General features: G+C 44.9%; 3 protein-coding genes across 4 annotated transcripts; 2 read left to right on the top strand and 1 right to left on the bottom strand.

Annotated features, from left to right (window-relative positions):
• The first annotated feature begins 35143 nt into the window (after positions 1–35143).
• On the top strand, positions 35144–35499 carry LOC101011811 (putative 60S ribosomal protein L37a). Its single transcript, XM_003904561.5, has one exon. The coding sequence runs from the start codon at positions 35165–35167 to the stop codon at positions 35441–35443; it is 279 nt and encodes a 92-aa protein (XP_003904610.1). The 5' UTR covers positions 35144–35164; the 3' UTR covers positions 35444–35499.
• Positions 35500–59725: 24226 nt separating this feature from the next.
• Positions 59726–72096, top strand: APCDD1L (APC down-regulated 1 like). Its single transcript, XM_021921751.2, has 3 exons — positions 59726–59922; positions 62910–63462; positions 68992–72096. The coding sequence occupies exons 1-3, from the start codon at positions 59726–59728 to the stop codon at positions 69754–69756; spliced, it is 1515 nt and encodes a 504-aa protein (XP_021777443.1). The 3' UTR covers positions 69757–72096.
• A 14292-nt stretch (positions 72097–86388) lies between these two features.
• VAPB (VAMP associated protein B and C) lies at positions 86389–142695 on the bottom strand. 2 transcript variants are annotated; one of them, XM_009215870.3, is made up of 6 exons: positions 142301–142695; positions 112959–113111; positions 97226–97329; positions 92947–93027; positions 90879–91055; positions 86389–87862 (listed from the first exon to the last, which is right to left on the bottom strand). In XM_009215870.3, exons 1-6 carry the CDS (start codon positions 142356–142358, stop codon positions 87704–87706), a joined length of 732 nt encoding a protein of 243 aa, XP_009214134.1. In that variant the 5' UTR covers positions 142359–142695; the 3' UTR covers positions 86389–87703. The 2 variants fall into 2 exon arrangements, with proteins under 2 accessions (XP_009214134.1, XP_009214135.1); XM_009215871.3 differs by lacking the exons at positions 90879–91055; positions 92947–93027; positions 97226–97329 and having other exon boundaries at positions 142301–142686.
• Positions 142696–144179: the final 1484 nt, after the last annotated feature.

Genomic DNA, 144179 nt, shown 5'->3' with positions numbered 1-144179 from the left:
AGTATTCTAGTTACCAGGGGTTAATGTCTATAGTCAGGGGACTTTAAGTAAAGATTGTCCTGAATAATCTGGGGACCTCATCCAGTCAGTGGAAAGACCTCAATAGCAAAACTGAGGTTCACTGAAGAAAATGAAATTTTGCCCCTGGTCTAGTCCACAGCTTCAGCTCCTGCCTGCAGGCCTCCAGCCTGTCTGCCTGCCCTGCAGATTTCAGACTTACTAAGCCAGAATCCACAGTCCCACAGCCAATTCCTTAAATATATATATATATATATTCCTGGTTCTGTTTATCTGGTATAACCCCTACCAATGCACCATATAAATTTATAAATGGGGACTGTGAGGCAGGGGCAGGTTTCTAGAGCTTGCCCAAGGTCAGTATATGCTGGACCCGGGATTCAAATCCAGGCAGTCAGGCTTCAGAACTGGCCCCCTTAATGACCACAGCACTTGGTCTCCAGCAGTGAGATCTTCCTTCCTTCCCTGCTGCTCTTCTTGATTAAAGAGAGGCGCCAGGGCCAGGGAGGGAGGGTGCAGAGAGGATTGTGGCGGAGGAAGTACAGTTCTACTACAGCAAAAGTTGAGTTAGAAATTCCTGCCACAGTTGGATATGGGTTGATTTGGGTCAAGGGTGGCAATCAACAAGGTTAATAAAGCATAACTTGGGTTTTTATTCTCCCTGTCGTGATGGATGAGGCCTTTGAAGCAACTAGCAGAGGCCTCACCCTGAGCAACCAAGAAAGATTTGTGGACACATTTATATGAAGGATCTCCTTCCAGCTCCCATGAGTGTTTAAGATGACTTGCTTCAAACCAAGATCAAAGAATAGGCTGGAGATATTGTTTCACCAATTTGTATAAATCAGCTAGACAAACTGTGGCCTTGACAACTACTGATGTTTCTTCAGTTGGAGGTAACTTGTTAAGAAACATGTCAGGCAGCTGCAAAACTCTGAGTGCCTCCTTGGGAAAGAAGCATCGAGAAGCATTGATCACTTGCCGCCTGACTTTACCTTAACTATTTCTGAAGCCATAATTGAGAAGGCCCCAAGGTCCACTTTTCACGTATCCTTCAGCCTTTCAGAATGGGTTTGAGTGATCATTTTTAACACTAATGTCTGTTATGTTTGTAGAGTTTCCAAATGGTCACAGACATGGTCTTGTTGCAGCTTCACAACAATCACAGGAGGTGAGGGAGGGCAGCAGAGATTTCTGCCATCTTGCTAATGAGAAATTGAGGCTCAAGGGTATCAAGGGTCCAGCCCAAGGTCACCCAGGCACAGTTACTGGTTCACATGCAGGGACTAAGCTGGGGGGGTCTATTCCCAGCCATACATACTTCTCCCATCTGTACATTCCCTCTTCACTTTGCTAATGTTTCCTGGGGGCTTTCTCCATACCTGGTCTTGGGCTGGATATTTTCACTGTCTCTCACGCTCTTTAAATATTTCCTTCTTTTGCTGTAGAGTATGCTTTGAATGGTGGTAGTAGTGGCAGAAGCTACTTCAGAGAATTCCACCAGTGAACATTCTCATAAACACACACACACACACACACACACACACTTATGCCAGCCAGAGTGCAGGAGACTTGGGAATCACACAGAGAAGAATCACCTCATTTCCCAACTGCATCTAGGACTGTCTTCCACACTGCAGAGAGGGTCTTTAAATCCACATAAAGTAATAACATCTGTTAATTTTATCAATTTAGTGGCGCACTTAACATCAGCCAAGCACTTTTTCTATACTAGCTCTTTTAATTCTTTGGATAACATTCGATCTCCATTGTATAGACAAGAAAACAGAAACTGATGCTCAAGGTCCAGTACCTTCTTCAAAGTCACACAGAAAATATGAGACAGAATGCTGACTCCAAAGCCCTGTTGTATGTGCTTTGTATGATTGACTTTGCTTCCTAGTATTTGCTTTTTTTGCTTCATATCATTAATATATTAAAGGACACATTATTTTTACTGCAGAAAGTTTATTTTTAAAAGAAGTTGAACTGCTTCAGATGTAGAATGCTGGAAAGACCATCACTCCCATTCTTACTACTCCAATAGAAAACCAAGCCAGATAATTCGAAATTTTGCAACTTTTCTTTAATCCAGCAGAGATCTGAGGTTGCAAGGCAACCAGCTAACCTGAAATGTAAGGAAAGATAGGTACCTCTAAGGACAGCCAGGACTGGAAAACTTGCTTACCTGGAGTAGATGCCATCAGACGCTGGTAGGAAAAAAAAATAGCTAGAATATTTAACAAATTGCTAAAGGCTGAGCATGGGCTGCTGAGACTATACGGCACTTCTGAGAGCCACAGACTTAAGAAGAATTCGCTCTATATGCAGGCTTGTTTCCACAGCTGAACTGGGTGCTCACAAAAAAGATAGGAAAGGGCAAGATGAGAATACTGAGAAAGCATCCCTTGCAGCATAGAACTGGGGAAGGGGGACAGAAACCACTGCAGAAAAAGCACAAATCCTCACCTGGATTTCCCTAAAACATCTAGGGGAAGGGCAATGAAACCTGCTGCCATGAGGGCACTAATGAAAATGGGAAATTACAACAACAGCAACCCCCATCCTCACACTATTCCTGGTGTATAGTAGGGTGGGCAGGAATGCATCCTAAGCCCAGACCAATAGCTGGGAGATAGACAGAACCACAAAGTGCCTGGCTAAGACTGAGACACAGTAAGCACAACAGAGGATATTCCCCAACCTCTACTACCAGGCAAACAGATATGGAGTAGCAGGTAACTGTGGTCTGTTCCTGGGAGAGGGACAAGAGACAGGAGAGAGACTCAATCTATGGCAAAGCACAAAGGAAGACTAAAAGCTGAGGGTGGAGCAGATGTTGAAAAAAATCCTCTGGCAAACCAACCCCCAACTTAAACTCAAACTAACACAAAAGGACTTTGAAGCTGGCAGCACACTAGGAGCAACTATAGCCAACAATGAAATCTAACATAGCTGAATTCCTAAATAGACCAACTCAACTGCCTATACTGAAGTCCTAGGAGAAATAAAGACATGCTCCATTCCCAGATGTTAAAACCTCAGTATATATTGTCCTACGTAAGATGTCTGGCTTTCAATTAAAACAATGTGAGGCATTCAAAGAAGTGAGAGAAAAAAACAACACACTGTCAAGAGACAAAAAAATCAACAGAATTAGATACAGCTATGATACAGATGATGGAATTATTAGATAGGAATTTTAAATAACTGATCAAAATGGCATAGACTCTAGCGGAAATGAGAACACCATGAATTATCACATAGGTAAGTTCAGCAGAGGAATGAAACTATAAGAAAAAAAAATCAAATGGAAATTCTTGAAATAAAAATTACACTCATAAAAATAATGATTTTGATAGGCTCATTAGTAAATTTAACACAGGTAAGAAAAGAATCAACTAATTTAAGCATAAGTCAATAGAAATTATTCAAGCTCAAAGAGGAAAAGGAGTTTTAAAAATAAGCAGGGTATCCAAGAATTGTGAGGCAATAACAAATGGTCTAGCAGAATGGTAATTGGAATTCCAGAATGAGAAGACAGAATGAGGCAGAAAAAAATATTTGAAGAAATAGTTATCTAATTGACATTTATAAAACACTCCATCCAAGTACGCAAGAAACATTAACCAAAGCAAACCATTTTATGGGCCATGGAACCAATAGTAATACATTAAAATACAAAAAATATACATTAATACATTAAAATAGTTGAAATTATACAAAAAGCATTTTTCAAAACTAATGACAGACACCAAACCACAGATCCAAAAAGTTCAGAGTACACCAACCAGGATAAATTAAGCAAAAACAAATACTTAGAAATAGCTTATTCAAACTGCTGAACACTAAAGATAAAGAGAAAATCATAAATGTAGGCAGAGAAAAATAGCACATACAGAGGAACAATAATAAGAATTACATCAGACTTCCCCTGAGATGTCAGGCAAGCCACAAGACAATACAAGTGCTAAAACTACAACAACAACAACAAAAACTATTAACCCAAAATGTATCCCAGCCTGTGGGCCAAATCTAGCCCACGGTTTGTTTTTGTAAATAAAGATTTTTCCTGGACCAAAGCCACACAAGTTCATGTATGTATTGTCTATGACTGCTTTTACACTATGACAGAGTCCAGAATTTGTGGACTACAAGACCTAAAATATTTACTATTTGACCCTTTACAGAAAAAATTTGTCAACTCCTAATCTAAAAGATAACTGACTTTCAAAAAAGTAGTAGCAAAAACAAAAGTAGTAACAAGCTGTTGTGTACTCATAGCATACATAAAAATAAAATGTTAATATATGACACTAATGACACAAAAGTGTTGGAGAAAAGAATAATTAATATATTTTGTAAGTTTCTTAGACAAGATATAAAGTAGTATATTATTTGAGGTTAGAATTTTTTATTAAAGATGCATGTTATAAAACTTGGGTCAACAACTAAAAATTTTTAAAGAGACATAAATAATAATAAGCTTTTAGTGAAGATGCAACAATCATAAACAAAGGAAAGGAAATAATGAAGATAAGAGTAGACATTAATGAAATTGAATAGAACTATTCTATTGGTTGAGAATGACCGAGGGTGAAGAGAGATTATCATCCCCAAGGAAGGATTTAGGGGTGAAGGAACCCTTCTATATCTTGATGTGATGGTTGCACACTGGATACATTTATCGAAATTCCACAGAACTGTACACTAAAAAGACTAGACTTTACTGCATGCAAATTATACCTTAATGAAAAATGGGTAAAAAACAGAAATGGGAAGCAGTATCTTTCATGGCAAATGGAAGATGACCATCTTTTGTTTTAAAGACAATGAAAACAAAGCATCGAAATAAAATTTTGGCTAGATACTGCTCCCTGGTCACAAGCTCTGAGCCTGAGGACTGCTTTACCTCAGTAAAGGAGAGCTTGACAAGTGTTAAGTGGTGTTGAAGATACACCATCTCCCAACAGAGACTTTTTCTTTAACAATACAACCAAGAAAAGATTCAATGATAGTTCGTGGCTTATCTACATAGCACCTGAAATCATTTCTGCCATCTCTGGTGGGAAACACCACACCTCAGGCTGGGCCATCAAGGGAGGCAGCCTGGCTGGGTCCCCAACAGCTTTTTGCTGGGCTTCCCTGACCTCTTCCCAGAGGAGGGACACTTTGCAGCCTCCTTCCTGGTTTCCTTCCCTGGAGTCTGTACATTTTACTGCCCCCAAAGTTGAGAAAGCATCACTGCCTGGCAGGGCCCTAAGTTTCACTCCTTCTCAGGAAATCTGCACTTTCACTGGCTTTTGGAGTCAGAAAACTTCAGAAGTTCTGCCTCTCCTGGTACAGTTGCCGATGACTGAGAACAGATTTCTGAATTTTGAGGATGCTCAAAGCCCTCTGTCAACCCTCATCACACCCAGAGAAAGTCCACGGCTTCACCCCATTTCCACCAGGGGCTCATCCCCCACCCCTCCCAATAGGCATTTGTTGAGTGAATGACTGTGTGATGGGCTTTTCTGGTTTCTAGTTTTCTGTAATAAGACTGTATTTTACCTCATAATAAGTAAAAAAAAAAAAAAAAAAAAAAAAAAGAGGAAAGAAACCTGCACCCCAGGCGACAGAACATTGTAGGGTTGAAAAGGAGAGTGTATGGCTTCTCAGCTGAGAACCATGCTGGACACTGTTCATCTCCCTTCAATGTGCCTGGAGTGTTTAATGGGTGAACCATCTAGGTACAGATGGAGAGAGGCTTGCTGAGATCACACTGGTGGACGGTGATTTAGCTGCACTGGAGCCTGGACTCCTCACCCATTGGATCCTGCCTCCTCCTTCCCCTCATCACCACGAGTCAGCATTATCCAGCATGGCCCTGTGCCAAGCTCTGGTCTTGGGGGCTTTACCCACATCATCCCATTTACTCAGAACAGCCATCCAAGACTGGTTCGTGTGGTACAACAAACATACAAACATCAAAATCACATACACAATGGTGAGCTGGCCCCTGTCCCATGTCCACACTAGCGCAGACCTTACTGTGGGGACAGGATCACCAGCACTGGTTTCTTTGTTCCCGTCCCCTGCCCCTTTTACATTTTTTGTAGAATATGGATATTGAAATCCACCATACACTCTCTTTTTCAATAAGCCACGCAGCCCTGGAGACACAGCTGGACCCTGTGGATTTGGCGAGATGCAGGAGTGAGCCATCCAGAGCCATCTTGGAGACCAGCTTCCAAGGAGAAGCCCACTGGTCTTCACCAACGCATGTAGACACCCACCGGCTTCCCACAACGTTCAGGCTAAGGTCTGGGCCATGGCGCCCCAAAAACCCTTTCTGTTCACCTTTCTTTGGCGCCACCAGGCCACAAACATCTAAGCTACAATAAATATGGTAGCAAAGAAGACACGGGGGGACTGTCACGCACACCATCCTGTATCACCCACAGCTCTCTTCCCATTTCGTGGCTCCTCCACGACCCGCAGAGTCCACAAACAGCGCCAGGGGCACTCAGACCCCTCGTGGTCCTTGGACGTTGGTGGGAGATCTGGTTTTACTTTGTTCAAATTGTTTGCTAAAACTAATGGCGTGTTTCTTAATTTCCTGGAGCTTGGGGAAAACAGCCCAGGAAAAAAAAAAAAATCAGCCTCTGATTCATTTTCTCCCTTCCTTCCCCAAATGAAAGAGAAAACTCACTGAATGCCCGTGGTTGATAGCTGTGAGTACCTTGAATCAAAGCCCTGCTTCCCCGTATGGTATAGAGTCTTGGAGGAGCCTTCGAAGCTAGCTCCTTTCAACAAGTTTCAATAAAAGTGCCCTGCCATCAACAAAGGCACAAGCGAATCTCAGCCCCATCAAATCCAAGCGTTTGTCACCCTGAAGCCTGGTGGGAAGGCTTTTGGGGTCAGGGAACCAAGGGGAGGCCAGGGGTGGAAGGAACAATATCTTGTTAACTTTTTTTCTTGAGGGCAGTTTGCAACTTCACTACCACCCCAACTTGCATTTACCTTGGCCTGAAGAATTGGGACGTTCTGCAGTAAGGTCCATAAATTCCTTTTTTAAGCTAGCATGAGCCAAATATAACAAGTAGCTGTCCAGACCTGTTTAAAAAGAATAAACCCCAGCTAAGCACATAAATAACAGCCCACTGCCTTTTATCATATAAACATTGCTGGAAAGCCAAATGCGCTACAGAGCCTAAACACAGATTCTCATTGTTATCTCATTAAGTCCATTAAATATGCAGGAAGGAAAATGCTTTCATATCTTGGGCCTGCTTTAAACTATCAGGGAACAGATTAGAGTCAATGAATGCTGTGAACTCTGAAACTGCCAGCCCTGGATGGGGAGTGTGGGGGGTGCTCCCAGTGGAATCCGGGTCCGCACCTGTCACAGACAAGAGTTCACAAAATCTAAGTGGACTCAGATGTGCACCTCCCTCCCTCCCCCGGCCCCACGCCCCCATTGCTGGAAACTTCAGTGCCTCTCATCTGTAACTCACGAATCAGGATCAAGAGATAAACCCCCACCTCTGAGACAGAGAGTCGGTAGACTCCAAGCAGAGACTGTGCAAAAGTCTCTTGCCGGTGCTCCGGAAATTGCCAGGGGTTCCAGGCCGCAAGGCGAGACGGCTAAGTTGCTTCTGGCAAGTTGGAAAGAGCTTATCAATTATTCATGCAACTGGATAAACAGGGATTTTATCTTGTAGCATGAATCAAGAGATAAAAATTCCATTTCAAGAGAGAGGGGTGGAGACTAAACCCTGAGTGTTAATTGTAAACTGAAAAAAAAGAAGAGGGAAGGAAGGGAAAAAAGGTCTTAGGCTTGGGTTGTGCTGTGAGCACTTGTAAGATCCCCCACCCCCAAATATTGCTTCTCCAATTCCCCAAGACCCCCCAAACTAGGCAGATGGCCAGAAGAGAAACAGAGAGTGCCGTCTGTTCACCTTGAATTTAGCTAACCTGCTCCCTGGGTGACATACCAGCCCTCTTATTGGCATAACGTGCCAGCCAGAACAGAACCAACCACTTGCAAGCTGATGGTGGGGGCATTGTAAACCCCCAAACACCATCCTTTTAAGGTATTTCTGTTTAAAATCAATGTGCTGCTTCCAGACTGAAATCCAAAGCAGAGGAAAGTGTACAAACAGCTGTCTAACAAGGCGGAAGGCTCAAAGCAAAACAAAACAAAGGCAAATCCAACATGCAGGATATTTTGGCCAAAAAATAAGATTTCTTTTTTCATGTCCCTTGCCCACCCACTACCCATAGCCTTGCGTCTAACAGTTCCTTAAAGACTAGGAAATTAACCCAAAAGATGAAATTAAGGAATTAGTGGTTTATCAAGGCATTCACATTATTAAATTTGACCATAGATGAGAATATTTATATGTATATATAAAATTCATCCATCCCAGCGTTAGCCTGGGTTGTCCCTGGGCTGAAGGACTATACGTAACTTTCATTTTTCTTCTTTCCACTTTGTATTTTCCAAGTAGCATATTAGGAACACTGTTAATTTTACAATGAGAGAGAAATAATAAACTCAGTGCTTTTAAAATCCTATATGAGGGGCATATATTGATTTTTATAATGCGGGCTAACAATAAACTTTATAACTGACATAATTTGAAGCCACACATGTTCCCTAACTTTTCTTTTTTCCCCCCTTCGACAAAAGCCTCTCAAAACAAGGAATCTGTCACAATAGCTTTTGCCTTTTCTTGCGACCCAGCTGGTGGATGGGAGTGGGGGGCCAATGGGTACAGAAAGGTGAGACCCTGCTCCAAGCAGCTCTTCTGCACACACGAGCAGACATCAGAGGATGGGGACCGAACCATGCTCTTCGGCAAGCCCTGGTGGATCTACATCACTCCAGACTGTCAGTGTCATGGCCAGAGGGACCTGAGTGTCTGGGTGACACCCGACCACCATTCTGGCCATCCCTCTGCCCCTTGCTGTGCCTCAGTCTCTCCATAGTCTCTTTTGCTTACCATACTTTTTGGATCGCAGACACAGGAAGTTGCATTTAACATTACTGAATTCATGGCTTGCTAACAACCTTGGTCCATGTTGGGCCCCTCATCTGTCTTATTTTCTTATTGTATACATTTTTCCCTTTGCCCCCACTCCCATCTCCACACCCGTTTCCTTCCTTCCTCCTCCTGAAAGACATCCCCTGGAGTGTGTCTAATGGATTGCCTTAGATACACACACGTGAAATGCAAGCAACACTTGCGTGCAGGTTTGTGTTCTGGGTTTATATGAATGTGCTCTTCTGCTCAAGAGATGATGTGCTTTCCGGATCTCTCTGTGCCATCGCGTATCTCCTTGCTCCGACAGCCATGGATCCCTCTTTGCAGTCTTCACATTTGATAGCCACTTAGAGGCCACCACTTCCCACCCCATGAAGAGCACTATGGTGACCCTGAGATGACACTGGGGAGGAGGAGGCTCAGAGACCAGCCTCTCTGCCTCCCTTCCCTGTCCTCTCCTCTCTAGGTGGCTCCCAAGAGGTCATTTGAAAATGAGTGAACCTGGTCTGCAGAGGCCTCCCAGCTCCAACATCCTGCAGTGCTGAGCCCAACATGGGGTCTTGGGTGATGTGAGCCACTCATCCGTAAACCCACCCAGTCCCCTCTGAAATAATGGTGACATCTGCCCTCTTACCAAAGACCTGCAGCCCACCAGGCCCCACACTGAGGGCTTTACTTGTGTCATCTCATTACATTTTCCCCAAACCTGAGGATTCTCCCTTTGCAGTTGAGCAACACAAGGCTCAGAAGGCTGTGCCCAAAGGCCCAAAGTCATGTACCTCATGAAGGGCAGCACCAAGACATGAGCCCCATTAGACGCCCAAAGCCTTCCTTCCACCATGAGCGGGCAACCTCTCCTCCATCCTGCATCAACAGAAGCCCTCGCTCAGGCTGAATTTTGTTGCCTCCCAAGTAGAATGAACCAAGCCAACCCATTCTTTCTATAGACCGCCTGCAACCCCTGGTGGGTCTACATAGCATCAAACGGTCAGCTCCACGACCAGAGGGACCTGACTGTCTGGGTGTCATATTGATGAAGCTATTGGTGCCAGACCCAGCTGCTCAGCCGCCATTCCACAGCCTGCCATGAGTGACCCCGGCATCAGTGAACCGTTTGAGCTGGGCTGGGGACCCAGAAATTTAACAAAAACAAATCCCCAAACCTCCCAGGCAAACAAGGCTGGCCACATAAGAGCAGGCATTTGCTCTTCGCTCAACAGCACCCGCCTGTCACGCTGGTGCTGTGGCTGTTCACAGGAAGAACACAAGGCCCCGCCTTTGTGAGAAAGCACCCCTTAAGTGCAGGGATTAAGATGTGTCTCCACAGCTTGAGTTAACACATTAATGAATTGTTACTAAAAAATTAACAAACCATTCGGTGTGAGCACCACTCAGAGCAACAATTACGGCAAATGGAGTGTTAGTCATCCACCCACCCACCCATCCGCCCACCCACCCATCCAGCCACCCACCCATCCACTCACCCTTTCACACACCCATCCACCCACTAGCCCACCCACCTACCCATCCATCACCTATCCATCCACTCACCCATTCACCTATCCATCTACCCACCCACCTGCCTATTCACCACCCACCTATCAACCCTCCCACCTATTCACCCACCAACCTATCCACCCTCCCATCTATCCACACACCCACCTATCCACCCACCCATACACTCATCCACTCACACACCCACCCATTAGCCCACCCACCTACCCATCCATCATCTATCCATCCACTCACCCATTCACCTATCCAACTACCTACCCAACCATCCACCTAACTACCTATTCACTCACTCCTCATCCACCTATCCATTCACTCACCCATTAACCCACCCACCTATCCACCCACCTACCCACCCACTCACATCCACCCATCTCCCCACCCATCCACCCACCCAACGATGCATTTCCACCTACCTGCACCGCATCCACGACATTAACTCACCCACCTACCCACACATTCATCCATCTATCCAATTACCCACCCACTTTCATCCACCCATTAATCCACTAAAACTATCCAATTCCACTGGACTTATCCACCCATTCCATCCACTCGATCCACCTACTCTGTCCCACTATCCATCCATCCATCCATCACCTATCTCTACCTCATCCACTCTACTTCCATCTCTTTCCTTCCATTCACCCACTCACTCCCATATCCATCCATCTATCCATCCACCAACCCAGTCACCCATACATCCATCTATCCATCCACCCCACTCATCCACCCATTAATCCATTCACCCACTTACTTCACCCATCCACTCATCCACCCACCCATCCATGCATCCATCCACCCAGTCATCTATTCATCCATCCATCCATCCATCTCACCCTCCATCCATCTATCCATCTATTCACTGATTCATCCATCCATTCTACCCACCTTACACCTATATCCACCTATTAAATCCCATCCACCCATCCACTCACCCACATACACATCTATCCACCTAGCCAATCACCCATCCATTCATCTACTGAATTCACATTCATTCAAAACATATTCACTAAACATTTATGTGCCAGGTGTTAGGTTAAGCCCTCCAACGCCATCCTCCCCCAGCCCCACAGGACGGACACCTGCCCAGGACTTGCCTGCCTCGAGGGCTGAGCCCACCATTTAATGAACTGCGCCCATTGCGTACCAGCTGTGTGACCTTCAACTTCTCACCATGGGGTTTCAGGGCCTGAGAAGACTGGACCCTACACCCAATGCTCAATTCCTGGACATGGTCTTCTAATTCCTACAGGTGGGGCACAGCTTCATTCTATTTTACAGAGGAAGAAACAGATGCAGAGGGAATTGCAGGGCCAGGACTGCGGTGAGGCACCCAGGGCTCAAACTATGAGAAGGCATTCACCTGGAGGGGCTATCTGCACCTGTGCCCACCCGAGAGTGACTGCCTGTTACATGGTGAGCCCTGGGAACCAGTTTGCCTCCTCCTAGCACTGGGCCGTGGTGAGTGGCTAAGTGGTAGCATTAAGATTTGAATTCAGGTCTTCTGATAAACCCAGTGCTCATTCTGTGACAGTTCATTTGTTCTCTCATTCATTCACTCAGCAAACATGTAGTGAGCCCCTACTATGCACAAGGCATGTGCTAGGCTCAGGGGCACACCAGGCACTTCTGAAGGACAGGGACTTGGTTTTCCTGCCTCAGTTTCTTCGTCTGTAATATGCAGGTTGTTGTAAGGATCTGGTCGACTCGGGCCAAGCCAGCATGCTCACTCTGGAGGCAGAAATGGTCACCAAGAGGGGCCCAGCCCACCCCGGCCTGTCCCCTGCTTCATCCAGAGCTGCCCCAACCTACCTTTCTTGGCCCAGGAGGCTGCCTGGATGCTTATTTGGTTATTAGATAACCAGGCCTGGGCACCATTTCTTTGATCAGATACCCCTGATAACAAGCAGAGGAACCAGACCATTTTATCGCATGATTTTGTGGGGTGATCTTATCATCCCACAGTGTTTTAACAGGGACAAGGATGAAGAGGTAGGCATGTGGAGGGGAGGGGGAAGGAATAGAGGCCCTGCTCTGCAATACTTTCCTCCTGATTCGTTCTGGACTTTGGTTCTGGGGGAAGAGGTGGTGTGGGAGATAAACATGGAGCAAGAAGGCTGGCTCTCACTCACGGACATCTGACTCAAGGACGCTTCCCTCACACCCAGCAAGATCCCCTGAATCCTCCCAAAACCTCAGCCCCAGCAGCTCTGACCTCCCAGGGAGGGCCCCTGCAGTTAACAGCCCAGAAAAGCCCAGCTACAGAGGCCAAGATGCAGTAATGCCCACAGATGTGACTCACGGCCAACACAGAGCTGGGGCTTCTCCCCAAAACAGCTTTATGATTGCTACCATTTCAAAAGTTCTCAAGCGATTATTTGTTAAGAAAGAGGTCAGGAACCAAGCGTATATCACCCTTCCTTGAGCAAAATGCAAGATCTGGACAACATAACTTTTTCCTTTTTTTGATTAAAAGTAAATTTATGTTTGAAGACAATAAATGAGTTTTAGCTTCGGTTCCTTCTTTTGCTCTTGTTTGATCTCCTTGTGAGTTGAGGAGAGCCTTGTTCAAACACTATTTGTCCATTTTCTTTGCTTTTTTCTATTTGTGGGGTAAAATCTGTGTTACCTCGTTGTGGTAACCTGCATTGTGCTTCTGTTTCCTCACCTGGAAAGTGAGGAGCGCTGGACCCGTCAGCCTCCAGTGCCCTTTACAGCTGCCCACATCCTCCCAAGTGTTGCCCCATCGCAAGGGTGAGAACGCAGCAGGCACAGGGCCCACCTGTAACTCTCAGCCTCAACAGTTGGGGTTTAGCTAGGATCTAGAAAAAGCACTTTTTGTGTGTGTGTGCGACAAGGTCTTGCTCTGTCGCCCAGGCTGGAGTGCAGTGGCACAATCATAGGTCACTGCAGCCTCGACCACCCAGGCTCAAGAGATCCTCCCACCTCAGCCTCCCTAGTAGCTGAGACTACAGGCCTGTGCCACTACACCTGGAGAATTTTTGTATTTTTTTGTAGAGATGGTGTTCTGCCGTGTTGCCCAGGCTGGATACAAAAAGTACTTTGGAGTTATGTTTCCGCCATTATTCACACACCTCTTTGAAGAGAAGCTGTTATTTTAAAACAGGCCTTTTCTTTTGGGATCCTCAGATTCAGAAAGGAGTAGACAACCCAGTGAGACAGGACGTGTTCTGGAGACACAGCACGGTGGTCGGAAGCAGGGACCTGGGGGTTCTGCCACCTTCCAGCTGCCTGGCCTCAGGACAGTGGCCCAAATTCTCTGAACTCAGTTGCCCCAGTTTGTAAAATGGCCTGACCATAATTCCTACTTCTTGTCCATTTGCTCAGATATAAAGTACATGCATACAAAGTACTCAACCCAGCTAGCGCCCGGCCCATGCCACAGTCTCAATAATTATCAGCAAATCCTCTCATTTATAAATAAGCCAATACAACTATTAATGCACAAGCACCATACTTTGTGGGAAAGTTCGTACCTCTAATAGCAGTACAATAAGTTCTGAAAATACTGAATTATGACCCTTCGTAGGACATCAGTGTAACACCCATCCTCCCCGCGAAAAGCCGCTAATGCTTGAACCCCCATCAGCCATCTGGGACTTTGAAACACCCACATCCAGAAAGCCCAGAGACTGAAGTCTCAAATGATTATGGCCAGAATAGCATGTAGTTTTAATTTATTATTATTATTTTTTTGATATGGAGTTTCACTCTTGTCATCCAGGCTGGAGTACAATGGCACAATCTTGGCTCACTGCAACCTCCACCTCCCAGATTCAAGTGATTCTCCTGCCTCAGCCTCTGGAGTAGCTAGGATTACAGACGCCTGCCACCACGCCCAGCTAATTTTTGTATTTTTAGTAGAGGCGGGGTTTCACCATGTTGGCCAGGCTGGTCTTGAACTGCTGACCTCACGTGATGCACCCGCCTGGCTCTCCCAAAGTGCTGGGATTACAGGTGTGTGCCACGGCACCCGGCCTTAGCATGCAGTTTTTAAACTACCCATAATTGTAAATTTTGTACATTGAAAGACAGATAATTGAACAAATAATCACAATTATGCAATTATAAATAATCACCCTGCACAATTCTCCTCTTGCCCACAAAGTTATCCCTTTCATAAGAATTTAACATGTGGCCTGTAGCCATTGTCTGCCAGGGAAAGCTCATACCAATTTCGGTTTCAGAAAGGCCACCTCGCGTCTCATAGAAACCAGAAAAAAAAATGTCATTTTCAGGAAGCAAATTGATCGTTTTCCTCACATTTCCATTTGCATAAGGTTGTGCTGTGGCCTTGCTCTGGACTTTTTCCTATTCCCTGTTGCCTCTGGAGAGGAGGAAAGCTAAGGAAGCTCGTGGGCCCGCGGTCCCTGGGTGGACTGAAGGGCTCTTGTAGCTCCTGGAAGCCTCACCCAAGTTTCTGGTAAGAAATCAAAAGGTGAGGTGGTGTCCCCTGGTCCTCTGTGGGATGATCAGCTCACAAAAGTGGGACATATGAGTCTATCAAATGCTTCAGAGGGGCAGGTGGACTGCTCACTGGTGAGCCCCGGGAAACGGGCCTGACCCAGTTCTCCAAACCTTTCCCCAAGGAGGCCACATCTCTGTCTTCTCTCTTCTCTCTTGTCTATTCTCTCTTCTCTTCCCTCTCTTTCTCTCTCTCAATCTCTCTCTCTCCCCCCACCCCCTTCCTGGTTCTCTTTTTACTTCTCTTGATTTCACTCCCTCCTTCCTTTTCCCTCTCTCTTCCCTCCCCTTACTCTCTCTGCCTGTTTCCCCTTTCCCCACTTCCATTTCTCTTTCTGTCTCTTTCTTTCTCTCCCTCTCTCAGGTCTCTCTTCTCTGTCTCTCTTCATCCTCTCTTTTCCCCTCTCTCTCCTCTTACTTTCTTTCCCTTTTTCCTTTTCTTTCCATCTCTTCCTCTCCGTCTCTGGGTTTATGGCAACACAAGGAAACCCACACATCCCCAGCCCGCAGCCTCGCCCCCCCGGTCCCACTTCTGTTACCCGGTGATCCATGCAGGTGGGAACAATCCGGTTAACTTTTCCCATCCGAGTGATTCTCTTTCTCTTCTTCATTCATAAATCCCATAACTCTCCCTGTCCTCCTTTCCAAGGCGCGTGCACTTGACTTCAAGGCTTGCCTGCCATCCAGGGTGCCACCAGAGTCCCAGTGCCTGGGGTGGGGGCCGGAGTGGACCCATTGGGGTCCCCCAGCCTGTCCTCCGCCTCATGGCTGCCTTGCCTCTGAGCTGCCACCCTCAGCTGACTCACTCAGATGAGATTTGGGGAGTGGGGGGGGGAGCAGGAGGAGGAGTTGGGAGGAGGAGGAAAACCAGCCTGGTCGGCTCCACACTTCGCCTGGATGCGTTTGGGTGTGGTGGGGAGGGGTTGAGGGCCTCATTTACAGACAGAGGCCGTGGCTGGCTTCTAAGCGACCGGGTTGGCCACTTTCACTGAGCTTCTGGGTTTGCTGGGATCCAAGTTGACGCGACTTTTCCAGGAGTATCTGGAAGACGTGAATAGAAACTTCAGGGGTCCCAGGGCTTGAGGGGCTAAGGGGAACCCCCCCGCCCCGCTTGACCTTCCAGGGAACGGCCTGGCTAGGGGTGCGCTTTGACGCAAGGAGCGCATCGCTCTGGCTTGGCCGGGACCAGAGTTTGGGGAAGGCCTCCTTGCCCACTGCGAAGACTTTGGGGAAGGCGACTGCCAGGGGACAGACATCTAGGGGAGTGCTGGGGGTCTGAATGGTGGAAAGAGCTGCACCAGGGGCTGTGCGCCCTGCGCGGGTGTGCGAGCCTCGCCGGGGGCTGTCTCCACCTCTTCTGGAGAGTTGGACCTATGAGTGAGCAGCTCTGCTTACAACTATCAACAGCCGGGGAGGCTGAGCGCGTGTGAGCGCCGAGGGGGGCGCAGGACCCTTGCAACTTCTTCTCAGGACCCCAGCCTGGACGCCGGCGCCCGCTGCCGTTGGAGAGCCCAGCGCCCACGCCTCCCCTTGCGCACCTTGGGGGGTGCCCAGCGGGCTGTCCTGCTAACCCCGCCGGGATGCTCGCAGCCATGCTCCCCTACGTTTGCGTCCTGGTGCTTTTCGGAGGTAGGTGCCACCCTCCCCCATCCGGCAAACTGGCTGAGGTCGGAAGGGAGGGAGCTCGCCGTCTGATGTCCCCTAAGGGCCCTTGGGGACTACGGCCCTGGACAGGCGCACGCGGCCGCTGTGCTGCGCCCTGCGCGCCCTTCTCCAGTCTCACCTGGCCGGCACCTGCGCGCCTCCAGGAGCTTCCTGGGCCCTGCGGAAGGGAGTCGCGTCACCACACCATGTGAGCGCCCCTGTACGGTCTGCGCCAGTCGGAGCCTGGCCTGTAGGTACCCAGAGCTGCCCTTTGTGCTGGGCCCAGTGGGACCGGGGCCTCCAAGAAGATACAGGAGGATCCCAGACCCACTGAGCCCCCCGTGGTACGGGACAGGCCCGGTCACTCAGACCAAGGATGCTGGGGTTCTTCGTGCTCACGGAATCCTGACCTGTGCAGGGTCGGGGCTTCGTCCTGCAGCAGGACTTGGGGAGAAGCTAGGGAGTGCTCAGTGGCCCCAGGCTCGAGTTGTGCCCAGCGGGCCTGACAAAGGGGACCAAGGGGCTTCAGGAACCCCTGGTAGAGGAGGCAGTGCCTTCTCCAGGACTAATGGGTTCCTGGTGGCTCTTCGTAGGGGTGGGGAGTAGGGTAGACAAAACTGTACAAAGGCCAGCTGACTGGAGTGTGCCATCACAGGGGCCAGTCACCACTGACAAAAATGACAGTAACCACAGTTGAAGTGTGCCCAGCTGGGGGCTCATCCCCAAGCACCCTTACATTATGAAAGGCTAAGAATTCTGGCCCTGGGCTTAGACCACCTAGTTGGGAAGCCCAGATCAACATGGTATCAACCCGTCTGGCCTTGGGTAAGCATAGCCATCTGCTCTCTCAGTCTTGACTTTCTCTACTGTCAAATGGGCTCACAAAATCCCCTCCTCCGTCTGGGATGGTTGTGAAGATTACGAGAGCACGTGCAGGAAGAGCACTCCCCTTGCGGCCTGGCCCTGAGCTCGCGTTCAGGGAATGGCAGCCGAGAACCCCGGGGTAATGAGGGGCTGCGCGGTCCCACGGAGCACAGGCAAGGAGCAAAGTCTAAGTCACCTCGAGGAGCTCTTCAATCACAGTCTTTTCTTCCCAGCCCCCATATTTCTAGGCAAGCTGTTTTGGGAAGAGCTGGCAAGGGTGTGAATGAAGGTCGAGGGAGGGTCGAGGGAGGGTCGAGGGAGGGCGCCTCCGCAGTTTGAAGAGTTGCAGATGCACATGTGGAAAGGGACATTCATCCAGGGGCCGCTTCCCCTGGCAGCCTGGGAGCGAGAGGTCACACAGCTGCCCTTGGCCACAGAGTTGATCACGAGCATGAAAAGAGACCACCTCAGCCCTGCTGCTTCTTTAGAAAGGGCAGGAAAATGTGAACTGGAAACGGTGAAAGGGGGCCAGGCGTGGAAGCGCGCCTCTGCTGGGTGCTGAGATAGGGAGGACAGGATGGGGAAACCGGGTGTCCATCTGCCGTCATCCACCTCTTCCAGGCCGTTGCACCCAGTGGGAAGGGGACAGTCTAGAGTGGTAGGACACATGCCCCAGGAGCCTGCAGTCTCAGTCACAGCACAGGACTGTTGTCTTTGGCAGGCCCGAGCTTCCCGTCATGCCAATAAAATCACTGTGAGTGTAGAACCGTGGCTGGCGCCTGGGGAGTCCTGCTGCCCAGCTCGTTGGTGACCTTTCACCACAGCAAGTGAGACAGATTCAACAGCAGAGAAGCCAAGAGTGTCCCGGGGGGCTGACGAGAGAGGGGGGGCATCCTGCTCCAGGGTCCACCTGCCCTCAATTCCGACACAGCCGCCAGAAAGGGGGAGGATGCCGTTCAGCCTGCCGCTGCAGCTCCCAGCTCTACCCCAGGCACTCTTTTCCACTGAACGCTTCTTTCAAAAGCTCTTTTCACCGCTGGCTGCATCACCAGGTGATGAGATCCTTTTGCTTTAGTAAAAGGAAACGGGACCCAGTTGATCCTTCAGCTACTTACATAATTTAGGTGCCTGAGCTGGGCAGGCCTGAACTTCATGTCTCCAGGTTCCAGAAACTATATATATAATGGCACACCAGCCACCCCACCAAAGGAATTCAGATTGAGTACACACATGTTAGGGGTTCCTAACCTTACCGCTATTGACATTTGGCACTAGATGATTCTTTGTTGGGGGTGAGGGGCCCGTCCTGTGCATTTTGGGGAGCTTAGCAGCAACCCTGCCCTCTTCCTACAGATGCCAGTAGCACCTCCTCCTAGTTATAACTGAAAAAGTCTCCAGATATGGCCACATGTCTCCAGGGGATAAATTGGCTCCCCAGTTGAGAATCACTGGTATGAACAGATCAAACCCAACGGGTAGCTTTTCAGATGAATCTGTCCAAATCACTGGGTTAGACGGATTTTGTTATTCTTGCTCTGAACGATCAGGAAATCAAAGGCACAGTGGGGCCCCAAGAAAAACAGCATGGCTTAGGTAGTTTCTAATTTGGACGTTGATTTTTCCCATTTGCTCTCCCTCCCTCTTGTATCTGAACATGGCGGCTGCAGGAGCCCGGCTGCAGTACGGGTAGTCACCCACTGCAGCGAGCCTTCCTTCAAACCCTGTCAGGCCAGATGTGTCTGGTGCCAGTTCTCCAGCTGCCAGCACTGGTTCACGCCACAGCAATTTCTGGCTTTTAAAAATCTCATTACTCAACAATTTGTGCTGGAGGGGGAAAATGAGAAACCATAGCTTCTCCTTTTTTTCTCGCACTTGTATTTTTTTTTTTTCTAATTTCAGCTCTGCTTTTATCTCTTGCCATATACTTTGCGATGGCAAGTTATCATTTAGAGTCAGATTAACTAGGTCAAAATCACAGGCTATTCCATAATAAATTAGTTGTTGACGTGGAGCTCTGTTTTGAAACCCAGAATAAAAGCTAAAGAAAATTACTTAAATACACTCTTCCAAAAATCTAATGTGAATAGAAACGCGTAATCGTATTAGTTATTTAAAACAAACAAAAAAATTATCAGTGGAGACTTCCTCTTCCTGCTTTGCGATGTGCTCCTCAAAGACGAATCACTGTGGCCAGCTGTGTCACTCATCTTCTGACCAAGGCTGTGATCGCAAAATTCAAAACAACCAGCTCCAGGCAAATATAGCAGCTTCCTTGATTTCAAAACCATCTGGATGGCAAAGCAGTTAGAAGCTACATGTGAAGAAATATTTTTGCAGCGTATTGGAAGTTAACTGTGCTAATGAAAGCTTAAAGCCAGAATGAGCCCCTGATAAAACTTCCAAGATACAGTGGTTCATGCCAAAACCAGCCTGGAAAATGAAGATCAATAGCTCAACGTGGAGGGAAGGAGAAGCCGTTAAAATTGGTTTGAGTTTGAGGGCAGCTAGGCTGAGTTGAGGGACTCTTGAGAAGGAAGTGAATTCTGAAGTTGGCACGGAGGGTGGTTTTGGAATTAGACAGACCTGGGTCCTACCTTGGCTTTGTTACCTTCCTGTTCTGTCACCTGGATCCACGCAGCCTCCCTGAGCATGTGACCCAATCAGTGTGTTGGGAATGGTGATAACTGTGACCTCAGGGAGCGCTGGAAGTGTTCAATGAGATGGTATATGGCCAGGACTTAGCACTGAGAACCTGGTGAACCCTCTGTGCTGTCCCTGCAGGGAGTCAGATACTGCCCTAAAGTCCCCAGACATGGGGAAGAAAGAGCCAGAGCCCCTGCTCTCAGGAAGTTGCCATTTCAGCTTGAGCTTGTACGCATCACTTAGCATCTGTCTCCTTTTGGCAGGTGCTGTATTTTCTTCCCCATGAGAACACCTTGACTATCATAATGATATCAACAGCAATAAAATTAATAATTGTTTGGGTTTAACCCCGACACCATGCAGGGCCAGGCTCCATCCTTCTTGCTGCTGTCTCCTGTCATTCTGCCCCAGCCCTGTAGCCAGTGCTGCCATCATCAATTTCCTTATCTGCAGAGTGGGGGTGTTGACAGCGCTCACTGCTAGAGTAAGGTGAGCTTGCTAAGAGGAAGAATTGGGCTGGGCATGGTGGCTCATGCCTTTAATCCCAGCACTTTGGGAGGCCGAGGTGGGCAGATCACCTGAGATCAGGAGTTCAAGACTAGCCTGACCAACATGGTGAAACCCTGTGTCTACTAAAAATAAAAAATTAGGTGGGTGTGGTGGCAGGCACCTGTAATCCTAGCTACTTGGGAGGCTGAGGCAGGATAATTGCTTGAACCCGGGAGGAGGAGGTTGCAGTGAGCCAAGATTGCACCACTGCACTTTAGCCTGGGCAACAGAGCCAGACCAAAAAAAAAAAAAGAATTGTCTAGCAGAGAGGCACTGACAGAGTCTCAATTCAGTGGACATGTATTGTGTGCCTTCCTGTGTACATGCCACTCACTGGTGTGAGATGCAGAAGACAGAAGGACAAATCAGACAGCTCCCCACCTTCATGGAAAATGGGCAACTCAATCTTAAATAAGCAACTAATTACAAGACTGATGAGCACGTTCCCAAGCAGTTTTAGGGGTGTCGAGCCCAGGCTGGGAGGTTCAAGAAGGCCTCCCTAGAAAGGTGATATGTAACTTAGAACTTGAAAAAAGGGGAGGGGCTAAGTGAATGAGGAGGGGGCAGAACAGACAGAATTCCCAGCAGAAGGACTAGTATGTGCAAAGCTTAGATGCAAAAGAAAAGAGAGTGAGGGACCAAGTGGTGGACAGTGGACAAGGTCAGGGGTTGGCAGGGGGTGGTTCCTGGAGGGTTGTGGGGCCTCAGAAAATAGTTGGACTTCATATCAAGAGCAATGGAGTGTTCACTGAAGGATTTAAAGCAGGGTAAGAATGAGATGCCTCTAGAAGTGAATTCCCCATCACTAGAGGCATCCAAGAACTAGCTGGATGATGTGAGTAGCACTGGCTAGGAGTTGACCTGGATTTGCTTCCAGCCCTGAAAATGTCTAACTGTAAGCCAGCACATATGCTATCAACAGCTGTTTCGGTCCCTCCCTTCTCCCTGCCCCCATTCAGAGCCTGGTAATAATGACAGTGACAGTGATGGGCTGTACTTACTGAGCCTTCTCTGTGTCCACCAGGGCCCAGGCTCAGCTCCTGACTTACAGCAGCGTTTGAGGTGGGTTGTTAGTCCCATCTTACAACACTCCTGGAAGGTGAAGCTTTTCACTCCCATTTGACAGATGAAGAAACTGAGGCCCAGAGAAGTAGGTGACTTGCCCAAGAAGAGCTAGGCAGGGGTATAGCTAAGACTCATTTGCAAACTGGAAACCTTGACAGGCAAAACTAGAGGTAACGTCTGTGCCCATTGATACCATAGTGTTGTCTTCAGTTTCATCATCAGGGAAATGAGAAGAATGTTAGTACCCCTGAGTGAAATCCAATCCAAAGGCCGTGACGTGGCCCACAGCACCCTGCCTGCCCTGGTCCTGCCTGCTTCCTCACTCAACGCCAACTACCTGGGCAGCTCCTGGCTTGGCCTCCACATAGGCAGCATCACTCCCTGCGGGCCTTCACGCTCTCTTCCCTCTGCCTGGAACGCTCTTCTGGCTCCTTCTTCCACTCAGGTATCTACTCCGATGTTACCTCCTCTGAGAGGCCTTCCCAGAAGGCTAAAATGGACTCATTGACTCCCCTCGCACACACACACACAAACACACACACACGCATGCATGCACATGCACACACATGCACACACAGACACACACGCACACTCACTCACACTCACACATACTCATGTGCATGCACACAGTCCTTCCCAGTACCCTGCTCTGCCTTTCTGCACGACACTCCTCACTGTCCTTACACCGTGGCCTATCATTACCTGTTTCCCTGTTTAACGTCTGTTCCTCACTACGAAGTAGGCTGCACAAGAAGAAGGCCTGGCCTGTTTTATTGACAGTTCTTTCCCCAGTCCCTAGAATAGTGCCTGGCACATAGTAGGTACTCAGTAATCACTCATATATCCAACATAGTGTAAGCAGCAGCAGACGGGAACCCCAGTCACAGCTGCACTGAAGGGCCCTGCCACCGAGGCCCTCCTCAGCTCCTCTGGGGCCTCCCTAGCCACCTCCCCTCTGCCAGTCCTCTGCTCTGTTGTCTTCATCTCTTCACCTCACCACCAATGCCAACATCTAATTGAGGATGTTAACCACTTCAGGGGGCATTTTGAGATTTAAAATGTTTGCATGCTGTCAAGATGTAAAGTCCATCAGCTGGAGTCTCTCTTGATTTATGGACACTGTCTCAGCCATGTTCACTCTCTCTGCGCTCTCCCCTCCACGTGCTCCTTGATCCCCATGTAACAGTTGTCTCCACACACTTCACAGATAACCTCTATTTCTTCTTAGAGAGGATAGTGGCTGCTGGGCTGGAAGCACCACTGTGAGGCAGTCACTCAGAGCCCACCAGCCTGTCCATCAGCCGCATTCCTTCTCACCACAACCTCCATATGCACGCATATGCTGTTTCTTCTGCCTAGAACTCTGTTCCCTGCTGCCAGCCTCCCCTTCGCCTGCAGATTTTAGTGGAAATGCTTAGCAGTGGAATTGCCATGGCAAAGTGTGTTTGCTAAATTCTCCCTCCAGCCTTTTTTCCAAATGAGTTGTAGCAGCACCACCCACATGGTGACCTAGGAGACCACTCATTTCTTACATCTTCACTAACCCTTGCTATTATTACTTCTTAAAAATCATGCCAGTGGCAATGCTTGGTGGTTTTTATTTGGATTCCTATAATATTATGAGCAAGGAGAAGCATGTATTTGTGTTTTATAGTCCTCTTGTATTGCTTTTCCAATGAACTGCCTGGTCACATCTTTCTCCCGTCATTATATTAGATGTTCAAACCATTTTTCTTATTGATTTGTAAGTGCTCTTTATATACAGAAAAGTAGCTGTCTCTTGTATATGTTGCAATTTTTTTTCAGCTTGCTGTTTGTTCACCCAAGCTTCCTGAAACAGAAGTTGCTGTTTCTCTTCTCTTTCATGTTGACTCCATTGAAACCTGTTTAGGGGTGCATGGGCTACTAGCAAGTGTATATATTCCCCAGAGGGGAGAACAGATGATCAGATATTCCTACCATAAATTACCACTTTGTGTGTGTGTGTGGGGGGGGGGGTGTGTGTGGGGGGGGGTGTGTATGTGGCAGAGGGAGAGGGAAAGAGAGAAGGAGAGGAAAGGAAAGAGTCAGGGAGAGGGAGAAAGACCAACTTACCTCAGAGAAAAAACAGCTAGAGCACTGTGCTAGCACATTACTTCATTTTATCCTCACAACCTCTCTATGCCATGAACACTATTACCCCATTTTCACCCTACTGATAAAGACATACCCGAGACTGGGCAATTTACAAAAGAAAGAGGTTTAATGGGCTTACAGTTCCACATGGCTGGGGAGGCCTCATAATCATGGTGGAAAGCAAGGAGGAGCAAGTCACGTCTTACATGGATGGCAGCAGGCAAAGAGAGAGAACTTGTGCAGGGAAACTCCTGTTTTTAAAACTATCAGATCTTGTGAGACTTACTCACTATCACAGGAACAGCACAGGAAAGACCCGCCCCTGTGATTCAATTACCTCCCACCAGGCTCTTCCCATGACACCTGGGAACTGTGGGAGTTACAAATTCAAGATGAGATTTGAGTGGGGACACAGCCAAACCATATCAGATACCAAGCACTCAAGTCATCCAGCCAGCAAGCCCAGCAACCCAGATTTGTGGGCCACCAAGTTTCATGCCTCAACTGCCAACCTCCAGTGAAAGTTCAGCTCCAATTTCATGCAAATACCTCCCTGCCCTGATGCCTTTGAAAGTACCAGGAATTAAAGCAAAATCTGGACACCAGGAGACACACACAGTCGGAGGCATCTGAGCTGACTGTTTATATAACATGGCTTAATGGGGAAGATTGCAGTAGGAGACCACAGACATGCTAACAAGAACAGTTTTTTAAAACCCCAATTAAATGTTAATCTGAGAGTTGCTGAAGACAGAAGGATCCTAATTGTTCATCTGCAAAGACTGCAGAATGGGCTGGGCTCCAGAATTCAATTGCCCAGGTTCACATTCCAGCTGTTCCATTGACTGACTAACCACTTGATCCCTCCAAGCCTCAGTTTCCTCCTTTGCAAAATGATGTTTAACCCATGGGACTGCTTGAGTAGATAAGACTGTCCGTGTGGGAGGCTCACTGCAGACCAGACACAGAGCAAGTCCTCAGTAGATGTCACTCATACCATTTATGAAGGTGACAGGACACTGCCCTACAGATTCCAACCTTTGAACCTGCTACATTGCTTCTTCTGGGTGGCTACAAAGCTAACTTCTCCTTCTGGGATATCAGGAGCTTGGCTGGGGAGAAAGAGACAGAAATGGTGTCTGGATGGGTCAGAGGAAGATGGGGATGTAGAGAAGGGTAAAGAGGTGAGAAGCCCAAATTCCTGCTTCCAGAGGTGCAAGGGGACTCAGGTTGCTTTTGCCTGGGGATGTATCCAAATGGCCCACTCTGGTGGCTAGGATGGTACTAGGTGTTTCTGGGAAGTGGGGATTTGGGGAGTTTGTATTTGTTTCCTGGGGCTGTCATAACAAAGTACTATAAACTGGGGGACTTGGAACAACAGACATCCAAAATCAAGGTATCAATGGGGGCATGCTCCCTCTGAGGCCCGTAGGAGGGAATCTTCTTTGCCTCTTCCAGCTTCTGGTGTTTGCCAGCAGTCCTTGGCATTCCCTGGCTTTAAACTCATCACTTCAGTTCCTACCTCCATTGCCAAGTGGACTTCTTCTCCCTGTGTGTCTCTGTCACTGTGTGTCATCTCCTTTTCTAATAAGTACACCAGTCATATTGGATTTAGGGCTCACTCTGCTCCAGTTTGACCTCATTTTAATTAGTTACACCTGCAATGACCTTATTTCCAAATAAGATCACAATCTGAGGTACTAGAGTTAGGACTTCAGCATATATTCTGCAGGGTTGCAATTCTGCCCAAAATGCCTAGTGTTGTATCCAAAGGGCCCACTCTGGTGGGTGGGATGGCACCAGGTGTTTCTACGAAATGGGAAATTGAGAAGTAATGTGATCATCCAACAGTTGAAAGGTGAGTGGCAGAGGGCCAAACCATATCCAGGGATCCAGAGAGGGAAAGGAGGCCAAGAGGCCAGAATTTAAATACCCAACAATAAGCAATGACTTAAATACATCTTGAGGGAATTATGCATATAAAAAATTATATATCCAAAAAAATTGACTAACATGGGAGGATATTTATGACATAATGTTAGAACACGAAACACAATGAACCAGGCACAGTGGCCCATGCCTGTAATCCCAGCACTTTGGGAGGCCAAAGTGGGAGAATCACTTGAATTCAGAAGTTCAAGATGAGCCTGGGCAACACAGGGAAATCCCGTCTCTGTAAAAAATAATAATAATAATTTTTTAAAATTTGAAAAGAAACACAATATAGTATATTTGATTCTAATTATGTTTTCATGGAGGAGGCATCCTTTTTTTAAATAAAAAAAGAAAACATATTAAATGAGCAGTTATCTCTGGGAGGTGGAATTATGAGAAAATTCTTTCCTTGTCTTTATGTTTTTCTCTGTATATTCTACAGGATCAGTTCCATCTGAGGCTGGGGGTTCAAGGAAAGGGGCTGGGTTTGCAGTTTCACAGTTTTGTAGCCTCCTGAATTTGCTAGGACTTCAGCAAGAGAGGCTGGTTAGAAATGTAACAGAGGCTGAGGTTGGAGAAGTGAAATCTGACCTGGCTTCAGGGCTTGGTCCTGGTGTCAGAAGTGGGATCACCTACAGAACTGGGGGTCCTGGGTAGTCCAGATGCTCTTAGGCAGACTGATGTTCCTGGGAATGGATTTGGGGAACATCGGGGCCCCAAACATCCAGATGTTTAGATAAGGCCCTGTGCCCTCCCTGCTGTGAGGAGAGGTGCTTGCCAAAGGTGCCCTCAGTCTTGTGGATGGGGCTTCAGAACAGGGAACTGGAACCCCACTAGGGTGACTGAGGCTACACTGTAGCTGTGAGTGGATCAATGTCAGCAATACCTAACATCCATTGGGTACTGCCCTTATGAAACACTGTAGGAGCATTATATTATTTCTTCACAACTGTCTTGTGGTTTAGGTACTGCTATTTATCACCACTTGATACCTGAAGAAATGGACGCCATGGGGCTAGGGTGCTTCTGAAGAAGCAGAAGCCTAGGAAGACTACCGCCTGGTGGGCTCGTGGCTGCTCAGGAACCATCCAGAATGTGTGAAAGTCCAGACCCAATAAGCCCAGAACTCACAGCTCCCCGGGGGCCCTGAGGTTCTAACAGTCTGTTCACATGGTTGTCTCAGAGGCAACAAGACCTCTTGCTCATCACAGAAAAGAGCCAGGGAAGGTTGGATCCTTTACCAAAGCCAGGGATATGCATTGAGCTACGTGTTGGTACCATTAACCATGGAGCCGTTGCCCTGAGCAATCTGCTCTCTCCTCTCCCTCATCTCAAGTCCTTCTCTGCTAGAAACAAAACTGCAGTGGACAGGTACCAGTTTTGCCTGCCTGGGCTCCATTCCTCCTTCTTTTGCTACAGCAGAATTTCACTGACTCCAGTCCTAGAGGACTTGTCAGTCAAGGTGCTTCATCAATGTGCATTAAAAACAAAATATGAGCTGCCTTTCCCAAGCCTCAATGTTAAATCATATAGAAAGAGGGAGGAAAAGCAATAGCTCATACCCAACCCTACTCTTCTCCAAAAGTATGTGTAGATACAGGAGAGCACGACATGGCTGTATTTAGCCTGGAATTACCAATGACCACAGTAAAACAAAATTACTTGTTCTTTGAAATGTACAATTAGAGTTGCTTTAACATATGTTTTTGGTGGTTGGATGTGTTTTCTAGATAGTTTGAAACTGAAGTCTACTGCTTGGCCCATCAGCTTTAACCAAATTCTGATGGGCTCCAGTTTCCTTAACAGCAACCCACAGACTGAAATTAAGACCAACTTGCCCGTGAGTGAAAGTGCCTGGACTTTTATGATGATCAGCATTTGGATTTGTTGTTTCTCGCACAGTCTTGCAATACTTTTGCATTTCCGTCTGCCTCTCACAGGAAATCACTTCAAGGTAACCATGAAAATCTCCGAGAAGATCATAACCTACATGACTGAGTGGCTAGCTGCATTTTGCTAGAAACCCCACCCCCAACCTTTCAGGGACTGTAAATGTTGCCTTAGGAAAATTCAGAGACATGTGTTTCTGCCTCTGATGGTGGTTAGGGGCAGCCTGACTTCTGGAAAAGTCGGAATTCCAGTCCCATATAAAGAGTCATGTCCACTGCCACCCAGGACATTCATTATTGTTGCTGACGGGGACCTAGGGAAGAGAGGTTGGGCCCCTGAGTCTCTAGAGCCCTGTAAGAGCTTCAACAAGAACATGGAATAATTTGTAATTTGCATATTTATTGCTAAAGAGCTTCTAAGAGTGTTTGAGTTGAGACCAGAGCTGCTGGACTTCATTATTAAGTGGGTGAAACATATTCCCTGTTTACATAGATAATTTGCTTAGAAAGTTCTTTTCTCTTTTTTTAATTCTGCTTAAATACAAAGACAAACTTCTTTCTCTCTCTACTTCAAATTGTAATTTAGGAGAGCTTAAATGAGTGAGCATGTCTTTACTGTTTCTAGATAACATCCTATAACTTCAGTGGTGAGAATGTCTCTTCATTCAAGTATTCAGTTCTTCAACAAGCATTCAGTGGGTGCCGACTATGTGCCTTGCACTGTTCTACACCCCAGGGATGTAACAGGGAACAAAATGAGCCTGGTGTAGACCTCATGGGACTTGCAATCTAGTTGGTGGGATGGGGCAGAGGTAGGACATACAGATTAGAAAACAAACACACGAAAGGCTGGGCACAGTGGCTCATGCCTGTAATCCCAGCACTTTGGGAGGCCAAGATGGGTGGATCACTTGAGGTCAGGAGTTTAAGACCAGCCTGGCCAACATGGTGAAACCCCATCTCTACAAAAAATACAAAAATTAGCCTGGCATGGCGGTGGGTGCCTGTAATCCTAGCTACTTGGGAGGCTGAGGCAGGGTAACCACTTGAACCCTGGAGGCAGAGGTTCCAGTGAGCCAAGATCGCACCACTGCACTCCAGCCTGGGTGACAGAGTGAGACTCTGACTCAAAACAAAACAAAACAAAAAACACAAGACAATGGCAGATGGTGATAAGCACTGTGAGAGGAGAGGAGAAAGGGAGTGGGGAGAGTGACCAGGGAGGTGGGCTATTAGATGAGGCATATCTGGAAGGCTTCTCCAAGTAGACTGCATTGCAGCCCAGTCCTAAGAGATGAAAAGGAGCCAGCGCTAGAAGATCCAGGATGAGAAGAACCTACTGAAGGAAAGTTAGGATGGCTGCTAGACAGTAATGGGACAAGAGGACGGGATAAGCAGGCCACGAAGAGGGTCACAGCCAAGCTTAAGGGCTTTGGAAAGCCAGAGGCAGGTTTTGGGGTTCAAAAAGCCTTTCTGGTTGCTGAGTGGAAATGCATCTGTGGGAGGTGGTGACAGTGGCTTGGTTATATCTATAGGGTTAGAGAGAGGTGGGACCCTTCCCCTGTGTGTGTGGAGGTGGAACTGTCAGGACTTGGAGATGAACTGGATAGGGGGCCTGTATTTGCTTTCTGTGGCTGCCATAACAAAGAACACAGACTGTCTACCATCACACAAATCAGAAATTCTTTCTTGCCCAGCTCTGGAGGCTGGAAGTCAGAGATCAAGGTGTCTGCAGGGTTGGTTTCTGCAGAGCCCACCCTCCCTGGCTTGTAGGTGGCCGTCTTCGAGCTGTGCCCTCTACAGCCATTCTTCTGTGGGTACATATCAATGGTATCTCTCTGTGTGTCCAAATTTCCTCTTCTTAGAGCGACACCAGTCAGACTGGATTAGAGCCCACTCTAATGGCCTCATTTTGACTTAATCACCTCCTTAAAAGCCCTGTCTCCAAATACAGTCATGCCCTGAGGTACAGGGGGTTACGGCTTTAACATATGAATTTGGGGAGAATACAGTTCAGCCACTAACAGAGGCTCTAACAAACAAGAAGAGAAATATATTTAAAGGTAGACACTGTAGACTATCTAGTCCATCATAATCACTCAAGGGAATGACTTGTCCAAACTTCAGGACTGAAGTTACCCCTGGGGATGGGACAGGAGGTTTCAATAAGACCGGGAGTATTCCAGATCTTAGCCTCAAGGGGGGATTCCCAGGGGTTCATCTTTAAAGTGAGTATGTCCATATCACACTGTGGGGTACCTGGCAGAGTGCTAACCCTCAGGGAGGCCGAGCAGTGGTGGCCAGGAATGATGGCTTCACCCAAAGCTGCGGTGTAGCTGGAGGAGTGGGAGGGTTGGGGGAAGCGGACAGCTTGGAGAGCCCACAAAAGGCAAAACTCCCTGGACTGGGCAACTGGCTAGTGGGGAGTGCAGCGAAGGGTTTGCCTGGTGGACAGTGGCTTTCTTAGACAGGATGAAGGTCCAGGGGCAGTCAAAGGTGTGGCCTGGAGGAAGGATGGGATGTCCTCAGGGCGTGGGTGGCTGTGGCGGGGTGTGAGCCAAAAAGAAAGCCATTGGGTGGACAGGGAGAGACAAGGGGACTTGGTTTCCCCTCCTGTAAAGCAGGGGCATGACACTTCCCTATCTCAAAACACTAAAACACTGCCAAAAGGATTAAATGAAAGAATATAGCAAGTAGCTCGTGAAGCTTCATTCTCAAGCATTTCCAAGGACCTGCTATGGGTCAGGTGCAGGACTGGGGCTGGGGATGGAGAGGTGAACACAAACAGAGCCATCAGGGTGCCCTTGGCTCAGAGCGGGCTGGATGTGACCCCCGGGATCCCACTGGTAAGGTTCCTGCTTGGGGTGGGAGGGTAGCAAATGCCAGGAGCCCCAGCATGCCCCTCATTAGATGCTGGCTGAATCCATTGTAACGTGTCCACAGATGGGAACACCTTACAGCCAGAAATAGAACATAGCAGAAAGATGACTTTGTGTCAATGGGAAACTGTCTTTACAAATTAAGTGAAAAAATCAAAACAGAGTGCTTTAAATTCACATACACATTTTCCCCCAGAAAAAATGCTGAAAAATCTGATAATAATTTTTGATTTGGGAGGGAGGGACTAGGATAGAAGGAGAGAGAAGCTTCACCTTATGCTGTTCACTGTAGAGCACTTTGGAATTTGTTTTTGTTTTTCTAGGCTCCAGCTCTATTTAAAAACTAAAATATTTGTGTGTGTGTTTTTAAAAAAAGCCAATCTTGGTGTGAGATGGAAGTGCCTGGTCTGTAGTAGGCACACATACAAAATATCTGTTGAAAGAGTAAATGAATAAAGGGAGGCCAGGGAGGGTGAGAGACAGTGGAGCAGGTTTGCATACTTACGAGAGAAAAAAAGAGGTTGAAGACTCAAGAGAGACAGAGAGGGAGATGGGGCTAGGGAGGGAAGCTGGAGAGAGGAGAGACAGGGATGAGTGGGGTGTTTGGCACAGGGGTGCCCTCCTGCTGAGGATGCAGTTCCATTGTCCTAGGGGCAGAAGTAGGGTGTGAGGGGGCATCACCCACAGAGCAGAAGCAGGTAGGGGCCAGGAGCCCCTTCTTATGAGCATGCTTGGGAAGGGCACTGAGGTGGAAGGAGGGAGGAAGGAGCCACAGCTTGTCCAAGGGCAGTTCTGGTGCCCAATCCAACAGCTCTTGAGGGCAAGGAAGTGGGATGAGGTGATTAATATTTTCGAGACCAAATTGCAGCAGTAAGGCTGGAATGAGAAGAGAGTGAGAAACTGGAGGCTGAGGGTTATTGCAGGAGAAAATTCCTCCTAGACAGGTATCACCATAGGTGTGGTCAACTGAGGGGAGGTATGGGGATGCTGCAGGCTGTCCCCGGGTTCCATTCTCCTCCTCTCTCACTGTGGTAGGAGCCCTGCCTTAGCTGGGCATGTGGCCGTGGAGAGGTGGTAGAAGGTTTCCCCGCCTCCCTTGCAGCTAGGTGTGGCCAGCAATGTGGCCACCGGAAGGACACAGCCCCTGCTTTCCTTCCCCTGGTAGAAATATAGACCTGCTGTGAGCTCAGTTGGACCATGCTGATGAAGGTCACACCTAAGGATGGGGCAGAGCCACACACCAGAAGGAGCCTGGGCAGAGCCATCACACTGGCCCCAACTCTCCCTCCCACAGATGAAAAGTCAACTTCCACCTCATTGCAGTGGCTGTTACTGTGGGTCTGCATCAGAGCAGCCAAAATTGTGTCCTCATTATTGGAATGAAATGAGAAATTAAAGGGTTCTGCACTAAAGGTGGGGACCAGCCACCCACAGACACATGATGGAGATGAGACTCTAAGAAGGGAGGAAGAGATGTGAGGCATGTACCCAAGGCCTCAGGGGGCCAAAAGCAGTGCCAGGGGCTGCAGATGATGCCTGCCCGGAGGGCAAGCATGGGGGTATGTCTCCAATGACAGAGGAGCTTTTGGACAGAGGAGGAGGAGGCATGTTCTAGACACAGCTCTAGCTCAGCACTTGCAACCAGGGAGGCTGACTGCAGGTGAAGACCAAGGTTATCAAGCTGGGAGCTGTGGCTTCAGCTGGTCTCAAGGTCCAAACAGAACTCAGGTGGCCAGGCCAGACAGACTCTCCTGGACCTCCTCCTTCTGCCCTGCTGGGCCCTCAACACCCTCTTCCCGCCCAAGTGTGTCCCTATCAGCTTCCCCCCAGGCCAGCAGCCCCTGGCCTTTCTTCCTGTACAAGGGCCAATTCAGGAAAACCAACGATATTAACAGAATCCTTTTTCTTCTTTCTTTCTTCAAGAAATTATATCCTTGTTAATCAGGAAATGCAATATCTGAAACTGCATTTAAGCTCCTTTAATAGGTTCTCAATTACCGAAGGGGTTCATTTTGGAGGCTAAAATTTCAGCAACGCCACAACCAGCCTACCCCACGGCTCAGATTAGAATGTTGCCCTTCCGAACAAATTTCACTCTTGAGCAAGATGCTTTTGAAGCTAGCTTACATTGTCTTTGCTTGGCTGACTTTGTACGCTATTGAATTGGAAAATGTGGTTTGTATTATAAGGCCTCTTAATAATGTATTTTTTTGAAACAAGGGACTTTTCCATTGCAAATGAGACAGAGAACGCCACAGTTAGTACAAAAACGCCTCAGTCTGTTTTGAAACATAATTTTCATTAGCCAGGTTTTTCACCATAACAGGGATTTAAATTTTATTTTAAAAACAGCCTGCCACTGCCCCCCTCCTCAGGACATATATTTATGCATATGCCTCCACAGGAAAAGATCTAGAGAGCTGCACAAACCGGTAATATCGTTGCTGCCGAGAAGGGAGAGAAATGATTGAGGTGTGTGTACAGGGAATTCTGCTTCTCTGCATGAGACTTCTCTTTTAATATGAGAATCTATTAATAGAGGCTGCACAAGGTCCCTTCTCTCACCAGCTGTGTAATCTTCAGTAAGTGCTGCTGGTTGAATTGTGTCCCCCACCCAAATCCATATGTTGAAGTCCTGACCCCCAGGGCCTCAACATGTGTGACCTCATTTGGAGATAGGGTCTTTGCAGAGGTCATCAAGTTAAAATGAGGTCATTCAGGTGGGCCCTCATCCAGCATGACCTCACAGAAAGGGGACATTTGGACATTTTGACCTGTGTCAAAGGAAGACGATGTGAAGAGATGCAGGGAGAAGGTGGCCATCTACAAGCCACAAGAAAGACCTGGAATAATCCCGGCCCAGCCTCAGAAGAAACCAACCCAGCCTGCACCTTGAGCCCAGACTCATGGCCTCCAGCAGGATGAGAACATAAATTCCTCTTGTTTTAGCACCCCATCTGTGGACATGGTGCAAGCTTGTAGCACCCCAAGGGTTTCTGGTGTCTCAGGATAAAGACCAAACGGCCCCACTCACCTGAGCCTCAGGGCCAGCTCTGGCCCCTGCACCCTCCTGGCCTGTCTGCCCCATGCTGATCCCCGACATTAGCTCTGTGTCTTCCTCGGCCATGTGGAGCCCACTCACACTGCCGTGTGGGGTTCAGCCTGGGCTTCAACCTCTGGAGGATGTAGCTGAGATCCCTGCCCCGGGGCATGGTGGGGGTTGAAGAGCAAGTGTGTGCTGGGGCTCAGGGAGGCATCTCGGCCTAGAAGGTCAGGCCCGTTCAGACTCAGGCCATGCCACTGTGGCCCCCAGCCCTGCAGCATTTGATAAGGCTTCTATCTGGCCCCAAGGGCGGGCTTCCTGGGCACACCCCCCATGCAGTCAGGCACACGCTCCCACACTCAGAAGGGCCCCACACTGGCCTTAACGCTCTGTCGTCATCGTCTTGAAATTCTTAATACTTTTTGAACAAGGGGCCATGCATTTTCAATTTGCACTGGCCGTCAAACTAGGCCACTGGTCCCGGTGCTCCATATTTGTTGTGTGACTCTGGCAGGTACGGCACTAGGGTTGGCAGATGACAAGTCGAGGGAGACAGAGGCGTCCTCAGTCCTCCCAAGCTCCCAGTCGGCTGAAGGAGGCATGTGAGCACGAAGCATCCCGATCTGCACCAGTTGGAGCCAGTGTCCAGCAGGCCATGGCCAGAAAGGACCCCACTATTGTTTCTGGAGGAGCACAGGGGGCAGCAGGCTCCAGGGGACACCAGAGGGCCCACCTTGAGACAAGGTCATGGGGGTGTTCTCCCCGAAGAGCAGACGCTTGAGCTGAAGGAGGAGAATGAGCCAGAAGGCCCAAAAAGAGCATTCCTGGCAGACAGACTGGCTAGTGCACAGGCCCCAGGGTGGGTACAAGTGGGGCATGGCCAAGGGACTGCCAAGTGCTTAGTGGGTGCAGAATGCCAGGAGATCATGAGACAGGAATCACAGGCAAAGTACAGGGCTCATAGAACTTCGGAATGGAAGGGGCTTTCAACAGGACTCACTTGATCAAATGTGCATTTTTATTCAATATTTGAGGACTACAAATATATGTATATTTTGAAACACAGTTGACAGCCGGGCACAGTGGCTCACACCTATAATCCCAACACTTTGGGAGGCCGAGGCAGGAGGATCACTGAGCCCAGGAGTTTGAGACCAGATTGGGCAACATAGCCAGACCCCATCTCTACCAAAAAAAAATTTTTTTAATTAGCTGAGTGGTGCACACCTGTAGTCCCAGGTACTCAGGAGGCTGAGGCCAGAGGATCGCTTGAGCCCAGGAGTTTGAGGCTGCAGTGAGCCAATCCCACTACACTCCAGCTTATGTGACAGAATGAAACCCTGACTCAAAAAAAAAAAAAAAAAAAGGAAAGAAAAGAAAAGAAAGAAGAGAAGAGAAAAGAGAAAAGAAAGAAAAGAAAAGAAACAAAAAGAAAAGAAAAGAAAAGAATAGCTCTCTCTGGGCTTGGACCTAGTTCGCGGCCACATGGCCAAACTTACCAAGAAAGTCAGGATCGTCGGTAAATACGGGACCCACTGTGGGGCCTCCCTCTGGAAAATGGTGAAGAAAATTGAAATCAGCCAGCACGCCAAGTACACTTGCTCTTTCTGTGGCAAAACCAAGAAGAAGAGACGAGCTGTGGGGATCTGGCACTGTGGTTCCTGCATGAAGACAGTGGCCGGCGGTGCCTGGACATACAATACCACTTCCGCTGTCACGGTAAAGTCCGCCATCAGAAGACTGAAGGAGTTGAAAGACCAGTAGACGCTCCTCTACTCTTTGAGACATCACTGGCCTATAATAAATGGGTTAATTTATGTGAAAAAAAAGAAAAAAGAAAGAAAGAGAAAAAAGAACAAAGAAACACAGCTGACCCTTAAATCACGTGAGTTTCACCTGCCCGGGTCACTTATCCCCAGATTTTCTTCTACCTCTGCTGCCCCTGAGACAGCAAGACTAGCCCCTCCTCTTCCTCCTCCTCAGCCTACTCAACATGAAGATGATGAGGATGAAGACCTTTATGAGGAGCCACTTCCACCTAATGAATACTAAATATGTTTTCCTTATGATTTTGTCAATAACATTTTCTTTTCTCTAGTTCACTTTATTGTAAGAATACAGTATATAATACATATTATATATGAAATATGTGTGAATTGACTATATTATCAGTAAGGCTTCCAGTTAACTGTAGACTATTAATAGTTAGGTTTTGGGGGAGTTGAAAGTTACTGGTGGATTTTCAGCTGTGTGGGGCATTGGTGCCCCTAACTCTGGTGTTGTGTTGTTAAAGGTCAACTGTGAACATACTGTGGATACCCGTGAGCCCAGCCCTCATCCCAGAAACCACAATGTTGCCCATGTCTTTGTCCACTCACCTGTTCTCCATTTCTGAATTTTGTGTTTATCCTTTCCTTATTTTTTTTCAGGGTACAGGTGCCCCCGAACAGGGTATTTTTTTAGCTGTGCTTGTTCCTGAGGTTGATGAAAGTCATAGCTCACTGTACGTATTCTTTTGCGTTTGCTTCTGGCACTCGATATTATGTTTCTAAGGTGTGAGCACACTATTAGGTGTGGCTGTAGCTCCTCCATTTTCACTTCTGGATAATATTCCAACGTGTGAGGAAGCTGCAAGTTATTTTTCTCTTCTATCTACGATCATCTTGTTTGTCTCTAGCTTTTGGCTTTTACAAATAAGGCTCTTAGGAACCTTCTTGGACTTGTTGCTGGGTGTACATATGACAAAATCATAGTCATGATCTCTTAATGCCTCATGACTCACATTAGTGGGGCCCAACCAGTGTGCTTTCTTAATGAAAGAAAAGAGAATACTTGGGAGTGGATGTCTCATAGTAAGAGCCAATATTGTTTCCTGAAACTTCTGTTTCCATTATGTGCATGTTTATGTGCCTGTGTGCACGCACTGTGAGTGCATATATATGTGTGTGCATGCTTGCATTGTGTGTGAGTGCATGTGTGTGTGCATGCTTGTATTGTGTGTGAATGCATGTGTGTGTGCGTGCTTGCATTGTGTGTGAGTGCATGTGTGTGTGCATGCTTGCATTGTGTGTGAGTCCATGTGTACGTGTGTGTGCATGCTTGCATTGTGTGTGTGCACTGTGCATGTGTGCATGCTTGCATTGTGTGTATGCACTGTGCATGTGTGCATGCTTGCATTGTGTGTGTGTGCACTGCATGTATGCATGCTTGCATTGTGTGTGAGGCATGTGTATGTGTGCATGCTTGCATTGTGTGTGAGTTCATGTGTGTGCATGTGTGCATGTTTGCATTATGTGTGAGTGCATGTCTCACACATTGTGCATGTTTGCATTGTGTATGTATGTGTCAGTGCATGTGTGTGCAGAGGAGTATATATCAGATGGTGATGTAAGATGTATTTCTGATTGTGATTCACAGAAAATGTTTGTAAACCACTGATCTCATGCTGTAAATGCCTATAAAGTTAACTTAGAAAAGTTATTTTACAGCCGGGCCCGGTGGTTCAAGCCTGTAATCCCAGCACTTTGGGAGGCTGAGACGGGTAGATCATGAGGTCAGGAGATCCAGACCATTCTGGCTAACACAGTGAAAGCCCGTCTCTACTAAAAAATACAAAAAACTAGCTGGGCGAGGTGGTGGGCGCCTGTAGTCCCAGCTACTTGAGAGGCTGAGGCAGAAGAATGGCGTAAACCCAGGAGGCGGAGCTTGCAGTGAGCTGAGATCGGGCCACGGCACTCCAGACTGGGCAACAGAGCAAGACTCTGTCTCAAAAAAAAAAAGTGTTATTTTACTAAGTACTCATCCCAATTTATGCTCCCATGGGCAGGGTTCCCATTGGTCCTCACCTACACTTGCTATTTTTGGAATTCATAAATTTTGATAATCCAATGTGTGCAGAATATAACCTTATTGGGTCTTAATTTGCACAGCCCTGATTATTAATGCGTTTGACAGTCTCTATGTATCTTTTTTTTTTTTGAGATGGAGTCTCGCGCTGTGTCACCCAGGCTGGAGTGCAGTGGCGCGATCTCGGCTCACTGCAAGCTCCGCCTCCCGGGTTCACGCCATTCTCCTGCCTCAGCCTCCGAGTAGCTGGGACTACAGGCGCCCGCCACCACGCCCGGCTAGTTTTTTGTATTTTTAGTAGAGACGGGGTTTCACCATGTTAGCCAGGATGGTCTCGATCTCCTGACCTCGTGATCCACCCGCCTCGGCCTCCCAAAGTGCTGGGATTACAGGCTTGAGCCACCGCGCCCGGCCTCTATGTATCTTTATTTACCATTCTCGTTTCCTCTTCTGTGAAATACCAGCTTATGTCTTAACGTCTATTTTTCTCTGGTATGATTTATCTTCTCCTTTAGATTTGGAGGACTTCTTTACACATCCTATATCTTAATCCTCTGCTGGTCATGTGTGTTGCAGATGTCTTTTCATTCTCTTTATGGTATCTTTTGAATAACAGAAGTTCCTCATTTTAATAGGATCGTATTTACCAGGTTGTCTTTCTGTGCTTTTTGCACTTGCACATTTTAAGAAATCCTTTGCTAGCTCAAGATCATAAGATATTCTTCTACATTTTCTTCTAAAAGCTTTAGCATTTTACCTTTTTGTACATTTAAGTTTTTTCCCCCCATTGGAAGTTGATTTGGGGATATGAACTGACTTCTTTTTCCTTTCCATGGGGATAACCAATTGTCCTGGCTCTATTTCTTGACCAGCCCTCTCTTCTCCACTTATCAGTAACCCTGTCCTGTTATCTAGCAAGCCTCTGTAAATTTCAGGAGTCACCATCTGAGCTCTCTGTTCTATTGTTTTGGTCAATTTGTTTATCTTTTCACAGAATATACAATGCTACAGTTACTCGAGTTTTCAATAAATCTTGTAAGAGCTCTGATGCCCCTATATCTTACTGTTTTTCAATTCCTGACACCTTTGCTCTTTCATATACATTTTATAACCACCTTCTCAAGATCCTAAAAAAATAAGATAACCTGTTGGGATTTTGACTGGAATCTATTATACCTATGAACCAGTTTGTAGAAGGTAGACATCTCTTAATATTGTCTATCCTTGAATGTATCTCACTTCATTTATTTATATCTTTAATGTCTTTCATGAAATGTTAAGAATTTTCTCCAAACACATCTTGCATATTTTTATAAAATTTATTCCTAGGTATCTTATATTTTTTAACTACTGTTGTAAATGATATATTCCCTCCCCACAACTATGTGCTGTTATAAAATATAATTGATTCTTATATATTGATTTCTTTTATCCAGACATCTTTCTAAACACTTATTATTTCTAATAATTTATCTGTAGATTTTGAGTTTTTACATAGACAATCATATCATCTACAAATAGTGATCATTTTATTTCTTTTAAAATACGTATACCTTTTATTTCTTTTTCTTGTTTTGCTATAAGGACTGTCAGTAAAACATTGAAAGTCATTGTCATTCATTGTGATGGAGGCATCCTTGTCTTATTTATTCCCGATCTCAGAAGTTCAGTATTTCATCACTAAGAAATATCATTTAGAATAGGCTTTTTTGGTACATAATGCCCTTAATCAGCATAGATACATATCAAACTATTTCTCATTTTTAAATTATGAATGGGTTTGGAATTTTATCAAATGCATTTTCTGCATCTTTGAAAAGATCTTTTAATCTGTAAATGTGGCAAGGATATTTACACATTTTTCTAATGTTAATGAGTTGCATTATTAGGATAGACCGAACATGGACATAATGTGTTATCTTTACATTCCATTTACTCATATTTTATTTACGACTTTTGCAACCATGTCCATAAATGCGATTGGCCTATACCTTTCCTCTCTCATACTGTCCTTAATTTTTCCTTTTCACACTGCCCTCAAAAGGATTCAGGGTCTCTGTCTTGCAAGAGTACTTTCCAAAACCCGGAAGGGTATCGAGTGTGAGAACCCTAGCAATGTGTTCACATGGACTTAAGTTTTTGAAAACATAGCAGATTTCAATATTAATCAGTGAAGAGACAGTTTCTTCCCACTCTGTCTTTTGCTGGTTCTTTCACTGGTTCTTCACACTCTGCCTTTTGCTGTGAATGTTGAAGTGACCGCGGGCACTTGGGGGATCAGCTTACGGAGAGGTTGTGTTGAGAATTATTTTAGTTAGTGCCGTTAAGTTTGTGTGTATGCAGCCACTTCCATATGTCATTAAGTTCTCGCTAGCAAGGTCAGGGTAGGACTGGCTTCCCCAAATACCCCTGCTTCTCACTGTCCTACCTGCCCACTGTCATGGTGTGAAGATGCACCATGAATGTGTCCTCAGCACCAATCACTAGAACTATGGGGCAGTGGAGAGACAGGTGTGAAATGTGCAGAACCAGAAGCTAGTCTAGGGAAAGTTGTTGCAAATCTCATAGCTTATACATGAAAGAAAATTCACAGAAGTTTTCCAAATTTGATAATCTAAAAACTTATGACATTATAATAATGAGTTGTTAAGCTGAAAAAGAAATCTCCTGAATGATCGGTAACAAAAAATATTTTTACAACAAAGGAAGAAGAAAGAATAAGCGGCCTTTCTACTCTTGCCATAGAAAATGAAAATATGAAATCTTTGTCATGTGGAGAGGTAAAGCCAACCCAATCTAAAAAGTGTAGGAAAACACTATTGTAGAAGACTCAATTGAATAATAAAAATAATATACGAGTTCTCTAAATTTTGTGTTTGTGGTACGTGTCAGCTTTATAAAATTTGTAATTTATTGTTATTTTCCAATTCTAAATATTTACTTTTATGCCAATTTTGAATTTTTGTATGAATTTCCATTCTTTTTCTTAAGAGGGCCCCCGAAATTGAATAAACTTCAGGCTCTACAAGACGTAAATCTGCCATTCATACTAAGAGCTCACAGAGTGAGTTGGAGATTGCACCCTTTCTCTACTTTCTGGACGAGTTTATGTAAAATTGGAGTGATATTGTTCTTTTCTTCTCTTTTTTCATCCAGACAAAGTTTCACTCTTGTTGCCCAGGCTGGAGTGCAGTGGCGTAATCTCGGCTCACTGCAACCTCTGCCTCCCAGGTTCAAGCGATTCTTTTGCCTCAGCCTCCAAAGTAGCTGGGATTACAGGTGCCCGCCACCACACCCAGCTAATTTTTTTGTATTTTTAGTAGAGACAGGGTTTCACCATGCTGGCCAGGCTGATCTCGAAACTCCTGACCTCGTGATTCGCCCGCCTCGGCTTCCCAAAGTGCTGGGATTACAGGTGTGAGCCACCGTGCCCGATCCTAATTTTTTTTTTTTTTTTTTCTTTGTAGAGATGGGTTTTCTCCATGTTGCCCAGGCTAGAGTCTCAAACTCCTGGACTCAAGCAATCCACCTGCCTCAGCCTACCAGAGTGCTGGGATTTCAGGTGTGAGCCACTGCACCTGGCCTGCCTGGTTTTGTTTGTTTGTTTGGTTTTGTTTGTTTGTTTGATTAGTGTTTGATGTTGGTTTGGGTTACATTTGGGGCGGGGAGCAGATTTTTAAATTATTCCTCAATTTCTTCAACACTTACAGAACTATTCAGGTTATAAACACACACGTTGGATCATAAACTACTTTTTTTATAAAAACGTGCTGGATCTGTAGTTTTGTCTCTTTTTCATTCTCAGTATTATTAATCTCTCCTCTCCTCTTTTCCCCCTACTCACTCACTCTCCTTTCCTTTCTTTCCTTTATTTGATCAATCTTAGCAGAGGTTGATCTAATCTCTCAGGGGTTTCACAGAAGCAACTTAGACCTCGTTCATTCTCTCTTCTAGTTTTGTTTTCTATTTTATTAGCGTCTGCTTTTTTCTTCTCCTTTATTTCGGCTTATTCAATTTTTCTATTTCTAACTTCTTAAATTGGATGGTTATCTTTAATTCTTAGGCTTTCTTCTTTTAACAATATGCTCATAAGCCTATAGGTTTACCTCAAAGTATTGATTTTTATCTGAATTCCATGAGTTTTGATGTGTACTATTTTTACTTTTTGCTTAGTTCTAAGATCTGTGTTCTTTTGATTTTGATTTTGATTTCTCCATTGATGCCTGAGTGTTTGGGAAGTGTTTTTAATTTCCAAACACATAGAAATGTTTTAAATATCTTTATTACTAGCTTTTAATTTATTTGCATTGCAATCAGAACTGTAGCCTGTATAATACCAATTCTTTGAATTCTTTGAGACATTGTATGGCCTAGTATGGGGTCAGTTTTTGTAAATGTTGCATATGTGTTTGAAAAGAATGTTCACACTCTAATTGTTGGACACAGTAATATATATGTGTGTGTGTGTGTGTGTGTGTACATTAGTCCCTCCCTTAACCTCAGAGGAGGCATTCCAAGACCTCCAGTGGGTGCCCCAGACTGTGGATAATACCAAATCCTATGTATACTATGTTTTTTCCTCTTATCGCATTGTATAGGGCAGGCAGTGTATATGTGGATACACTAGACAAAAGGGGGGTTCACATCCTGGGTGGGATGGAGCAGGATGGTGCAAGATTTCATCATGCTACTCAGAACAGCACTCAATTTAAAATGTATGAGTTGTTTATTTCTGGAATTTTCCATTTAATATTTCCAGATCATGGTTGACTGCAGGTAACTGAAACCACGGAAAGCAAAACCGCACATGAGGGGACCACTGTGTACACTATGCTTACATAACACACATGCATACACACACATACACACACAGATGCACACACAGGCACACACATATATATGAAAGGAATTAAACTTGTTCATTGTGTTTTTTAAGCTTTTGTGTCATTACTGATCTTTTGTCTACTTGGTCTATAAATAATCAGAAGAGTTGTGCAAAACTATGCCATTATAATGATGGATTTGTCAATATTTCGCTCTAGCTCTAGCAATGTTTGCTTTGTATGTTCTGATATGGCCGTCTTTTCTTGGCAGGTTGGACCTTTTGTGGAGTGACCACCTTTATCCCTAATAGCGCTTTTTATTGCATATCGTACTCTACCTGATTTTGATGTAGCCACCCATTTTCCTTTTACTTAGTATTTGGCAAGTTTTGTGAATTATTTCACTTTCATACTTTCTGTGTCCCTATAATTCAAGTATGTCTGTTGTAAATAACACATAGCTAGCGGTTTCAAAATCCAATTAGATAATCTCTGTTAATTGGTAATTAAACCATTTACATTTTTTCATATTTGTTTTTAACCATCTTTTATTTCCCACAAACTACACTTTTTATGCTCCTTTTCTCCTTTCTTGCTTTTTTTTAATATTTAAGGAATTAGTTTATTTATACTTACTCTTATCACTTTATCTTTCTTCTGGTTTAGAAGTTACACAATGCTTCTATTATTTTAGCAGCTAACTCTTGAAATTATAATATCTTAACTCTTTTCCTGATTAATGCAAGAAATTTAGAACACTAACCTAATCATTTATCTTCCAAATTACATACTTCTGTTTTCCAGGATTTTTGTTCTGTCCTTTTCCTCTTTTCTTAACCCCACAAAATTAGAGGGTATTATTTTATTTCTTTATTTAAAGAATTACATTTTCCAATTCTTTGCTTGTTATTTCTTCTTAAAACTAAGACCTTCCCAGCCTGGCCAACATGGTGAAACCTCATCTCTACTGAAAATACAAAAATTAGCCAGCCATGGTGGTGTGTGCCTGTAATCCCAGCTACTCGGAGGCTGAGGCAGAAGAATTGCTTGAACCTGGGAGGCAGAGGTTGCAGTGAGCCAAGATCGTGCCACTGCACTCCAGCCTGGTGACAGAGCAAGACTTCATCTAAAAAGAAAAACAAAAAACAAAAAACAAAATAAAACAAAAAAAAAAAACCTTCCCTCCTGTAAATTTTCCTTCCTAATAAATTTCTTTGTTTAGAAGTTCATTTAATAGAGTGTAGGATGATGAACACTTTCAGTATTGTTTATTTGAAAATGTCTTTGTTTTGCCCTTGTTGTTGAAAGAGTATTTTGATGGGTACACAAATCTAGGTTGGTGACTACTTTCTGTTTGGTGCTTTGCAGGGTCAAGTGTTTATTTCTTTGGATTTTTCTTAATCCCACTTGGTACTCACTGTGCTTCCAGTAGTTTAGTGTCTTTTATCACTTCTGGAAAATTGTTAGACATTCTTCTTCACTGATTGCATCTCCTCTACCCTTTCTTTTTTTTTTTTTTTTTTTTTTTTGTCTTTATGGAAGACATTAGTTAGACTGTCTCATGATAGCTCCTATGTCTCTTAACCTCTTCGTCTTAGTTTGCATTCCCTCTCTTTTTTTCCTAAATTTTGGGTAATTTCTTTACATCTATTTTCCAATTCACTAATCTCCTTTTCAACAGTGTCTAATCTGTTCCCTGAACCAGCCACTAAGTTCTTATTTCAAAAATGTTATTTTTGTTTCTCAAAGTTGTATTTGTTCATTTTCCAGATCTGCTTGGTCATTTTTACGGCTCATGCTGTTCGCTCATTTTTTAACTTACATGTTTTATTTTATTAAACATTTCATGTATATTATTCTATATTCTGTGATAGAGAATTCCAATATCTGATATTCATTTTTTGCTTCTGCCAGCTGTTACTCCATAGTGGATTGTTTACTTGTGTATTGGGGGATCTTTGAGAATTCAGATTTATTTGATCTTAATCTGTGAAAAATATTATAATTGAAAATAATAATGCTTTCTTCTAGAGATTATTTATATTTGCTTCTCCCAGGAGCCAGGGGCATCAGTAGCTTGGGAGCACTCTAGCCCCTGGTCTGCCCAACCTCATGCCACAGGCAAAGAAGACAATGACATCTGTCCTCTGGAGGGGCTCTCCAGGCCCCCCTTAAGCTCACTTTGGGAGCCAGAGAACTCAGAAGCTTCCCTACTTTATGAAAAAGCATAATTTATACCAAATCTAGTTAGGCACAGTGGGGAAGGCCCTCAGAATATTCAGATAAGCTGTACTGCAGAAGCAGAATGCTGATTTGCATTTTTTAAAGATCATGCTTGCTGCTCCGTGGAGAATGAATTACAGGGGACAGAGTGAGTGCCAGGGAAACAGCGAGAGGCCCCTGTCAGCCTTTCATCTGAAAAATGATGGTGACTTGAGCCAGAGTGATGGCAGTGAAAATAAACAGAAGGGTATGAATCCAAGTTAATGGAGTATATGCTGATTAACTTGCGCCCCTTGTTTATTTGTAGGCACGGAAATGTGTGATTAACCACAAAGCTTCATTAACTTGTCATTTCCCTTCCAATATTCATATGTTAGACTTGTAAAAATGAAAACTTTGCTTTCTATATTTGCTAATATCCAGTGTGGCCCAAGATCTAAGGACACAGGCACTCTTGTACATCACTGAGGGAAGATCAATTGAAACAGTATTTTTGGAGGACAATTTGGCCAAATCTATTGACATGTTAATGCACATTCAATTTTTCTGTTAAGAATTTCTCCAATGGAGACCCAGAATATTTATACCAAGACATATTTAAAAGGGTGTCCAATGTATTGTTGTTTTGATAATTGCATATGTGTGTGTGTCTGGGTACCACGACCTAAATGACCATTAACAGAGGATTGCTTAGCTACATCAAGATTCATCTAAATAATGGAATACTATTTTGTCTTTTCCATAAGAGATAAGTCTGCAACAGAAAACTATCTCTGATAATTTAAGTGTAAAAAGCAAAATGCAAAACGATGTGTGTAGAAAGATTGCATTCATAAAAAAAAAAAAAAAAAACTTTAATAGCAGAGATCGGCATGAAACCATTTTTCTGGGAGGATACACAAGGAACTGTTAAAGTGATTCTGTTTGAAGGAAGCAACCAAGGCTTCAGGGTAGGAAGAGACTTGCAGTTTTCATTTTACACCTTTTTTTATACATTTTGAAAATTCCACTGCAAGCCACATATTGCTTTTGTTTGAAGAGTTTAGCCTGTTTTTATTGGACTCTTCTTGATTAGGGCACCGGCCTCCCTGAGTTATTACATATCCTGCTTCTGCCCCTGCATCATCTCTGATTTCTCCGCTGCAGACTGTGAATGTGTGAATGTGTGTTAGTCTCCACAGTCTTAAAAAAAAAAAATCAACTGTCCACAAAGATCGCTAAACCTATTGTTCAGTTAAAACAATAGATTTCAAATAATAGGTATAGGGTGACCCCATTTTTATAAAAATGATAATTGGATAAATACAGGTATGTATGTATAAGGAAAAAAAAGCCTAGAAAGATTTATTATTCATTCAACAAAAATGTATTGCCCGCCTACCATGGGCCAGGCATTGTTGTAGAGATGGAAGTTCAGAGGGGACCAAAGTCCCTGTGCTGTGCCTTTTGGCACCCCCAGACTCTAGAAGCTGGAAGGTAATGTATACCAGCAGGTTAATGGCAGTTCACTCTGGGTTAGGTGACTGTGGACGTGCTTTTAAATCATCTTTGTGCTTTCCTGCATTTTCTGATTTATTTTTTATTTTTTTGCCCTGTGTATGGCATAAAAGAACTTACATAAAAATAATAATTAAACCATTAAGCACAATCTATCTCACACATCTCCCTGGTTTCGACTTTCTTCTCTGTCCATAGCCAAGTTGCTACACTCATCCATGCAATATTTGGGACACACAGATGCTAACATTTTTTTTGTTGTGTGTATGGAAATTAGATTTAACTGGGCATCCTGCATTTTATCTGCAACCCTATTTATCAAACAACTTGCTCCCCACTCTGACTGTGCCCCCTTGCCTGGCCTCTGCCTGAGCCTTCTCCCTCAAGCCACTTCCCTGGGGACTCTGCCTCTCCAGAGGCTGGCTTCTCCAGCCCATTATCGTCCCCAGGTGCTGTGTGGAGAGGTGACTGGGCCCAGCTGGGTGCCCTCTCTATATGCTCAAAATGTACCCCCTAAATGTGGTACTCCTCCCCAGTTCTCTATCTCAGACACCTGCACCCCATCCTTCCCATGTCCCAGGCTGAGAAGCTGCACCCCACTTCACCTTACAAGGTAGCTTCCCCATCTTTGGCCCCAGCCTCAGAGCCTCCTTGCTCAGGAATTGACTTGGTACCCACAGGCCCTCTCAAGTCCCTCCTTCCCCAGCCCTCAGATGTGCACAACATCATCTTTAATGCAAGTCAGCAGGGGCCTTAGAGCCTGGGCCTCCCACCACCTGTCACCAGGTGCCATTCCGGCCATTTGGCCACATCTGATTGTTACTGTTCTGTAATTGAGTCAACATTTCTCTCCACATCAACTAGCTCACTCTCACTTAACTTATTTTTAAAAATAATCTATCCCTCTGTGCCTTAGCCTCATCCTAACAGCAACCCAGGATTGACGTGTCAGTTATTGAATTGAGTCAAAATAGACATGAAATTAATCCAATGCAAAATGTCCACCATGGACCCCTGGAACGGTGGGCAGTGCCACCCAGGAGGCACAGCCAGTGTGGAAAACACTGCTTTTCAAAGCACACACCTGATCTCACCCCCTGCAAGCCCCCTGCCCACCTCCTGGAGAACATTCCAGCCCCGAGAAGCAGCGGGTAAGGCCTCCCTCCGCACCTGCCGCTCTGTGCTTCTCTAGCTCTCCCCATGACAACCCTCTGTACGGTGCCACCATCACGCATGGACTAATTACATCCTCCTCCATCTCTCTCTGCTGGTTCACACCTCCCTGCTACCTTTGCAGCTCCTGCCTGGAGTGCCCATTATAGCTCTCTCCATCTGTCAAGCAGTTTCCTGTCTTGCAAGACCTCAAAGCACACATAGGCAGTGGGGCCCCTCTGGAGGCCCCTCTTCTCTTTGAGCTCCTTTTGGTAAACTGGACCAGTATTAGGCAGAATAATTGGCTTGGAATGTCAGACCCTGAGCCCTTGTAGATGCCTCTGCGCTCTGCAACCCCATGGCCAAGCACATAGTACGTGCCCAATAAATGCTGAGCCAAGACCAGGTCTGTAAGTGCAGGTGGAAAGAGGCTAGGGGTTTACAGTTACTGGACCCAGTTTTGAATTTAGGCCTCTCCACCTGAGGGTTATGTGACAGAGGCGAGATACTGTCAGGCTTTCCCTTCTGAGCCTCCGTTTTGGGGTCTGTAAGATGGGGGCAGTCATCACCCCACTGGAATGTTTGTGATAAGGGTCGAGCAGATCCATGAATGTGGGCTTCGAAGACTCCAGAGCTTTACCAAAAACGTGCATCTTGTTATTGTGGTGGTAACCATGATACTCTGATGACTCACCCGCTGTGGTCATCCAGTTAGCACTGCTTTGTCCCCTTCCTGAGCTATATGTGCTCTTCCCAGGGTAAGAGCACAGCTGGGCCGGGGTCATGAGGGAAGGTGAGCATTACAAGCCTGTTTATTTAACATTTAGGAAGCCAACACATTTTCCTGTACCTTCTCTGCAACACTTAAGCCAATATTTGCGTCTTTGGGATTTTATTTGTATGGTAATTTAAAAATAGGGTGCGGACTTACAGCGGGTCTTTCTCCTGAAACTCTAAAAGCACATTAATTTTCTAGATGGTAAAATAATGCAATAATTAAATATTACCATTTATCTTAAAATCTGGTAACTCCTAGCAAAATGGGTTTTTCGAAACATGATGTAGGTTTTCCCACAAAATTGCACTCTAGGGAAATTTCTTAGTTTGAATGTATGAAAGAGACCACGAACTTAATCTCAACACAATGTAAGAAAGATTGATTTGTTAAATTACAATAATTTTCTTGCATTTAAAATCTCAGTGCTTCCTGTTGCAGCTGACCCAAAGGCCCCCGTATATGTGTCTTTGGGGAGAGGCCCAAGGAGCCGAGATGTCTTGTTTCATTGTTTATGAAGCTTCCCACATGCACTTTTATGTGGTTCCAACTGGAGCTTTTGTTCTGTTGTTGCAAACTTCTCTGAAAGAGGCAACGCTAGGTGACCCTTCGCCCTTGGCTTCAGTCTCTAAATACGTTCTCTGCGCGAGTGGAAAGGAAGATCTCCTATGTGGAAGAAAGTTTGGGCACCAGAGCTGGCCTTGGTGGGCTCCTTCTTCCCCAAGGACTGGGTGGAACGAGGGAGGTTGGGTGACCCTGGGCTGGAGGCCGAAGCTGGAGCCGGCGGTGTGAGGGTTCGCCACAGTATCCCAATCGCCCCTACCAAAGCTCAAGAGGGCCCCCTTGTGGAAGCTCCCAAGAACAGCTCGGTGAGTGGTGTGTTTCCCCCCACGCTGGGGTTCCTCCCAGTCACCCCCGACATCTTGGGGCAGGTCTCAGATCCAAGGATACTCAATGGAAACCACCATCCTCCATCCCTATCTCCTCAAAACCTAAATATTTGTGCGACACGACAAGATTCTTGGCCCCTCTGGGGAAGAGCTGGTGGAGAACCAGTTGCCAAGGCTCCATGAAGAGTTCAGTCCCTCAAACTGGAATCCCAAGAGTCTTTCTCAGGCACCCTTTCTGGGTTCTGAGGGGCCTTCACCGTGATGTATACGAATATCTTCTTTCTTGTTGAATGTGTCAAAACCTTGTGATTATCTTGCCAAAGTCCTGTTCTACAGAACAATGAAAGCTTCAGCCTTCTGCCAAGAGAGCTAATAAGAGTTCAGTCCAACGGGAGACTCCCAGATACACATTCTGTTTGGCAAACACTGACTCCTAACTACACCCCTTAGGGCAGTCCCAGAAAATTCAGTGAGATCCAGGCACGTTCAGAACCCCTTTTACACAGTGATGCTACAAGCTATCATCATCCCCTCACCGGCTCCTCCAAGCACCAGGTGGGATGTTGGCATCAGTGGACAGCATTGGCCAAGTTTGGTATAAATAATGTCTACAGACCAACGTGCAAGCTGGGAACACAGCAGCTAAAGTTGGGCTAACGAGGCCTTGTCTCCAAGATACCGGAACATCTGGGTGAAAAAGGAAACGCTCCCATCCATCACCCTGCTGCCTTGGCTCTTTAGAAACAGCTGGCCTGTGGCTGGGATGTTCCAGTTTCCAACTGGGTGGGAACCTCAGCCAGAGCTAGAGTAATTAGTGTTATCATGGGGCCGAGGGAGAGTTTTCATGTGCACAGTTTTCATTCTGGAACATTCCTAAACAAACAAACAGAAAAACCTAGCTTATGAGCCAGGCTTGGTGGGCCAGAACTCATCTCCCCAGGCCCCCATTCCTTTCCCATTCTGTGGACTGTGCACTTCCCTTCTCTCAGCAGGAGAGGCTAAGCAGAGGCCTCAGGGATGTATCCTCAGTGACCAGCCGCTTCCTCATACACAGCATTTTCCATTGTGATTTAAGCACATGTCACACAAACATGAAGCAGTCACCTTCTCCAGGTGGAACCAGGCAAGGCCCATCTTTGTCCTCCATCCCGTGCTCCAGCCTGACCTGAGACTTTTCATGGAGAACTGGGGGACCAGTAGTGAACCAAACCCTGTCCCTTTGATTGCCTTTCAACCCGCAGCTTCTTAATCCAAAGGACCTTCTGCTCCTCACATCCTCAGACCTGCTCTCCCAGGTACCCAGTTCCTCTTGACTTTCTCAGGGCAGCCTTCAACTCTCTGAGCGCACTGAGCAGAGGAGGACACATTCCAAAGGCTGGGATGCTGAAGGTTGCAGGGAATGGAGGGTACTTTTTTTTTAGAGCATATCATTTCTGTGTTTCCCAAGATAGCAAAGTCCAACCCACTTCCCAACCTGCCTCCCAGCCCTGAACACAAAGATTCTCAGATTAGGTGGATGAGGAGATTCAATTATAGCCAAATGAGAGACATGTGAGGTATCTGAGGACCAGCCATTCACACCAGAGGTTGGGGGCGGGCTCCTTAGAATGCAAAGGGTGTCTCCATATTTCTGTTTGCTGATGCAGCATCCAATAGTAGCGTCCAATCTGCAGCCTTCTCGGGGGAGTTCTGGTGGAAATCCCGCATGCCTTTTGTGCAGTGACTTCATTGGAAAGTACATCTCTGGCTGTAGCAGTGCTGTGATGGCTCTGTTTCCATAGCCAGTCTGAAGCTTACTGGCCACGCATCAGGGGCCACCGTCGCAGCCAGCATATCTCCATTTGTAAAAGGCAGCCTCCTCTAATCAAGAGAGGTTATTTTTTGGGTGGGGAGCCATTGCTGAAATTTTTACTTAAAATATGTGTAAGCTTCCTCCAGGTCCAAACATTCTAGGTGAATTACCTCAAGCTGACAGTTTTGAAATAAACTAAAGGGTTTCAGACATTTTAAGGAAAAAAAAAAATAGCAAATCTTAATCCAAATCTCAGTATATAAAACAGAGCAACAGGTAGGGACCGTTTGGGCTAAAGCTGGGTCAAAGACTACATCTTACCTACTGGGTTGCCCTATCTGTTTCAAAAATAGCCCCAGGAGTCTTCAGAAGCCAACTTGAAAACATCTGATACAGCAAAATGTAACATGCATGCTCCATCCTTGAGCTAGAGCTCTGCTGTCTAATCTGGCAGCTGCCAGCCACATGTAGTCACAGGGCACCAGAAATGTGGCCTGTCTAAATTGAGTTGTGCTATAAGTATAAAATATACACCAAGTTCTGAAGACTTGATATGGGGGGGGGGGGTAAAAAGCACATAAAATATTTCATTAATTGTTGTATTTGTTACATGTTGAAATATAGTACTTGGAGCCAGATAAAATATATCATTAAAATTGATTTTACCTGTCTCTTTTTAGCTTTTTTAACGTGGCTACTAGAAAACATGCACCAATAAAATCACGTGCAGGGCTGACATTTATGGCTTGCATTATGTGCCTATGGAGCTAGTGGAGCCTTCCTGGGGGGTGCAGGACCATGTCAGGATCCTGGTTTCACTAGGGCAGGTTCCAAGGGTGAAAAGAGGCTTTGAAGCAAAGCACCTGGCATTCGCTTCTTAGGCCAGATCCAGCCTATCTAAGCCTGTGACATGATCTGATGCTCACACACTAATCTCCCTTCACCTACTTCTCTTTCCTCTCTACCTGCTTGGATCAGCCTGGGCCCCCAGCCTGCTGGGAACTCCCTGACTGATCACCCTTTCACCCTCAACCAGATTCTTGGCAATCCCAACAACTGTAAACTGTCTCTTTCTCCCCTCCTGCTTCAAGCCTGACTCTAACGGCCACATCCAGAGAGGTGGGAGAAGGGTCATCAAGGAACTCACACACATGCTGCTATGGACCACAAGCCATTCATTCATTCAATGAAAAGTAGTCATTGTAAATAGCATGTATTGAACACTTAGTATATGAAGGCATTGTCCCAAGCACTTTCCATGACTTAACACAACAAATATGTATTGGGCATCCATCAGGCACTGTGCCAGGTGCTGGAGAATTAGCAGTGAGCAAGATAGATGAGGACTCAGCCCTCAGGAGGCTGGCAGAGTAGTGGAGTCACAGTGAGAGGAAGGGAGAAATGAGGGAAGGGAAGGGAAGGGGAAGAGGGAGGGAGGGAGGGAAGGAGGGAAGAAGGAAGGGAGGAAGGAAGGAAGGAAGGAAGGAAGGAAGGAAGGAAGGAAGGAAGGAAGGAAGGAAGGAAGGAAGGAGAAAAGAAAAAGTTAAGAAGCCTAAAGTGACAGCCCACTAGCAGTGAGCACACCTAGCACCCAGATCTTGGTTTCTAAACACCATTTTCCAATAAAAGGAATCAGAGCTCCTTGGAAAAATGGCCAGTTTCAGGGATGGGACTGAAAACAATACAAAATGAGCCTGGAAGATCTTCTGGCACCAGGAAATGAGGAAATACTCCCCCCAAAATGACAAAGACATACAGAAAGGACACAGGAGATTAACTGGAGGAGCTCCCAATGACCAAATCAGGGACAATTTGAGCCACAAAATAAATAATGATAGTAAAGTGTTATAATCAATAAAGTAAAAATAAATATTCAGGAGTTCATAGTAATATAAATAATTGAATAAAAAGATAAATGGGAGAGAAGGGACAGTACATTTTTACAGCACAATTACAGTTAATAAACTCAGAAAGAACTGGGCATAGTGGCTCATGGCTGAAATCCCAGCACTTTGGGAGGCTGAGACAGGCAGATCTCTTGAGCTCAGGAGTTCAAGACCAGTCTGGGCAACATAGTGAGACCCCATCTCTAAAAACAAAAATAAACTCAAAAAGAGTAATGGAACTAGAGAATGACCATTTGAAAAACAATACCAATAATAATTGTAGACAAGAATCATTGACACTTATCAATAGATGCTAAAATTAGTGGGGGAATGTATAATGAAGTACAAGGTATTTCCATTATCTCTGAGTATAGCCCCATAAGGTAATTGTTAATCACAGAGAGAAAAGTAGTAATTTAATAGTAGAGAAACTTGGTAGATGCCTCCTTAAGCCAGTGATCACAGTCAAGATCACCAGGAATGGGATGATTGCCTTGGTGTGCCTCCTGAGATGATGCACTGGGAAGGATACACCATCACTTCCACAACATTCTTACCAGAAACTCATGAGCAGAATTTACTCATGAGGAAACATCAGACCATCCCAAACTAAGGGTACTACAAAATAAGAGCCACTACTCTTCAAAAGTGTCAAAGTCATAGAAGACAAAAAGAAAAGAAATGTCTCAGATTGAAGGAGACATGACAGCTCAATACAATGTGGGATCCTGGATTGGATGCTGGACCAGAAAGGGGACATTAATGGGACAATGGATGAAACTTGAATTAGGTCTGTAGACTCGTTAAGAACACTATATCAATGTTAATGTCCTGGTTCTGATCATTGCACAATGTCTGTGTAAGATGTTAACCTGTAGAGAAACTGGACAAAGCATACACTAGAACTCTTTCTACCATTTTTGCAACATTTTTGTAAGTCTGAAATTATTTCAAAATGAAAAGTCAAAAAAGTAAACCGAAGCAAGAAAGCAGATAATAAATGCCAGATGTGAAGAGTGCTGCACAGGAGAGAAGAGAATGGGGTGAACAGAAGAGGGATGCCTGGAAAGGATGTGCTGCCAGGAAATGCCATTTATGCTGAGACCTCCGTGAAGACGGAGAGCCCAGCACAGAGCAGAGAATGGAACAGCACAGGCAATAGCCTCAAGGCAGCCAAAGGTTTGCCCTTTCAGCACTAGGGACTCACAGTGGAAAAGCACTGTGGGATGGGGTAGATGATCTGGTGGTAAAAAGGCAACCAGTTTCAAATGGCTTCAGAGGCTACACAAGAAAGCTTGAACATTGAACTGAGTGCACTGGGAAATCACTGAAGTTGTTGGCCATTGTTTAAATTTCCATCAAGACATTAGGGATGGTTTGAAGTTATACTTTGATGTGAGCCTATTTGATTAATACCAATCTCTCCAGGAGAACAGGAATTCTGACCATCATGTGCAGCCATATAGAACCAGAGTCCATTTCAGTTCCAGGCATACAACAGGCATTCAATAAGTATTTGGGGCCGGGCGCAGTGGCTCACGCCTGTAATTCCAGAACTTTGGGAGGCCGAGGTGGGCGGATCACGAGGTCAGGAGATCAAGATCATCCTGGCTAACATGGTGAAACCCTGTCTCTACTAAAAATACAAAAATTAGCCAGGCATGGTGGCATGCACCTGTAGTCCCAGCTACTCAGGAGGCTGAGGCAGGAGAATTGCTTGAACCTGGGAGGCGGAGGTTGTAGTGAGCCGATATTGCACCACTGCACTCCAGCCTGGGCGACAGAGCAAGATTCTGTCTCAAAATAAATAAGTAAATAAAAATAAGTGTTTGTGTGGGGGAGAAGAAATGAATGAATGATAGTTGGGTCACCTGGGGGACCTCAATTTTGGATGGTCACTGTTATCTGCTGTGGGTTGAATGTAACCCCCCAAAAAAGATATGTTCGAGTCCTAACCCCCAGTACCTGGGAATAGGACCTTATTTGGATACAGGGTCTTTGCAGATGTCATCAAGTTAGGATGAGGTCATGCTGGTTAGGATTAGGGTGGGCCCTGATCCAGGGATTGGTGCCTTTATAAAAGAAAGGAGAGGGAGATTTGGACACAGGTGCAGACAGAGGAAACACACAAATAGGGAAGAAGGCCATGGGAAGATGGGGGCAGAGAGACTGGCGTGATGCAGCCACAAGCCAAGGGACACCTGGAGTCACCAGGTCCTGGGAGAGGCCCTACCCACACCTTGATTTCAAACTTCAGACTTGCAGACTCCAGACTGGGAAAGGATCGACTCCTGTTGCTTCAGCCACTCAGTATGTGGTCTTTGTCATGGCAGCCCTGAGATGCCCAGATGCTCTCCTTTTGCGTGCCTCAGGTGAGGTGACCAGTTCACCTTGAACTGCTCCTCCCTCCATCTTCCGTGCACCACCCTCAGGCCATTTACCACACCCACGAGTCCCTTGTACATCTACTTATTAAATACGATTTCATTAAAATATAAAAAGAAAATAATTAAAATAAAATACCTAATATTTTAATATCAAGTTCAGATCAATCCCCTTTTAAAACTCAGTCCTCAGCAAAACAGGCCGTGCAAGTACAAGGTTGTTACGGTAACTACCAACACTTTTAACACCTCCTAAAATCGATGCGTGACTGTTGGAATACGAAGTGCTTGCATCGCGCCTAAAATCACCTAGCACCCCACCCTGCATTCATTAGTGCCTTGCTTCGAGAACCTCAGAACAAGCAGATTAAAAGAGAAAAAAGGTACTTTTCTTTTGCTTTTTACCCCCAAAAGAAAGGTACCTGAAAAGCTGATATTTCTCCATCTGCTCTGGCTACAAAGCTCACATCTTTTCTCCACCCTCTTCTCTCTTTGATCCATACCTGCGTTTTTCGTGATCTTTGAAGAAAACATAAATTGTGGCCCCAGGAGTGAAACCTGTCTAAGCCTCGACTGTTCATCTGCAAAATGGAATAACCACACCCACCTAGGAGAATTGCTGGGGAAGGGAATTAAGAGAAGGGCACAGAGTGTAGGATTCCATCTTTATGAAATATCCAGAATAGGCAAATCCACAGAAGCGGAAAACGGAGTCATTGTTGTCTAGATCTAAGAGGAGAGGGGAGCAGGAGTGACTGCTTATGGGCACAGGGTCCCCTTCTGAGGTGATGACAACGTTCTGGAATGAGATCATGGTGGTGGTTGCATGGTATTGTGAATGTACTAATGCTACCAAATGGTTCACTTTAAAATGGTGCCTTTTTTTTTTTTTTTTTTTTTGAGACTGAGTCTCACTCTTGTCACCCAGGCTAGACTGCAATGACATGATCTCGGCCCACTGCAACCTCCGCCTCCTGGGTTCAAGCAATTCTTCTGCCTCAGCCTCCCAAATAGCTGGGATTACAGGCGTGCGCCACCATGCCCAGCTAATTTTTCTACTTTTAGTGGAAACAGGGTTTTACCATGTTGGCCAGGCTGGTCACAAACTCCTGACCTCAGGTGATCCGCCCACCTCGGCCTCCCAAAGTGCTGGGATTACAGGTGTGAGCCACTGTGCCTGGCCGACATGGTACCTTTGATGTTAGGTGTATTTTACTGGGTGTATTGTTGTGTTTTATTTGGTTAAGAAGCATCTGTCTGCAGAGGAGCGACAATGGCCAAGTCCCTCCACTCCTCCGAACTGCAGTTTCCTCATCAGCAAAATGGGTTCATTGACCGAACCCATGTCACAGGTGGTTGTGCCAATAACACCTGTCAATCCTTTGGGCTCTGCCAGGGTACTGACGCGCTGCCGCTGGGAGGACTCAAGGTCATAATGCAGATGAAGCACCTGACCTTGGGCCTCCCACTCAGGAGACGCTGGGCACCACTTGATGATCTCAAGACAACCTTAGCCGAGTGCCCACACTTATGTGTGTACTCAGTGAGTGTCCTCTCCCCGGAAGGCCCCAGGCAGGTCCATACGGTATTTGTTCATGAGGCCTGTTTCTGGTGCTCTGATTCAGGACGACACATCGGCCTCAAGCAGGTCATATTTTAAGCTCCGGTAGCCTGGTCTGAGCAATTGGGAACTCTAGATTTAATTCTTCAGGTAATTTGAACGATGCTATCTAATTTCAAATGTCCTGCTCTTATGAATGCAAAAGCAGCATAATTTTTAATTAGTGGGTAAACAGTAAATAATGAATGACAGTAAGTGGACACCACTGTTAATTAAAAATCCATGGTTGATAAAAATCAATTTGGTCCATGCATTTAACTCCGTCTATCACTTCCCTGCAAAAAGTTGTGTAACTCAACCCACCGCACCATCTACTTTCAGCTGTTATTTCTTTAGTTAAGACTTTTTTGGAGGAAGAGAAAGAGGAAGTGGAGGGAAAGCAAAGAAAATCCAACATTCTACCCCAAGAGCTGTGTTGGAGAAAATGTCATGCAATCATTTATAATTGGTCAATTTTGCTTTTGCAACCTTGAAGTTGAGACTTCATGCATGACCCAGAGGTGACATGATGCTCCTCAAGAGGTGCCCGGCATTGCTTCGCATTTGTGTGTACATGTTCCGAATGCAGCCACATTTCGCTGTATCTCAGAGTCTCCCAACATAATTAAATCCCAATTCCTCACAGAAAAACAAGATAAATAAAATGCACTCGGCAGAAACACAGGATCTGAGGATTCATGACAAAACACCACTTCAAGGGCCATCTAGTCTCAGTGACTTCAGGGAGGGTGCAGGGGGGGGAAAAAAAGTCTTGTTTTCTTTTGAACAGAAAAACACTTCCTCAAGAGCCCAAGTTTTGTGGAAACAATGACAAGATAATTTGCAGGACCCCTTCACTATTTCACTCTGAAACATAAGCTGGATTTTCCTACCAGGCAAATATTGCTGACCCCTTTTGATCCTTTTCCTCGCTCTGTTTTCATCCATTCCCCCAAATCAACACTTTTGGACAGGTTTCATTGACACTGGAGATGTTCAAATTAACCTGCAGAATTGAATCCAGGGAACCCAATGTCTTCTGAAGACGCAGATTGCAGAAGCCCCCAAATGCACGAGGTGTTGACGCTGACGTGCACCCATCAGCTCAGGACTCCTGGCGAGTTGTATAGGGACCTGGCCCAACTTTGGTGCCTACCCACCCACTACAACGTCCTGCAACAAATTTCTGCAAATTAGACATGCTACCTTAAGACAAAACAACCACAGCCTCTCTCTTTCAAGATCCTGCTGGCATTTCATTCACTTGGTAGAGTGGCCCTGAGTGCTGATGAGTCGGTGTGGTGACACCTTGGCCCTGGCTGGGTGGCTATTTGTTTTCATTTCTCCTATTTGGCTAATTAAAGCCAATAATCAGTTGCAGGATGAACCAAGATTACAACAGGGACCTTGGGCTACACCAGCATTTGTACTCATGCCTTCGTTTATTCAGTCGGCCAATGTTTGTTGACTGCCCTGAGTTTTACCCCGCCTCCAAGTCAGCCCCTTCTGTGTTCTCTGGGGATGTAAGACAAGCACCGGTGAGGCCGTCACAACCTGAAGTCCAACAACCTGGGCTCACATCCTGGCTTTGCCACATCCGGGTGGCACGTGTCCCGTGGAAGCTAAGCCCATCTCTGAGCTGAGCCTGTTTCTCTGCCCACGAGAGGAAGATAACACTAACACCGACTCCAGGGTTATTGCAAAAATCAGATGGGAATAATGTATAGAAGTGCAAGGGGTCCGCACCCAGTTAACAGGTGCTGTCATCCCCCTCGTCATCATCAGCGTCACTCCTGCCTTCTCAGCTGATCACTGGGGACCCCAAAAGTCTCCAGGTGCAACCCTCAACCTCAAGGGAACTGAGGAATCCACTCTGCCTCATTTTCCTAAAATACCCCTAGGGCACAGAGAGTTTGGGGTCAAGCAGCTCTGAGGGGACAGTGGGGAGCCCTCAGCTCTTCTGAACCCCTGTTGGGAAGGTCTGCCTGCAAGGCCAGGAAAGGGACAGAACATGCCATCTGCTCACTTCTCAACTCAGCCCCCAACCCCTCCCAAGGCCTCCTGAAGTTCCTGCCAGGCCCCCACATCCCCTGGCCTGGAGCCCTAAGACTCAGCCCCACGCTGGGTGGGAAGAGCCATGCTTGGACGCTTCGCTGCAGGAACTGGGCCTCCAGGGCCAGGCCGGCGCCCCTGAGCACAGCCCGGGGCTGCAGTATTTGGACGCTGCTCACTGCCGAGCTTCCCACAGCATCCCGTCATCTGGGCCATCTCAAGCCCGTCAGCCCCGAGTGGAGATGACAGTTTCTGGGAGAGCTGCTGCTCTTTAGCAGCTGAAGGTCTTGGCACTCTCACCTCTGAGCAGCCCAAGAAGAGATCGTGAACAGCCCCACGCCCGGGCTTGACTTGTCTCCAGACCCAGCCAAGCTCATCCAGGGGTCACTCCAGAGGATCTGGAGCTTGTGCTGCAGTGCCTGCTTCCCGTGTCCATCTTCCAGTCACCTTCTGCCCTGAGCCCAATTCCTCCCCTGGTGTCCAGGCTTAGGGAGCCCTGAAGAAGGGCAGGGCCTGCACTGTTTGTCCTCAGACCTTGGCCCAGGCCTCTGCAGCGGCCATGCATTCTTTCACTTGCCACATGTTCACTGAGCACCAAGTAGACAGCAGGCACCCAGCACCAGGTGAGACCTGAAGCCAGTGGCCTCAAGGGACCTGCTCTGTGCTGGGAGAGGCCAAGAAGCCCCCAGGGCTCCTTGGTGGAGGGGAGTGGTCTGCTCTGGGGATGGGCTAGGGCCCCACTGTCCCCAGCACCTTGGGTCCTGAGTCTCGAGTGCCCTTTGTCCAGGAGTGTGGGTCCTTCCGCCACCTGTGGGCAGCACCTGGTCACAGCTGGCAAGCCCGTGGAAGTTCTGGGCTTCTAGGAGTCTGCTCCACGCAGTAGAATTCTCAGAGGCCTCCCAACCCCAGAATTTGGGACGGTCTCCATCCAGGAGGCTTAGATTCCAGGGTGATCACATCTGGGAACCCAGAAGGAGATGCGTCGGGGAGGCTGATTCTAGGATCCTCAATATGGGGAACGCATCACTCTCTCCAGAACTGAGGCACCCTGGGGACAGGGCTGCGATGGAGGGTGCGGGACAGCCCTGCCTGGCTGTCTGTGGCCACAGTGGGGTTGGGAGGGCAGATGGGGTGGGTGTTCTTGGGGCATGCTGGGGTCTTACCCAGGTCTGTCTGCTTTGCAGCCCACACCGCACTGGCGGCTGGGGAGGCTGGGGGCAGCCGCCTGCGCTGGGAACCCCGCTGCCAGCCGCCCTTGCCAGATAGAGTGCCCAGCACTGCAATCCTGCCCCCACGCCTCAATGGACCTTGGATCTCCACGGGGTAAGACCTCAGGTCATCCTGACCATGGGTCCATGGGCTCGGAGACTTCTCCCTCTCTGAGAGTCGGTGTCCAATCTTTGAAATAGGCATAATTCACATAGTTATCCAAGAGGCCTGCTATCTGCCAAGCTGCTGGTGATGCTTGCCTCCCCTCCCAGACTGCAATGGGAGGCAGGGACTGTGTTGGGCATCACGTCCATGGACAAAATCCATTCAACACCTTGAGCACCTATTATACAAACCTATTACGAACTGAGTGCCCGGGGTCAGCAGTGGGACGTGCCCTTAACATTTGAACACATGAATGAATAGTATAAACTTGAGATTGCACTAAGCTCTTCAATGAAGGAAATAAAACCAAGGATGTGATAGCAAGTGACCTGGAGGGTTCTTTAGAGAGTGATCAGGGGAGGCTTCTTGGAGGTGGTGACATCAGCTGAGAGCTAAAAGGAGAGGAATCAGCCATCTAGAGGGCCAGGGAAGAGCCAGGCAGAGGGGGCAGCTGGTGAAAGGCCCTGGGGTAGGAAGTGGCAGGCCAGGGAGAGCCTGGGTGCACCCATCTAATTCTGTCTAACCTGACAGGCTCACTCGACATTTCAGAGGCTCAGTTGCTGCTTTGCGGCCAATGGACTTTGCATTCTGTCCTCATCTGTGGTGCACAAACCCTACAGCAGCCAGCTGAGTCCCCACTCCTGGGGCAGGGATTGGGGAAAAGCGTGGCCCCCTCCACACCTGGCACATTCCTCCTTCCCCCAACATCCCCTCCAGGCCAGTCCCATTCTGGGGTCAAGGACTGGCCTCTTGGTGTCCTTCCTGTACCTCCTGAGGTCAGGCAGAAACTCCCCACTGCCAAACATCTGCTAGTGCTTTGGGTGGAGGAAGGGATGTGAGTTCTTCAAGCCGCTTCGAACACATTTGCAGGCTCAGCCAGGCTGCAAGCAGTCCCCACGCCCACGGCACAGTCCAGGGGGGATCCAGGCATCCACTCGCCAGGGTCACCCAGACAGAACTGGGGTGCAGGAAGAGGGGACACTGGTTGCAGGCCACTCCTGCCCCAAGACAGTAACATTTTGGAGCAGTTCTTCTAAGAAATTTCTTCTAGAACTTTCTTCCTTGAAAGTTCCCTGCCATGCTCTCCAGACGGACCTTGCTGCTTCCTGGGAGAAGAGTGGGAAAGGGCCCAGAGCCTGGGAACCATCGAGCGGTCCAGTGTGACCTACTGTGTCCTCTCAGGCAAATCTCCCCTCTCCAGGCCTTGTCTGAGACCCTCAGGGGTATGGTCACCCCTCCTATTTTTAAGTACCTATACTAGTATTTACTTATCATTTTCTGTAAACCAACTTGCTTTTATTTACTAAAATATATTCATTTATTTTTACAGCTTTATTGAGGTATAACTGGCATACATTGACAGTGTAATGTGATTATTTTTAAAGAAAATGTAATATTATCCTGGATATGGGGACCAGAGCCACTTGTCATAAATTAAAGGCAACTGTAAAATTAAATTCAACGAAAACAAAACAACATAAATCCTCTCTAGATCCGTTGCCGACCCGAGGCTCTGAGTTGCTCTCTCTGGGAGAACAGGGAGGTTGGCACTAAAGACACATTAGCTCTGAACAGAGAATTTCCCCTCAACATTATCAAAAAGATGGAAGAAAAGAAAAGGGAATTATTTCGTTGCTGGCTGATAACATGTTTCCTCTGCTCCAACAGCCCTGCTACAAAAAATATCAAGAAAATAGGCTAGGATCACGCCTGTAATCCCAGCACTTTGGGAGGCCGAGACGGGCAGATTGATTGAGGTCAGGAGTTCAAAACCAGCCTGGCCAACATGATGAAACCTCGTCTCTACTAAAAATACAAAAATTAGCCAGGCATGGTGGTACACGCCTGTAATTTCAGCTACTCAGGAGACTGAGGCAGGAGAATTGCTTGAACCCAGGAGGCAGAAGTTGCAGTGAGCCAAGATTGCAACCCAGCCAAGTGCCTGGGTGACAAAGTGAGATTCTGTCTCAAAAAAAAAAAAAAAAAGAAAGAAAATAGCAGTACAAGAGGGTACCTGGTTAGAGTAAAATCGTGAGGAGGGTGCCTGCTCTTTTTCCCCACTGACTTCATCCACTGTCCACCCCACCTGCACCCTCAGTGGGAAGTCCCAAAGGCCTCCTCTGCCCCATCCCGGAGCTGACCATGGGTCTAGGAGTCATTCCTCTTTCTTCTCCCTCCAACCCCTTCCCCTGGATCTGTTTGCATCACCAGCAAATGGAGTCTGGGGCCAAGTTCAGCCCACTTTCCAATTTTGTAAATAAAGTTTTATTGGCATACAACCATGCCCATCCATGTACATGTCATCTATAGCTGCATTAGCTCTACAATGGCAACTTTGAGTAGTTGCGGCAGAAGCCACCCAGCCCACAAAAATAAAAATATTTATTACCCAGCCCTTTACAGAAAAAGTTTGCCGACTCCTGGTTTATATCTACAAGCCCTGTCACAGGCAAGGATGAGACCTGGTCAGGGCAGTAAGCCTAGAGAAGGGGGAGACAGGACGGGCCACCGTCATACCTGATCACTACTCTCCCCTCCCTCCATTCACTCAGCAAGGACGGCGGAGGGCGCGGGGCCGGCTCTGGGCCAGGTGCCCAAAGTCCAGTAGGGGAGGAAGCAGGCAGGGCATCCCGGAGCTCCCAGGCCTGTGGGTCCCCAGACGGTTGCAAAAGGGCCTCCAGTAGGGCAATTCGGATTGAAGGAAAGGAGAATGAACTAGAAGGCTTGTGTTGAGGCCATGAGGCATCCAGTGCAAAGCCACAGTCCCAAGGGTGGCTGACTGAGAGCAGTGAGGGGAACTGAAGTTGGAGGGGCCCAGGCCTGAGCTGAGGCCTAAGAGGGGGATTGGGGGGAGAACCGAGCCCAGCCCAGAGGAGAGAGGGGCTCGCGGCGTGGTGTTCCCTCCGTACCCAGCCCATCTCCTTCCACCCCTGCAGCTGCGAGGTGCGCCCAGGACCGGAGTTCCTGACCCGCGCCTACACCTTCTACCCCAGCCGGCTCTTTCGAGCCCACCAGTTCTACTACGAGGACCCCTTCTGCGGAGAGCCTGCCCACTCGCTGCTCGTCAAGGGCAAAGTCCGCCTGCGCCGGGCCTCCTGGGTCACCCGGGGAGCCACCGAGGCCGACTACTACCTGCACAAAGTGGGCATCGTCTTCCACAGCCGCCGGGCCCTGCTCGACGTCTCCGGGCGCCTCAACCAGACCCGCGCCGGCCGGGACTGCGCGCGGTGGCTGCCCCCGGCCCGGGCCTGGATGCCCGGGGCGCTGTACGAGCTGCGGAGCGCCCGGGCCCAGGGGGACTGCCTGGAGGCGCTGGGCCTCAGCATGCACGAGCTCAGCCTGGTCCGCGTGCAGCGCCGACTGCAGCCGCAGCCCCGGGCGGCGCCCCGGTTAGTGGAGGAGCTGTACCTGGGGGACATCCACACCGACCCGGCCGAGAGGCGGCACTACCGGCCCACCGGCTACCAGCGCCCGCTGCAGAGCGCACTGGTGAGTGGGGAGGGGGGGTCTCGGGGGGCGAGCTCGGAGCCCAGCCCCGCAGCTTTGCAAGATCTGGGCCGGCCCAGGGCTCTGGCTGTCCGGCTGTCATCACTGCCCCTCTCCACTCTGGTCCACGTGCCTCAGGACATTTGCGCACCCTGTTCACGCTGCTGGAGACATCTTTTTTCAGCCTTTACAAGGCTGGCGGGCCTCGGGTCGGCCTTCCCACGCTGGTCCTCCCCAGCCCCTGTCCTCGTGGGCACTGCAGGATCTCGTTTCTGCCCCTGCTGGGCACAGAGGCTTGGGCGGGAGTCCCCCTCCCTTGGTTCTCGGCTGAAATATCCGCTCCAGTTCCCATTCTACTGTTCCCCGTTTCCCGCGAGTGACCTTGCCAGCTCTCAGCCCATTCTGAAGCTCCGTTGGTGACTTGTTTATTGCCTCTCCCTCTGGCGCTAGGTCCTTCACAAGGGTGGGGTCACAGCGGGCACCTAGCACGACGGGTCAGGCACACGATCAGGACCAATAAATGTGGATGGATGAATTAGGGAGAGGGCAGCTTTCCTCCAGGGTGCCGCTGGGGCCGCGCACGCCAGCCCAGATGCCGGTCCCTTGAAATCTCAGTGCGAGCCTCACACCGACCTAGCCGCACAGCCACTGGGGCGCCACTCCCACCCACTCCCAAACCAGACGGCGAAGACACGTGGCCTGGGCTTCTTGTGAGAAGGCCGAAAGGGATCCGTCAGGTCTGGGGGGAGCCCGGGGTTCTGCACTTCCAGCAAGCCGTCCGGGGTGTGGGGAGGCTGCAGTCTAAAGGAAACCGCCCTGTCTTTGACATGCTCCCCCTTGACTCCAGCACGAATTTCATTTAAGCTGATTCACCTAGATTTTAGATGAAGCCATGGCCCGCATACCATCCTAATTTGGGGAAGATCTAGTAGCACCCCCCCCACACACTTTTTTTTCTTTTTTTTCTTTTTTTTTTTTTTGCCAGGTGAGCAAACAGGCAGAAAGAAACATAACTTTACAGTATAATGGCTCCTGGCACATAGCTCAGAGCCTGGCTCCTACAAGGGTGTGGACCTAGGACCTTCCCAGTGTCAGAGAACCCTCTGGTGGCTGGTGAGGCCTAAGGACCTCTCTTCAGAAAATCTGTTTTTAAGGGCATAAGAGAAAATACATGGGATTTAAATGAAAACCGGTTCTATTAAAATAGTTACCCAAGTTTTAAAGTATTAATTTGTGATATAGAAAAACGATAAATGTGAAATCTTTATTTGCCCTCATTTGAAAGCAGAGATGACTGCAAACCATGTTTCCAGTACCTGCAACGCTGTTAGCGTCATACAAAGTCAGAGGTTCTGCTGACGCTACTGGGGCGCGTTGCCTCCATTTACAATGAGAAGAAATGTTAACTTGTATTAGTGAAAGGTTAGTGAAAATGAAGTTGAGGTTAGCATTCCAGGTGAAAAACCTCTGTACAAGGCACCCAATGAGTATTTCTTGAGTGCACAGATGAGCAGATGGAGGGAGGATGGATGAATGCGTGTGGATGGATGGATGGGTTCAGCATCCCCATGAAGTCCTCTTGGAGCTCTCAGGCCACCTTCACATCATTCAGCACGTATTTGTTGCCTACTGTGTACTAGACATTCAAGGAACTAAACCAGATGAGGCAACTTCTCACCCCTGGCAGCAGCCACTTGTCACTGCCCCAATGTGGGAGCACTGTGGATGAGACAGACCGGAAGCCTGCCTTCCTCCCCCTCCCCCTCCCCCTCCCCTTCTCCAAACCGAGGATCTCAGTAGCAGAGGAGGAACATGACACGAAGTTCTCATAATCAGAAAATCAGCCTCAGAGTTCTTTTTATGACCTCGAAATTATTCCCTTTTTGGCAACCAATGTTCTAGGCTGGTGTGGCGTTAATCCTACTTAGTTCAGAGAAGGCGCTAGTGGTGAGTTGATTACTGGCCGCCACCACCTCATTAGGAGGGGAAACTGCTCTGAATGCAGAGAGGACAGATCCCCGGGGGCTGCGGAGGCTGACAATTTCATGCGTCCCCAGGCAGGACTCTGGGGCCATGGCTGTCCCTGCCCTCCCTGCTGCCTGGCTAACCCGGGTGGCCAATCCAGCCTGAAATGTGATTGAGAAGCAAAACACATAGAAATGAATGCAGAGATGAACAGTGCCAGATGTACAGACATTAAATTAAAGGTCTGCTCACCAGTGGCTCCTCTCCTTGGGAAAAAAAAAAGAAAAAAGAAAGAGAAAAGACAGATAATTTCAAAGAAGGAACTGCTGCAGAGAAACCCCTAAGAAATGAATCAGTTGTTGCCTTACGCTCTCTGGGGCCCACGCCCTGCCCACGACCCAAACCAGATGGTAAACATGAACATTTTTAGAAGTTCATTTAAAACCAATTGGATCCCCAAATTCATTGCCTGGATATAGAATCCTAATCAATCAGCCAACACCGGACCAAAATTATCTGAGCCTGGTGTCACCTCTGGGGGTTAATTAGAAACTGTTATGTCGTGTTTGAGAAATAACTTTATGTAACAGGCTTAAATGAGTAAGAGTTTGGTTTCTGTACAAGTGTGAATTCTGCCTGCCGGGGGCCTTGTTTACTAACGCAGGAGACTTCAGACCTCTGCAGAAAGATGCCCGGAAGACTTCCCATGGAGCCGGGAACCTTGTCTCACCACCTTCAAAAGCACCAGAGAAGGAAATGCCTTTTCTCACCCCTCTTTCACCTTAAAAGTTTGCTGGTTCTCAATTTGCTTCTGCTCTGCAGAAAACTGCTTGCCCCAAATTACTAACCAGCATCCCCAAACGTCCTATCTGCAGAGAATATCTTTTGTTTGTTTGTCCTTTGTGGTGGGTAAGGAGAGCTCTGGGATTATTTTGCTGTAATGCATTACGTCCTCTCAATATACATTAGTGTGACATAGAGTCAACTCCCATCAGCCGGCATCCCCATCACCAACACTCCAGCTAACTCTCAAGCTTGCTTGCTCCTGTCACAAACATTTTTGCAGCCATTTACTAGCATTTCAGAGAACCATCAAGCTCTCTGGGCCAAAATCCCCATAACCAAAGCCAATATGGTCTCCAATGTTATATAAATCAAGGAAACTTAAGGTTCCTTATAGAAATAAAAAATAACAGCTTATAAAATGACACCCCCCCCCAAAAAAAAAAAACCACTGTTATCAATCATCCAATATTTCCTTTCTAAGCCAGAACTTCTAAATGTTACTTGTCTGGCATGAAACTCACTCAGTGCTGTATGGAACTCAGCAGTGCTATATGGAAATCTTGGGAGTTTTGCAAGAAAAAATATATTGGAGCTAATTTCCCAGCTGGGCCTTCAAAACGCCCCCTTCCTGTGCCTGTCCTGGCTGGACTGCAACTCTAAGTTTCCTTCTGGAATGGCAACAGCAGGAGATGTTTGCTTGTTCCCACATCAGCTTTGACAAGTTCCAAGGCCATTTACCTTCCAGAACGGTGCTCTGGCCTCAAGTCTGGGCAGCAGCTGCTTTTTTAGAAATAAAATAGGAGAAGGGGAAGGAGAGGGAGAAAGAAGGAAGAAGTCTGTATCGCATTCCTTTTTAGTGTCTGCTGAGCCTTTTCACTCCAAAACGCAGACTACTCCCACGCAATTTAGTTTAGCATCTGTTTCCTGTTAACGTGTTTTATGGTAAACACAGCTCACGAGAGTTTGTAAGGCAGGGACAACTGTAAATACAGGCAAAGATGGAGGAAAATCAACTCATAGCCTGGGACAAATGAGGGTGTGGCGGCACCTGAAGACCTAAGTGTGGTCGGTTTTCCCTATAACAAATAACATGAGAGTGAACATCTTTGAGCCACAGCTCTTCACGAGATTTCAATTATCTCCTTCGCACAGACTTAAGCAATGGGCTTCCAAAGACATAATTTTTTATTTTTTATTTTTTTGTGAGATGGAGTCTTGCTCTGTCACTCAGGCTGGAGTGCAGTGGCACAATCTCAGCTCACTACAGCCTCTGCCTCCCAGATTCAAGCAATTCTACATCAGTCTCCCAAGTAGCTGGGATCACAGACGTGCACCACCACACCTGGCTAATTTTTGTATTTTTTGTAGAGACGGCATTTCACCATGTTGGCCAGGATGGTCTTGATCTCCTGATCTCATGATCCATTGATCTATCTGCCTTGGCTTCCCAAAGTGCTGGGATGACAGGCGTGAGCCACTGCACCCGGCCTATCTTTTTTTTTTTTTTAGATGTTGTCTTGCTCTGTCCCCCAGGCTGGAGTACAGTGGTGTGATCTTGGCTCACTGCAACTTCCACCTCCCGGGTTCAAGCTATTCTCCTGCCTCAGCCTCCCAAGTCCCTGGGATTACAGGCATGTGCTGCCACACCTGGCTAATTTTTGTATTTCTGGTAGAGATGGGTTTTCACCGTGTTGGCCAGGCTGGTCTTGAACTCCTGATCTCAAGTGATCTGCCCACCTCAGCCTCCCAAAGTGCTGGGATTATAGGTGTGAGCCACTATGCTCGGCTCAGACATGTTTTGATGGCTTTTGATCCTTGTTGCCATATTCACTTTCCATGGGGTAGGTAGAGCAAATGATGTGCACCTTCCACTGTGAGATTTCTAAAGACAAAAATCCTCTATTCTCTACCTGTGGGGAAGATGTAACCTGCTATGAGCACAGGAGAGTGGGAGCTCGGACAGCCGGGTGCAAGCCAGGCTGCATTTCCGCTGGTCTCTGCCACTTCCAGGCCGGACAACCTGGGCAGTCCAGCCGGTCCTCTGGGTCTCAGCTCCCTCAGCTATAACATGTACCAGTTGCCCGGGAAGTGCTTAGCATAGTTCCTGGCACTTCGGAAACACCTAGAAGAGTGAGCTAGAAAAAAGATCAACTTTCACGGTCAAATTCCAGGACCAAGCACCCTGGGCTTGAGCAAGGACAACTTCTGTCAGGTCCCAAGACGAAGGCCACCTGTGCTTCCATTCATTTCTCATTTATTCATGCAACAAATGTGTGCTTGCTGCGAGCCAAACCCTGTGCTGTGGGGATGGGGTAGCCGCAGAGGCAGTTCCCGCTTTCTAGGGCGTTTTTGGACTGTAAGGCATAATGCGTTCCAGTTTGATGAGGGGCGAGGGATAGAGAGAAGAGAGTCTCAGGGGGTGGAATGAGGAAGATAAAAGAGGGTGGTGTGCCAGCCCTGAGCCCCACCTTACATGGGGCATTCGGGAAAGCTCTCTCTGGTGCCCAGCAGAGACCTAGTAAGAAGGAGCTGGCGGGGAGTTCAGACAGCAGGAGACCCAAGGCCCGAGGATACAGGGGCTGACCTCCATCAAGGAGGCCCTCCTGACTGAAGCAAAAAAGGCCGTCCTGACTGAAGGCAGGGAGTGAGAGAGAGAGGAGGGAGGGACAGGCCGCACCTCACTCTGCCTTTTCACCCCTACAGAGCTGGGGTTCCTTTCCAGGCTGCACCCCAACTTCTCCCTGTGGGACAACCACCGTTTTTCTGTTTGTCTTTCGCCAGCACCACGTGCGGCCGTGCCCAGCCTGTGGCCTCATTGCCCGCTCTGATGTGCACCACCCGCCCGTGCTGCCGCCCCCTCTGGCCCTGCCCTTGCGCCTGGGCGGCTGGTGGGTCAGCTCGGGATGCGAGGTGCGCCCAGCGGTCCTGTTCCTCACCCGGCTCTTCACTTTCCACGGGCACAGCCGCTCCTGGGAAGGGTATTACCATCACTTCTCAGACCCAGCCTGCCAGCAGCCCACCTTCACCGTGTATGCCGCCGGCCGCTACACCAGGGGCACGCCGTCCACCAGGGTCCGCGGCGGCACCGAGCTGGTGTTCGAGGTTACACGGGCCCATGTAACCCCCATGGACCAGGTCACCACGGCCATGCTTAACTTCTCTGAGCCACGCAGCTGTGGGGGTGCGGGGGCCTGGTCCGTGGGCACTGAGCGGGATGTCACAGCCACCAATGGCTGCCTGCCGCTGGGCATCCGGCTCCCACACGTGGAGTACGAGCTTTTCAAGATGGAGCAAGACCCCCTCGGGCAAAGCCTGCTCTTCATCGGACAAAGGCCCACTGATGGGTCAAGTCCCGATACCCCAGAGAAACGCCCCACCTCCTACCAAGCACCCCTGGTGCTCTGTCGGGGAGAAGCCCCCGACTTCTCCAGGCCCCCGCAGCACCGACCATTGCTGCAGAAGCACCCCAGCACAGGGGGTCTTCGCGTAGCCCCCCTCCCACTTCTGCCCCTAGTTCTAGGGCTGGCTTTCCTCTACTGGCTATGACATTGGACTTGACATCAGGATGGTGGCTCTGGACACCCATTCAACTCTTCAGACTCCCTCCTGGAAACTGTAGAGAAGGAACCATTCTCCTCTGCTCTGTCATGGATGGATGCACAGCCCCACTGCTTCCAAACTCTGCCTGCATTCCATGTGGCTCAGGGCATGAGCTTAACACCTGCAAAGCCTATACCACATCCCACAGCCCACGTCCCAGTCACGCACTTGGACGCGGCAGTGATGTTCATTGCTATGTGAGTTTCTAAAGATCACTCCCAATTTTTCTACTTTCCTTATCCTTGGCAGCCCGCCAACAGGTGCAGTCAGGTGGCCACATGGAACCCCCCCATCCCACGCTGCTCCCTGTTCTTCCCATCCTGACCCTTGGGATTCCAAGATGGGAGCAAGAGGAGACCCTGAGGTTCTGCCTAGGGACAAGGCCTACTGCTCTGCCATGTCTGTAGGTTGTTGTTTAAAGATTATTAATTCGAATTTAGCAATATGATCTCTAAGTGGTGCCATGAATTAAAGATGCCACTTCGGGCTTTCAGTGCTTCTCAGCTTTCTGGCGAAGGGCTTGTGTCTTCAGAGGCAGCTCAGCTTTCCTGAATCCTGACTGTTGGCATTCGTCTGCATCTGCCTGTGCTTCTGTGAGTCAGACCTCAAGCTGCCAATACTGCGTGTGGATAAATCCAGTTTTCCCGGGCCAGCATACAAATGAAGAGGACTCCATCTGAGCTGAGAAGTGTGGCCTCCCCAGAGCAGGCTGCAGCCTCCAAGCCTCCCTAGCCCAAGCGAATGCCAGTGTGCACCAGGCTGGCTGCTGGGGGCAGGTCTTTGGAGGGGAGCAGCGTTTCCAGCCTTCTGAAAGTAGTTAATAGTAATGACCGCCATAACACTAACATGCTCTGCAATTCGCCCTGCCCAGCCATGCTCGGTTGCCAAGATTTCCTGTGCTTGCCTGACAAACGAAATCTCCGAATGTGTATCTTTGGGTCCACCCTAGGGAGAAGTCGGGGTCGCCAGGCTACATGGCGACATCTGGACAGCTCCACCTTGCCCAGCCTCCTTGCCATGATCCTAATATATTGGTGTCCTCTGCTCAGAGGGGACTGTCATCATGGTGGGAACAGGCTGAGCCTCTCCAGGGACTCTACCCAAATTCCCAGGGCCTCATCTGTACACTGAAATTAACTGGCCTCCTGGTGGGCCGGAGGGTTTTCAGGACTGGGGGCTGATGACTCACCCCCTCCTTCCTCCTCCTGATCTCTAGCTCTAGCTCTTATCACAGATTTTGAACAATTGTCTGTGAGGTTAATGATGCTTTCAGAGGGAAGCCCTCGTCCTCCTTGAGATTGTGTGGGGTCCAATCAGCCTGCTGAAATTGCTCCCACTTATTACCCATTCTTCTTCTTTAAAAAAAAAAAAAAAAGCCCATCAAGTTAGCATTCTCTGTAGGTCTCAGACAGCTACCAGTGTTCCTGGCATATTTACCAAAGTACAAGAAATAATTACATTATTTACAGTTTCAGACTACATCAGGGTGGGGGGAGCTCCTGTTGGGGACGGCGGTGGGTGTCGATGATGTGTCCACGGCTGAGCAGGTCTTGTATCCGAGACTTGAAGCAATCATGCCACCATTTATCATCAAATTTAAACCTTTTAATAAAATTAAACAGCCTGAAAAATGCTCTTGCTGGTTATTAAAGTCAACCAAGGGAATTATGGTTCTAAAGAAAGGAAGCGGAATGTCCTCCAGAGAATGTGTGAAAGAGAATAAAACCAGTGGAGGTAAACCCCAGCTCTCTCAGTTCTGCTCTCATGTCACTGCCTGCCCTGCTGAAAACCCCCCAGGGGCTTCCACTGCACTCAGAATAAAAGCCTGACTTCTGGCTCACTGTTGCCTGCAAGGCTCAGCCACGCCTCCCCATGCCCTGGCCACACTGGCCTTCTTTCTGTTTCTTGGATCACAGGAGCTGTTGCTGCCTTGGGGCCTTTGCACAAGCCCTGACTTCTGCCTAGCGTCTCTTCCCCAGACCTTCAGAAGCTTAGCACTTTGTTTTCAATCAAGTCTCGGACCAGATGTCACCTCCTGAAGATGTCACCATGCGCATCCCAAAGAGCAGCCCCACTTCTTCCCCGGTCCTTCTGTCAATCCATTGCATCACAGGTGCATGTTCTTTGTCATGAAAACTGATCACTGTCAGAAATGACCTTATTTGCCTAGAATGTAAGCTCCAACGAAAACAACTCGGCTCTGACTCACTGCCTGCAATCTTTCCAGAAGGGTCCAGCGTGCCTGGTGCATGTTAGAAAGACCTTCAATGAATATGGCAGACTCAGCAAATGTTGGTTATTGCTGTGAAGCCTCACACTGAGACCTGTGAATGGGCCACCTCCATCTACCAGATTCAGTGACACTCGGGAGGCCCAGCTGAGTCAGTGAGAGGGCTGTGAGTCTCTGCGTCTTGCACGCGAGGACACTGAGGCACAGAGAGGAGAAGTGGCTGGGCTCCAGAGCCTGAGATCCAGGACTCTGTCTCACAGCCCGCGGGCTTGGGGTGTCCTCCTGACTCTTGGAGGGAATGGGATTCCTTGATTTTATTTGGGGAAGGCAATTTAGTGTTGCTTCGTGGGACATGGCGTGAGCCATCCCTAATGAAAAGGAGTGTGTTGAGCAGGACAGCAGCTTCCTGGATCCCCTCAGTTGGACTTAGTTGCTCTCTGCTCGCTGGGGCTTGTTAGTTTGGGGGCAGGTGATGCTGCTTGGAGCTACGAAGGCTGAAGAAAGGGCAACCATCCCTTTTCTCCCAGGCAGAGGGTCAGAGCTTCCAAGACTCTGGGCTGATAAAGGAAGGGGTCGTTTCAGAGGCTGAGGGGCTGAGACTCCCTGGCGACAGGGCCAGAGGCCCATGGGCACCAAGCCTTCCTTCCAGCCCTTTGCTCCTGCCCCTTAAGTCTCTGCCCTTCACATAAAACGCGAGAGCGCTCTCATCCACAGAGGGGGAGGAAAGCCCAGAGTCCTATTTCCAAATAAAATTAATGTTCTCCATTGCATGTTCAGTCACGCTGAAAGGTGAGGGGTGGGTGGGAAGCCCATGCAGTTGATAATTTCATTGTGCAACTCCCAGGAGAGCAAATGAGCTTTTTTCTCTTAATAAAAAGTTGAAATTGTATACAGCTCTCAGAGGTCCATTAACTAACAGATGCTGGTTATCATAAGAAGCTCTTTGCCTTTCACTAAGCGCATGTTTTTAATCTCCCAGCGGTGCTACCGGGCTGAGCAGCAGCGTGTGGCTTGGTGACGCAGGCCCGCCAGCACGTGGCCCTGGTCTGTGCATCCTCTCCTGGGGCACAGGTGACTCAGGCATGAGGGGCTAGAGCTTTCTGACGCAGAATGGAGCACTGCATCAGGGCCTGGTCGGGGCTGATTCATACCCATTAGCATTGCAGACTGGAGCCAAGCAGGGAAGAGCTGTTCCCACTTCAAGAGGGGACTTGAACAGTAGCGTGCAGCCTCCAGTCTGCTCCTGATGCTTCTGAGAGACTGAAAGGCTGCTCCTTCTCACACACACAACCCCCCTTAAATGGATGTCAGCATGAACACAAATGACCTGTCGACATTCCCCAAAACCACCCTTCCAAGCTTCCAGGCAGACCCTCCTCCTGCCCACTTGGCACCTCCACCTTCCATTTCGGCCACAGTGGCCTCCTTGCTCTCCTGCAGTCCCATGGAACCTGGTGCCTCTCAAGGTCTTGGCTCCAGCTCTCCCTCGCCTAGAAGGCTCTGCCCACCTCACCCCTGACTACCCCAAAGATAGCGTCCACCACAGCACAGTCACCTCATCACAGCATTTGTCAGTAGCCAAAATCTGAAAAGATTCCTGGTTGTTGGTTTTCACCCATTGTTAGCCCCTCTCCTCCAGCATGAGCTCTGTGCCAGCAGGGTCCTTGTCTGTCTCGTTCTCCGTGGATCCCCAGTGGTAGAATGGTGCCGGGCACATAGTAGGAGGTAAATAAATACCAGTTAAAAGAATACATGTTCCAAGACCTGGTTGGAGACTCTGAATTCAAGCAGCAGGATGACACCCACACACTATACTGGCTTGGAATTTTGATGTTGCTGACTTTTTTTCTAATCAGGTGGGCAGAGCAGAACCAAGGCCTGTGAACTTGAGGACATCTGTTTTCTACTAGCCAGGCTATTTCTAGAATAGCATTAAAGACCACTGCTATCCCCGAATAGGAGGCCACAGGGCCTGGTGAGAGGTGCCTTGAGACTCTATCTCAAGCTTCTCATCTCCCAAAGGCCAGGGAGACTGGGAGAGCCTCAGCCTCACACAGGTACCCAAGACTTTCGTTTCTTAGTTTTGGAGCCTCTATCTCCCCCATCCCCCACCCTGCCAGCTTCAGTTTCTTTATCAATAAAATGACGAAACCTGATGGTTCCTGAAGCCAACCAGCCCCAACACCAGTTACAGGAAGACCCAAAATAGTAAGTGATTCAAATGGAATCAATAACGTATTTTGAGAGAAATGGCAAAAAAAAAAAAAAAAAAAGAAAAGAAAAAAAGAAAAAGCTGGGCACGGTGGCTCATGCCTGTAATCTCATAACTTTGGGAGGCTGAGGCGGGCAGATCACGAGGTCAGGAGATTGAGACTATCCTGGCTAACACGGTGAAACCCCGTCTCTACTAAAAATACAAAAAATTAGCCAGGCGTGGTGGCGGGCGCCTGTAGTCCCAGTTATTCGGGAGGCTGAGGCAGGAGAAACACTTGAACCCAGGAGGCGGAGCTTGCAGTGAGCCGAGATCACACCACTGCACTCCGGCCTGGGTGACAGCAAGACTCTGTCTCAAAACAAAACAAAACAAACTCTTAGTGAGGATAGGTCTTTGTCCTGTGATATAGTATGTATTTCCTAGGGGTTATTAATAACCTACTGCTCTCACTCCTGCATTTGACACTGTTTTTAATCCCTCAGGAGAAAAAAAATTACCAAAACTTAGGTAGTCACTACTTCTGGTGAAATCAACTGCCTGTTTAGTAAAAAGACCCACAGACATTTGCTGAGCACCCATCATGTACCAGGTGCTATGCTGGGTGTCTTAGAAGGAAGGCCTTCCAGACTTCCAGCGAAGGTGGGGCAGGCAGACACCTACCTTTAGCTCCACTTCCTTCTGAAGTCCCAACAAATTATGGGAAAGAATTAAAGGGCACAAGATCACATGAATAAATAGAAAAGTAAGTAAGAACATAGCCAACAGGAGATGTCAGCACAATTCTGGAATCTGGAAAGCTGATGGGTAATTTATCACTGGCGGGAGATTACAGAGGTGAAAAGCAGGTTGGTCGAGGGGCGCAGCTCAGAAGCAAGTCCACTTGTGCCATGAATCCCCCCTAAGGCTAAGGAAATGGTGGCCCTAGGCATGGCAGAAACCAACAGAACAGTAGGGCTAAAAACAGGAGGAATCTTTGAAATGTTTTACAAGTCTGTAAAAGGAATTCTACTCCTAGATCCCATCCCTAACCACTGTAAGAAACCAAAAGTTTAACCCGAAAATCTTTGGACTTAGCAACAGCCCAGGGTAGAGTATCATGCTAAAAATTTAGATACAGGTTAAGTATCCCCAGTATGAAAATTCAAGATCCAAAATGCTCCAAAATCCACAACCTTTTATGAGTGGTGACACAATGCTCAAAGGAAATGCTCATTGAAGCATTTTGAATTTTGGGTTTTCAAATTAGGAATGTTTAACTGGAAAGTATAATGTAAATATCTGAAAATCCAAAAAAATCTGAATTACAAAACACTTCTGGTCTCCAGTGGAACAACATGCAAAAAATACAGAACAACAACAAAAAAGAACAAAGCAATAAAGGGCTATAATATCCTCAGTGAAAAAAAACATACATACATCTTGCAGCAGGTTGCTGTAACAAAGAATAACTGGAAAAGAAAGATGTCTTGAAAATTATAAATATGTTAGCAGAAAAAAATAAAAAGGCTGGAAATTAAAGTTGAAGAATGTTCCCAGAAATAAAAGAAGAATCAGGAATTAGAATGGTGCTTAATTTCTTTCATTTTTTTTTTTTTTTTATTATACTTTAAGTTCTAGGGTACATGTGGATAACGTGTAGGTTTGTTATATATGTATACTTGTGCCATGTTGGCGTGCTGCACCCATCAACTCGTCATTTACATCAGGTATAACTCCCAATGCAATCCCTTCCCCCTCCCCCCTCCCCATGATAGGCCCTGGTGTATGATGTTCCCCTTCCCGAGTCCAAGTGGTCTCATTGTTCAGTTCCCACCTATGAGTGACAACATGCGGTGTTTGGTTTTCTGTTCTTGGCGATAGTTTGCTGAGAATGATGGTTTCCAGCTGCATCCATGTCCCTACAAAGAACACAAACTCATCCTTTTTTATGGCTGCATAGTATTCCATGGTGTATATGTGCCACATTTTCTTAATCCAGTCTGTCACTGATGGACATTTGGGTTGATTCCAAGTCTTTGCTATTGTGAATAGTGCCGCAATGAACATACGTGTGCATGTGTCTTTATAGCAGCATGATTTATAATCCTTTGGGTATATACCCAGTAATGGGATGGCTGGGTCATATGGTACTTCTAGTTCTAGATCCTTGAGGAATCGCCATACTGTTTTCCATAATGGTTGAACTAGTTTACAATCCCACCAACAGTGTAAAAGTGTTCCTATTTCTCCACATCCTCCCCAGCACCTGTTGTTTCCTGACTTTTTAATGATTGCCATTCTAACTGGTGTGAGATGGTATCTCATTGTGGTTTTGATTTGCATTTCTCTGATGGCCAGGCGCTTGATTTCTTAAAGGCAACACTAGAGGCTGGAAATCGGTGGAACAATGCTTCCAAAATCCTCAGAATGATTTAAACCTTGTGTTTTATACCCTGTACAACTATCAATCAAGTGGGAGAGCAGAATGGGACATTTTCAGACATGTAAAGTTCTCAACAAAATTATGTCCCACATACTCCTTGCTCAGAGACCTGCTAAAGGATGTGCTCCCCCAAAATGAGGTAGTAAAACAAAAGAGAGGAAGCTAGAAATCCAGAAAAGAAGGGATCCAATCCAGAAGAGTGCAAAAGGAGTTCTGAAGATGAGAGTGAGTGAAGGCCCTGGAATGAGAGCCGTGCAGTAGGCTTAGATAGCAGTCAGTCCAGAGAGGAGCAGGAAAACAGAGAGCTCCAGGAGTGATCTAAGAAAACCAGAAAAATCAGATTGCCTGAGGTGTTGTGATTGTGCTGAGGAGATTTACACTTCTATCAGGGTCTGGGCTAAATAGGTGACAGATACATTGGAAGCTAAGCAAACAAAACACTAAGATTTAGTAACTCCGGCAAAACAAAGGATTACACATAAAAGGGAAATAGAAGCATAGCACATCCAAGGTACAGCTGTAAACAATATCTCAGTAGTCTTAATCATGCAAAAGTATACTGATGTAGCCAAAAATTATAACATGACTGAGAGGGAGAGAGAAGGAAATCTATGCTTGGGATGTGGTTGGGAGAAAGATTATTAGAGCTAAATCCCTCTCTTCCTTAGGAGGAAATCAACAGATAATATATAGAAGTGAAAAATCAAGAAAAAGTAATATAACCACATTATTAGGAAATGTAGATGTTAATATCAGAAGAAACAGTTCAATGTGCTCAACTGGCTACCTATGGGAAGAGGCAGCCCAGGGCGATATGGGCCTGCTGCTTTTCACTATGAGCCTGTTATAGCTGTTTGGCTTTTTATATTATGCACACAAAATACTTTGGTATAAAAAAAAAAAATGAGACCACCACAAAACCAAACCCAACAACAACAAAAACCTTGAACTTCCCCTCAAATTGCTTTCAATCCAGTAAAGGGCAGACTCTGTTAAGAGAGGTTTCGAATGCTCTGGGAGGCCAGAGTGGTGCAGCACAGAGGGCTGAGCGGGGCAGCCAGGCCCACTCATGGGAGAACAGAGCATTCGGGAGTCTGAGCTTCTGGGAAACAGGAGGAAAAGTGGGACCATGACAGGATCCTAGCCGTGGCCCGCCAGCCCTTCCTCACATATCAGCTGGAATATTCTAGGGTGGTTTTCTCATTACTAATGAAGAATATTTTCTTTAGTGTGGAGGCACTTTTAGGGCCAACAATGTGACTGCATGGTGGGGTTAAAATATAACAGCGGGTCTTGGCTTGACTTCAAAAGCTTCCTGTCTTCCCTACACATTTCTTTAACATTTTTTGAAGTGGCATAAAGGTAACATTTTTTCAGAAAGTCCGTAACACTAATTTTGTGTTTCTCCAAATTTGTACTATTTTCTTCTTTGAAGTGATTTTAGCAGTCAAACATTGCTAAGAAAACAGAGGCCAAAGTTCTACCTGGAAAAAAAGAAAACCCTAGACTCTTAAGTGCAATTTCTGAGAGTATTTTCAGTTTCTAACGGGGCATGTCACTCCCATTACTCCTTGGCAAATTATCAGGTAGCAAGTTTTGTCTTCTAATGCACTAACCAGAGATAATGGCAAATCAGTGTGGTCACTTCTTCAAAATAGCTCCTCGTGTTGCTGTTTAGAAAACTCCTTCACAGCTCAGGTTTTAACGCTTCGGTTTTTGGGGTTTTTTTTTTTGTTTTTTTTTGTTTTTTTTTGAGACGGAGTCTCGCTCTGTCGCCCAGGCTGGAGTGCAGTGGTTGGATCTCAGCTCACTGCAAGCTCCACCTCCTGGGTTTATGCCATTCTCCAGCCTCAGCCTCCCAAGTGGCTGGGACTACAGACACCCGCCACCTCGCCCGTGTTAGCCAGGATGGTCTCGACCTCCTGAGCTCCTGAGCGCGTGATCCGCCTGTCTCGGCCTCCCAAAGTGCTGGGATTACAGGCTTGAGCCACCGCGTCCGGCCAACGCTTTGGGTTTTAACTCTTTAACGACCACCACCATTTATCAGTCTCTCTTACAGAAGCTCTCTTTGGTCTGGGATGCTAACATTTGCCTCCCCTACACCCTCTGTGAAGGCCATGGTTAAAAGGACCCCAGGGATGCAAGAATGACATGAATGCAGCCAGATGAGAGCAAGTGAGGTGGCTAGTACAGGTCAAGAATCAGAGCTCTAGCAGTTGCCATGAAGGGTTATTTCCCCCTGCCCAATCCACTTCGATACACTTTGCTGCAAGTTCTTTTTCTGTTAGTAAAACAAGGTAGATTCCAATTTCCACATTCATGACTGTGCCCTTAGCCTCTTCATTTCTGCTGCTCTGCCGTCAGCCCTTTGTGAGATAAGCCTTTATTCCCTTTGACCTTACTTCACTCTGGGTCCTCATGTGTGTTTTCAAATGGCCTTTACGTACATAAACAACTGCTCAACCCAAGAACCACAAACTCAAGGTAAGATACCACGTGCATGTTACAGGTGAGCAAAGATCAAAAAGTTAAGATGGCACAAGGTGCTGGCAGAGTAAAGCAGCAGACCCTGCGAGGACTATGAACTGGTATGTCCTCTTTGGATGCAATGTGGAAGGCATCTAACACGATTTAAAATGCAGGCTTCCTTTGACCCAACCATTGCTCCTCTAGGAATTGATTCTGTGATATTCTTGCTCATTTGTAGGAGTATTTGTTGTAGCGTTGTCTTTAGCACCAAGACTAGAAACTGCTTAAATGCAGCTCAATAGAGGGCTGATTAAGTAAATTAAGGGCACATCCATACAGAGGAAAATTATAGAGCCATAAAGAATGATGTGGGCTAGCATGAAATGATCTCCAAGATAAACTTCAAAGTCAAAAAAGGAACATGCACAACAGAGCAGTTAGTGTGTGCTGTTGCCTGTGTATTAGAAAACACACAGTTGGTCAGGTGCAGTGGCTCACGCCTGTAATCCCAGCACTCTAGGAGGCTGAGACAGGAGGATGGCTTGAGCCCAGGAGTTTGAGACGAGCTTGGGCAACACAGAGAGACCTCGTATCTACAAAAAATAAAAAAGAGAGCCAGGCATGCTTGTGCGTGCCTATGGTCCCAGATACTCAGGAGGCTGGGGTGGGAGGACTGCTTGAGGCTGGGAGGTGGAGGCTACAGTGAGCTGTGGGGGTCACACCACTGCACTCCAGCCTGAGTGACAGAGTGAGACCCTGTCTCAAAACAAAAAGAAAACACAAGGCTGGATATACACAGACATATATGTGCACAGATCTCTGGAAAGAGTCAATACATGGAAAGTTCAGGATATCTCTGGAGAAAGGTTTGGGAATGGAGGAAACCTGACTTTGTATACTGTGTACCCTTTGGTCTGATATGAAGTCTTACCATTTTCCTACCTTACTCTTCCAAAAGAAGTTAAAATGGTTTTCATTAATGTTTTAACAAGGTAACACTGTAAGATGGGAGAACCATCGACACTACTTAAAAGACAGAATCCACCCACCTTTCAAAGCTGGAAGCAATTTACACAGATGGGTACTTTTGTAAATCAATGACGACACACACTTCCCACAACAGGAAAACACTGGCGTGCAAGCTGGTCCCTGCGCTTAAGCTCTCTGGGCAAAAGTTTCCTAATCAGTAAAAAGAGGACGTTGACCTAAGCGATCTCTTAGATCTGTTTTCTGGTGCAAGGTATCTCTGATTTTAATTTAAACCAATTTCATGTTCCTACAAAGCAGTGAGAGTCAAGCAACAGGCTCTAGTCCACACTCCAAAGCCTATCTCAATGGAATGAAGCCATCCATTCAAAATAATTTTACACTGAAGCATCCTTTAAATATATTCAGAGCACAGAATTTATTGAACATAATATGGAGACAGCTAGTACAAAAGTTTATGCCTTGGCAGGGCAGGTTTCATCAGGCTGATATGGAACATGGGAGAACATGCTGTTAATGGCTCTTTCGGTCTGGACCCTGCAGAAATACATCTCCTTCTCTCTGGGAAACATCATGTCAGCTGCCCAGCCATGGGTTTATTACATATCAGATAACCAAAATGTGCAACGGTGAAGAGTCCTTTCCCGCACCAGCTTTTTAAATGACTTCCATGTCAAAACAGCAAATACAGTGAAAACTACAGAAAGGAAAAATTATGAAAACTAAAGCATTCTAAGACATCTCTTAAGATACTCAGTTCCTAAAATGTTAACATACATCGAAGACAATAAACACATTAGAAACTGCAGGAATCTTTTTTCAACATAGGGAGAAAGACGTAGAATAGGGAGAGAACAGCATGGGTTACTGAAACCATTTATTCAAAAAGGAGAGGAAAGGTGAAGGGAACACTGAAATAGATCACTTTTAGTTTCTTATAGGAAGTTCCAAATGGCAGCAGTTTATAAATAGTCTTTAAAAAGGAAACGACAGCAACAGAAATGAGAACCAAATATATTTTGCATTTTTCTCTCAGTGTATAAGCTTGAATCACCTTACTTAGGCTACATACGAATGAAAAATATAAAAAGTCACTCCCACTGACTAATTTCTCAGCACCTCATATAGTAGCAGCCAGACAGACGGTACTTATGAAACGTTTGCTAACGAGTGAATGATGAAAAGCAAAAAGCAGTTCTTGTACACATGGTCTCAGTATCACAGACAATAAATTCTGACCTTTGAATTCACATAAAAGATGCAGTGGAAAAGCACTTTAACATGGATGCTGCACGAGAGGATTAACAGCTGAATTCAGTCTATTTCGTAAAAACAAAAGAAAGATGGGAATGCAGGCAGCCAGTTCGGAGAAACAGCCAGGACTTTTTTGTCTGACATGGAAAAACCAGCAAGTCAACGTGTGAAACGTGCACACTAATTTCTCATCTTCTTAAACCCTAAAAAGCCCCGCAATCTTGTTAGCACTAAGCCTGGATGAAATTGTGTTAAGATATCTGATTAGTCTCCCTTAGTTGGCATTTTCCAAAGGAAAAAAAAAGGGAACCTGTTTTATTTCAGTCAGACATGGCTTTAGGTATCACTGAAACGAAGCTCTGACAGAAGCTCCATCTGCAGAAGCCCAGGCAGGCTCCTGCGGCTCATCAGAATGCCAGCAGGAAAGCAGGCCAGCAAGTGAGCATCCGTCCTGCACCCACATCCATTAGGCAAGTGATTACCTCTCCATCAGCCCTGGGGTGTAATAAAGCAGTTGTAATCGGGCATTGTTACAGGATCAATGTTTCCTGGTTTAAAAATAAACATCAGCATTTATCTAGCAGCAGAAAGAGATTCTCCCATAGTACTGTTTTATTCAACTGACATCTTTTAATCAAAGCAATCCATATCGTGGCAACATTCCAAGGTATCATAATTGCAAATATTTATGGCAAGTTAGATAATAGCTACATTTTTATTGCTATACTTTTCTTCCTTCTTTTTTTTTGAGACGGAGTCTTGCTCTGTCGCCCAGGCTGGAGTGCAGTGGCACGATCTCGGCTCACTGCAAGCTCCACCACCCGGGTTCACGCCGTTCTCCTGCCTCAGCCTCCCGAGTAGCTGGGACTACAGGCACCCGCCACCACGCCCGGCTAATTGTTTTGATTTTTTTTTTTTTTAGTAGAGACGGGGTTTCACCATGTTAGCCAGGATGGTCACGATCTCCTGACCTCATGATCCGCCCACCTCAGCCTCCCAAAGTGCTGGGATTACAGGCGTGAGCCACCGTGCCCGGCCTACACTTTTCTTCTTTTTCTACAGATTTAACGCAGACATTTTCTAACAAATTAATTCCATTAAGAAAAAGAAATCTCAATTATATTCATGAAGACAACCTCTCATCCACCTCCACCGGTTTCCCTTTTAACTATTATCCATAACTGTTTATGTGAGTTCGTGTCTTTTAAATTTTTCAAAATACCTCTCTGTAACTTAAATAAAATGAAGCCCCCTATTGTTAAGTGCCATAGATACAGCTAAAAACATGGCATGGAGGGAGGTCAGGGCCCCTCGGCACAGGAGTGGGCGAGCTCGTGCACCCCAGCTAATGTTCTTGGTGGCTGAGCCTCGTGTGCTAACGCTGTGGCTAATGGGATTCAGAGGCTGGAGGAAGAGGTCTGTGAAGCTGGCGGCAGACCCACTCCCACAGCCTCCCAAGCTTGCCTCTCGGCTGATGCTCCTTATTAGGGGCTTCTATTACTTGCTCCCTTAGCTGATTTCCTGGAGAAACGCAGTGCTAATTCAGGAAGAGGCCTGAGACATCGGCAGCTCAGCTGTTTTCAAACCTCGGCAGGGCACTTCTGTAATACCAATTTTAATGAACTGCCCTCATTCACATTTAATTTACAAGTCATGTAAAGCCTCCATATAAAGCGTTCCCATCATCTCCTTGCCGAGACAGACTGGTAATATTCTTTCTAAAGCCCCCAAAGTCATTCCCCAGGAGCATCGGGCAGAGATCTTCAGGCAATGAGAAAATGGAATATGCACTTTTTTTCACTGTCTGGAGTGTGTTCAGTTTCCAACAGAAAAAGAAAAAGCATGTGAACTACAGTCTTAATTCTACTTACTTTAGTGTGAAAATAACAGGTATGGAGGCAGACACATAAAAGATGTACAGACGGGCAGAGTAGCTGAAGGAGGAAGGCTTCATCCACTCAGTTCCCTGAAGCAGATTTTCAGAGCTGAAATGGTATCTTAGCAATGCAGGCCTTACAGAGACTGATTTAGTTCTAAAAAGTTGCCCAATTTAACCTCCTGAAGCCTTTATTTCTTCATATGCAAACAGAGCCACCTACCCCCCAGTACAGTTGCAAGGATTAAGTTCAATGTGCAAATGTACTGGAAATGTTCTACACAGGTAAGGAATGGCATCGAAACAACAGTAACTTGCTTGAAAAGGTTGCTATCAGAGCAGATCTGTCTGAGGAAAAGGGGGGGCAGGGAAGGCGTTCTCCAAATCCAATTAGGTCACAGAAACTCAATTCGCGTAGGGCATGCGTGATCTCAGAGCTGCTCTTGGTGTTCCAGAAGAGTGGTCGTTGGCCTTATGGGATTTGTGTGTCATGAACTAGCGTCATCCATCTATACTTTGCAGGGACCTTTCTAAATACAATTCCATTCCAGCCTATCTTTGAGAACACTCCTTCTCAACAGCAAACATGGCCCCAAGCTTAATTAAGAGAGGTCTCAGAGTGGTAACTTTTCATAGTTTAGTTTGGTTCTTTTCTCCTTCAGGCCAGACAGCCCGGGGCAGGGGAAGCCACGAGAGGTCCTTCAATGAAATGTCATGTCCAGCAGGGGGAAGCACTGGCCTCTACAGCGAGAAGGTCTCAGGGGTTAAATGTTATTCAGGTGTTCAGAGTGACACTGGGAAGCCCAAGACCCCTCTCTCTTGATATACATATTTCTCAAACTACAATGAGAAATGGGCCATTCCTTTAGAGAAGGAGCTGAAAATGACAAATGACATGGTATTTTGGCATGGGTTCTGAGTTTGCAAATACAAAACTTTGTGTAGGCAAAAAATATAGGCACGATTTGAAAACTGTCAAGCCACTGACACATGGCACATATACCACACATGCACACATGCATGCACACACAGAGCCTGGTTTCAAATTAATCTGAAAGGCTCTTTAGCTCTGAGTTCTCACTACATTCAGTTCTATCTGACTCAACACAGCCTGCAAGCCGAGCACTGATCTCTTTCGATAGCAATTCTGTTCCTAGGATTTGTTTGAAAGCGTTTAGGTTTTCACGGATCATTGGAGGTTCTTCATTTTTCCCCCTTCTGTGTTAAGGAGGTACAAGCCGTCTCTCTAGCCATAAACTGGCCACTGGTAAAAATCAATTTTGATTTTATCAGTATGTATTACTGCTGGTGCCAGCAGTTTAGAAGACTAGAGAGGGAAAACATGCAAACTAGGAGGAGAAAAAAGGTAAAGCCAGTTCCTCACACCTACAAATAAAACAGCCTGCCGTCTTTAAGAGGTCTTTTGTATCATGCCAAGGAAGCTTAAATTATCCATTTAAAACGTCAATCAATAAAAACTTTCAGGAGTCTGTCGCCGCTTCCATCTCTTCTGCATTTGTGAGCACTATGACTGGCATTTCTGAAGCCAAGGCTGCCCTCTCTGAGGTGCCGTGGAGCCAGTAACACAGGAGCAGATTGGAGGGCAGTCTGGCAGCAGCTCCCCCATGCACACTGCCCGGCGGCACCCTCCTCAGCCTCGCTCTTTCCATGCCAGTTTCATCCCGATTATCCGACTCTTAACCTCTTGGGGCAGGGCAGGCCGTTGTGACAGGCCCCATATTCACCTCCTCTTTGCCTTACTCTTGTTTTCATTATGTAATTCTAGGAAAGACACCCTAAATGTGCATGCATCTCCAAGTTCTCCAGGAGCCATGCCTGCTTCACGTTCTTTCTTTTCCTGGCACATTTTTGGCTGCCAGGATGACTGAGAAAATAACCAACCTTCCCATCACTCACCTGCTTCTCTTCCTGAGGATTTTCCTTCTGCCACTCAGCCAAAAACCCCACAAACGTGTTCACCAAGTGCTAACCTCTAGAAGGGAGAGAGACTTCAGAGGCTGATTTTTAGCTGCAACCAAAATGTCCACATCCTCTGAGAAGCTGAACACCTTCTCCTAGATGTACACAAAACTCTAAATCACATTCAAAGGTCTAAAACAGAGTAGTTTCTCAATATTCTTTTTAAGAACTGCCACAGACTCACAGGCCAAATCCCATGACCTGGCTGTTTTTGTGAATAAAGTTTTATCAAAACACACGGCCATATCCTTTAAAAACAAATAGAGCCCTGCTCTAGTGTAATGGGACTGTACTGTACCCCTAGGTATGTTGGGGACCATCTAAGCACTCTCCATGAGGGCAAGGACATGAGGGCCTGGAAGCTACAGAAGGACTTAACTGGCTGCAGCACCTACAATTAGCAAATTTTAGTCTCCTCACGGAAAATCAGGCGGCAGAAGGCATGTGCCTTACAGTTCGGTCTTTTCACTTCCTTTTATAAGTACTGGGGGCCACATGGGAAAAAACCTGGAGACAAATTCATATTGGGGTGACCTCCCTGTCTGCACACTCAACGCAATCCATGGGTGCCTGGGTAACAACTAAGTCTGCTCACCATTTCTGTGAGTACCTGGGATTCAAAGTCAACTTTTTTCATGAAGACAGGAAGTTCCTTACTCAGACCAACCACAAACTTCCACTTCTCCTGTTTCAAGGCACCTGACCCAGCTTAACACAGCCAGGCTTAGGAGCAATGTGGCTTGACATATGTGACTTCTAAGGACTGCCTTCCTTCTGATGAACTTGTCCTCTCAAACCTGTGCACAGTGGGACTGTGCCCAGAACGCCTGTTACTAGTCTCAATGGCATGGTTCCCTGACCTAGAAGCGAGGCTGCTTTTTACTGAAGGACAAAGCAATGGAAGGCCAAGGGTGACCAGGTGCTCAGCTTTTTCAGCAGTTTTATTTTTCATACTGTCAGCTGAAGACAACCAAAAAAAAAATATATATATATACACACACACACACACACACGTACATTTAAGTCATGAAACACATATTTCCCAGTGATAGAGCTCATTTTAAAGTTAACCTTCCAATGGCAAAATAATAAAAATGATAAAATAATTCCCCCCATAAAGCAAATGTGACAAAATGACAAAAGAATTCTTAATTTTGGGGCTTTATTATAATTTTTCTTTTCAAGATGCTACATAGTCAAACAGAACTGCATTGGTCTTTTATGGCATAAAATTAATTCACAGTCAAACTCTCAACTAGTACTAGAAGGATTAGCTGAAGAGTCTCTCTCTCCCACTGCTCCCCACCCCCAACTGCTGGTGCCCTCGATTCTAACCTTCTGCACCCCGATCCATTCGTCCTGACTCCAAGCTAGGTCCCCAAGGAGAGGTTAGGCTCAGACTTGGGCCTGGGTGCTAGAAGTATGAGTAATGGTTGAGAGGTGGTATAAGAACAATCTAGAATACTGACTACTCTTCATTAAAAAAGGTAACCTAGAGTTGACTGTCACTACAGAGAATTTCCCTCCCTATGACAGATGTTATTTACTGACCCAGAAAAACACTTCCTGACAGCTCTTCTCCAACATTCCAATAAACCCCACCTCCACATGACCAGACTCTCCAGAGACAGAGGAGCCCACAGACCTCCAGCAGCAATACCAGTTCACCCACCAGAGTTTGGCAGCACACAGCATTAACTGTACTCTTGTGACAATAAGAAAACATGAGATGAAATACATTAAATAAGTTAAATATGCATTAAACATCTCTGAATAACAGTTCAACTTCACTACATGAACCAATAAAAATTTAGCTTGGTCCCTTTAAGAGAACAAAGCACTGCCATTTATTTCCAAAGCGCTGGGTCAATCAGTCAACACACGCCTCTCACTTACGACGAGTACGTCTGATGCTGCCACAGTGCAATTCCTTTGGGCTTCTGACTCTGTTCATCAGTCCCAAGGAGCTGATGGCTTGGACAGAACTGAAGACATGGAAAGCAGCCTGGGCCGGGAGTGGGCCACGTGGGGACTACTGTGTGGAGATGACCTCACTCCCCACCACGCTGGGCTCCAGCTCCCCACGGGCCAGCACCAACAGGCGAGGAAGAGTGTCATTTTAAGAGAGGTAATCCAGCATCATGTACCAAGGCCTACCAATGTTTAAAATGACATTTACAATATGCCATTGTGGCATTACTCATGGTTTCCCTTGTCATTAATAAAGATCATTCTTCCCCCCACAATCAGTTACTATACATTTTTAACTTTCTAAAAGATTGTTACATTATATTTGTGTGTGTGTATCTGTGTATGTGTGTGCAGGGAGGGGTAATTTAAAGGCAAGACCTGTGAGATGTCATCATACATTAATTTCTTTTTACACATGGTTATGATAAATTTAAATCCCATGATATGGTGGATCCATCAATCCAATTTACCATCCTGTGCATGCTACCTCTACAAGGCAATCTTCCCAATAATTACACCAACAATAAAGAACAAAACCACCAGAGCCAAGAGCCGGGTGCTAAGGCCTTCTTCCTTCCCAGTTGGGGCTAGCGCTGAAATGGGGCTGTTGCTCTGCACTGTCTTCCTCATCCGCAGTCCATCTTCTTCCTATGGGAGCAAATGCACATTTCAAAGACAAGCCAAGGCACCAGAAAGGGGAGTCAACCGTACAGCTTAACAGGATGGGCTGTTCATGCCCAGTGTTGGCCGACATGATATGGTCCAACCTCATTTTGCAAATGGAGAAGCTGCAGGCTACAGAGGGGAAAGGGCTAGCCTGAAGCCACAGAGAAAACAGTCCCCTCTTTTCTTTCATACATTCCACTTGATGCTGCTAGTTATAACAGAAATCTAAACAGGGTGCTCCTTGGTTTCCCATGATTTACAGAAAAAAGTTCTTAAAAGGGTCAACTGGGCCCTTTGCACCCTCAGCTCCATCCACCTTTACGGCCATGTCTTTCAGATGCTTCTCTTCAACCCCAACCTCTCTGTCCTTCCTGCCTCTAATGAATAGCCTTCCTTGATCAAATCATCAATTTTTTAAATGAGAGGCATTTCCCAAGACATAAATAGACAAATCATAAGAAACTACAAAGTCAACTGGACACGGTGGCTCATGCCTGTAATCCCCACACTTTGGGAGGCTGAGGCGGGTGGATCACCTGAGCTCAGGAGTTCGAGACCACCTTCGTCAACATGATGAAACCTCATCTCTACTAAAAATACAAAAGTTAGCCTGAGGTGAGAGTGAGACTCCATACCAAAAAAAAAAAAAAAATCTAAAAGTGGGACATCTGGAAGCTTTCAAATGCAGAGCTCTGTACATAGCTGGTACCTGATGAACTACATCCAGACTGCTGGATCAAATGATATTTGGAATATTAAAATGTGACTGGCCTTGGTACACTCATCTCAAATATTTTCTACCTAATGCATAGATTTCTCATTGAAGAAGCAACATTCTTTTTCACACATATAAAGATGTTTGACCATATCCCCCACCCTCCCCTTGTCCCCAAACTACATGGATATGTAAGAAATGAAAATTTTTTCGTCCTTCACCTCCACTGCCACAACTGCCTTGCACTTTCCTAAGAATCTGCAAGTTACCATGTAGATCTATGATGCCATTTCCATGCTCTCAAAGCCAAGCCCACATCCCTGAAGAGGGACATGCATCAAGACATTCTATTCTGGCCCAGACTCATCTTTGCTGAAAGATCTCTTGATAATTACCTCATCTACTCATCCCCAAACCCCACACACCAGCTGTACGTTCTTTTCTTCGTTTCCTTCCATTCTCTCCCATCCACCCGAGTACCTAGTAGGTCCTGGAGACCACAAGCAGATGAATCCCACGGAGCTGACTCTTCCTGCAATTTGTTGCTATCTCTGTGGGACATTTATCACACTGGCTTATAATAATTTCTGTGTATGTCTCTCCCTGCTATCCCATTAACAGAGAGCTCCTCAAGGGCAGGGACTGTTTGTGTTTGAATCCACAGTGCCAGGCACATATTAGACCCTCATTTGTTGGCCAGATGACAGAATAAACCAACACAAAACAAGAAGGCAGCGTCTGGCAGGATAAAGAATCTTCTAATGTCGAGATTAGTCTGATCATATTTTAAGGATATTCTGCTCATGGGGCATGGCAATATCACTGCACAGTGATAAACAAGGTGGTGTCCAACTGACTTTTAAAAAAAAAGCAAACTACACCATTTATTTTATTGGGTTATATAGAAGCTATTTCTACCTATTTACCACTTTAAACAGCACAGAACTCTGTTTCAGAAGAGAAATACACTCGAGGAGAAGCTTCAGGCATAGCTTAGATTGTTAGCCAAAACGTAGTGTCGGCTTCACAATTTACTTACACGTTAAAGAAGTTACTGACTGAGGCAAATCAAGATCACTACAAAGGAAGAAGATGATGCCATTTCCCAAATGTTGTCAGTTCTCCTATATCTACCTCATTGTCAAGAGTAAAAGAGAAGAAAACTCATACTTTTAAAGCTGGAAGGGGCCTTAGAGGTGTTTAGCAAACAGAGGCCTAAAAGATGCTGTGACCAGCACAGATTCAGAGCTGTTTCATATTGGATGGGAGCAACTTCCACACCACCACAAGCCTCCAAGCCAAAAGAAGCACCCTCTGACTCCCCGCTTCACCACTCAGTACAATACAACCTTCCATTGCCAATGCCAACTGCCTCGTCCACGAGCTAGAGGCTCAGGTTTTCTTTCCATAATCTCCACCTCCTAACCACTGTGAGGCACCCCACCTCCAAGCTCATCACCACATCAACAGTTTGAGGAGCCAAAACTGCCCAGACCTATTTAGAGTCTTCTAAAATCAGAACTATACCTGCATTAAATCAGAGTATTGGTCAGTACTTACCCTCTGAAAAAAAGATTCTCACCCAAGTGAATGGGGATGGCGTGGGGTTTAAAAATGCATATTCAAAATAAAAACTGCTATTTTGGTCTCAACATTTATTTTCAATTTACACTAATGGAAAGTGTGAATTTTGGGGGGTTTTGTTTGTTTGTTTTGTTTTTTTTTTTGAGATGGAGTCTAGATCTGTCACCCAGGCTGGAGCGCAGTGGCGCAATCTCAGCTCACTGTAACTTGCGCCTCCTGGGTTCAAGTGATTCTCCTGCCTCATAGCCTCCTGAGTGGCTGGGATTACAGGCGCCCACCACCACACCCAACTAATTTTTTTTTTTAGTTTTTTATTAGACACGGGGTTTCACTGTGTTGGCCCGGCTGGTCTTCAACGCTTGACCTTGTGATCGGCCCGCCTTGGCCTCCCAAAGTGCTGGGATTACAGGCGTGAGCCACCGTGCCCGGCCGAGGTTTTTCTTTTTTTTCCAAGGGGACAACAGCTTAAACAGTAGAGAAACTTCTGATCAAGGGACAGTGGTTCTTAATTTACACAGATCCAAGGACCCTTTTGAGAATCTGATGAAAGCCATGGAAATTTCTCCCTGGGGAGAAAAAAACAGCCAAATACCAAAAGCAAAAGAAATCTATACATTCACTGGCTTATCAACTTCCCCACCCAAGAAGCTAGTGAAAATGCCCTTGTTCTCTGTAGATTACCAGAAAATAAACTATTACCTTGAACTGCTTGTTCTCCTCCCGTAGCCTCTGAACTTCACCTTGCAGCCTCTTACATTCTTCCATAACCTTCTTAACTTCAGTGTCATCCAAAGAAGAACTCAGAGACTTAGACACTATTGGTGTTTCTGTCTTTGATGCAGTTGTGGATATAATTTTATTTATTTCTACATCATGCTGTTCAAAAACAAATGAAAGCCTAAGTGTCACCAACCATGTAATAAAGGACTTTTTTATGCAAAGTAAAGTAGTTCTCAGCAAACACCAAACATGGTAGCATTTCATCCACACTGTAAAATGTCACATTTATTTTTAAAATGGATCATTTTATTTGGTATCTTAATAATCTAAAGCAACTGGGCCCTAGAAATTATGGATAAGGGTAAATAATGAAGTTTAGCTGAGACTAATACTTCAGAGAAAGAGAAAAAGGGCTGTGTATATTGCACTTTCAAATTCCTGCCATGCAAAAATTAGCATACTGTAATTGTGCAAGCTCAGGAATTATTAGCCACAAATTACTGTCACCACAAAGATGTGAACATCCCTAGGATTGTCTTGGTGGAGTAGGAAGCTTGGGAGAGCAGTAGACAGAGGGGGAATTATTTTACCAACTTAGCATTTGGAAGCTGGGATGAAAGTGAAACAAGCTCAGGGTCTGCAATGTTTCAATCTTCGGAAGTTACATACTCCCCTCATTTCCCCTGCCAAGATTAAGCTATGATCCCCTCTTGAGATTTACTGGGGATGACAGCCAGTCAGTGGAGGGAGGGCATGGAAACACGCAGCTTGTCAGGGAAAAGTAACTGATGATCATTGACCTGGGTAGCAAACTGAAAACCAGGAATCTAGCTCTCCCCATAATTTTCCAGATGAGAAGAGTAGGCCCTGTGAAGCAAGGTCCCAGGCTACCAAGTCAACCTATCACAGAGCTGAGGCCAGAATACAGGTTTCACAACTTGCAAACTGACCTTCCTGTGACAGGACGTACACTGGGAAGAGGGAAAAAAAGACCACTATCCACTTAAAGAAACACGGTAAAAATAGTGGTAAATGATTCAGCAGAAATAAAATATCAGGTAGTTTTGACACAAATCAACAGCATTCCCGCAGACCAGCACAGATACTGTTAACAGAACATTTCAGGGCACTTCTATTTCCCAACTCCAGCTATCAACAGCTAAGATAGTTTCATATGCTGCATGTTTTCACAGTTTTGGTGTTTTTATAACAATTAAAATGTTTTCGACTAGGTTGAAGGGAAGTCCAAATTAGCATTTCAGATACAGTCCCCTTTCTTCAACTGGTCACAAGTGAGGACCATCAAGGGTGAAAGCGGACAGCCTAGAGGATGGGGCTTCTTCCTTCTCCCCGCAGGCAACACCGGAATGAGATCACTCTCAGGGGGGGTTGATACAGCCCTCCAGGACACATGTGGCAATATCTGGAGACATATTTAGTTGTCACAACTGGGGAGTACTACCAGTATCAAGAGGGCAGAAGCCAGGGATGCTGCTATCAATAGAAGACCCTACAGTACACAGGGCAACCTCCACCACCAAGAACTATCCATCCCAAATATCAACAATGCTGAAGTTGAGAAATCCTCATCTAAAAGCAGCCTTTGACTGAGGAGATAAATAGGGTAAAAGGGGTAGGGAGGCTGACAGGGCACTTTGTAAAACAAGAGAACCTGAAAGCTTCCCACCCGTCCATCAAGCACCATGATAAAGGGCAAATTATTCCCTGTTTTACACTCACCCACTGTTTAACAGCAACCTATACCTTCGCCAGGTCATAGAAGCTCTTAGGATTTATGACATCTCAACGGCCATCGGGCTGCACTTTTCAAGGGGAAACACTGTTTGAATCAGTTGTCTTTCCCTGAGTTTTTCAAAGGCTGATTTCATAAAGGCCCACTTACTTGCTGACCTCAGCTTATTTTTTTCTTCAGACATCAGATAAAGGAAAATAATTTGCCAACTTAAATCTTGGTTTTGCAGGAAATGGTATGCAAATAAGTATCAGCTTACAACATTCAATTATTGTTAACTATAAACATACTTACTGGTTTATCATTCTCTGCTGGCAATTCAAACACACATCTAAGTTTTGAATCCATAAGGTCTTCCGGTTTTGCCTCCTTCCACTAAAACAATTTAAATTTAATAATCAAGATATTATTTACCTGGTGGAAGAATAACTTTCTTCCTATAACTGATAATTTCTCTTAATGAGAAAGCCTAGAACTATACCAAATAAAGAACTGAAGTCTGCTGAGATTCCAATATTTGTAACATGACAAGATTAAATATACTCACTTTCTCGAAATATTTATTACACTTCACAAACCCTGAAAGTCTTGCTGCCTGACTCCTTAAAGTCAACCAATGCTCCCCATGTTGCTACTCTACAGGAGAGGCCCACCACTGAACAAAAAGGAGTCCTCTAAATAATGTCTGGATGACCAGGTCACCTTGGCTCTCCTTATGAAAATAAAACTTGTTTTAGCCTGGGCGTGGTGGCTTATGCCTGTAATCCCAGCACTTTCAGAGGCTGAGGTGGAAGGAATGGTTGAGTCCAGCAGTTTGAGACCAGTCTGGAAAACGTAAGGAGATGTCATCTCTACAAAAAAAATTTAAAAATTAACTGAGCATGGTGGCACATGCCTGTGGTCCCAGCTACTCAGGAGGCTGAGGTGGGAGGATCACTTGGGCCCAGGAGGGAGGCTGCAATGAGCCATGATAGCACCACTGTACTCCAGCCTGGGGGACACTGAGAGACTCTGTCTCAAAAATAATAAATTAAAATGAGAAAATGAAACTTACTTTAAAGGCATATCTAGAAAGTGTAAGCGCATATTATCTGGGAGTAGTTTTAGAACCACTCTGCCAACTACCAACGGAACACATTCATTACCAAATCCCTCCTCTCTCACTGTGGCAGTGTCTGGGCTATCTCTACCCCAAGACCCATCTCCATCCCTCCAGGCTGTAGTGACAGCACCTTCCCAGCTAAATCCCATGTCCTAAGAGGATATGCTCCTGATAACTTCTCCTTTTGGCAGCAGAGGATGGGAATTACAGGGTATTCTAGGATCATAGACCAGGATAGCAGCAAGGTGACGATATAGAAAAAGAAGGCATCCCCCACCCTCCGTGCCTCCAACCCTTCCCAAAACCATGCAAGAGGCAGCTAGTGTAACACAGGTACCAAGAATCAAAAGTGGGAACCAAAAAGTGGGACACTAGGGAACTGCCACAGAAATTATGACAGATCCACTAAATGGAATAGCATGCTGCCACTCAAATGATGCTGAAGAGCATTCAGTTAGATGGAGGAAATGTCCAGAATATTAAGTGAAGAAACCACAAAGAATACTGAAGTCTGCTCCTCTGCACACACACATCTGTACACGTGTGCCTACCACATGAGTCAAAAAAATATCAGGCAAGGATCATCACTGAATGCTAAAATCACTAGGTGAGACTGCTGGCAAGCAGGATATTCACATGGTCTCAAAGTATCAGATGACTCAGAGTATCACAGATTACCTATTAACCACAGGGGCAAATGTGCTTTGTGCTCTGACACTGGGGAGAGCTGGCAGTCACCATCTTAACCAAGTGATCAAACAGCATCACCAACAGCAGGACAACCTGGTATGAAATACCGGTGACTATGGAATATTCTTGCCAAAACACATTTAACTTGAATTTAACCATGAGGAAATAATCGAACAAATCCACAATACGGGACATTCTATAAGTCAACTGGCCTGGACACTTAAAAACAAAACAAAAAAAAAAGTAGTTCAAAGTTTGGGCAGGGTGCAGTGGCTCACACCTGTAATCCCAGCACTTTGGGAGGCAGAGGCAGGAGGATCGCTTGGGCCCAGAAGTTCATGACCAGCTTGGGCAACAGAGTGAGACCCCAACTCTACAAAAAAAAACAAAAAATTAGCCAGCGTGGTGGCATGCCTGTAGTTCTAGTTACTGACTGCACCACTGCACTTCAGCCTTGGTGACAGAACAAGACTTTGTCTCCAAAAAAAAAAAAAAAAAGTTCAAAGTTTGAAAAACAAAAAGGTTTGGGTGTCCTCTACTAAAGGCCACTTTTGGAACAACTAGGAAATAATGAATATTAATTTATCACATAATAATACTGAATTAAAGTTAATTTTTTCAGCTATGATTAATAGTATCATGGCGCTATAAGAGACTGTCCTTGCTCTGAAGCATTTAGGGGTGAAGTGTCATAAAATCTGCATCTTAAGCAAATAAGAAAGTTTGTGACAGAAAGGAAGCAAATGTGACAACATGTTAACAAATGGTAAATCTAGGTAAAAGTTATATGAGTGGTCACCATGCTATTTTTTCAACTTTCTGTATCTTACAATAAAAAGAAAAACATTTTAAAATAAAGAAAAAGCAGGCTGGGGCAGTGGCTCATGCCTGTAATCCTAACACTTTGGGAGGCTCAGGTGGGCAGATCACTTGAGTCCAGGAGTTTGAGACCAGCCTGGGCAACATGGAGAAAACCTGTCTCTACAAAAAATTAGCCAGGTATGGTGGTGCGCTGCTATGGTCCCAGCTACTTGGGAGGCTGAGGTGGGAGGATCACTTAAGCCCAGGAGGTGGAGGCTGCAGTGAGCTGAGATCACTCCACTGCATTCTAGCCTGGGTGACATGGTGAGATCATGTCTCCCCACTGCCAAAAAAAAAAAAAAAAAAGGAAGAAAAACACAAAGCTCTTATTAATGATGGTTAGACCTAGTAGAAAAGAACCATGGGTCACTTTAAATTTTTTTCATTTGTGTATTTCCGAAATTTCCCACAATGTACACTAAAAAAAAAAAAAAGTAAACTGTTATAAAAATAATCACACAAGGAACTAAAATGACTCTTTACTGGATATGCAGTGCCTGGCCTACTACACACTCTGATAAGCAAGTGTCAGACACTAGACCGACGAGGCACTTACACAAGGCTCACTTCATACTCACCATCGTGAGAGCTGTATTTTTATCCCTATTTTACAAATGATCAAAACCGCAATAGATTTAATAAAATCTGCTCCCAGCCACAATGTTAGTAAAAGGAAGAACTCAGCTCAAAAACACCCAAGCCCGTGCTCTTTCCACTATGCCATGCAGCAAAAGCCAAACAGAACACACCCTTGGATCTTCCATTATTTTCTATCTGCCATGTTTCTTTGATCACACAAATTAACATGAAGTTAACACATCATGTTGCAGAAAATCAAAGAGAAGCTTTTCATAAGAATTGTTCTCATGAAAAGAAGACAGCCTATTATCACTGATCTCTCTAAAACTCAAAAATATCTGGCCTCCCCCTTCATTTTCTGCCTACAAGTGAAACACCAGTGGAGATGCTTTTCCAGAACTAAAACAAAAGACTATGTGGCGAAATAGGGCATGGGGTGGGCTTGGCCTGAGTTGCCTTTGGTATGAAACTCAGAGAATTGCAGTATGGTGTGAGGAACAGCAGACTCAGGTGGGCAGGCCTGCCATGAATGACTCGGGGCCCCATTTTGGGCTGGCCAAAACTGGAGAGCAATACGAGCGGTATGAGGCAACCCTGTCCTGCTTTCCCGAACTGTAAGGACAAACGCATCTGTCCCTGCTGGGGCTGTGGGTTGTACTGTACATTTCAATTCAACTCCCAGCCCCAGAATGCCTATGGACTTATTCAAATGTATAAAAAGCTCGTTTTGGGGGGAATGTCCATTATACTCTTCTTTTTTTTTCCCAAAACCATCACTAATATCACTTATTTCTTTTATAAAAATGAAGTCATCTTAATTTTATCAAAATTAGAGAAAAGTTAAACATATATTTTAAGCAGGGGGAAAATAATCATATTTACTAGAACAAAGCCACACACACGTATGTCTAAATGGGTTAGGACATTCAGCACTGACATTCTCACATGGCTCTTGAGTTTGTGGGGGATGAGAAGACACGGTAAGAAAAGGCAGGACAATGAAAAGTATCCTTTTCTGTCGGTGCAGAAAGGAGAGGCGAAAGGAGGCAATCCCTAACCATTCAAGACACCAGCCACCAGTGCAAGGAGCTGCTGAAGCACACTGAGCTCAGAAAGGTCAGAAAAGAACAGCCTTCTACGAAGTCACATAAAATGTTAAAATTATTCCTCAAAGTTTTAGAAAAACCACAAAGGTAGTTAAAGTACAAACCTTCTGAAAAAAAAACTATTCCCTTTTAAACAATTTTGACATACTTTGCAATGCATGCACCCACAATTCCATATCTAATTGGTTTTTTAAATTATTATTACTGAAAAAAATAAGAAGCATTCAGTACTTACTACTGCTTCCATATCTGAAGTGTCAGTTGGAGCAAACATAGACTGAACCATAAACTTGTGTTTACTTTTCTCATTGGGATCATAATCGAAAGGCTGTAACATCACTGAGAAAGAAAATATTTCATTAGGAGGGTCAGAGCTTGGTTGTCAGTGCCATTTATTATGCTAATATTTGTACTTTGGTTGTAAAGCAATTTACCGGCATTCTCTTATCTCTTAGGATGGACGCCCCTGGTGGAGTAAGCAAGGGTGACTAACATCACCATTTTGCAAGTCACCAACCTAAGACCTACAAAATCAGGGCATGACAGAGCTGGGAATAAGGCCGAGGACCCAGTCTTCTGATTCCTAGTCCATGGATCTTTCACTACTGCAAGCCTACCATACATGTCTGCTATAGGCCTTACAGAATCGGGAAACTGGGTAGCAACACCATCTGCCTGTTTTGCTCAAGAAAACATATCCAAATGATCTTTTCAGGAATTAAACGGAATAATCTAAGATGTTTAAGAACATTTAAGGAACTGTTTTAGCTTCTCTCCAACCCATTTCTCAAACAGCTAATCAAGGTAATCCTTGAAATACAATTTTGCCAATACAATACTAGAAAATTTTTACAAGCAGGACACTCACACAGCAGGGAAAACAGTATCAGCTTACACCCCCCTTTTATTTCCCTAAGAACCTAGAGAAATCTCACATAGAGGATCCTGTGGATGAGTCACACCCACTGCATGGAGGAAGATGCCTTCCTACCCCAACTGGCTCCCTTCAACCTACTTCCTAGAGTGCAGCTGGGCCTACTCCTATCAAATGATGGCTGCTTTAGAATACATTACTTTGCTACAAGGTTTTGGCTAATCCACACATCTAGTTAAGTTCCCTGAAACAACTTCACATGCAGCGAACGCCTACTGTGGCCTTGACCACAACAATGGGCATGGACTGAGTGTTTCCATGTGCCAGAAACTGGGCTCTGTCCCTTACGTCTACCATTATCTCATTTAATCCTTAAAAAGTAGGTACTATTGTGGGTGGAGAGGGGCTATTCCGGTGTCTACTTCTCAAATGAAAGGAATGAACACGGAGAGGTGAATGTGCCCAAGGTTATACCTTGGTGGAGTGCAGACTCAAATCCAGGCAATTGGTGTGGAGACCTAAGCTCACAGCCACCACAAAGGACTGGTGCCTTGTCCTCTGACAGTACAAGCCTTACGCTTCTCACCAGCAGGGCTTCTACTACCTTTCTGCTGGGCCCTCATCAGCATTCTCTCGCCTTGAAACCCCAACTTAGAACCTCCCAGGTGCTTCCTCTAGAGTCACACAATCAACCACAGTCAGCAGCAGATAGATAGCAGGATAGCCCTGGTCTACAAATGAAGAATCTGGGATTCCACAAAGTGAAGTGGCTCCCTCAAAGTCACAATATCAGAAAGCGGCAACACTGGGACAGAGCCAAGACTTGACTCCAAGTGCAGTCTACACCCCTTTCGCCACACTAGTCACTCCAACACGAGCTAGATTTATATCTGGCACCCAGGCCCCATGACAAAGCTAATGGAACGAGTCACAAAACAGGACAGAAATACCAACTTCCCCCATCCATCTCTCAGGGATGCAGTGACACTTTCCATCATGGGAACAGAGAAAGTCCACTGAAACCTAACCATGCACCGGACTTAAATGCACTGGTGTCCCTAGTCACCCAGACAGCTTCACTGCCCACAAGACCTACCTGAGTGCCCTGAGCTACAGGAAGCCTTGCTGGGAGACTTCTTCAGGACAAAATTCAATAACTGTCAGAAAGTAAACCTTTTATCAACGTAACTCTTTCTCTGGCATCCTTGAACTGGCAAGAGCTGAACTTTCCTATAGACAGACCTGGAACATTTATCTACCTGGGCTTGACACTTAACCTCCGGGACAAAGGACCAGACTGGAAGGTCAATGCTTTTTCTGAAAGCTAAATTCCCAATGTGTTTTGTTTTGTTTTGTTTTTTCTGCCCCCAAGACTGCAATAAGGAAGACACACATTATAAAGTAAAGAGCCAGTGTCTTCACATGTGCTGTGAACTTTCCTGGACAGGGACTGTCAACCTTCTTTGGAGCTGGGACACACTGTTAGATTAACATTCCCTTTCTAAAATTTAAGTAAATTCAGTTTTAAGAATTTCAGGTCTTGCTTGGCTGTGACAAAATCATGCTCTGGTATTTTTCAGTTTAGGAAAAAAGAGAACTTTGACCTGAACTACTCTTAGATTTTTGGCAGGGCACAGATCTAGTAGTAAACACTGTCTCCCCTTGAGCCTCTGTTCTCCCAGCCGTGAACAGCTATTGCACCATTCCCAAGTCTACCACTCTGGAGAGCTCTGAGGAGGAACAAGGTTTATTTGTAAAGAGCCCTGATGCTCACATGACAGCAATCTAAGGAAAATGCTAATTTTTAGAGAAGCTATTTAGACAAAATTAAAAAAACCAATGGATCCAGAGAACAGAACACACCCCCAAAAAACAGCCACAGGAAGCTCTGCCTGCCCCTTCCCATTCATCACCTTCCTAGAGGCAGTGGGAGTAAAAAAGTACAGCCAAGGGCACTGTGTCCAGAGCTCTGCCTGGGTTCTAAGAATGCCCCAAGGGAAAACAGGCCTTTCCTTTCCATTTCTCCACCATCCCTCAGCTTCTTCATCCCCAATACTTTCATGATGGCCCAAGAAAGAAAGAAAGGAAAAGAACCTTTACGCATGTCTCCTGTGTAATAGGTACCATAGAAGGCAAATTATCCTTAGTTCTCCCATTTACGACTCACAACAATCCATCAAAGCAGCACATATCTCCTTTTTCAAGATAAAAAGATAAGGGCTGCCAGGCACAGTGGCTCACACCTGTTAATACCAACACTTTGGGAGGCCAAGGCGGGAGGATCACTTCAGTTCAAGACCAACCTGGGCGACAAAGCAAGACCTCATCTCTACCACAAAAAAATCAGCTGGGCATGGTGGCCTATACCTACAGACTTTTCCAATGAGATCAGCAGGAAAAGAAATGAATGTGATGTTTTTGCAAGTGTACGATGCAATATGCCAACATTTGGAAGCTCTGCAACACTCAGCAAATGGTTTCCAAACAGTCCATGCATATCACAAAATCCATTCAAAGTACAGGAGAGACTGTAGTCCCAGTTACTTGAGAGGCTGAAATTGAGCTGGAAGGACTGCTTGGGCCTGGGAGATGGAGGCTGCAGAGAGAGAGCTATGAGAGCGCCACTGAACTCCAGCCTGGGTGACAGAGCAAGACCCAGTCTCTTAAAAAAAGAAAAAAAAAAAAAAAAAAAAAGATAAGGGCTTAGAAAGGCGCTAAGTGAGCTCACCTGGGTCCCACGGCCAGCATATTAAACAAGAGTGCCAGGGCTCAAACCCAGCTTTGACTCTAGAGAAAAACAATTTACAGTAGTTATTATCAATGATAAAATACAAGCTTTCAGGCAAAAATTATAATTGTGGAAAACTTATCTGCCAACCACAGCTTCATGGTTCTGCAAATACTTACAGACTTTTCCAATGAGATCAGCAGGAAAAGAAATGAATGTGATTTTTTTGCAAGTGTACGATGCAATATGCCAACATTTGGAAGCTCTGCAACACTCAGCAAATGGTTTCCAAACAGTCCATGCATGATATCACAAAATCCATTCAAAGTACAGGAGAGACTGATGTGTTTTAGTGAAACAACGTTCAAAAAGTCACAGACATGGCTTCAGATTCCACATCATACTAATAACCTTGAAGAAAGTAACACTTGTCAAGTTTTGGTGTAGTATCGAAGAATGTTCAGATTTATCTGAAAAAGCATTAAACATACTCTTCCCTTTTCCAACTACATTATCTGTGGTGAAAGCAGTTTTTCTCCATATGCATTCACCAAAAGAACACATCCTAACAGACTAAATGTAGAAGCAGATATGAGAATCCAGCCTGTCTTCTATTGAAACAGACACTAAAAGAAATTTGCCACAGGGCAGAGTGGCTCACGCCTATAATCCCAGCACTTCAGGAGGCAGGGGTGGGTGGATCACCTAAGGTCAAGAGTTCCAGACCAGCCTCACTAACATGGTGAAACCCTTTCTTTACTAAAAATACAAAAATTATCTGGGCTTGGTGGTGCACGCCTGTAATCCCAGCTACTCAGGAGGCTGAGGCAGGAGAATCGCTTAAACCTGGGAGGTGGAGATTGCAGTGAGCCAAGATTGCACTACTGTACTCCAGCCTGGGTGACAGAGCAAGACTCTGCCTCAAAACAAAAAAAAAGAAAAATGAAATTTGCAGGCCAGGCACGGTGGCTCACGGCTGTAATCCCAGCACTTTGGGAGGCCAAGGCGGGTGGATCACATGAGGCCAGGAGTTTGAGATCAGCCTGGCCAAGAGGCAACCGTCTCTACTGAAAATACAAAAACCAGCCGGGCATGGTGGCGGGCACCTGTAATCCCAGCTATTCGGGAGGCTGGGGCATGAGAATCACTTGAACCTGGGAGGATGGAGTCTCACTCTGTCCTTCATGCTACAGTGCAGTGGCAAGATCGTGCCACTGCATTACAGCGTGACCAACAGACTCCATCTCAAAAAAAAGAAAAGAAATTGGCAAAAAATGGAAAAACGCGTCAAGTTTCAGTCTTCTCACTAATTTTTTTGAAAACTTATTTTTCATTAAAAATGTTACTGTTAACATGTAATTATGTCATTCTTAAATAATTTTACAAATTTTCAGTTTAATTTTTAATATAATATTGATACACCCCACAAACCAAAAAGCTTTGTGGGTCCTTTTTTTTTTTTTTTTAAGAGATGGGGTCTTGCTATGTTGTCCAGACTGGCTTCCAACTCCTGGGCTCAAGTGATCCTCCCGCCTTAGCTTCCTGAGTAGCTAGGACCATAGGTGCCTGCCACTGTGCCCAGCTGCGTCTTCATTTTTAAGAACGTAAAGGAGTCCTGAGACCAAAAAGTTTGAGCACTGTTATGCTACAACAAATAGCACAGGCCCTCCAGGAGGTAAACAATATGGTTAAGTAAGTCAATGCGGTTAAGTAATAACACACTGGTGGCTCTATGTAGTACCCCTCTTGGTAGAATCTGCAGTTTAAAAAGAGAAAGGAGATTTACACAAACCAGGTCTTGAGTTTTCGGGACATACCTGGCCCTCAGCTGAAAACAGAAGCACATATGCATGCACACACATTCCTTACGGAAGGAATGGGGCATTACCTATGCTCCTCTAATCAAACGCCTTTGCAACTGCTTGCTCTACCTCCACAGAAGGGCACTGTCTGAGATATACTGCCCCCTTACTGCAGACCTTACAGATGTCACCAGCACAGCTCCAGGCCTAGAACATCCTATCTACCAAGTCACCACAGTGTAGACATGGAAGGACCATTTCATGGGCAGGGGAGAAGACATAAACACCCACCACAAGGCAGTGGGTGTAAGCAATCACTTTAACAGAGCCCCGGCGACAGCCTGAGGTAGCAGGTCCAACAGCCCTTCTGCAAAAGCAGAGGACTGAGCAGATATATACACAGATGCCTAAATACACTGTTGAATAGAAACTTTTCAATTGGGAATAAAAACCGTGCCCTACTGGCATGTCAACTTTCAGGAAGTTCTAGGTATAAGGTGGGTACTTATGGGAGGTTTCTGATCTGATAAAAGGTTTTTGCTTTGGAGAAAAAAAAAAAGTCTAACAAGCACCATGGCATATGCTTCATTTTTTAAATCTCAGAATCTCATCTTTGAAAAGAAATCTCTTCACATTTTACATGCCTACAATCTCAGCTCAGGCCCCAAACACTCACTTCTAGATTTCTACCAGCCTGGAACATCTAAGGGGGGTGCTTGCCACCACCAGCTCTCCTTGGCTTGTGGGCTCCGACATCAGTGAGCCACAGTGAAGATCTGGGACACCCAGATTCTGTGAAACTTCATAAACTCCTGGAGTACCTCGGTATCCACATCCTGCTTAACATGGCCCCTAACTCACATCAAATAATTTGTATTTTTCAGCTACTATCATCTCATGTCAAATTCAATTTGCTCTATCCTGTTAGTGGGAACTTTATAAAAACATGACAGAATGCTACTAATCATTAGTTCTTTCAGCTCCATACGTGCAAACGGTGACAGAAATTATGTACTTTTTTCCATGGCAGGTTATTAAACAGTTTCCCATTAACTTATTTCACTTTCACTTTTTTTTTTAAAAGAGATGGGGTCTTGCTAATGTTGTCTAGACTGGCCTCCAACTCCTGGGCTCAAGTGATCCTCCTGCCTTAGCCTCCTGAGTAGCTAGGACTATAGGTGCCTGCCACTGTGCCCAGCTGTGTCTTCTTTTTTAAGAATGTAAAGGGGTCCTGAGACCAAAAAGTTTAAGCACTGTTATGCTACACCAAATGGTATTCACCAGTATCTCTTCACTTGAATACCTGAGATACTGATGATAAAGCCCTCTTAAATGAACCATCTATCCTACTTTTAAAATGTATCTGCTGACACTACATTAAAAAGAAGTCTGTTACCAGAAGACAGCCTGGAAGCCAGGTCACTACTCATCCACATTAACGCTTTGTGATACAATGCCTGTTGTATTACAGATTGCAAACTGGGATCCTGTTAAGAAAGGGCCTTTGGGGTCTTAAAACATTGGATCAATAATATCAGAGTTTCCTCAACAGAAAAGAAATGCAGAAGATACGCTACTTAAAACATATACACACACCCCTTGGAGAAATGATGACTTGATTAAATGCAGCATAAATGCTGCTTCTGAGAACCCAAGCAAATCACAGATCACTTTCATCTGCATCATAATGGTAACAGCAAATAAAGTCTAACAAGCACTATGGCACATGCTTCACCTTTTTTTTTTTTTTTTTTTGAGACGGAGTCTCGCGCTGTGTGACCCAGGCTGGAGTGCAGTGGCGCAATCTCAGCTCACTGCAAGCTCCGCCTCCCAGGTTCACGCCATTCTCCTGCCTCAGCCTCCGAGTAGCTGGGACTACAGGCACCCGCCACCACGCCCGGCTAGTTTTTCGTATTTTTAGTAGAGACGGGGTTTCACCATGTTAGCCAGGATGGTCTCGATCTCCTAACCTCGTGATCCACCCGCCTCGGCCTCCCAAAGTGCTGGGATTACAGGCTTGAGCCACCGCGCCCGGCCCGCTTCACTTTTTTTTAATCTCAGAATCTTATCTTCAAAATCTCTCTCTCCACATTTTGCGTGCCTACAATCTCAGCTCAGGCCCACAGATCTCTCTAGATTTCTCCCAACTAAGAGATTTTTCCAAGTTTCTTCTAGTTTCTTTCCCAACCAAATCACCCTGCCTAGCCCCTACAAACTCCACACATTTAATCTTACCTTAATACCCTACTTGTATCACGTTAATTCCTCAAATCAAAAACCTCCTGTAAGAGTAACTATGTACTAAGTAAAAGGCAATCAGTTCAGCTTTTCACAATCTGGCCCTTCTTGGATTTCTTGGTATCTCTTATTGGAGGCCTCCCTTCTGCTCCAACAGGTGTGCACGTCACTCAGGCCACACACCATGCCCCTATGTCCTTAGACCCAGTGACGCTCTCCGATCATCATCAAAGTCTCCTCTTATCATATCAGCCCTGCCTGACACGTTTCTCTTGATTCTCTCTTACTCTACTCACATGTCAATATACCCCATCTTCCAGGACTTAATCCTCTGACAGAACACTGTAAGCAATAGCCAGGCATGGTGGTGCACGTCTGTAGTCCCAGCTACTTGGGAGGCTGAGGCAAGGGGACTGCTTGAGCCCAGAAATTCGAGGCTACAGTGAGCTATGAGAGCGGCATGCACTCCAGGCTGAGCAACACAGCAAGATCCCAACTCCATAAATAAGTAAATAAATAAGGCCAGGCGCAGTGGCCCACACCTGCAATCCCAGCACTTTGGAGGCCGAGGTAGGCAGATCACTTGAGGCCAGGAGTTTGAGGCCAGCCTGGCCAACATGGTGAAATCCCATCCCTAACTAAAAATACAAAAAATTTAGCTGGGCATGGTGGCACACACCTGTAATCCCAGCTACTGGGGAAACTGAGGCACGAGAATCGTTTGACCCCAGGAGGCAGAGGTTGCAGTGAGCTGAGATGGCACCACTGCACTCCAGCCTGGGTAACAGAGAGAGACTTTGTCAAAAATAAATAAATATATAAATATAATAAAATGTAGATAAGAACCCTGGAGGGAAAAGTTCTCAAACTTCAGTGAGTATCGGAATCACCAGGAATGTTTGCTACAACACTAACTGCTAGACCCCACCTCCAGAATGTCTGTGTTAGCAGGGACGGAGTGAAAATAAGCACTCCCATTTCTAACAGGTCCCCAGGTGGGCTGCTGCTGCTGCTGCTGGCCCAGGGCCTGCACCTGGAAAATCTGTGCTGTGCTATACCTTCTAACATCACAGTTCCTGCTGAAACACCATTTCATACCACAGTGCCTACTGTGGGCACCTTACTTTGTTAGGAGACTGTCAACTCCAAGACTCCTAAGCTCCTACTGACATGTTTGCCTTTTCTCCCCAGTGAGACTGAGCCCAGAACTTAATGTTTTAATAGCTCACATTCTGGGTGCTAATTTGCATTTTTTTCATTAGTTGACAGGTTTGCACCTTCTTCTCTTCCAACATTCAAAGTGTTCCTGAATCATGCTCTCCCTAGAAATATCCTTGGAGAAGCCCAAAGACGAAACCCTCCTTTATCCCCACTAGCTGGCTTTTCTTCTGTCCTACTTCCCAGAGTCGCTCCCTCCCTTCCAAGTGGGCAAGACAGGGCTTCCAGCTTCTGATGGCAGTGCCCTCAGTCTCGCACTCCCCATCCTCTCACAAAGCCTGCATAAAGACTGTCCTCTACCATACTGCGCTTATAGGATCGGAATGAAGTCACTGATCCACTTTTTTGAGAGTAATCAAAGACACAGATACATAAATGCCAAGCAGAGCTCCTGATGAGCTGGAGATAACCAGCATTACCTAAACAAGGCGATATAATTCTAGCCTAAAGCAAAGAAGTCGGACATTTTAGACTGTGAGCAAATTTATCATTTCCTTTAGGGTCCTCAAAACGTTGAGATCATGACTACCTTGGTGGACCTCTGCCTATTCAGGGGTCCATGGATGGAACTCTGAGTCTAGCAAGTAAATAATGAATTGCATTTACTAATAAATCAGTCAACACTGAAGAGTCTTTGTGTTCTCTACAGGATCTTCCAGTTTGTGTATTCTGTCTTAGAAAACAAACTCCTCACAGTCTGATTAATTTATTTGTGCAGAGACTAGTACAAATGTGCTGACAGTGAGGTCTCCTTTCTCCAGTATCAATGGAAGATGAGGACTGCTATCTACAGACACTGGCCAAATAACAAGGCTTATTCACTCTTTTTTATAAATATCTTTTAAAATGTAAATCTTTTTCAAAAATCCAACATACTTTTCAGTCTCCTCTAACATTTGTAACGGAATATAACATACCCCTTTTCTGATTACTCTTATGTGGTGACATGAACCCCCATTATATACCATATTAGTGAACCCTGCAAGCTGTGTCTCTTGGGGTTGATCACCTAAAACATGGAGAACAGTTCCCCGAGGCTTAAGGAATTCCGGCTCCCCGCTGTTATTTCTGAATGCTCCGCACTTGCTCTCTGTGGTGTTCTTGCCTAGCACGTCCACTGTCTGCTACGCGCTGTCACATGGGCCACTTTCAATGTGGCCACCTCTCTACTTCTTTCCCTTTATTCTGATCTGTGATGGGCTGGCAACCAGGACAGGGTTAACAGTAAGTCTAAGGTAAGAATAAACAAGACAACATTCAAGACTGGAGAGCCCTCAAGTGTGTAAGTATGCAAGGACCTGTAAGGAGCAAAAAGAAAATCACTTTTGGCTTCTTAAAACTTTGCTTATTTTTTGCTTCTCAGTTATGCTGTACATAGTTCAGCTAACTGAGGTAGACGAAACGTATAAGTCCTCTCGATCTTGATATTTGAAAATGTAAAGAATAAACTATGTCATAGTCACAAGAAAAGTAACAATTCTTCATTAAAAAGCTAAGTATTACAGTAAATGTGTAAAAACCCTTAAAAGCATAATTAAGCTGAATTTTTGTTGGCAATTTTCTTTTTTCTACTTTTTGTTTAACCAGAATCTCATCTGGTGAAAAAGATTAAAGACATCTTTTAAAGTATGAATGTGAGTTGTTGTTATCTGAGAGTAATAAGCCTGGTTCATGGAAACCACCTATAAAAAAGTTTCGCTTATCAGAGACTTTCAAAGCAAACAATCAAACTAAGAAGAATGCTGCTGTTAAGAAGCCCAAACACCCCAAATGCAGCTCCCACTATCAGTGCTTGATGGATAAATATTTGGCTTCTTTGTCTAAGGGCTCTGTGCGCTTATACCCTAGTGCTAATCACCTGAAAGGTGCACCCCGGTTGACTGGTCCAGGGCCACCAAACAGCTATATTAAACCGAGTCAGGGAAATCTTAAAAGGATTAATTATTAATCACAATACTATCCATTTAAATTAACTGATCAATGTTTCCATCCAAGAAGAGCTGCTGATTGTTCATGCTCTGTCCTGAGGATTTTTTTTTTTTTTTTTTTTTTTTTGAGATGGAGTTTCCCTCTTGTCGCCCAGGCTGGAGTGCAATGGCATGATCTTGGCTCACTGCAACCTCCACCTCCTGGGTTCAAGCAATTCTCCTGCCTCAGCCTTCCTGAGTAGCTGGGATTACAGGCATGTGCCACCATGCCCAGCCACTTTTGTATGTTTAGGTAGAGACGGGGTTTCATGTTGGTCTGGCTGGTCTCGAACTCCCAACCTCAGGTGATCCACCCACTTCGGCCTCCCAAAGTGCTGGGATTACAGGCATGAGCCATCGAACCTGGTTGTCCTGAGGATTTTACTGGAAAAACTTTATGCTTTAAATGTGATTGAAAAGAGTGCTGAAAAGGGCTGTATGTCAGGAATGAATACTGCTCCGTAATCCTTTGAATTCTAATTTAAAATACAGATTCAGACACTGGGAGTTTTGTGTTTGTCTTTAATTCACTTTCAATTCCCAAGGTACACTTAGTAAAGTACATCCGTACCTAAATATTGGTATCTTTAATGACTCTTTCCAATGCCCCCCTCCATACACAGATATTTTGCATTTCTAATTTGCTTGGTACACAGGCAACCAATGTACATAATTGAACTACAAATGGAAGCAAGCTTGCTACTTTAGTGAAATTAGAATTCAGTGAAGGTTATAAAAATATTAAACTTAATATCATATTACAGGAAGCGTAAGTATTTTTGATGGGCCCATAATTTTACCACTTCACCTGCTGTATCCGCTGGCAAACATGGTTTGGAATATTAATGGAAAACTCCCTCATTATTAACTGAAACACTAAAGAAAAAAAAAAAATCCACAACCACCTAACAGCTTACCATAAAGAGATTTTCAGAAATTATGTACCTTAAAAATATTTTCCCACCATACAGTTCAGAAAATAGATTTAATTTTGTAAAGCTAGAACAACTGGGAAGATCCCCCACTGCCTCAAAACAATTCATTAATTCAAAAAGTTCTTTATTCCTTACATTTGAAATCTCAGGAGGAAAAATATCCAACGTCCCGTTCTCCAATCCTTATTTAAGTGTACCTATTTTGCTGAGGTCCAGATTAAATAATTCAAAACCATCTCTAGTTGATAGTATGTATCATGGAGCAAGGGGCCAAAACCACAGCAATTCTGGGTCAGTGAATGCAAAGAGAAAGCCCCCCGCACCCCCTACCTACCATGCTGTCTCATCCAACAAGCATAAACCCCAGAAGGGGCTACAATAAAAATGAGATAAGACAAGCACCTATGGAAAGGACAAAGAAAAGGATTCAAATCATACGTCCAGGGGACCATATCTTAAAGCAACTCTTTGGTAAAGCCCACACATTATAAACCACTGACACAAAAAGTTTAGGTTATGCCTGTGTCCACTCTTACTTTACCACGTAAGTTTATAAAAGGGAGTTTTTTTAAGGACCCAATAAGTGATCTGCCATGTTTTGAAGAAAATAGCATGATAGGTCAGAGCCTGAACTTTTGAAGCACAATGTAAGGTCCCTTGAATATGAGGGTAATGTGAAAAGGTAAGAAGAGCTTCACAGGGTATGTCTCAAAGACATCTGGCTTTCCATGTCACAATCTGGACCTGTGTGCCTTCAAAACCTTGATCCCTCTGGCCAGCACAGGTGCCAGCTCCATGGGCAGACATCAACCTCCCTCCCTTCCCACCTTCCTGCTTCCCTCCTCTCTTTCTTTCCTTCCCCCTCCGTCCCTCTTCTCTTTAAAATAATGATTTATAGCCTTCCCGAATGGCTAGTGCATCCCAAGGGTTTTCAGAAATGGGAAAAGCGCACTGGTCATGTCCTTCTTAGGTATGCCCTGCCCACTCTGGGTGGTGGGCAGGGCAATGCTAGCAGTATTTTAAGTTGATTTGGTGGCCACCTTTTTAAAGATTATATCTGAAAATATACTGGCAACTTTTCACTATAAAACAAATGAATATTATACAAGGAAGAGAAAATACAAATTTCTTCTTAAAATTAGGAAAGGTCCATAAATAAACAAAATGTAGGGGCTGATTTATTTCTAAACAGTCAATTCAAGTATTATGCAATCCACCTTCTTCAAAAACTAGCCGGTTTTTGTCAAAGCTAGAAGAAGAACAATGTACAAATGTACCACTCTTGTACCATGCTGTCGATTCTGCAGTATTTGTAAACATTCTGTAAGGTAGACACTATTCTCCCTGCCTTACAAGTGAGAAAACAATAACCTAGAAAGGTTAATAGGTTGGTCAAAATTCAGCCAGCTGGTTAAACAGCATAACTGGTCTTCCTGTTCAGGTTTCCTAACCTCAAATCCACTAATCTTTGAAGAGAGTGGGTAAAACCAAGCTTGGCCATGTGCACATCCGGGGAAAAGGGGAGGCTGGCTTTTGGATAATCTGCACTGCCTGTCCACTGGTATCCTCCTCCTCCTGAGGACTCTACTGACTCACCAAGATGTCATCATGTAGCTGTATTAATATCAAGAGGACTCCTGGAAAAAGGCAGTGCTTTTTATCCCAAGCTATGCACGTCTAATAAATGATGCAGTAGTCCCTTAGCGATACAACTGCAGCAAATGGGGCTGGTCTCCTTTGCTGACTTGCAAGGCTGTCCTAGAAATGCAATGATATCTGGCTTCACCTTGGTTCCCCTCAAGCACTGGGATAAATACCAAATAATAACAAAGGAACCCTTTTCTAAGGTGCAGATATGATCTTGTCTCATCTAGGAAGAAAGTCTACAGACACATGGACATTTTATTATTCAACTACTTTTTCCCCCAAATATATTAAACTTTGAGAATGATAGTACTTTTTATATTCATTCATAAGTGGGGTCATCCTCTAACACTACTGAGGCAGTTTAGTATGACAGAAACAGCACTGGATCAGGAGTCAAGCCACCAGCTTCAAATAGCAGTGCTGCCATGACCATCCACGTGACCCTTGATGACTATGTCACACTCTATGCCTTACTTCATCTGCCAAAGGAAGGCCACAACCACAAAGTCTTGGTCTTCCTTGTGTAAGCAATCATAGATCAGAACAAAGGCAGAGTTTGCTTTTGCTTTTTAAAAATTCCTATGATGGGGAAACAATGGATCTTCCTGAAAGAGAGACAGAGATGCCGGGCGCAGCAGCTCAAGCATGTAATCCCGGCATTTTGGGAGGCCGAGATGGGCGGATCACATGAGGTCAGGAGTTTGAGGCCAGCCTAGCCAACATGGTGAAACCTTGTCTCTACTAAAAATACAAAAATTACCAGGTGTGGTGGCACACACCTGTAATCCTAGCTACTCGGGAGGCTGAGACATGAGAATTGCTTGAATCTGGGAGGTTGCAGTGGGCCAAGATGGCACCACTGCACTCCAGCCTGGGCAACAAAGTGAGACTCTGTCTAAAAAAAAAAAAAAAAAAAAAAGAGACAGAGACATACACCTACACCCACCCATACATATTTATATTTTATATCAGAAAACACACTAACATTGTACAACTACCTACTGAGATTCTTTTATTCAGAAAACCATGCTGCGTTCCCTGTTCTTACTGTGAAAACTGGTAATTTTCATCTACTGACAAACTTGCTCAAATTTGATACGGGCATGGAAATCGAGGGGGGAAAGTAGATAAAACAGGGGAATAAAAGATTTCAGCTGCCCTTGACGTCAACAGAAAAATTTAAACCATACGGATCCAGAGGATATGAAAATGCCAAAATCCCAGTCCCTTCCTTTCTCCAGAGTGCTGCGCTGCAGTTCAAAGAGCATGGGCTTCAGAGCCAGTCAGAATGATCCACATCTTGGCTCTGTCACTTGCTAGCTTCATGATCCTATGACCGCCAGTCTACTTCTTAGTAAAATGGAGGTAAAAACGCATCCCTCACAGGGCAGGTAAGAGAAATGACATGAGATAGCACATGTGCAGGTCCAGCACACAGAAGTCACTCAATCAATGCCAGCTTCCACCCTCCTGACTTCAAGATAATAACCTGATTCGAGAGTCCAGATCAGGTCTTGCAGACTCAGAGAAGCACAGGGGGAGAGCTGGCATGGGTGCACCATAATGAGAGAGACCAACAGATGCAGGGAATAAGAGTTTGCAGAAATGATCAGATAATGAAACACCTTATATCTTTCCGGAGAGGTGAGTCATTTTTTTTAGGTGTCAAATGAATAGCCAAAAGTATCACAATCAAAATCTATCATGGAAAAAGCCAGAGAGGTACTCCCTTCAAACGAGCAGTAGCTTCTATTGATGCAGAAGCCCCTGTGACAGTGAGTCACCTGACATTTACAGGATAAACACACACTCCCCCACAGCTCCTTCTTGGCTGGAGAAGTTCTAATGAGCTGAAAGTTTATTCCATTTCTAAAATGCATTTAAACTCCAACCCATCACTGACATCTCCTTAACTCTGAAATCCAATTCTCAATTTGGGCACTTTACCAGCATCTTTTCAAAAGCTGGATTTTGGAAAATATATGCACTCGCAGACAGAAGGGAAAGCCATCAGACATGCACCAAACTGACACCCTCGAGTATATTCCAATTTCCTCAGCCCTCATCTCCCTTGGCGTTCCACAATCAGTAAAGTGCAGTGGCCAATCATTGGAAATGGCATGAGCTTAATGTCAGAAATCATTTAGCTTAAGTAAGAAAATAACTCCATTTAGCTTTCTCCCACAAAGTAAAATTAAGTTTGTTTAGCCCTTTTATATTTATTGCCAAAGGGCAGATTTAATTTCAAGGGAGTGAAAACAAAACTCATTCTGAAGTGAGGTCTAAAGTTATCACTTCAGTTTTGCTCTAACTATTGAGGTGCAAAGGGGCTGTAAGCATTGAAACAAGGAGGCATTAATTATGAAAAACAGGTGACTGGGACCCAGCTTTCTGATCGGGGGTGGAGGATTGTGGGGTGGAGGATTGTGGGGTGGGGTGGGGGGGGTGGGTGGAGAGAAGTCTATCTTCTTCTTTTGCTACACTGCAAATAAACTTTAAGAAAATCTACTATCCAGGGGCCTTTTGAGTCCACCCTCCAGGCCTCATCTCCGGACTTACCAGATACATTAATTGAGGCCCCTGCATCAATGATTCCACTGTTGGGCCTCACACAGTACCTACGTGGCGCTGTAGTCTTCACCTTAAAACACACATTTCGGTCTGTCGGATTGCCAAGCTTCAGGTTGGTGGTGACAACATCAGTGAAGGGACCTGTAGAATGAGACAGAGACTGATTGGGGGTCTCATGAGGAAAGTTGAGAAGGTTTGTGGAAAGGAGAGCTATAAATACAGTTAAGGGAAGATTTGAGATCCACAATTATCTCATTAACATGCCAATGGATGAAAGAGATGAGCTGAGGTTAATGTACTACCAGTAACGTCTAATATTTACCATGTTCCCACTATTTCACTAGGTACCTAGTGTAAGTATTCTAACATACAGCATCTCACTGAACCCTCACAACTTTATGATAATTGCTGTTTTGTAAATGAGAAAACTGAGGCTTGGGGGGACAAGTTACTTGTCCAAGTATTCATGATAGTGGTAGTGAGGATCTGTAACCAGATGGCTTGCATCTAAGGCCAGTTCTTACCCATGCTAAATACTGGTTTCCACAATAACAATATGAAATCTAACAGGGAGAGCACAAAGGACTAAACTCAGTCCAAAATGATTATCTAAAGCACAGTGTGCTAAGAGGAGCAGATAGAAGAAAGACTTTGAGGTGTTAATGGTCTATAAACACAAAAACTCTCAACATTATAGTGTTGCCACAGAAAACTTTGTATCACCTTAGGCTATAGCAAGAAGTTCAGAGTCCTGCTGGGCAGTCCACACCTGAAACATTACAGACAGTATTAACTACTGAGGCTACCGGGAGGGTTCAAACAGGCTCAGTGGCCTGAAGATACTTTTTATTACTATTATTTATTCACTTCCTACTTTATTAGATTTTTTTAATTAAAAAAGTAAAACATGCTTCTTAAACCAAACAATAAAAGATGTATAAACAGGAATAAGCTTTCCTTTGTCCCCTGAGATAACTAATATTAACAATATGGGAGATCTTTCCACATCATCTATGTTTACACAAACAATATACATGCACACATGTGCAAGGGATGGGGGCTAACAAATAATGAAATAATACTATTCCTATTACTCTGAAAGTTGCTTTTCTGCATTTACCCCTCTATGGTGGACATGTGATCTCTGTGTTTATTAGTCAGGTGGCTACAAAAACTGAGGTCCTTTTCAACACCTTTTCAAATTTACATATTTTTCACCTGTACGTAAGTATTTCTGTGTTTCCTCTACGCAAGTTCTTTACTCTGGTCTTTACATTTGCAAGGAAACCAGAAGTGAAGGTGGGGAAAGGGTGTGTGCTTGTGTGTTCACAAACAAATACGTAATGTTGACCTAACAAAGTCATTCAAATGTATGTTCTGAAAAACTTCTCGATGAGACTCGAAGCTCCTAAGGACAAGGATTATGCCTTACCCATCTCTGTAGCCCCAGCACCGTGGCTGCATGGAATAAAGGTCTCAATCCACATATTCACCTAGAAGAAAACCACCTGTGTGTGGATTATCTCCAGCAAAATTAAAATCTCAGGCTGGTGTCTCTACTCTTGAGATGCTCAGGGCATGAAAAAAAAAAATCAATCTGATACGGGCTTACCTTAATACAAATTAAGAAATCAAAAATGGTGATAAGGAAGGAAGGAAATGGGACTCAATCCCAAAATCAAACGACAGCCAGTTCTGCTATGAGGCTTATTCTGAAAACATAAATTTGATCCAACATTACTCATGTGCATATTAGAGGGATATTCTGGGCATAAACAATTTTCATATTTGTTTCTGCGTGATTTTGTCTGCTATCAACACTAGGGGAACACAGAAAACTGCTCCTTGCTGAACCCAACTGCAAAGAAATACAGAAAACTTACAAGCACACACACCTCAACCACCTACGGGATACCTCAGTTCACCTTGTGGGTAATGAGCCACACCTATCCACACCTGGTATTACAACTTTCCATATGATTTCAGGTAATCCTCCTTACTTCAAGAAAACAACTCTTCTGATGTCCATATCCACAGACAAACTTTGGGTCTTTTTCAAGAAAAATGCCATATCTGCTGTAGCATTTGTGGTTTTACCAGCACCCTATCTTTGTGCATGCGTCACCAACAAAGGCTTTGAGTGCTGTGCTCCTAACCACACTTCCCTCATAAGCCCTGTGGTTTTTACTGAGCTATTCAGTATAGTGTGGTGATTCCAGGAATGCATTACAGCAGAACTGACTATACTACTGCATCATCTATTGTTTTGTGAATTATTATTGCAAACACTATTCTCATTCCACGAGCAGTGACATCTTCACAGATGCAACATTCCATGAGAATTTCTCCATTTGCTTACCTTTCTATCACAAACAACTCTATCACTACACTCTAAGTCAGCTCCCCATTGAAAACTAAGAGTACAAAGGAGGCCAGGTACCTGTGGCCCAAAAGGATTTTCAGCTACAGTAAGGGAGAGCCAGATGCTGACGCTGCTCCATCCTTGCATCAAGTTCTTGGCATAAAGGGAGAAACAGGACACTTGGTGCTGAAGCAGTGCTGGGGAGATTATAGAGGCAGCACTCTCCGTGACTACCCTTTTCCACTCTCCAACACAGGCAGTCTGACTCATAATAAAGATGGAGAAAAAGCTGTCCTCCTAGTAAGTCTCTCTGCTTGCTTAAGGAAGGGACCACTTCAGCACTCACAGAGTAGGGGGGAAGAGACTAGCTATGCAAGCTCTGATTTTCTAGGGTCAAAGCAGCAATAAAACACACACACAGACAGGCATAAAGGACACACAAATCTATGAGGGCACAAGCAAATCACCATGTACATGCACTCCCTGACCCTCATCTAAAAACTGCAACTCAGAAGAACTCCACATAAGCACAGCAGCACCGCAACACTGGGGGAAGGGAGAAAAAAGTGGACAAAAATGTGCACGACATAAAGAGACACCTGAAATTAGGGTGAGCTTTCAAATATAAAGCCTAAGGATGACAGATACTCAACGACAGTTTGAATGTGATTCAGAAACTCTCAGGCCACAAAGCGTTCTAAAATCAAAGCTTAATCAAAGCTTAAAGTGACTAGTTTCAACAAGATTCTGCCTCAAAAACATGGAAGTATCTTCAGAGCAGAATGCCAAGAATTCACAATGGCCCCCAAAACATCCAAAAATACATAGACCTTTTTTTCTAAAATGGTTTGAAGTGTAGTGAGAGCAGCAAATCAGGATGCTGGCAAGATTCCACTGTGATGAAATCCAGAATACTTGCTAGTTTCCAATTCAGTTTCTAGTCTCTTCCTTCCCTCCTCTCCCCCTTATGAAGTTGGGGTGTGAGGATCCCAAATTTAAGTATTTGTTTATTTCTTACACTGACCTCTTCTTCAAAGTACTCTACAAAAATAAGCCAAATGTAAATGTAAATATTTAACTGTTTTTAAAAATTTCCCCAGGTTAATCCATTGCATCACAATTAATTGCTGTTACACAGCAATCTTAATGGTGCTTCAACTTACATAAATCACATAAAAGGAAGTCTAAATTGTTAAAAGACAAGCAATATCTGTAATAATAAACAGGATAAAATAAACATCCCAGATTTCTCCCTCCGCAATACTAGGTCTTTACATGCTTGGGATTTCTTGGCCTTTCACGGGCTTTTATTTGCAAAAATCTGGAGGGAACTATACTGAAAATATATGCAATGAAACAACATCATTGGTAAAACAACAAAGTCCCATAGGTAAAAACCAAGATAGTTTGTAAGAACAGGCCAACCTTCCTCTCCCTACTCTGGTCAATTTACTCCAAGAATTTTATTGAAAATAAATTATATTCGATTTGAATAATTATAGGAAATAAACTATGTTAGTGTTCTCCTTTTCCCCTGTATTAATGGATTAGTATACACAAAACCCTCAATAAAAATGATGTAAAAGCTTATGAGCATCATTCAGATTTTTACTAGTCACTTTCATTTCATAAAACTGCCATTTCCATTAAAGCATTATGTAAAAAATGGGATTTTACTATACCAACATGCATATTTATCACCAATGAATTTAAACACTACTTATAAAGTATAGAGTCAATTTTACAAATGAAATCTCCTTCTAAACTTAGAATTTTTCCTTTTTAGAGATAAAAAAATGATGTGCCTCTAGAACCACAGCATATACTTTAAATCATTTTTAATCTTCTATTCCTTATTTCAGATAATGTCTGCAAAACTAGGAACTAAGCATCTAAGATGTGAAATGGGAGGTTAAAAAATTGAAAAAACATGAATTTGGGAGAAATTGGCAATACTCTTTGAAACTGTTACCCTTTTTTAATAATGTAAACAACGCCCTTTACATCCTAGATTATGCATATACTCACCTGTGAACACTTGTGTGAGTTTGTTGAAGATGCTTATGAAACAGCACTAACTGAAAATGAATTCCTTGACATGCTCTAAAATGTATTTAGATAAAGCTAAACATAGTATAATTTATTTCCTCTACCTTCCCCCAGGACCCACTGTGCTTGGATTTTTGTCATTTTAAATTGTGTTTAAGGAAATAAGAGGTAAGAGTAAGACAGTAACAGGGGCTAGAATTGACCTGTTTTAGAAGGCAAATACTACAATACCAGCAAAAACTTGCATACCATTAAAAGTGAAAGAAGAAATAGTTGTTTTTTACTCTTAGTTACAAAAATTGGGCCTTAAGATGTACAAAGTTCTGGTTTAAAGGTCAAAGAAGACAGTCACATTCCAGAACAACATTAAGAGGTCAGGTTCCAGGTGTTGAAAATGTCATAAAAAAATGGCTGAATAAACTTGTCAGGAAACCTAAGAGCATTTTGTGGGAAAAGTATTCCATTAAATCTTTAAACAGTCTCCTGATCTACATATGATTTAAATGCTTTTCTGTAATTATTCATTCAAGACCCATGGAAGAAAAATTAAAATCCTTCCTTTCAGGAAATGTAAATACTACCTTTTTACAAAAGAATAATTTAAAAGTTCATGTCCCATCAAATTATAAAAAGTAACAATGAAAATTCCCAATGAACTGAAAATTCAATCTAGGCCTTACCTATTTGTGTATTACCTCAAGAACTGCATAACATCCTATCTACTAAATGGCAAGATAGATGTTTTTAAGGAGTAAATATACAAGTTTACCTTTTGTTTTTTTTTTTTTTGAGACAGAGTCTCGCTCTGTCACACAGGCTGGAGTACAGTGGCACATCTCGGCTCACTGCAACCTTCACCTCCCGGGTTCAAGCGATTCTCATGCCTCAACCTCCCAAGTAGCTGGGACCAGAGGCACATGCCACCACACCTGGCTAATTGTTGTATTTTTAACAGAGACGGAGTTTTACTACATTGGCTAGGGTGGTCTCAAACTCCTGATTTCCAGTGATCCACCCATCTTGGCATCCCAAAATGCTGGGATTAGAGGTGTGAGCCACTGCGCCCGGCCACAATTTTACTTTTAACTCAGCAATTCTATGAGAAAATAAAGGCTAAAATATATTTAGACACCAAACTATAAAATTCCTAGAGGATGACAATAAAATCTAGATGGCCTTGGATTTGGAGGTGACTCTACTTACAACACCAAAACAAAATCCATGAAAAAAATAACTGATAAGCTAGACTTCATTAAAAATAAAAACATCTGTTCTGCAGAAGACAAGCAAGCCACAAGCCAGGAGAAAATATTTGCTAAAAACATATCCGAATAAAATACTGTCAACCAAAATATACATAGAACTCTTAAAACTCAATAATATGAAAATGAAGACCAGGTACGGTGGCTCACACCTGTAATCCCAGCACTTTGGGAGGCCATGGCAGGCAGATCACGAGGTCAGGAGATCAAGACCATCCTGGCTAACACGGTGAAACCCCGTCTCTACTAAAAATACAAAAAACTAGCTGGGCGTGGGGACGGGCTGAGTAGTCCCAGCTACTCAGGAAGCTGAGGCAGAAGAATGGTGTGAACCCAGGAGGCAGAGCTTCCAATGTGCTGAGATCACGCCACTGCACTCCAGCCTGGGCGACAGAACCAAAGAGACTCCATCTCAAAAAAATAAAATAAAATAACAGTAAAATAACAAAATAAAATAAAATAGGCAAAAGATCTGAACAGCCACCTCACCAAAAATGTACAGAGAGCAAATAAACATATGAAAACATGTCTGGTCAGGTGCGGTGGCTCACGCCTGTCATCAGGAGGCTGAGGCAGGTGGATCAGCTGAGGTCAGGAATTCAAGACCAGCTTGGCTAACATGGTGAAACCCTGTCTCTACTGAAAATACAAAAATTAGCCAAGTGTGGTGGCCCATGTCTGTAGTCCCAGCTACTGGGGAGGCTGAGGCAGGAGGATCACTTGAACCCAGGAGGCAGAGGTTGCAGTGAGCCAAGATTGTGCCACTGCACTTCAGCCTGGGCGACAGAGTAAGACTCCATCTCAGAAAAACAAAAAAAGAAAAGACGTCCAATGAGATACTATTACACATTTGTTCATTCTCTTACTGTTAGGTTTTAGAATGGCCAAATTCTAAAATACTACCAATACCAAGTGTTGGCGAGGATATGGAACAACAGGAACTCTCATTCACTGCTGGTAGGAATGAAAAATGGGGCACAGCCACTCTGAAAGACCATTTAGCAGTTTCTTACAAAACTAAACATATTCTTACCATACAATCCAGCAATTACCCTCCTTGGTATTTACCCAAGTAAGTGGAAAACTTATATCCACACAAAAACCTGCACATGGATGTTTATAGCAGCTTTATTCATAACTGCCAAAATGCAGAAGCATTTTGTGAGTGGATAAAATAAACTGTGGTATATCCGGACACTGAAACAGTGCTCAGTGCTAAAAAGAAATGAGCTATCAAAGCCATGAAAAGACACAGAGGAGCCTTAAATGCATATTCCTGAGTGAAAGCAGTCAGTATGAAAAGGTAGCATACTGTATGATTTTTACTCTATGACATTCTGGAAAAGGCAAAACTACAGAGACAATAAAAAGATAAGGTGCTGGCCAGGAGTGGTGGCTCACGCCTGTAATCTAGCACTTTGGGAGGCTGAGTGGGGGCGCGGATCACTTGAGGTCAGGAGTTTGAGAACAGCCTGGCCAATATGGTGAAACCCCATCTTTAACTACAAAAATTGGCTGGGTGTGGGGGCACACACCTGTAATCCCAGCGACTCAGGGGGCTGAGGCAGGAGAATAGTTTGAACTCAGGAGGTGAAGGTTGCAGTGAGCCAAGATCGCCCCACTGCCCTCCAGCCTGGGTGATGGAGCAAGACTCTGTCTCAAAAAATAAAAATAAGAAAATAAAATAAGGTGCTGATAGAACTTAAGGGAGGAAAGAACAGGAGGAGCATAGAGCATTTTTAGAACAGTGAAACTATTCTGATACTATAATGGTGGATATATGTCATTATACACTGTCAGAACCCACAGAATGTACAACACTAGAAATGAATACTAATGCAGACTACGGACTCTGGCTAACAATGACGTGTCAATGTAGGTTCACCAATGGTAACCAATGTACCACTCAGTGTAGGATGTTGCCAGTGGAGGGGGCTATTATGCCTGTGTGGGGTAGGAGCTACATGAGAACTCTGTGCATACTTTCTGCTCAGTTTTCATGTGAACCTAAAACTGTTCTAAACTATGTTTTTTTTTAAAAAAAGGAAGAGGAAAAAGTATTTGGTCTTTTATATTAATTCACTTTCAGTTGTATCCCCCTTAACATTTCTAACATTACATATTATTGAGATTTTGAAAATCTGTATTGTGTGTGTATATATATATATGAATAAAGATTCTTTGTTGTGCAAAATGATTGCTCCTCTTCTAGAGTTCATGAAATTCTGGTTTCACAAATACATATCCTTCCTTTGTAATTTATCTTCTGATGTAGCTATAATACTTTGAAACTCAACCTATATGTTACTAAATAAGTTCTATACCAATTTGATATATAATCTATCAGGTCTCAGCTTTCTAGATATAAGTTTAGAGTTAATAGCTTCACAACAGTTTTTTTCACTCTGCATAAAAAAAGCTGTATTATTTTATACTCTTGAAAACACAAATTAGGTACAGCATCTCTCCTTTTCACAGTCTCTCCAAAAAACCAGTTACCATATTTCATTTCAGCTCTAAAAAGATTACCTTCTGGGAAGGTAATAATCTGTCTCCAGAAGCCTGTGACTTTTGATGGATTTTGTTAAGACAATAAAAGTGTGCTTGAGGTTTCAATACAGAAGACTGTATGTGGGGAAAATACACTAAAATGGAGGGACACAGACACTCTAAAGTAAAATCTGTTGGGTATCTTATTAATATCTTTAAATTTTACCCTTTGACAGTCTATTTTCATTAAAAAGTATCCTACTGCTTTCTGCTGTCCATACCCATCTGCAGTGCACCAATCCCCACGTTATTTCTTTCCTTGTTTATGTAAATCAATCTTCCCCTTCTAGAATGGAAACTCCACCAACACAGACTTTTTCGTCCCTCTTGTTCATTACTGATCATCAGCACCTAGAACACTTGCAGGCACAGAACAGATGCTCAATAAATATATTTGCTGAATGAACAAACAGCCATGCCATGCTTCCATCTACTTCACACAATGGCTGTATTCTTCCTCCATGCACCCACTGTATGCATATCCAGGCTCTGCGTGAATAAATACCGAGACGACTGCTGCTCCCGTTCCAGCATTACACCCTTTTCATCTTCTGCATAGGACATATTTTGTTTGTTCCTTTCCTGTTTCCACATGGAGTGGGGGGCGGGGCGGGGTGTCTATCCTATTCATCACCAGATCCTCCGAACTAGAACAGTGCCACAAACACAGTAAAAATGTATGCTGCATGAATAGGAGACTTCCTCAGAGGTCATTGTACTCTGATTCTGCTGCATTTCCTGTAAACAAACACCTACTTCAAAACCTGGATCTGAAATCATTCTAAATCTGTGCTGCTTATATATAGGTTGAAGGTATTAAAAATGCTCACTGTGTCAATGCTTTCATCATAATTATTGTATGGTGATTTTTTTTTTTAAGTTGCCCCCTCCCTAAAAAATGAAAGACACCATACTAACAGATATTCAAAGAGAGTGAGCTCTTAAATAACCATGAACTCAAGAATAAGGACAGCGGAGAAGTTTTCTTAAAAATCTATTTTCTTGATTGAATTGTCAGCTCACACATTAAATCAATGCTTTAGAAACAAAAATAAAGCTTTAAAGCTTTGCAACCAATGTGTTTAAATGACAGGCATTATATTCCAATATTCCAGCAGAAAGCCTAATTGTATAGCTCTTATTTTGAAATAACCACATAAAAAGAACCCTACCCATAGACACATAACTTTCCTGAAGAACTCTTAGAATGCAAAGTGTTTTAAATTAATAAAGTATCCTCCTGGTATCCTCGGGAGCCAGTCAGCTACTGAGAAACATCACACCTGTTATTGCAGCAAGAGAAATCAACACCAAGAACTCTCACCGATGATGCCATCAAAGGCACACCAGAAGCCAGCTTGATTGAAATAGACTATACCAGCCTTGCAGGCTGCTTGCTCAATTCACTAGTTTCCTAGCTCTTTCAGAGCAGAAAGAAACAAAACCCAGGCCACCAACTCCACGGGTGGGAAAACTAAACCGGAAGGCATGCTATTGTAGTTTAATAATTCCTCAGATCAAACTCAGGAAAGCTACCTGAAAAAATATAAAGTTAGACAGTAAGGAACAGCCTGGAAAATTAAGATATTTACAGTTTATATAACAGATAAGTGACTAGAATTCAAAATATATAAAGAATTATCTTACAATAAAAATGCTAAAATTTCATGAAGGAATACTATACAACTCTTTAAAAGAATGAACTAGATCTGTATTTCAACAATTGATGGGTCTCAAAAACATATTAAGTCATCCATACACCATGACACTACATTAAGTGATCTAGAAAAAAATGGAAATAGTTCACATTAAATTCCTCTGCAGAGTTAAAAAAAAAGAAAAAAAATGGAGGGAGTATGAATCAGCAGATATGGAGTACAGACATGTCATAAATTATTAGTGAAGTTTTACTTATTAAAGAAAGATTTAAAACAAGTCTTCTAACAAATTATTAACATTTAGCTACTCCATATTGGGGTATTTGTATTATCTGTATTTTTCTGTACTTAAAATTTTTTTCATATACAGAAAGCTACCTGTAGTTTATGTGAGATCCAAACAAGGTTCTTTTGAAATAATTTTCTACTTGTTCAGACTTGTAAAGTTGTTGAAAACTGACAAATCAACATTGATAGTCATGCTTGTATAATTTATAAAAATCAAGGTTATCACTTAAAACATGTTTAAAGTTGCAGTAGTCTCATTAATTCAAGACAAACACCCATGTCTACAATTCTGACAAAAGCTGCTGTATGAACTTCAAAGACTAAAGACCATCTAAAGATAAATACTGTCACTACTTTTCTTTAATGCACTAGATTTTTTTTATAATAGAAAAAATGGCTAAAAGGAGTACATAAGAGCTGAGGCTTCATACATTCTATCTATATCCAGCACTAAGATTATCATGCAGTGGAAGATTATTCACAGATGAATTTTGTATCAGTTCTAAAAGGATCTTAGACGATTTAATAAACTGAATTTTTTCAATGCACTCTTTATCCCATTGACTAGCGGACATCTAGTAATTATTCTCTACTTGAAAGACCAAAATTTCTGATCACAATGATCACAAAAATAAACAAAAAGATAAGCAATATTCTACTCCAAATAAAAATCTATCTAACTAGAAGAGTGGCAAAACATGATTCACATTTTACACAAAGCAGGATGAGTCAAGACAGACAATATGCTCAAGTTAGGGGTATGAGTGATAAAATAGCATGGGGTCCAGTTTCTCGTGGTTGTAGTTGTTTTAACAGTTCAAGTGCAAAAAAAAAGTCAGTATCAACAGAAGTAAAAACTTCCCCAAAGTGTTCCATCTTTAGTGGAGATGAGAGCATGTGAAAAAGCCTCCACACCAAAATCAACACACCCAATTCACACCAGATACACAGAAGAAGGGAGAAGAACAAGCTGAGCATTCTGCACCTCGATGATCCAACTGGAATTTTCAATTTGTGAACAATGAGAAACTAGTAGAATGTGGTTTATCAGTTAGTGTGTAATCTGGTCTGGTTCCTTTTCAATAAAGAACCTAAGTGGCTATACCAGTGGTAAGAGATTATCAACCAGGTCAGCAGCTTCTTAAACTCAACAAGAGGCCAGAGAAAAGGCTGTGAGACTTGGATGAAAAATATTTTCTATTTTCCCCTTTCTCTGCCTTTGGAAATTATGCTCATTCTTCAAAGTTTTGCTCAAATGTCTTCTCTTTTGGAAAGGTTTACCAAATCTCTTTAGTCAGAAGAAATTATTCCTTACTGTTCTATGTCACAACAATAAGCTGACTGCCAAATTTCTATCTGCAGCCTGGCCCTCTCCCCTGAGCTCCAGATTCAACTACCTATTTAACATCTCTCGTTGCAAGTGTACTGAGCATCTCAAGTTTCTTATGTCCAAACAGCACTCTTGAGTCCCCCATCTCCTGCCTCAAACTCAATGCTTCTCATCTCAGTAAAGAAACCACCACTCACCCAACTGCTTAGGCCAAAAGCAGTCTCTCTTCCTCTACATTTAATCTACATTCCTCTATATTCTTCTACATTTAATATAGAAACCCTGTCTCTACTAAAGATACAAAAATTACTCAGGTGTGGTGGCACACGCCTATAGTCCCAGCTACTTGGGAGGCTGAGGCAGGAGAATTGCTTGAACCAGGATGGGGAGGTTACAGTGAGCCGAGTGAGACAGTATCAATGCACTCCAGCCAGGGCAACAGAGCCAGTCTCCTTCTCAAAAAAAAAAAAAAAAAAAAAGACTCCTGGCCAGGCATGATGGTTCACACCTGTAATCCTAGCATTTTGGGAGGCCTGGGCTCGGGAGTTCAGGAGTTCAAGACCAGCCTGGGCAACATGGTGAAATTCTGTCTACTAAAAATAAAAAAATTAGCCGGACATGGTGGTGCGTGCCTGTAATCCCAGCTACTCAAGAGGCTGATGGAAGAGAATTGCTTGAACTCAGGAGACGGAGGTTGCAGTGAACCGAGATCGCACCACTGCACTCTAGCCTGGGCGACAGAGTGAGACTTCATCTCAAAAAAAAAAAAAAAAGAAAGAAAAAAGAAGAAATAAAACTAGCTCTAAGATGGAAGTGGGTATGATGAAGAAACTCCCTGCACCATCACAATAACTGAAATGGGGATAGCCAAGGGCTCCTTCATCTGGAGACTGTCTCCAAAAAAAAAAAAAAAAACTCCTACTCAGAATCCTCTGTGGCTTCCCATCTCACAACAAAATCCAAAGTCCCTCTTGTGGCCTGCCTACCAGTAAGGCTCCCGCCCTCTTCTTTGAGCTCACCTCCTAGCAGGCCCCTCCATCACTCTAGTGCAGGCACAATGACCTTGCTGCTCCTTGAACACACCAAGCTCATCACCACCTCGCACTTGCCCTTCCATCAGTCTGTAATGCTCTTCCCAAATGTCTCCATAGTTCACACACACATTTTATACAGGTCTCAGTTCAAGTATCACCTTCTCAGGTAAGTGACCTTCCCTAATCACCCTACTTAAATGATCTTCCCTCATCACCCTATTTAAAATTGCATACATTCCCAAATCCCTTTATCCTGCATTGTTTTTAGTTGTTTTTTTCCCATTTATCACCTACTACCTGACACCACATCATATATATTTTCTGTTTTTATTTAATGTACATCTTCCCCGCTATAATTAGATGAGCTCCATAAGGTAAAAGTTTTCTCATCTTGGCCTCTCAACAATGCATGGCACGCTACAGGTACTCAGTAAGTAACCAATGAAGAGAATGGTTCAGGTGCTGTGCTAGGCTCTCAAGCTGGAGAGAGAAACAGGGCATTGCAGCTCCCACCCAGAACACACAGAACAATCTTGGGGCCCATCCAGAATTAATGAATCAGAATTTCCAGGACTGAGACTCCATAATGATTTTTTCTTTTTAAAAAATTATCAAATGTGACATTAGCTCATATTTAACAGTGCCAATCTATTCTAAGTACTTTACATGTGTTAATTTGTATCCTCCTAACATACCCCAGAGGGAGGAATTTGAGGCACAGACAGGTTAAATGCATCACTGAAGGACACATGACTCTCAGATGGCAGATCTAGGGTTCACTCTCTTAACTCCTGGGCGGTATACTACCTCTAACTGCATCGAATACTGTACGAAAGGTAATCTATAAAGCATCCTATCAAAAGGGGAGGGTGAGGAGTACTGGGAACTGATCACTGAGGCAAGCCCTGGAGTCTGAGAAGCAGATAACACAAAGCACACTTTGAGCTGCAGGGAACTTGGGTAAACGTACAGTGTGATAAAGCTGTAAGGGACTTCTGGGGGCATCACATGGCTGAAGAGGAAAGGGTACGAGAGGGGTGAAAGAAGCTGAGGCTGGAGAGACGCAGCGTGGCCTGACTCTGAAGAGCTTTGCTGCTGGCCTAAGAATTTGGAGCACGAACCTATCCGTAAGATCTAGAGAGCCAATGAATGTTTTTAAACCAAGAAATGATATCAAATTTCAATTTTTAGAAAAATATCTCTGGAAACCGTATAAAGGATAGTCCGAAGGGTAAGAGAAGCAGGTAGACAAATTAAGAGACGGAAAGTTGAGACACGGTGCTACTACAATAGTCTGGAAGGGAAAGGACCTATACTCAGGATACGACAGCAGAATACAAAGAAGCAAAAGGGCATAGGAGATGTTGCTGATTTAAACAGACTGAGTAGATGTGAAAGGTTATGGAAAAGGGGGAGCAAAAGACAAGTTTAGGATTTCCAGTTTGCCAACTTGGTGCAAGGGCCACTCCCAAGAGCCAGAAGCCACAGTCAGTACGGATGAGAGGGTAAACTGTAAATACAGTGTGGAACATGCTGAGTTTGAGGTGTTCTCATGACAACCAGATAGACACGGATGTCCAGTAGGCTGACAGATCAAAAGATCTGCTTGGAGATACAGATTTGGAAGTTTTCTGTGCAGAAGTGGAAGATGAAGTCATTATTAATGAGGCAACATACAGAAAATTGTTAAATTGAGAAGACAGAACCTGAGAAACCTCAACACCCGGTAAAAGAGATGATAAAGAAGTTCATCGGAAAAGTCAAAGACAAGTATCACAGAGAGAAACCTGGGGAACTAAGAAGGGTTTGAGTGGAGGGGTGGGATCTGATGAAAAAAGGATGAAGATATCAGAAACTGAGATTCACAGCTTCCCCAAAACTAGCTGTGATAGAAGACTGGGCATTTGCTTAAGTGGGGAAGATCTAGAAAACAAGATTTCTTTTTAGGAAGGGGCAACTGAAGAATGTTTGTAGGCACAAGGAAGGAATCAAGTACAAGAGAAATTTGAGACAGCAGTAATACGCTAACGATGCAAAATACTGTTAAGTGTTGGGAAAGGAATGGGGTGAAAGAACACACACCTAAGAGGTAGTCCTGACTCTGAAATAGAAGAGGAGGATAAATAAAAACCTTAGTTTCTACATGAGAGAAAAGTAACCAGCATTTAGTAGAAAATGTTCAAATATTTTCTGAGCAAAATGCACTGTGTCTACATCAATCGGCTGTACATAATGGGCCCTGCCGAAAGGCTTCATTACTCCTCACCACTGAAAGTCTTCTCTTTTTCCCCCCTCTCCTTTCTCAGCTTTGTTTTTGTTTTTGAGACAGAGTCTTGCTCTGTTACCCAGGCTGGAGTGCAGTGGCATAATCTTGACTCACTGCAGCTTCCACCTCCCGGGTTCAATTGAGCCTCATGCCTCAGCCTCCCAAGTAGCTGGGATTACAGGCATGTACCACCACACCAGCTTAATTTCTGTATTTTTAGTAGAGACAGGGTTTTGCCATATTGTCCAGGCTCATCTCAAACTCCTGGCCTCAAGTGATTCACCCCCCTCGGCGTCCCAAAATCCTTGGATTACAGGTGTGAGGCCATTGCGCCTGGCCTCTCCTTTCCTAGCTTCCTTCTAAACACCAACCCTTCCTCGCCTATGCCTTAGACCCAGAGACCATTAACTCCCTGAGAAACTGCCATGCACCATGCACTGTGCTAGGCACTGGGATCTGGGGAGAAGAGATACAATCTAAAAAGAAAAAAAAAAAAAAAGAAGGGGCTTGCTGACTAACAGTGGAAAGGAGTCATGTATCACGTAGCCAATGACAACACGCTGGGACACGTGGGAGCCAGGGGAACAGGTACAATGTGAGTGAAGAATGTCAGGAAAGTGACCTTGAAGAAGTGAAGCCCGTGCTGAGCCTCAAAGGTAAGCAGGGGAAAGCAGTGAAACCAACAAGAGGAAAAGGAATCAACTAATTTTTAGTGGTGGAAACAGCTAAAAGCTGTTACTTTATGACTACATACAGGGTAAGTCATGATACAGAGTATGCCAAAGCCCCATGGCCAAGGAGAACTAAAAGGCTGGAACACAAGCATGACGAAAGATGATGCTGGAAAGATGGGGAGGGCAATGTGGAGGGAGTGCAACAAGTATAAATAATTTTCCAGGTTTTGTTAAAGAATTTAAACGTTATTTTTGGCAACAGGAAGACATTTAATGATTGTAAGCAAGCAAGAGATATGCTCAGATTTGCATCTTTGAAAACCACATCAGGGTGGAAAGAAAGAGAAGACTTAGACAAGAAGACAGGTTAAGAGGCTAGTACAGTTGCGGGAGAAAATGGGACAACCATAGAGGGAATGGGGAAGAAGGGACAGAATTGAGTCATAGACTCTCTGAGTTGGTCAAATGCATGAATGTAGGTACCATTCAATGAGACAGTAAGAAGGGGGAGGTTTGGAGGAAAAAAAGAAAAGATGGTATAGAGTTCAGCTTGGGTCATGCTGCATTTAAAGTACTGCAGTCTTTTATATGGGCTTGAGTCAGGCCTGGATTCATACATAAGTGACGTTAGAAGCTAAGGGTACTGGTAAAAGTTCCACAAGGGGGAAAAGGGAAGACACGGAGAGAGCAAATCTGAGAGAAACAGGGAAAGGAAAAGAGGGGGAGAAGGTGAACCTGTAACCTACCAACCAGACTGCATGATGAGTAGGCAAAATTGGCCACATGGGCAGAAGAAAAGCAGAGAGAGCAATTAGGGAGGTCAAGAGAAGTGTGTCAATGAGCAGGATGACAACAGGCGTCAAATGGTAGGGAGAGCACACATATGGTGAAGACTGAACATGCAATGGGAGATGTAGTGATGAAGCAATGACTGAGCTCCCGGGCAGTGACTAGAAATGAAGAACAGAAAGAAAAAAGGGAACTATGCTTTCCAGAAGCTTACCATGATAAGAAGGAAAGTGAAAGGAGTAGCTAGACAGTGCAAAAAGGACTGACAACACAGTTTTTCTTCTTTAAAGGTGGAAGGGACAATACTCAGATGTTTAATGAAAATGACTAAAGGCCAAACACTATTCTCAGGGAGTGCTACGTATGTAAAGAAAGAAAAAGAAACAATCTTGCTTTGAAAGAGAAAGGCAACAAAAGCATTCATTTAAAAAATAATAATAAATAAAAAGACCCAAAAGAGCTGACCAAGTGTTCTCTGGATTTCTCTAGATGACTGCTCATGTTTCTTCCACCTTTTCTCTGAGCGAGGTTAGAGGTGAACTATGCACTAACATGGGTGAACTATGCACTAAGATGGGATCCTCCTGCCCGCAAATTACATGAAAAGTTTTGATTGTGTGCATCTGCACATTCTCTCAAGAGTAAGCCATGGCTCTCCTTCATCCAATTAGTAAAGCACTGCCTGACTTTACAAAGGTCAGAAGCACAAATTTAGATTTTCAGAGGAGTCCATCAGGATATATTTATATGCCAACAAATCAATTCAACCAACAGATTGAGAATTCAAATAAGCCTCCACAGGGACAAACCTCTGGTTTTTCAGCAAATTTCTCTTTTTATTCATATGTCTGCGTCTATTTCAAATGCTCATAGCAAACACTGAAAAGATGACCAAGTCCAGGGTTGTACCCTTCTTTGGGGTACTAGGAAAAGAAAACAACAATAAGAAGAGAATGTAGTCTATTAGTCACTACTCAGAAATACCAAAACAAAAAACTATAGGAGCTTACATTCTAGCAGCAAAAGCCAAGCAGTAAGTAAATGAAGCACATAAAGAATAAAACAAAACATCAAAGTGACATACAATTCGTACAATAAGAGGTGATACAGAAAAAACTGGATCAGAGTCCAGGAATACTCAGGAAAGGTTAATATTAGTAGTGAGCTTTCAAACAGAACAGGAGGTTTCACTAATTAAATATTCAGGAGCCCATGGGAACAAAGTACTGGTAGGTGCTGTGGGAAACACAAGCTGGTTCCTGTCCTCAAGGGGCTTTCCATCTCTCTTCTTCAGCTAAAATAAACTTAAGTTCTCAAGCTTAGAGCTGGAAGGACCACCTAGAGGTACTGAGTTGAACCCTCCTCACATCACAGAGGAGGAAACCAAAGCTAAGCAGGTTAGTCCAAGTGCCTCTAGGTGACAGCAAGGCTTAGGAACCACAGACTCCCTTTGTAATGCAAAGCACACAGACTTGGGAGGCTGGAAGACCTGGGTACAAATTCACACTCTGCAAAGGCCTCTTGTCTCTAAAACAGAGATGGCCATAACACTGACTTCTCAAGTACGTACCACTCCATTTCTTCCCTTTTTCTACTATATTGTAAACGCTGAGTGATGGAACTAAAAGACTAAAATAGTACCCAGTTAACCCAGAAATGCATAGTTTGCACGACAGGTATTGAGGACATGAAAGACTCGGAGTAGAGAGTGGGGTGGTGGAAGGGAAGGTACAGTTGATAGCATTAGCACAGAATTTTTGACACTAATAAACAGCTCACAATAAGAAGTGACAGAAGTTCTTAGGGGGAAACACAGAATTTGTTAAAGGATTTTTTTTTTTTTTTTTTTTTTTTTGAGACAGGGTCTCACTCTTAGCCCAGGCTGGAGTGCAGAGGCACAGTCTCAGCTAGCTGCAACCTCTGCCCTCCTTGGTTCAAGCGATTCCCACCTCTCAGCCTCCTGAGTAGCTGGGATTACAGGCATACACCACCAAGCCTAGTTAATTTTTGCATTTTTAGTAGAGAGGGGTTTCACTATGTTGACCAGGCTGGAGTCAAACTCCTGAGCTGAAGCAATCCACTCACCCCAGCCTCCCAAAACTGCGATTACAGGCATGAGCCACTGCGGCTGGCAAAAGATTAAAAGTCAGTCACAGTCATTTTAATGTCCCAGAGCAACTGCACTTTACGTAAGAGGTGCCAACGAGACAATTATTAGACTACAATTACAATAAGGCACTTTTTCTTTCTTTTTCTCTTTTTTTTTTGAGACAGAGTTTTGCTCTTGTTTCCCAGGCTGGAGTGCAATGGCACGATCTCGGCTCACTGCAACCTCCACCTCCCCAGTTGAAGCGATTCTCCTGCCTCAGCTTCCCAAGTACGTAGCATTACAGGCATGCACCACCAAGCCCGGCTAACTTTTGTATTTTTAGTAGAGATGGGGTTTCACTATGTTGGTCACACTGGTCTGGAACTCCTGACCTCAGGTGATCCACCCACCTCAGCCTCCCAAACTGCTGGGATTACAGGTGTGAGCCACCGCGCCCGGCCTTTTCCTTTATTTTTCTTTTTTTTTTTTTTTTTTTGAGACGGAGTCTCGCTCTGTCGCCGAGGCTGGAGTGCAGTGGCCGGATCTCGGCTCACTGCAAGCTCCGCCTTCCAGGTTTACGCCATTCTCCTGCCTCAGCCTCCCGAGTAGCTGGGACTACAGGCGCCCGCCACCTCGCCCGGCTAGTTTTTTGTATTTTTTTTAGTAGAGACGGGGTTTCACCGTGTTAGCCAGGATGGTCTCGATCTCCTGACCTCGTGATCCGCCCGTCTCGGCCTCCCAAAGTGCTGGGATTACAGGCTTGAGCCACCACGCCCGGCCGCTTTTCCTTTATTTTTCTATCCCATTTCTCTTTCAAGCCTCTTTCTCTAGGCTCACTCCTCATCTTCCTAACAACATAATAAATAAGAAAGCCACGGGCAGTCACACCTCCACTTATCCTTTCAGGGAAGAAACACAGCCAGCATAATGACAAAAAAGAAAAAGAAAAAAAACATAGCCTTGCAATCAGATAGATCTTGATTCAAATCCCAACTCCAACCCTCAGTCAGGTTCATAACTTGGGTTAATAACTTCAGGATCATAACTGTAACCCCACTTCCTAGGCTTGCATTAAGAATTAAATAAATGAACGTTTAGAAAAATGGCAAGCACACAGTATAAGCTCGCCAAGTCACATATCTGAAATGCCATCTTCCCTGTGAGATCGAACACCCAAAGCAGAATTAACACAGCTTTTTCTAAGCTTTCAATAGGGGCAGGCCATAAATATCTTGTCCCCATTTTCCCTCCTTGTCTCCCAATACCTAGAGGCTGGAAACTTTAAGGGCTAAGCCTTCCTCCCAGGTCCCCAGTGCAACCTAGTGCCTGGCCCACAGGAAGCTTTCAGTATGTGGTAACTGAACCAAATCTCAGAGTCACGTTCAATTCCCCCAGAAGGAGTCATCTGTCTATAAAGAAAACCTCAAAGGATCTGCAAAGGGCAGAAACCCAAAATAGCTCTAATTTGGACAATCATCTATTATGTACAGACAATCCCTGATTGGTTTGGCTTGCAATTTTTTTTTTTTTTTTTTTTTTAGACAGAGTCTCACTCTGTCACCCAGGCTGGAGTGCAGAGGCGCGATCTGGGCTCACTGCAAGCTCCGCCTCCCGGGTTTACGCCATTCTCCTGCCTCAGCCTCCCAAGTAGCTGGGACTACAGGCGCCCGCCACCACGCCCAGCTAATTTTTTGTATTTTTAATAGAGACAGGGTTTCACTGTGTTAGTCAGGATAGTCTGGATCTCCTGATCTCGTGATCCACCCGCCTCGGCCTCCCAAAGTGCTGGGATTACAGGCCTGAGCCACCACGCCCGGCCTGCAATTTTCAATTTTACAATGATGTGAAGCCATCACAATTTTGACATATTTTGAATTTTGATCTCTTCCCAGGCTAGTAATATGCAGTACATGAGATATTCAATATTTTATCATACAGTAGGCTTTGTGCTAGATGACTTTGTCCAACTGGAGGCTAACTTAAGGGTTCTGAGTATGTTCAAGGTAGACAAGGCCATGATGTTGGGTAGGCTAAGCTGTATTAAACATGTTTGCAACTTATAATATTTTCAACTGACAATAGGTTTATGAGGACGGAACTCCGCTGTAAGGTGAGGAGCATCTGTATGAGATCATTACATCCATGCATGTCTCTAAATCCTTTCTGATCCAATTCATATGCCTGGCATATCATCGTCTTGTGAAATGATGACTTCCCAAAGCATACCTCATATAAAGTAAAACAGCACTTTCTAATCACCTTAAGTTTACTTCTTTGAATAGTTGAGAGAAGTCTCTATTTATTAACTCGCCCTTATTTGTTTCTCTGTCCAAGACAATGGCTGGTCAGGAGCATGCAGAACTAAAGGCTTTGTAGCACCACTTACAAAGTTTAAGGTGGCACTGCTAAAGATCATTTATTTTAGACATTCCTATCTTAATAAGTGCCCTTTACAACTTCTTGAATTCCCACTCTACAAACCTGCAAGCCTATGAAATCTCTACCACACACAAGCTTTGCCCTGCCTTCCAAAGACTGGATAGCAGAAGGACAAATTACTCACAAGGTAATGCTTTTAATTTTTTTTTTTTTTTTTTTTTTTTGAGACAGAGTTTTGCTCTTGTTGCCCAGGTTGGAGTGCAATGGCATGATCTCAGCTCACGGCAACCTCTGCCTCCCAGGTTCAAGCGATTCTCTCCTGCCTCAGCCTCCCAAGTAGCTGGGATTACAGGCATGCGCTACCACGCCCGGCTAATTTTGTATTTTTAGTAGACACGGGGTTTCTCCATGTTGGTCAGGCTGGTCTCGAACTCCTAACCTCAGGTGACCTGCCTGCCTCGGCCTCCCAAAGTGCTGGGATTACAGGCGTGAGCCACCATGCCTGGCCTAATGCTTTCTAAATATATAGAATCATGAAACCATCAGAATCTGATATAAAAGTGAATATTCACAAGGTAAATCAAAGCATTCTTTGGACTCATCTGTCTGAACTTTTTAAAAAGTAGGGCAAGAAATCCTTCCTAAAAAATTCACAGAGAATAACTCTTAATTGATGTTCTCAAGAAATTGTCCAGACAGCTATTAATACTTCATTAATGGTTTTAAATTATCTGCCTCCCTCTCTCAAGAACAAACCCCTTTATGAGTTAACTCTAATGAGCTGATAGTGGTATAAGGGAAAGTACAAGGCTCTGCCTGTGCCACCATTCACTAGTGCAGACTCATCCAGCGGAAAGTTACCTAGCCACTGACTAAGTCATCTCATAGGACTGTTACACAGATTAAACAGTAACATAAATATGGCAAAGCACCTCTTACCACAGTTCCTAAACTGTGTGGCCTATCTTCAGGAATTAAAGCATTTATCCTCTAGAAATGTTTGTTCTTTATCTTTCTTTACCTTCACGTTGCAAAATGTATGTCAGCCACTGCTTTTAACTCCAGACCCAACCCAACGGGGTGTTGGCGGGCATATGTCACCACTGACGAATATGACCACTCCGAAATCCTTAGGTTCCATTTTCAATTCCCCTCCATTCTCTAGCCTTTCAAGACAACTCAAGGAACTTAGAGCTCTAAACCACATCACAAGGAAGTAATTCAAATCTAGGTAAATGGTCTAGGGGTACATCCCACTGTCTTAAAGTACAAGCTAAAAGATGAAAAACACTGCAGTCTCAATCTACCCCCAAAACATTTATTGCCCTAGTCTCCACTTCCCAGATGGGCAAAGGCTAAAGGAGCCTATTGAAATGCCAACAGTGTAGTAATTGAAACACATTACAGGTATCAGCGAATGTGCCCCACCACAACACGAGGTAGGCATGCACACACACACCCCCCAAAAGCCTGAAGACATCACTTGACACAGGTGAAAATACTAATGTGATAACCAAAGGTCAATATTAGCCCTTTTGAAAGGATGAAGGAAAACTCCAAGAAAGCATTTCTATAGATTTACAGTACTATGCAATTAATAAAAATTGTTATTAAAAGAAAGTATTCCAAGGTTTTCTCACGGGACCATGCCATTTTCTCAACTGCTTTCCAACCCCTAAGACCGCATGCTAGGGGATAAAAACCCTAAAGTACCATAAGACATTGTAGACATCAACAGCTTCTGTTAAAAGGATGCACTTAACATTTTGAAAAATATTCTAGAGATATTATTTTACCACATTCGGTTATTCTGTTTCTTAAATAATCCTCAAGTGACTGTCAAGTTTAGTAACTTTGTTTCCATAACAAAGCTCTTTAAACAACTCTTCCTTGTGTAAAGCCAGCTGCCCAGGTCTGTCAGGTAAGAACTTCAAAGAATGCACATACCCACTGAGCAAGGCCAAAGCAATCCTGGATATCCTATGCTTGGTAACAGCCTGAAAGGGGCCTAAAATGATAGGAAAAAAAAAAAACAAGGATGCCAGTCTGGAAACCATAATGCAACTTTGTTTTTAACACAATCCTCAGTGCAAAATAACTGCAAAAGGCTTTTGTTCTATTTTATTAAAGACATTCTATGGCAACCTTGTCTTGACTAATAGAACTCAGTACTCTGTGTGTTCATCTTTCTTGTCATCTCATTGAAAGCTAAGCCCATTTGTCCCAAATCATGGTCATCCTTTAGACAGAAAATTTTTCAAAACAGCAGGAATATATAAGACACTCTTGGCCTGGTGCAGTGGCTCACACCTGTAATCTCAGCACTTTGGGAGGCCGAGGTGAGCGGATCACAAGGTAAAGAGATCGAGACCATCTGGCCAACATGGTGAAACCTCATCCCTACTAAAAATACTAAAATTAGCTAGGCATGGTGGCACGTGCCTGTGGTCCCAGCGACTCAGGAGGCTGAGGCAGGAGAATCGCTTGAACCCGGGAGGCAGAGGTTGCAGTGAGCCGAGATTGTGCCATTGCACTCCAGCCTGGCAACAGAGCAAGACGCCATCTCAAAAAAACAAAAAAGACACTTTTGGAAATAATTCTTTATGTAAATATTCAAGTTTCAGTTCTAAAAATCAAGCCTAGGAGCAGTATTTGAGTGTTAACCAATATAATATACTCCTTTGACTCCTCCCCTAATTTTCAACTACTTAGCAATAATAACACAGGGTCAACGTTCTCAGTATTTTGCCTTCAGTATTTGAAGGAAACATACGTACAATTTAATAAATAACAGACAGTGTTAATGTTTAAGACTTCAGCTCTTTAATAAGCATCAATTCAGACTATTTTAGTAAATCCACACTTGGATGAAAAGCTCCCAGGTAATTATGAAGATAACTGTGATTTATGTCACAACCACTCACACTCAGGAAACATCACTGCTTTACAAATATAAGCACATGGTCAGGAACTATACATTTTTTCCCCTAAGGAGTTAACTGTGAAGAAAAGGGAGTGAATAGGTAGATAAAAGTAAGCTAACTTCCAGTCCACATTGTTCTCCCAGGAACAAGATTTCAGAATTAAATGGTACTATCTATGAAGATTTAAGTTTGACTCAACTTAAATTTAATGCCACTTTTGTTAAGCAAGCTACTTAATAATTAAATAAATGAAGATAATCTATTCAGGATGGATCTAAACTACTACCATGAAGAATCTTCAGCACATGGGTGACATTTTGTTGTGCTGTAAAACACAGCCTGCTCTGTGTGATCAGGAAATGTTAAGAAAATCAGTGCTGTGCTAAAGTTAAAGAATTAATGTTGTACTTGGCATATGAAAGATAATTACTGCACTGAATGAACTGTAGATCCAAAGGGTTTTCGATTTTGTAACTTCCTAAACAATCTTAAATTACACATCAACTTGAAGGGCTGAACTAAAGAGTCTAAGCCAGCTTTTCCTATACAAAAAAACAAAACAAAACAAAACAGTATCTTTAAACTATCATTCAGTGTCCAAGTTTCTATTTTCTCCGAAAAGTGGTACTCAACTCCACCAATTCATTGGTGCCCTCCCATCTGATATCCCTAACGGCAGGACTATCTAAGACTTCTTCAAGGCCATTGGTTTAGTCAAGGAGTAAAGCAAAAGTAAATGCGTCCAGTTATGTTTAAACGTTAACTGGCCGGGTGCAGTGGCTCACAACTGTCATCCCAGCACTTTCGGAGGCCAAGGCGGGCAGATCACCTGAGGCCGGGAGTTCGAGACCAGCCTGACCAACACAGAGAAACCCTGTCTCTACTAAAAGTACAAAATTAGCCGGGCATGGTGGTGCGTGCCTGTAATCCCAGCTACTCATGAGGCTGAGGCAGAAGTGCTTGAACCCAGGAGGTGGAGGTTGCGGTGAGCCAAGATCATCACGCCATTGCGCTCCAGCTTGAGCAACAAGAGCAAAACTCTGTCTCAAAAAAAAAAAAAAAAACCTTAACCTAGTGAGTATGGATGTTCAACAGACCACTTCCATGCAACAATATCATTGCTAGGGGAACGGGCTAGGGTATAAAGAATGATCTAGAGTCTTGAACTATGACCAAAAAATATATAAGACATACTATTTACCACAGACGGACTCTCATGGAAGGGGAGGGAGAAGAGAATGACAGGAGAGCGCTACATAATGCCTTGAAAGTGACTCATTTGGAAAGCTCTCTTTAAGCTGGACAACAAGTGGGATCTCAGAGTGAGGAGATGGCAAGGAAACATTCAGGCCTTGGAAGAACTGAGATCAACAGAAAGAGTGACAATTTAAAAAAAATTCCTATGACTTAGTGAAAAAGGCAAAAAGAAATATAAAAGAAAACACACACTTAGGCTGGGTGCAGTGGCTCATGCCTGTAATCCCAGCACTTTGGGAGGCTGAGGCGGAAGGACTGCTTGAGGCTAGGAATTCAAGACCAGCCTGGGCAACATGGCAAGACTCTACCTTTATAAAAAAATCCAAAAATTAGGCCAGGCACGGTGGTTCAAGCCTGTAATCCCAGCACTTTGCGAGGCCAAGACGGGCCGATCACGAGGTCAGGAGATCGAGACCATCCTGGCTAACCCGGTGAAACCCCGTCTCTACTAAAAATTAGAAAAAAAACTAGCTGGGCGAGGTGACGGGCGCCTGTAGTCCCAGCTACTTGGGAGGCTGAGGCAGGAGAATGGCGTAAACCCGGGAGGCGGAGCTTGTAGTGAGCTGAGATCCGGCCACTGCACTCCAGCCTGGGCGACAGAGCAAGACTCCGTCTCAAAAAAAAAAAAAAAAATCCAAAAATTAGCCAGGAATGGTGGCACCTGTAGTCCTAGCTACTAGGGAGGTTGAAGCAGGAGGATCTCTTGAGCCCAGGAGTTTGAGGCTACAGTGAGCTATGATGGCACCACTGCCCCCCAGCCTGGGTGACAGAGCAAGACCCTGCCAAAAAACAAAAACATTTACTTTTACTCTCTCAGAAAGATACCCCTAGTCTGAAAGAGCTTAATGTTCACTTACTAAAAATATCTCATGAAAATCAACCTTAAGTCTAGGCAAATCCTCCTGTGTCATGCTTCTTTCAGGAAGCCACCAGGCTTTGTCCTTTCCATATTTATGATGCAGCACAGTACTTCCTGTAAAACTGCATAAGGTCATATAAATTTGCGTTTTTTCTTCTGTAACATCCTTAAATTTAATATACCACACAAAATTCCCAAGATTAAAGAGTCTGACAATATACAATCCCATATGATCAACTTAGGCTGCATTTAAAAGATAATTTTTCCTTTGAATGGGCATTTTAGTTATTATCTTCTTAAGTAGTTAGCTCAGAGGTTCATCTAGGTGAACCACCAGAAATCAGAGTCATCACCCTGAGTAACCTGGAAGAAACCAGTTAAATGTGCCAGTTCTCATCCTGAAATGAATTATCTCTAAGTAAGTCAGGGTATTGAGTCTCTATTAATTGTACTGTCTTAGCATTCAGTTTAAAACAAACAACACAACTCACGACGTCATTTAAGAACACACACAGATGTCTCTTCTAAAGTTATAAGCCAGAGGCCTTCAACAATTTGGTACCATCTCTCTTGGACCACTTCCCCAGCAAAAATATCCAGTGACTTTGGCATTATTACTTTGGCCAATCCAGGGCCAGAATGATCCCTCTTCTCTGCCACACCTTTCAGGTACAGAAGTGATGAAACCACTTAAGTAGTTAAGTGGTTGTCTAATCTCCGTATAGTACTATGCACTTACAAAGCCGCTAACAGCCATGTCATTGCTTTTAAACACTTTCTACAAGAGGCAAGGTGGACATGAGCATCATCTCCATTGACCAAAGAATGACCCCAGGCTTTGAGGAGTGAAGCGGCCTAAGGTCACATATCTTTCAGTAAAACAACTGAACAAAATCTCGAATTTTCTCAAATGAGTGCCTCTTTCCATAACATCCTATTAGACAACAGAGTTTGTACTGGGATTTGGGGGTTTTCAGAAAGTTAATGCAAGGAAGGACTGCTCAAGGAGAAGCAACACAATTTTAACTCGGACACTGGCTGCATCTATGCATAAAGGGACTGAGGTCTGACTCTTGTCTAGTCATCAGCCTTGTCTGCCATCTTGCCGGGCAACCACAACAAATTTTCTTTGTTGCTGTCATTCACAACTACTAGTGGTGGCTGGGCACAGTGGCTCACGCCTGTAATCCCACTACTTTGAGAGGTCAAGGAGGGCAGATCACTTGAGGTCTGGAGTTTGACACCAGCCTGGCCAACATGGTGAAACCCCGTCTCTACTGAAAATACATTTTTAGCCAGGCGTAGAGGCACACGCCTGTATATAATCCCAGCTACTCAAGAGGCTGAGGCAGGAGAATCGCTTGAACTTGGGCGGCGGGGGTTGCAGTGAGACAGCGCGTCTCTGCACTCTAGCCTGGGTGACAGAGTAAGACCTGCATCTCAAAAAAAAAAAAAAAAGAAAAAAAAGAACTACTGGGCATCCCAAAGGAGCCCAGTCATCTCAGTGTTTGTGCCTCTGTGCAGCAATTTCCTCTGTCTGAAATGTTCTCACCCTTTCCTTCTTTGAGCCTTCTTCTACTCAACCTTTTGTAACTGAGCTCAAATGACACCTCCTTCAGAAGTTGACCTCCTCAATGCTCCTGGAGCACTCTGAACTACCCTACATCATTGTCCTGTCCTGGCTGTTATTCTCATCTGCCCCCTTCCCTAAAGTACTGGGAGGAGGTTGAGGGAAAATGGGAGAGTACAGCTGATATGACTTGGCTTCTCCGGGTATCTGACACACAGATCAGGTACTCAGTAAATGTTTGTGGACTAACCGAATGAACCCACCAATTCTCAGGAGAAGCCAAGCCAGGCCTCCCAGACAGAAAAAGAACTTCAGACAACTCAAGTGGAAACCATGGCTCACCACTTTAGCCACCTGGCCTCCTTTTCCAATCTGGCGTTCCCAGAAAGCCATGAGAGCATCATGAAACCTCAAGTACTATCCTGGAATTTCGATCCCCAGTAGGTTTGGTGGGGTTTTTTTGGTTTTTTCATTTTAATTGGAAAGCCTTTGGTTCTCTGTAAATTCAGAGTTATTTCACATTGTTAACTTGGAAGGCAAAGTGACAGCCACCGTTCTGGAGTATTTCCCAGCGATCAGACAGCATAACGGTTAACAGCGTGAACTCTGAAGTCTGGGTTCAAATGTACCACTTGCCAACTGGGTAACTTTGCGTAAGTTACCCTTCACTACTTCCCAATAGGACATATAAACTGGAGAGCCTCTGGCCATTCATTAATACCAGCTGAACATCTACTGTGAGCCCGGTGCTAGTGATATAGTGGAGACCTGACCTTCCAATCTACAGTACACTTCCATGGAGTCAAACTGTTCCATTTCCTACACAGCACTTGGCACTATCTGCAAAGATCACGTGTGCTGGTTTGTCTGTCCTCGTCGGAAGGTAAGCTCTATGAGAACAGAGGCCTTGTCTGTCTTGTTCATCCATCACCTCCCCAGTGCCTTCCACATATCTGTAACGATGTTGTGTGCTGGTTTGTCTGTCCTCGTCGGAAGCTAAGCTCTCTGAGAGCAGAGGCCTTGTCTGTCTTGTTCATCCATCACCTCCCTAGTGCCTTCCGCATCACTGGATACAAGCAAAAAGAAGGAATGAGCATGTCAGACCTTTTACCTCGTGGCCCTGGTGAAGGTAGGAAAAAAAAAATAAGAACAACATAGAAAACATAAAGGCACAAATTACAGAGATAATAGTGTCTGGGAGAACCAGGGTCATGGTTTCCCACCACCGCAGGTGTTGCTCCAGGCAGCTCTGCGGAGCAAAAGGATCCCAGCACCTTGGCAGCCTCCCTCAGCTGCATCCAGGAGGCACCATGAGGGAGGCAGTGAACGGAAAACGGGACCAATCCCATCAGAAGGCCTGAGGAGGTTCATTTGTTGGTTCAACAGGTATTTACTAGGCGTCTAATGTGTGCTGGGTACACAGCAGCGAACTGACAAGAGCCTGTCCTCATGCAGTTTCCTTTCTAGTGTTGAAACAGTGATTTTGAGTACGAAAAGTGCGGTGCTGACCACGAAACAGTGACAGAATGGGGACAGCAGGAAAGCAGGTGTGCACGGTGGGCTGGGTGGCCACAGCAGGCCTCTCTGGGCAGGTGATACCTCAACTAAATCCTGAGGTCAACACCGTCACAGAGCAGGGGAAGAACCTTCCAGGCAACAGCAGCGGCGGAGGCTCACACTAAAGTGATCACAAACTGGTCACTAAGTTACAAGGCAAAGTGACAAGTGCCTCGAAGGCAAGTCCCAGGAGGCTGGGGGTCGGGGAGGAGGCACAGGCCCTAGCTCCTGCACCAGCCCTCTCGGGTCCCGGCCGCTCCGCGCATTTCTGGGGCGCGCGCTGAGCGCCAAGGCCCGGCCCGGCCTCACCGGCCCCCACGACAGCGCCGTCGGGGTGGGGACGAGGGCCGACGTCACCCGCCGCGCCGGACTCCGTCCCTCCAGCACTGGGGCGGGGGCCGCAAGCATAAAGGTGGCGGCCTCTGGGGCTTACCTCGGAATTTGAGCTCGTGCTGCGGCTCGAGGCTCAGGACCTGCTCCACCTTCGCCATGTTCCTCAGCGGCGGAGCACCTTTGGCGGGGAGACCCCTGAGAGGTCACCGGGGCGGGAAGCGTTAATGCCGCGCCCGCTTTAAGTTTTACAAAAAAGGGGGGACCAGTCGGGGCACGGGTGAGGGTCTTCGACGGGGTGCGCGCGCTGGGGGGGGTCGTTCTAAGCGGTGCAGGCTCAGGGGCGGAGGGCGAGGGCGAGGCCGCGGTGCCCGGCGAGCTGACGGCACGCACGCACGCACGCACGCACGCACAGGCGTACACACGCACGCACGCAGCAGGCTGGCCCGCTCGGGCGGCGGGAAGCTGCGCCCTGCGCCGCCAGCTCCAGGGGCGGGGACTAAAGCTGCGCGCGTGGAGCCCCACCCGGGACAGTGCGCAGGCGCGGTACAAGCCACGGGGGCGGAACTGCAGGGCAGCAAGGGGCGGGGCTTCGCGCTGCTCAGGAGGCGGGGTTTGTAGTCCGGCTACGACTGCAGCCGCGGAAACTATTAAGGGTCCGCTGGGGGCAGCCTCGTGTTAAATGCTTTATTCAGTAACAACAATTAGAATAAACTTCCACTTTTCTCTTGCTTATGTAGTGCCAGGCACTGTTAGAGACTTTTAGTGAAAGTACTTAGTATAAACATGATGTTTATGGGTGAGGGATATGGGCTAAGCACTGTGACGTCTTGTAAATAATAATTATAAATATAATAAACTACCAATTATTGCTTATTTCGTATCACTCTGCTGAATGCTTCCAATGACAACAGCAGCTACAATAAATACAAGCTACTCTACGTTAAATGTTTATTAGGCAACTGGCACTGTGCTGAATTTTTACTAGTAAATTCGATTTGTTTATGCAATAAATATTTAGAAATACAATGATCAGAAAAGCTAACCTGATTCCAATCCTTTTACTGTAGCCTAGTGAAGAGACATCTTTTGAATAAATAACCACACAAGTAAGTTAAATAATTAAAAATTGCTGGAGAATCCAGATCTGCTTGACCTCAAAAATGGATACTCTACATCATGATTACCGTTTAAATTGTATTTCATTATATTATGTTTACTGTGAAAGTAAAATAGGTGTTCTTAATAGTCTCCTATACATACCAATATAGGTGAAACAAACATGGCAAATTGCTAACAATGGCTGACTTGACATCGCAGGTACATGGTTTTCCTGTACTGTTTCTCCCACTTTTCTGTATACTTGAAATTTTTCATGATAAACAGGTTTCTTGGAAGAATAATCTTTGTATTTTAACTGGAGCATTTAGTCCATTTACATTTATTATATTTACTAATATATCTGGAATTATTTCTACCATCGTATTTTGTTATTTCTACTTGTCCTGCCTGTTTTGTTTTTCTTTTTTTTTTCCCCTTTCTTCTTTGGGGTTTATTTTTATTCTCATTCTTATTTTCTTCACCTACATACTCTATTTCTAAGTTTTAGTGGTTACTTGAAAATTTTGGGCATGCATGCTTACCTTGCGAAAGTCCAGTATGTTTAAATATTTGTAAAAATGTCTTTACCCTGTTTCCTTAAAATATGAAGACTTCGGAGTACTTTAATCACCCATCCTCTAAATTAGACACCTTAATGTAGTGTATGTTAAGTTTAACCTTTGCCATTTTAACCCCAGGAGACATTATTAAATTGTTTTATACAGTCAACATTAGTTTAGATTCAGCCACACAATTACCATTTTTATTCTTCTTCTTGCATCTCAGCTTTCATGAACAGGATCACTCTCCTTTTGCCTGAAGTAAATCCTTTAAATTTTACTTTTTTGTAGGTTTGTTGGTGCAGACCCTCTCAGTTTCTG

Source organism: Papio anubis, chromosome 16, assembly GCF_008728515.1.
Source record: "Papio anubis isolate 15944 chromosome 16, Panubis1.0, whole genome shotgun sequence".
Lineage (NCBI taxonomy): Eukaryota > Metazoa > Chordata > Mammalia > Primates > Cercopithecidae > Papio > Papio anubis.
This window is presented reverse-complemented; position numbering and strand designations above follow the sequence as displayed.

Excerpts from the sequence above, each read along its gene's own strand:
- APCDD1L (XM_021921751.2), top strand. The coding sequence starts at position 59,726 with ATGGGGTGGGTGTTCTTGGGGCATGCTGGGGTCTTACCCAGGTCTGTC. Across the intron at positions 59,923-62,909 it reads GGACCTTGGATCTCCACGGG|CTGCGAGGTGCGCCCAGGAC; the intron begins GTAAGACCTCAG and ends CCACCCCTGCAG. Across the intron at positions 63,463-68,991 it reads GCCCGCTGCAGAGCGCACTG|CACCACGTGCGGCCGTGCCC; the intron begins GTGAGTGGGGAG and ends GTCTTTCGCCAG.
- VAPB (XM_009215870.3), bottom strand. The coding sequence starts at position 142,358 with ATGGCGAAGGTGGAGCAGGTCCTGAGCCTCGAGCCGCAGCACGAGCTC. Across the intron at positions 113,112-142,300 it reads GCACGAGCTCAAATTCCGAG|GTCCCTTCACTGATGTTGTC; the intron begins GTAAGCCCCAGA and ends CTCATTCTACAG. Across the intron at positions 97,330-112,958 it reads GGCCTCAATTAATGTATCTG|TGATGTTACAGCCTTTCGAT; the intron begins GTAAGTCCGGAG and ends TTTCTTTCTCAG.
- LOC101011811 (XM_003904561.5), top strand. The coding sequence starts at position 35,165 with ATGGCCAAACTTACCAAGAAAGTCAGGATCGTCGGTAAATACGGGACC.